Here is a 144,179-nt window from a genome sequence, read left to right as displayed (position 1 = left end):
CCAAGATTCAACAGCCATATAGAGACAGGTGTCAGATCACTATATATAATCTCCTGTACATCCGGAGCTGGGAAATGGATTCTGTGCAAATGAAAGAGAGATAAAACTTAACCAAGTACGCCCTTAACATTAAGAGCCTCAATCAAGACAATAATACCTCCATTTCGTAACTACGGGTTTTGCTTTACTTTAGCACCTGTTTATTAAACTCCTTGCTTCTCATATTTTCAAATGGAAATAAGCCAATTTTTGAAAGCAGTGGCAAAGGATTTTTCATGACTAAGGGACTCTACACATGGATGAAGAGAAGTACACTGATTACACGGCTCACGTTTTTGCTTTCTATTATTATGTGCTAATTGTATGGCTCTTTCATATTCTTCAATGGTATAGGTGCATTGGTGATGTTTGATCTCAGTACCTCTGAGTATTGGGCCCTGAAAATCTGCCACCTCCCTCAGTCTAAATTATCAAGAGGTAAAGGAATAAAATCTATATCTGACAGGAAAATAGAAAAATCCGTATCTTTGAATCTTTCAAAATTGCTCTGGACAACACACTAGAAGGCAGGGAGATGGACTAGGAAAATGAATCAGTCTTTTCTGTATTTAATTTCTATGATGGTGAAGCATGAACATTCTGACCAAGCAATTTACATTGATTTATAAGTATAACTTATAAATCTGTGGGTACATACATAAGGATTTCAGATCAGCTTATATAATGAGTATAAATACATTTTCATTTTATTTGTTAATGTACTGCAAATGAGGATATAAATCTGACATGAATACAAGCTTACCTAATTGTATTCATTTAGAATGACAGTCACTCCTGTACAAATGGTAGCAGAGGATTACAGCACAGGCCTACTTCTGTTGTTTAGCCCAGGGTTAAACTTGCAAACCAAATTTACATCATTTACTTGTCTTCTGATATATTTCCTCCTGACTGCTTTCTTACCCTAAGAATATATGCCTTCTGAGGGCTAGATCCTCAGCTATAATGCAACTAAAACATCCTTCAGCTTAGCTCATCATCTTTAATAAAATTATGCTAGTTTTCAGCATTTGAGGATTTGAGGTGAAATCTTTGTTCCAATTAAATCAATAAGAGTTTCCTATTGAATTCAAGGATTATATCCCTGGCCCTTCTATGTACACACATTTTTTTAAGACTAAAGTGATATACAACAGCTCTGTACAACTTGCACGTAGCAGATCCTTTTAAGGAAAGAGTAGAAAGCTCCTCAGACAGTGCACATCCTGTTTCCTTGTGAATAGGTTCTGAATGTTTATAAAACAAAATATAGGATGAGTTATGTCAAAGATTCATATAAATTGTCACCATTTATAAATATTTCAGACATACTTTGGATATAAATCAACATTGAAAATTTCTGTAAGCCTATCAAGCCAGCCATAGCCTAGTTTTATATCAGCTAGCACATAGAAAACTTTTTATTTTAAGAGTCCTTCTTGTCTGTGATCATATTTTTGAATGAAGGGTTTCACATAAAACCAAAATGACAGTGGACATTTAACAGGAAAGGAATGAAGCAATAAATGTCCAAAGAGCAGCTGGATCCTGTTTCAGCATGCGTGAGCTGTACCAAGTAACTGACAGTCTTATTGCCTTTCCATTTTACGCAAAACTACAGTAAAAAAAGTGGTATCTTCTGGAAGCTATTCCATGTGGAATGTAACTCATATTCTGGGCAGAGTGATATTTTATTTGAGCAGCAGATAGTGTGGATCCGTAGGTGTGTATTTAGAGAGAAATGTAGTTGTGGAAATTAAAGACAGAAAAATTACATGTAAGACCCAGCTCCACTTAAATCCACAACAGTTTTTCTATCTACTACCAGGGGTGTTGGAACAGGTCCCCCTGGAGAGAAATTCTTGTTCCTTTTAGCTCCCTTTAGCAAAAAATCTCCAGGACCATACTCACAGAGTACAAGCTTGACACGCTCATGGAAACTGTTTAAAAAAATGAGTGATATATATATAATTGTTTATCAGGAAGTTATTTTTAACTTGAAGTTGTTTTTTAATGTACACAATTTCTTGTTTAATACCTTAATAACATAGTAGCAATTTTATATCAATTTTCTATCTGCAACGAGTTTTCCCCTCATCCTCTTCTCCTGCTTGTATTTTTAAGGGTGCCATTTATTAACAGTAAAGACTCAATCCTGTAGGACCAAACACATGGAAGTCTTGTCTGACATCCATGGGTGTCTAAGCCTCATAAACATTTACACTTGCTAGCACCTTCATAGATTTAAACAACCTCCCTCTCTCCCTAAATTCACCACCTGGTGGAATCAAAGCAAGCTGGAGAGAGACAGGGCCCACAAACTTCCACCTATGTGCTTCTGCTTATATCTTGTTACTTCTGCTAATTTTACTGCAAAGCATAAAGTAAACTCTGCGTTCCACTGTAATATAAATGACATAATTTAATGTGACTAAGAGATATACAGATGGCATTGCATTTCCTCTGCAGTGTGGAGAGGTCAGACAGCAATTGGCTATAACACAAACTAAGCTAATACTGAGCTACAAGCTGCCAGATCTTGGTCCTGCTTACTAACAGCCTATACTATGTGAAGTAATTGAGCATGCAGCAACTTTCTCAACTGTACTTAGGCAAGAGACGATGCTGGAAAATGTCAATGCTCCAACTTAACAGATCTTCATGTAAATAGGAAATATTTTTAAAGATTTTCATAATAAAAGGTTCAGAAGGAACAATCTTTTCATTGAGTATGCCTAGATCTACAGCTCATGTACTACAGCAGCTTAGTCTTAGCTCCTTTATGAAAACTGTAAAAATAAATCTAGAAATGGAAAATAAGCTACATTACTGTTAACTTTGATACATAAAAAATTATAAAAACATAAAACACATAAAAACTATTTATTTAGTTTTTCTCTACATTTAAGTATCCAAAAGTTAACCAGTAATACTGAAACTGTTAAGAAATTATCTAGTTTATAATAAAAAATTCCCCATCTAAAGTTGTTTTTAAGCAAAGTGGATTTAGCAATTTTTCACTGCAGAAAGTCTACACAAATTGGACTATGACTCCATCTACAAAGGATCCTGACCAGTCTGTTTCACTTCAGAAATGTAAAAAGAGGCTTTAATGTTGCCCCATCTGTGCAGTTAAAGACTATTCTACCACATGACAAGCTGTCAAGCAAGACAAGTTCAAGTATGGGGAAAGAAGAGGGTATGACAATATAGATGACCAGGCTGTGCTGGTCTCCCAAGACCTTGATCACTATAATGTACTAGCATGTCCTCAGGAGACACTACAAAATCAAATAATAAACAAATACTTTTGTTAACAATAGAATCAGCTCAACAAGACCCCTCATTCCCAGGGAAGGTTCAAAGACATTTTTGTCCCTACACACAAGGACAGAGGGATTATTAGATATTTTTAAACCAGCTGTTCAAATGGAAAAATACCTGATTACCTTTCTTCTACTGATTAGTCATTAGCAATTGCTTTCTGATCTGTAGAATGTTCAAATATAAAAGCATGTAAAGCATGAAATCATCCTCTACAGACACTGAGGTCTAAGTATCCTTCTGAAGATGTGCTGGAAAAGACACTTGGGTTCGCTGCTGTGGACAAATCTCAATTCATATGAGATTAATTTCTGGATCCAATCTGGAAATAAATTGTCTCTCTAATGTGCCTATACTTGAAGAGAGGTCTTCCAAAGAGAACATGTCCAATTAGAGCAACTCAGCTGAGATACGGTGACTTAAAGAGCCACTGTAACAAGATCATGTTCAGTTGTGTTCTCTGCTACTATTCAGCCACCTGAACCCTAGGGAGGCATGGAATGAGAATTGAAGTGCTGCCAGCACCTGACAGTTTTGCATAGATCTCAGAATACTGAGTATGTTCCTTAAATCTCCAAATCCCCAAATCAAAAGATTATTAGAGAATATAAACTTTTATTAAAAAGCAATGGCATTTTTTAGACCTGGTTGTCTCAGAGAAAAGCTTAAAAGTTCACATAAAAGAGAAGATGGTAAAAATCATCCAAATTAATAATTTTAAAGGCAATCTAATGATTTCCTGAGGTCTGATTCATGCTTTTGAACACCTGGAGCTGTCAAAATTAAAACTGACTGTAGGAAGATCCTACAATACTAAATGACTATGCAATGAAAAGGTAGATGAATTTAAAAGTTGATAAATGCAAAATAATGCACATGATAAAAATAGTGGTAACCATATATATGACAATGACTATTGCCATTACAGAAGGAGATCTTAAAGTTACCGTGTTTGCTTAGCAATCAGTGATGGTTCATTGATCAGTGCTGCTGAAAAAAGGCAAACTTGAACATTGGGAATGACTGAGAAAGGAATGCATATTAAAATATAAAACATCATAATCTAGACCCAGTGCATCCACATCTTGATTACTGCATGCAGTTCTGTTTCCTTCCATGTCATATAGTAGGATTATGTAAGTCACAATGAAGGTCATTCACGTTCCTGGAGTTATTGAAAAGCTAATTCACAAGTGTAAGTGAAGTTGAATAAAAATGGGATGAAATTAAACCATCTTCTGAAAAAGTTAGGTGGCTTCACAGTCACATTTGCAACTTATGTGGAATTTCATAACTACAGACAAATGTTTACATACTGTATCTACAAAATTTTTTAGATAAATTATTTTAAATACTTCCCTAATATTCACCCATTCTAGAGTTCACATTGTAGAGCTAATGCAGTTTGCTCATGCCAGAAGTATTTTCATCCTGCTTTTTTAAAAGAGAAGCCCTTCTGCATGATTTCCCTGACCTGTCACAACTTCAGTAATTCCAACTTTTGAGTATCATTTGCTAATAAAAATATATTTTTCGAGTCATTCAGGAAAGACATGTGGGCAGTGTTACACTTCTGAAGAGTGGGTGGCAGATGAAATTCACAAGTGGAGCATATGCTGCTTTCTCTGAAAGCAGTGCTTACTGCCTGGTTCAGTATACCAGATCAAAGTCCTTTTGGCATCTTGGCTACCAAAATTTACAAAGGCATTCACAAATGCCCTTCAAAGATATAGTTGTAACAAAGCAGCACCTCAGTCATCCTGGTGGACACTAACAGTTACATATTTATTATGAATCTAAAAGGGACAGATTTTATTCTTGCCTTTCCTTAATCATATTCACTGCCCAAACTGTCAGTTAGCACAAGTCGGGTAGCAAATCCGGCTTTTAGTTCTCTTTTTTCCCTCTATCTTGTTGGTCATTTAATACAAGACATCAAGCCTCTGCCCCTTCCAAGATTTCATTTTGCTACTGTGATCCCCTGGTGCAGCAGTTTCATCTTAAACCAGAAACTACTCAAGCTAAATGCCAGTCTTCAATGTTTCAAATTTAGAATCTTTTTGAGGTGCTTGCTCTCAGAGTGCATTAGCTGGCTGCACTGCTTGATTAGCAATGCTCTTTCTGAGTGGTATATTTACTCCCAGGAGCACTTTATCATTTATCATACTTATGTTCATTTCACTCTTATCCCAATCGTGGCAGCTTTCATGTAAAATGGAAACAAAAAAAAAGGAAAAAAAAAAAAGAGAAAACAAGATTAATACCTACTTAGTACACCTCTAATACCACACAAGTATTCACACACACACAGGTGCGCGCACACATTTTGGCGACAAACATTTTTCTGTAGTTTCTTTATGTTTGGCCTTTTCATTTTCTTCATCACAGTTGTCTGAATGTAAATACTAGGCAGAGATGTGAGAAAGTAAAAAGCATTATTGAAATCTGCATATCACTAGAGAGCCAAGAGGAACAATGGAAATTCAGGCCAACCATCTGGTGTAACACAGTGCTCCATTTCAAAAGGTATCTCTTCGAGAATCCTGCTACTGAAGTATAATGTGATTTTGGGTCACAGTCATTCTGACATCCCTGTTATGGAGATTGCCTATGTTCAGTTGGGTCAGAGTTTTGGAATATAATTTAACTAAAACAGACATTTTCTTTTAATCTATTGTCATACAGGAACAATTGACACCATCTGTTTTCATAAAAAACTGCTTTAACAGGCCTTCCATAGGTGGTACAGTCCCCAAGGGTGCAGCTGGAAGTGAGAAGAACCAAATTTATTCTATATTACAAGACACAGGAATCACAGAGCTACTTAAGCATCACAGAGGACAACCAAAGAGAAGTATCTCTTCATACAAATGGGTATTTTAGAGGGTAGGTTGGAAAAGGTAGTATTAATTTCTCAGAAATTCCCCAAACAAAAGAAAAACAATACTTTATTATCTAGGGAAGGTTCTGGTTCACTCTCCTGAGTCCTGAACAGAAACTCTTAATTTTAATTTGGAAACTTCCAATCGACTGCAGAGTTCTGAAGATTTCCCGGTATTTCAAATCGGAGTTCTTCAGGGTGTTTCTTATGCTCTGGGCTGGCAGACTGTTGGAGTGCCATAATCATGAATTATTCTTCATTTACAGTTATCTAATTAGCTAACTAAGTTACATTTCAGATTTCTGATTTATTACAACTAGCTTCAACACAAACTGTGTATCTCAATACCTAAAATAATACTGTGAAAAAGTATATTTTATATGTATGACAAACAGAAGAAGCACTCAGCAAACGGAAGCTATAAAGCTTGGAATGAAAATGGAAGCTATCTATTTTAGGGCTGTGTTTTTTTTTAAGTTATTTGAAGTGTAAAGGGTTAAACTACTCAAACTAGACTGAGAAAAAATTATCTAAGGAGGGCAACACTGTGCTTAGGATAGTTAATAGAGCCTCCCCCCAAAAGCAATTCTGTGGTTGTGACCATCAATCACTACAATGGTCAGGCAACCATTTCCAAAATGGTGCTTTGGAGAAAATTTGGTTAAAGGATATGCCCTTTTCTGGTTAATTCCAGCCATTTCAAAAGTTGTTGAGACACTTTTATCAGAAAAAATATTTTTTATGGCAGTTCAAAACAAAAGTCATGGAGCTTTCTGTTCAAATGACTGCTATTATACCAAAGGACAGCAAATAGGATATTAGGCCCATTCCATGGGCCTGCAAAATTAGGTTTCATATCATCAAAGGGCAGAAATCATCACAATTCCATACAAAATCCATCATAGTGTGTACAACAGTTATACCCACTTAAGTCAGTGGAAAATCATAACCAATATCTATATTAAGATATGATATGCACTATGGAAGAAATAGTATATTCATTCTATTTCATAATCCTCTTCCTCTTTCTTTTAGACATTGTCATATCCTCTCCAATCAACTGCTTCTGCAAAGTTTGTTTGGCTTGTTTATTTTCCATTCTCCTAATCTGTCTTCAGCCCTGAGGACTACCTTGTGGTATATTATAGTGTCTAAAATACAGGAGAAAATGACATAAATACCTCTGCTAAAGCTAGCAATTTCACCTTAAGACAATGTAGCCCATTTTGTTTCTTAAAGTAGGAGGTTAAGTTTGAGGCACGTTTACAGTGAAGCCTGAGTGGCTGCTGAGTGAACTAGATAGAACAGAACTGGAGTAAAATACCAGGGTGGGCAGTCATCCTCGTGGCACCTTTCAAATACTTCTGCTGGGTGCAACAGCCTGCTACTGAACAGAAAGTACCAAAATGTGGATCTTGAGACATGCAGAGGAATTACTGTGAAATCAAGACACCTATGAAACTTTACACCAGCTACAAGATTTTGACGTTTTTTTAAATGGACTCTGACTTTCAGGTTCAGAATTTGATATATCTATTAATGATCTAATATTTCATTAATTATTAATAATTAAATCACTCTGGTGATGAGGAACTGGAACAGGTTGCCCAGAGAAGCTGTGGATGCCCCATCCATGGAGGTGTTCAAGGCCAGGTTGGATGGGGCTTTGGGCAACTTGGTCTATTGGAAGGTGTCCTGGCCCATGGCTACGTGGTTGGAATTAGATGGTCTTTAAGGTCCCTTCCAACATAAACCATTCTCTGACTCTATGTCTAATAAATGATCATCTGCCTATATATAAGGCTATTCACAGTTATTATGCATACATAAGATTATTTTGCCACATAAAACACACTATTTTAGCAGTTATGTTCTTATTATTTCTATGCGTAAAACAGACACTACATGGTAGCTTAATAGAAGATAACAAAATAAGGCCTCCAAAATATTTTAAAATTGTTACCTACCTGGTAGGACAACAAACACATGAACAAATAATTTTTTTTTCTGCTCCAAGAATAATTTATCTTTAAATTAAAAATCATCTTAAATTTAAATTTAAATCACTGCACCAGTAAATGAACATCTTACATTTCTAAAATAAATACTTTTTCTAGTAGTATTTTCTAGTAGGAAGAAAAAAATAAAATAAAAAAAAAAACACTGATCTCTGATTATTTAAATCTGGTACTTTCTGAGACATCAAATATAGCTCAAGAATTTGCTTGATAATGGTTTGCTCAAGGAAATGAGACAAGGACTGCAGGTCATACTAAAATTAATATTGAAAGTGAATCTGCTATGCAAAATGAAGTGTATCTGGTCTTGATTACTCCATATTTACAATCACAGTGCATTATTTACATCCAGAATTTTGTGTCTATTACAAAAAAAAAAAAATCCTTATCTGGCTTCAGACTTACCATATCCTTGCAACAAAACACAAGTAAGGGACTGAGGCACAAAGGTTAACTGAGATCAGTAGAAATCAAACAGTGAAATATCTCTGAAAATGTGGGCCAGAGCGATGCACATAAGTGCTTACTGGAATTTTCAAAACCACCACAGTAGTTTAACCTCCGTTATGGTGGTTGAATTCGAACATTTAGAAATGTAGTCTAAACTGATTAGTCGTAGTAGTAAAAGTAGTAGTAGAGCAGAGAATGAAACCTGAATTTCCACAAGCCTAGACACAAGAGCCTGGGACTTACTTTACTCCAAAATAAATGTGAAACTTGGCTTTTGATTGGTCTGCATCTGATACTAATAATTCAAAAGGAAAAATAGTGAATTTAGTTTAATTTAGCAATGGTTCAATTTAAAATTATTTTTAGTTGTGGGAAATTTCAGCTTTGTCTCTGAATGGAAAGTCAAGAGGAATTGAAGCTTGGCAAGCTGACAGTTGCTGGCCAAAACAAATCCATGTTCACACACTGACAGTCCTTGAACATGGTCCTTGGACAACCAGTATAGTTGAATTCTCTGAAGAAGATGCTGGGAAATTGATTTGAATGCCATAATGAGTATATCTGCCCTGTTCCCTCAGCAGCTAAAAATAAAGTTAGAAGAAAGAGCAATCAAGAAACTTTCATAACGATATAAGACAATGGTTTATGTTCAGTTTTGTTTTCATCAGTTGAAGAATTGGAAAAAAAGAATAAAATAGGGCAGACCATGGTATTTGAGCACAGATGAATCCTCCATTTAAACATCATTTCTCTTCTCCTCAGATATATTTGTAACTCAAAACCATTTTCCCAATAATTCTGACAAATTTTGATCTCTAGATTAATCACAGTGGGTACATTGTGCACACTCAGAATAAAAAGTCAGAGGACACAGAGGCCAGATCTTTGTGGAAAATTTCATGTCACCAACTTTACAATTTCCTATTCAAGCATATTTTCTATTATTTACTCATGTTTTGCTGTTTCTACGGAATTTATAGCGAGTATATGAATGGTGTCACAGGGATATTTATCGAATGCCAGCACAGACAAAGTGAAGTTTAAATAACCTAATAAAAAAGTTGGGGAAAGTACCCCAAATCCACAGGATTACCATGACAAAATCATCCTCTTCACTCTTTCTCCTCCTCTCAGTACTAAGAAGAAGCTTTAGGAACACTCTCTATGTATGAGCAATTAAAATGAATCAGATAAATATAAAATACTGTTTTGCAGTCATTCATACTCAGCCGTTTAAAATTACTGACACGAGAATCAAGTGTTACGGTTGCATTTAAAACAAATTTGATGATTTTATAGTTGCGAATAGTGCACTCAGATCTTTTTACAAATTTTCTTGACTATCTATTTGTATGGTCTTATTTCTGTATTAAGCTCTTATGGACCAAGTAGAATCAGCAAAAATTTTGTAAGTTGAACTGTTCAGGTTAGGTCATTTGCTCAAGATGTTTCAAATTTTGCAAGAACATATGATTTTATTAGATGATTCTGTTACAGAGATCAAAAGCCTCATGAGCAGGACAATCAGAAATACCTTTCTTTGTCCCTAAACTGTCACGCAAAAAAAAAAATATAATAATGTGAAGGACACCAAGGCAGGGAAAAGATAAGCAGAAGAACTTGGCTTCTCTCTTTTTTCCTTCTAACTCTTAACATTTGCATTCTAGCACTGCTGCAATTTCAACGGGAAGGCTTCCTCTTTCTCCATAAATTGTTTTGGAATTCCAGTGGCACTAAAAAAATATACACAAATTATGTAGGGGAGGAAAGACACAGAACAGGGCTGTTTGCAGCTCATGGGAACAAGGTTCCATGTGTACATTGTGCTTTTCAGAGAACGACATGAAACTCATTTTGACTTTGTGGATGAGCTAAAAACTGAATATAATCAGCTCCCTGATCTGGGGTTTCCAGCACTATCTAGTGAAGGAAAAAGAAAACTTTTCTGGCCAGTTTAATAAAAGAGATGGAAGGCATTTTATTTTTTTCTGAATGATCCAAGTCTTGGCCAATACTATGGCAGGAGGCCAAACTAGACTGGAGATCATTTGCTCCATTATGCCTACTGTTGTATTCTTATCCTGGAATAGCAGTAATTACTCTATGTATTTTTAACTCTATTCTCTCATTACGGCAATAAATGGTTATTTAAATGCCATCAGGTTCAAATTACTCCACTGGAAAATACAGCAGGGAGAAGTATCAAAGACAAAGAACTTTTAAATAAATCTCATCTCTCCACCTGCCATATGAAGCAATTTCTACGCCAGGTGGCAGATGTTTATGATGGTGCTTAAAACATGTAAAAATTAAATGGATCTCAAAAATTAATTGTTTTTAGTGTAAAGGGCTCTCAATTAAAGGATACTTTCTCTTTTTTTTTTTTTTTTGTTAGAGTTCCTATCACAAATGACCTGAAAACCCCAAGCTCTTTAACAAAAAAGAGAGGATAGAGAGATCTGAATCTCAAATATTAAAAGAGAATCTTCTTTCCTCAATGTAATTTGATATGTAATATCTCATAATCGGGCTATCATGACAGAGAACTCTTCATCCCTTCAATATAACACTTAGACAGTACATGTGGAATTTTCTTGATGCATGACATTTTATATAGGATATAGATCAATCAGACATGTTTTTCTCAGATTTCCTGCAAGAAATATATTAGCCGTAGAACACCATATTCAAAAACCCCTTTTGAAAACTAAGTATGTATTGGATTCGCAACCTTGTGAGTGATCTTACAGTTTATAAAATACTTAAGTCTTCTAATAAGTATAATATCTTAACCAAAGAACTGTAATTTAAACTAGACAGTTTTCACTGAATATTATTCTTGATGATATTTCATATATAAAAATTAGCTGTGTCTTTTTTAGGATGTGTTGCATTCATAAACATATCATTAAGTCTCTTATGAATCAATGCCACATCTTACATTGGTCTGTGTCTGCTCTATGTCAGAAGCTGGTATAGAAATTATATGTAAGTAGCACATATTTTTGTTCCACACATATTCCCTGGGATAATAACACTGCCTCAGTTGAAGGAATGACAAACAATTTACGCATTTTTCTTTAATTCATCCTCTACATGGGTTTCTATAAAGTAGATGTGGGTCAGAGGAGGAACCTCACATAAACCATACCAATTGAATTGTTGAATGAGAGAGGGATTCTGAGAGCTGGATCACAGAATACATACATTCATTTGAATCCTGGAGAAACCAAGATCTAGGAGAAAACACTTTATCATCTCAGTAAGGATGTGGCATATAATGGCAGAAACCTGGACAAAATAATACATTCCTGAAAAGGCAGCAAAAATATCATGAAATACTTTCACACCTGTAGGACAAGCCAAAGTATCATTTTGTGTCATTATAGCTGCAAAGAAATGGTTGAACTGTCCTACACTAAAAACAAACAAACAAACAAACAAACAAAAACAGTTCATATCAAAATACAGGAGTATATTTCTAGAAGAGGACTGTGAATGCTCTTCACTGTAGCATGCCTACAACCTTTAGGGGTGGTCTCACTGATCTGAAGTATGTCCTAGAGTACAAAAGCTGATCTACTGCTAAATTTTTATGAACAAGCTTTATTGCAAACATAGTTGTAACAGCTCTGCATAGATAGATGTCAGACATTTTGATTTTGGAGTGATTACACCAATAAGACTACAACTTTTTTTAGTACTGAAGTGATGAAATTGCAGTTTGGGTTCTATGAGAGGTGTTCAAGTCAAGGATTGTGTAAGAGTGGTAATCCAGTGCTGATACCTTCAATACTGCTATGTAACATCATGGCAAGAGATTATAGCATTACCCCCTTCAAACACATGTGAATCCTTTACTAGGAGAGATGTCTTTTGATCCTGAAAAGTAACTGTTGTATTTAATGGCTATGGTTTCCATCAGTCTCTAAACTAGGTCCAGTGTACTAGCGTCTTTCATTTCTTCATGAATATGTTGCCAATAGGATTGTTTGGGACATTACAAAATCAACAGCTCCTTAGGTAGCACAGAGGTATAAATTTACATAATCTATGAACGTAAAGTGCTGATCATTATGGCTCTCCCACTATCATTTTGGTGAATACAATGATGGCACTTTCCCAAATCCAAGATTACGAAATTAAAACCACTCAATTAGCACAATATCACTGCCAATCAAGTCAACCAATATAGGCTCGTTGCTCACTTAAAACCTAATACAGAGGGAACTGAGGCATGCTGTATGTAGCTAGGGCTTCTAGGCAGTAAAGAGGATGGCAGTGAGTTAAAGTTATGACAAACTAAGGTAGCAGATGCAGTGAAAGCAGTGATAAGAAGGGATGCATGAGAGGTTCTTCTGTAGTTCAAGCTACACCATACTTCTACTAGTCTAGGTCTTTCCAAAACTCCAATTCCAAAATTTTGGGCCACTTTTTCAACAGAAAAAAAATGTTTCACACAATCCAGACTAGGTCTGTTATCCATCTAACTACACCCTTCTGTGTTGTTTCTAGTGTCTATTTTATTTAAGAACAACGTGCCTTTCCCCAGTCACTGTTATCATCCGAGCAATGCCACAGAGCAGGAGACTTTAGTGGACAACCTCCTAAACCCCTTCTTCCCCTGACCCAGAATTCCACTTGGAAGTTCCAAAAATATGTAAGTGACAAACTCACTATGTGTCTGTGTTCTTCTTTGAGACATGGCTTTTTGTCTGAAACCCACTAATAGTGAGCATATGTAATGGTAGAAAATTCTTTGGTGCCCAAGTTATTCCACTGTACTGTGGTTAACAAATTGTAATTTCAGTTACATAGTCCCTCTGCTCATAATAAAGCAAATCTGTCACAGAAAAAAAAAAAAAAAAACTCTCTCCCATAAAAAGACTCATAGTTAAAGCATATAAGATTATCATTATGCAAGCTCATTAGGCATACACAAGCTATACTTTTCCCTATACAACTGAAATTCATTGATAAAACAATGAAGTGAGCTAACACCCCTCCTAAATAAAGTTTCACCAGTAGCACTGTATGTTAATGGAGCTATTTCATTGTTAATGTGACTGACTGCTTATTGATTCCTGCAGTAATCCAGCAAGGGCTTCAGAGTACAATTTAGTTTGGAGAGCTACGGGTCCAACATCTATGCTCAATTACAACTTTCAGAAGGGTAGATCAATAAAATTTAAATTGCTTATGGTAATCACAACTTCAAATCATTGCGATCAGCATAAGCAATCTGCTGACCCCAGCCAAGCTCCTAAATTGAAACTTGTAATGAGTGGTCATTTAGTTTGGGTCCATTCATATTATTTTGGAGGCAGGTGATGAACAATTAAAGATCAGTCAGCACCTTCCCTACTCAGCATTCCCATCTGAATTCCCAAAGTACTAATATGCAGTAACCCTAGGGTATAGGCCTTTGCACTTCTTTAATGGGTATTCTGTATGAATAAGCAATTATATTTTCTATTAAACAATTTCAGCATAATTGAATTAGCAGTTATAATATTGCTCGGGCAAGCAGAAGCTTTCCTAGGGAAAAATTAAGTGATATTGGGTAATTGAAATTAATTTATAAGACTGAGAAATGTAACCATTAAAGGCAATTGTTCACCCTCCCAAAAAAATTACAATTAATGAGCATATTGTTTCAATGCATAAGTTTCCTAACAATTTGTTTTTTGGTCATAATAGCTTTTTCCAAGTTCATTATAAAAACCTGTCTATTATAATGAAAATTTCATAGGCTGTTTTCTTTGACAAAGCAGGTTGCAAGTTTAAACAAAGATAGCCTGCAGATTACTTTCACGATAAGGAGTCACCTTAGAATTGCATTTTAATAAATCATTGACAATAAATCTTCTGCATTACAGCACTAGGGTTTAGAGAAGGAGGAAAAAAGGCAAATACTGAGAAAACGATCAATGAAAATCCCCTTCTGCCAATATGAGAATAGATTGACCAAATCTAATGTAAAGTTTGCTACACATGAAAATAAAAGCCTTATTTGAAAAAGATGCAAAACAAACAACAATAAACTCCATACACAGATACTGATTTAATTAACATACTAATTTATTAATATTCACCTAACAGCTTTCGCAAATGGTCTAGAAGGATAGAAGTTACTGAATATTTAAACAAGCTAACAGAAACTGATTTGGGTATATTTTCATTAATAAAATGCCAAACACACATGATTCTAGTTCATAAGATTACATATTATTCACAACTATTTGGAAAACTGATGAGCATTCCCATTTGAGATTCATAAAACATTACATGGATTTTAGCACAAACAGTGCTTTGCCTGAAGACTGTTTAAACTGGTTTAGTCATCCAACCAGAAAGGAATAACAATTCCTGTATTTTTACTTAGAACAAGAGATTTTAAGGTCAGGAACATCTAAGCTACATGAAATATCTTTTGCCACATTAACCAACACCAGAAAATACACCTTAGTTATGTCAGTTTTTGCACAGTCAGACAAAAATTTCAATGGCTTATATTTTGGCAGGGGTAGGGGGAAGAAATGTAAGATAAAATAACCAGACAAAAGACTTCTGTATGTGTTATGCAACACTTGGATGGTTTTCTGGGACAAATCTACCAAAAAAAATTCTTCTGATCACAAAGTCTAATAATGTCACTCACTAGCTTTCATAACGATACCAAGAAAGTAAAAGGGAAAAACTAGAAGCAGTAAATTCTGAGTTCTTGATTAAACTGAATCCAGAGTAAAAGCCATGCCTCTGCCTATGTTTCTAAGGGTTACTTGCCCTGCAGAGAGCTTCTCCCCTCTGCCTGGGCTGTCATTTTATATGTAATGTAATGCTTCTTAAGAATATCAATCTTCTTAAAAAGTATACTAATGTTTTATAGCTGCTCCTGTTTTGCAATACAAATGATATAATTACTTGTTTCTCGCTGGAGGGGGTCCAGTTCTTTTAGTTCATTTTTTAAATGCAAATCTTATTAAGCATTTTATCCTAAAATGGCTACGGTAAAGAGGGCAGTATGATCGTGGAGAAAGATGGACAACACACCTCCCCAAATAAATACTAGGCAAGGAATGAAACCTGAATTAAAGCAGCGTACGGAAAACTGAATTGATTACTTACTGAAATATGTTAACATGATGTAATGGGTAACTACTAAAATCAGATGTACAATAATATTCCATGAATCACTGCTAGCTAGCCCACAACGAACAGAGACATAATAAAGAGCTCTGTTCACCACAAATCTTGAATTTTATAATAGCTCAGAAATGTTCTGTTTATACTTCTCACCACCTACAGCTTCACATTTGTTACTGTGGACAGACTGCAAACTTTTTTACAGTGGTGAGCAAAGTAACATTAGCATTAACTCATTCCTGTGAGTAACTGCTCACTAGTATGAGCTTGCTAATGACACTCTACTCATGAGATGGAGACCACAACCGATCAGAAATTCCTGGCAGCAACTGAGCTTGAAATTGGATTCTCCTGACCCAAAAGCAAAAGTCCTTGCTATTTAACTTAAAGCAGGTTCGCCATGAGTTGTGCCCTATGAGACATGACAAATGACTGAACAGTTCTGATTCCATCCATTAGAGGTCAGTGGTACTTGTAAGCTAGCCAACTCATTACAGAGCTGTAGAAAAGGGATTAATTAGTGTCCTAGCTTAGCTTCAATTATGAAACAATCCATATTCAAATTGTCTGTTGAATATGGTGGCCACTACATGAGAATCCTGGAAACCTAAAGATAATTAAAGCATTACATTTAGGAAAAAATAAGAAAAAAAAGAAAATAAAAAAAAAAAAAAAGGTCCAATGACAGGAACAAGGTAGGGTCTGAAGTCCATTTGGTGGTCCTTACATAAATTCATTCAGGTCAGGAAGATCCCCCATAACCTTTCCAGATCCTCTTCTGTGAGAGGTAGGTTTTATCCTTCTGCAGAAGAGATCTGGGCCAGTATTGCCCTTTCTGTTTCAACACGAGAAGTATTCTCTCTTGCAGTTCTGAAAATGTTGAAAGGACAAAGACATTCTCCCCTACTTCTCTTAACGTCAGGAACAGGACAGCGACAAACGAGAGATATGAGTAGGCAACAGAAGATTTATACATGTCCAGAATGAATCTAACGGGCAGAATCTCAACCTATATAATTAGCTCATAATTTTAGTATATAATTATACAGGGCTCATTGTCACCATACTAACAAATACCTAACCTGTAAATATTCTTTGATTTTTTTAAGTACTTCAGAAATCACAGCTGTCTTTTTTTCTCAGTAATTAGCAGATTTCAATATTTGAAGCCAAGATACATAGGAAAGTAATAAATAATATGCATCCTTTCCCTAGGTAGATCTTTCAGACGTTGTGAAGAATAAAAGCAAAATGACATTTTTAAGATTTGTGAATTTCTTGAAAGTAAGCTGCAAAATTGGCCTGACAAATCCTTAATCCATTTATCCATGCAGTGAAAATGTAACATTTCTATTAAAAATAAAATAAAATAAAATAAAATAAAATAAAATAAAATAAAATAAAATAAAATAAAATAAAATAAAATAATAAAATAAAAGCAGAAATTGTCAGTTCCCGTTGTGAGTAGAGTGGAGAAACAAGCAGAACATCCTAGGCTAGGTTCTGATCCACGTAACATAGCTATATATCTGGGGTAGACTGATTTTAACTGTTATTTCAGATTGTAAAGGAAATCTTGATGAGACCATTAGGCTTCCAATCAGCATTAGGTCTAAAAGGATCAATTTTCATATTTTTTGTTTGTACACTTCAGTGTACTTTTTCACTTGTAAGGAACATTCCAGTAACATCAGTTTAACCATTAAATAATGACCTATGAGCTACGAGTTGAATGCCTTATGTCTTAAATAAAGACAACACACCTGAATCACATGTTAATCAACCAAATTAAAAGGGCAGTGTCATTACAGTAACGTAGACATCATTTACGGTGTTTATGGAACGTCTAACAGAAGATACATAGTGTGGGATTGGTGTTATCGCAAAAATTGAATACGCAATGGGATTGGCAGATTATTAGAAATTCGGTAGTTTAAATTAGGATGTCAGAAGAATGCAAGTCTATTGACACAATATTCTATTGTCCCATACAGGTGGAAGAGCATTAACAAAAGCAATAGACTAATCAAGGGTCAGAATTTTGCCCCCATTCTAAGGCTTGACCTCTGAATCATGTTATTATTGTTAGTATGAATGAGATGACCCACAAAAACTGTGAATTTGCATGCTCTTGACCTATGCAAAACTCACAGAAATGCTATTTATCTTAAAATTCCTTCACCTTAATTTAAACATTATCATGTCACTTCCATTTGCTATGGAACAAATTTACTTCAAAATATAACTACTGGGCTCAGCTGAAGACAGTAACCCCTTCAGAATGAAAGAACTGGATCGAAAGCTTTAGCCCTAAAATTTTCTTTTTCACATATCTCCGCATTTCAGCAGAAACTGATGGATAATACAGTCGACTGTGAACAAAGGAACTACTATCTGATTGCTTTAGAATAAGGATGCTCCTAACGTACTTCAAGACCCTAGGACTGGTGGTGCCTGCTAAATCCCTTGCATCATGCAGTATACTCCTGTGACATTATCTTGCACTTTGTGGTATTTAGCATTCTACATTAAGACACCTTGGAGCCATCTGCATATTTAGAAAAAAAAATAAAGAGGCAATCCTGTACTCTGATTTATAGAAAATATCTTGAAAGGGCTCAAAATCTGGAGAAAAAAATATCCCATGCTGTAACTTTTTTATTATTTTTTTTTTAACAAGTATGATTTTGAAACTAAGATCACGAATCTTTGGATTGTGCAAGTTTATTACGGACATAGGCTGAATTTCAGCCTCAAGACACTGCATCTGATAGCCCATCCCCTTGTATCTGCTCCATTAAAAACTACCCCATGGACAAATCATGATCCTAAGAGTTAGTTGAAAGTAACCTCAAACCTTTCACCCTTTTTGTACTCACGAAGTAATCTAAACCCAGCACATTAAGAGAGACATCAAAGAGTCCCCGCTGGTTTTTGTAGGTGCAACTTCTGAGTCTCTCACTTCCTACTTTAGAGATAAGCCATGCAAAGACTTCATTCTGGCCTTTTGCCCCCAAGAGTTTTTACTGAAATGTGTGTTGCAGTAGAAAGATAAATGGTCAGAGTTATAGAAATCAATACAGCAAAATTCAATAAATAACAACAAACATCTACTGGACAAGACCTAAACTTTTACTATGAAAGAAGTTGTTTTATTTTCCTATGCTTCTGCAATACAGACACTTCTTTTGTACATTCATGTTCATAAAGAATACAACATCTTTCTGATTTTAAAGACTCAGGCAAAATGTGAGACATACGTTCCATTGCCTTCTTCAGAAGCTCCTCAGATCAGTCTAAGAGCTTTTTGGAACCAGAACCAAAAACTCAAATGATATTAAACTGCATCACACATCTAAATTTAGATCTCAAATTCACTTTAAACTATGGATCCAAGCTACAAAATACAGATCCAGATCTCATTAGCCTCAAGGTCTGCAGCTATCTGAATCTGACATTTTGACTTGGAGCCGTTTCTACTAGGAGTCAGATTTTTTTTTCTCATTTTCCATTTAGTCATTCCCAGCATGTTTTGCTTACTTTTTTTTTTTCCTCTGTCCCTGCACTAAGAAGCCATTGAACCATCTGTAGTATTCAGATAATAATTTTCTTAGCTACAACTACATAATTCCACTAATGAGGGCTACTGGAGAATCTGCTATCTTCCATTTGCAAAGACATTATTATAGTTTGATCTTTTGAGCATGCAGGCATCACTCCACATTATGGGTGTTGTTAAATGTGTAAGAAACCATTTCTTATAGAAAGACTGTACTGCATCAATGTATATAAATATCAACTATATCATTTGGTAGTAAAATTACCAAGAAATGCTATTTTAGAGGGTCCAAAACTGTGTACCAGATGGACAGAATTAAGACAATAGTTTTGGCTCTAAGAAAATAATTGAATGATAGTCTGGAAAAGTAAAAAAAAAATAAAAATAAAAAAATAAAGTTTTTCAACCTAATAGTTAAAAATTATGTTTTCACTTTAAAATCCACTGACATTTATTATTTTTTATAAGAACTGAAGGAGTTAAATCCCATTAAAAAACGCAGGTCTCCTTCATTGTCTCCTATATGTCTCCTTCATTTTTCTCTTACAGTAGGAAAGCCCAAATAAAATACCATTTGGGAATTACCCAATATTTGTTTCCTTTTTTCAGCTGAGTCTGTGAACCAAAAGACCACCTTTAGATCACACCCATCCAAAAAGGCAGCCTTACAAATTACAGCAATAGATCAGTCAGAGTAACTCTCCAAAGAGCCAGTTCTTTATGGAAATCCCTAGCAACTCAGTATGATTTTGGGCCACAAGTTCAAACTAATTATTCAGCTAGTAGCTGGAAAATCTTCAGATCTAGTCTTCACGTTGGCCTTTCCAGTATTTGCACAGTGCTCCCTCTGCAGAAAGCAGGTGATGCAGGAATCCACTTTGTAGCCCCTCTGCCTGAAGCACAGCCTTCACATAAGGGTCCTTGTTCCAGCACTCTACACTGAGTTCACGTTCACCATCATCTTAAAGAAAAATTATATGTTACATGCAAGAGATTCCTGGTAACTCTTCATTTTATGACCTGTCTGTGCCCTTCACAAGCATGCAGCCTCTGCCATCAGCCTCTGCTGACACAGTAGCCTCTCCTTTCATGACTGAAGTCCTCCAGCACAGAAGTGCCTTCTTAAACGGAGAGAGCGTTTTGAAAATGCGTTCCACAGTCTGATTATGAAAAATGGTTATGAGAATAAAAGAATTCCTGTCGTTTTCTTGTATACAAGACTCCCCTCGCAAAAATCAATCCATGCCATTTTGGAACAGTATCACTAATGAAATTACCATAATCAAGAACTGCAAAGACATCGATTACTAAACATAAGGCTAATAGCGGCCTTGAACGAGATTCTGACTCTACTGAAGATTTATAGAACCTGGCAAAGATTTCTCTCTCTGTCATCAAATAATCCCACTGAAAAACTAAACATTCCTAACTATAAGCAGATGATAAATCCAAGGTCATGGTTTTGCAAGACACTGGCCCCTTATAACATTACAAAAATGCTGTGCTCTCCAGACCCAAAGCACCAAACTAAACCAAACTTGTTCTGCCGGTTAAAATTTGTTCAAAAAATTGTCCCAGAATACTTCTTGCCAGATCGTCTGTCCTCTGCCCTACAACCAGAACGAAGCACAAAGCTGGCAACAAATTGTGTGTTATTTTAACAGAAATAATACTAACCACAGCTTTGTGAAGGATCCAGACCAAATCTTTAAAGCTACATTATTCAGTGATGTGCACAGCCACTGTGGACGAGTCTGGAACTATGACCTCATTGACTTCGCTGAGATGATGTGAGATGTTTAAGTACAACATAAAATCTTACCTGGATTATGCCTGAACCGTCCTGTAACTTAGATCACACCCATCATCCATGAAGGAACATGAATCAATGATCCTTCTAAGCAATTCAGTCATAAAATTGCATGTGTGAATAAACTTGTACTTCATTTTTGTGTGCGTTTCCTAGATTCAACTGTCAGGCGCCTGATTGCTTAAATTGTACAGTGTTGATAAATGTGTATGCAATTATATATGCAATGTTTTTGCCCAGCACACTTAAAAACTTTACAGATTCAACTTGTTTCACTGTTCTTAGAAATTCAAAGGTCCAAACTGTTTAATTAAGTGTTCATTACTTTTCACATAATTTCATTCTGTGCACCCATAAAGATGTGTACAGCTGATTGTACAGCCCATAAGCCCCACATCTCATTTCCATGGTCATACAGTAACAGCCGTAACCCTTTTATCCTGATTTAAAGCCAATCCATATCATGTGGGTTCACTGGAAGGACCAGGGCTGGATTGGACATGCAGCAAATAATTAGGAGAAGACTGTATTAAATGGAACCCAACAGGTATTTTCCATCTCCAGTGGCTAAGAGTCACTCTTTTTTTTTTTTTTTTTTCTCCAAGAAGATCTGAGTTAATAAAAAAACCTCCAAAGACCTGGCTCTTTAGCTAATGTCCAAAATGGTCTTTCTTTGCGTAGAAACAACGTAGAATGATATAAAAATAGGCTTAAATTAGCATATTGCCAAACTGGTCTACTGTAACGAGTTCTTTGAAGTCTGGCATGCTGACTGATTCCCCACAGGAAGTTGAGTACTCAGAAAACAATTAGGAACAAAAAAGGGGTGGGTGAGAGGGGGGTAGAAGAAAGGGAGCAGCAAGTACAGTAGTTAAATTAAGCAAAGTGAGCTTTGGAATAGTCAAGGGACTAAACAAGCCATTGAATCACTTAGTAACAACACTTCTGTAGCAGTGGAGATAGAAAACACCAACTGGATTTTTAGAAACTGAGACATTAAGGCTTGAAAAAGCAGAATGACAGAAGTTTAAATTAAATAAATGAAAATTACTTCAGAATATAATAGAAGGTAATAAGGCACCCAAACTGCCAGTAGTTATAGTAGCTAATCCTGTTCTAAAATTGATCCTAATGTAAAAGCATTGTGCAATTTAAAAGTAATAAACATAATAATCCCTGCCATTTTACATAATAAATAAATCTTAAATACGTTTCTCATTTGTATAAAACCTTGTGAAATGATAGTGTTGGTTGTTAAAAAACCCAAATGTTTGTTTCACAAGGATATTAGAGTGATACAGTGGAATGTATTTTGAGGGGGAAGGTTAAAATATATTTTATAGACAGAACAGAATAAAAATAACTATATCTGAAAAACTGCACACACTGCACAAAGAAAGACCTTTCAGACTATACAATAAACATTTTACACTGTGGAATACCTTCTCCATTACATTTAGTCTATACTGAAATGCATAATCACATACAGAAAAATGGTTACTATTATTATTATTAATGTAATGGTGGCATGCATGGGAACTACTTATGCAATTAACAATCATATCTGTCCCAAAGATCCTGTGATGTAGATTAGCAAAGCAGGTAAAAGTTTCACCTTCTTTGTTTTACTAAATGTGACAGAACTGCAGGGAAGTTTAAAGGCTTACTCCAGTTAAGCAATGAATGTCTAAGTAACTCATAGTTTCCAGACCAGGTCCCAGATTACCAGTCTGAGGAAACAAAAGGCTGTGGTTCAGGTGGAAACTGAACCTGCATTCTTGTCTTCCTTACAAATGTCTTAGCACAAACTCATCAGAAAGAAATTCTGTTCCTTTGGACCAGCCACCCCAACAAGCACTCCCATACCTCCATGCTCTGGCACCCTAGAGGTGTTACAAAGAACATAGTTTTCTGTGTCACAGCAACACATCTCAAATGTTTAAGACAGGGACTTCCCTAAGAACTTCACTGGCTATTCTCCCAGCCACCTTTCGCCCACTCCTTCATGCAGTGACACAGTGGCACCTCAGTATTTCAGGCATCCCCATGAAAAGTGTTTGGACAATGTTATACAATTTTCTAAAACCTTTGGTAACTAACTTTTGATAATAAATAAGACTTTGGTAATTAACCTCGCTGGTTGCCAAAAAAGGTTGTGGAATCTCCATGCTTGGAAGTGCTCAAGACTCAGCTGGACAAGGCTATGAACTACCTGGATCTGCTCTGAGCAGTGGGTTGCACTAGATGATCTCCAGAGGTCTTCCCTTCCAGCCCAAATTATTTTATGATTCTATTTTATGTCTTTAGACTTCAGATGTCTTCCTTGACGTGCTAAAAATTTCATTTCTTTCAACCCCCCGATATTTCTTATCTTACAGAAAATAGTTCAAATTCCTTCAACATGCAGAGGTGTACTATCAAAATGAACTGGGTATTTCTACAGAGCATGTCTGCTGATAACACGTGTCCCATACCCTAAGTCTTTTTAAAGTCTTAAAGAGCGACTCTTACTCTTTGTTCTCTTGGAACTCAAAGCCCATATGGTATGTAAGAACTCTAAACACTGAGGCTGTAGGACAAGCCAGAAGATGCATGCTGACCTCAACATCCTAAAGAATCACCTTTATTGTACAGTAAATGTTCTTTGAAAATGTGTTATTACTGATGCCACTATAGAAGATCAGTCAGCATTATCCTGTCAGAATAGGAGCTTTGAGAAAATCCAGCTGCCTTGAATACTGATTTATGTTATTGCACTTCCAGATTTAGTAACCAAGGAAAAGCTGGAGCGTTTGATACTGACGTTCACACTTCTGGCCAAAGTAAAATACATCAGAATGAAAAATTTCAAATGGGAGATCTACAGAACTCTCTCAAAAGAGGCCTATGCACAAGTCTTACTATGTTTCAGTTCCTCTTTGGACTGACTACTACATAACCTGAAAACAACAATACTATAAAATGTAAGAAAACTAAGTAGCACTACTTATTTAAAAGTTAAAAAAAAAAAAAAAGTTTGTTTTTTTTTAAAAAAAAAAAAGAGTCTAGCTAGGTGAGAGGAAAGCCTGTTCAAGATGAGACTGGAGAAGACCATGGAGATTAAGTCTTCTTGTCTTCTGCACAACACTCCCTTCAAACTCTTCTTGGTTGCCTATATAAAGAACATTTTCCCTTTGGAAAGGTATCTGCTAACTTCCATGTCTTATTTCAAGATTTCCCGATCACCTTGCAACAGCCTTTTGCAACAGCACTCAGGCTACAGCACTCAGGTATTCATCACAGACAATTATTAGGTCAGTAGAAATGAGTAGGGTGCGATCCAGCCCTGACTCTGTGAAGTTTGGTGGAAGAGATCTGAAAATTAAACATCTAACAGACTTGTACTAGTCAGTTTAAAAGCCACCATGTGAATGTCACCATATCTCCTTCAAGCTTAAAAGTCACCTCAGGGGGAACTCTTCTTAGACAGTATGAAACACCAGCATTTGGTTGCTACCATTCTTTTCATTGTTTACACTTTTATTATTTCCTTTTCTTTAATATTATGTATTAACATTACAGTACCATCTATAGCAACAAATTAAAATTGCAGCTCCCATCATAAACATTATCCTGCTATGCTAGGTTCTGTACAAATCTCAGTGATAATAAGATACAGTTTCTTGCTCAAAGTGGCAAGAATAAAGGTGACAGAAACAAAATCAAAGCAAAAAGAGGTGACCCAGCTCATGTCATATGTCAACAGTAGAGCAAGTTTCCTAATACCAAGTCCAAGGTACCACATTTAATTTTTTCTTTGTCATTTGGCCTTTTGTCAGTATGTCTCTTCTCTTACCTTACACCTGAATGTTTCACTTTATGCATGAAAGTCTGAGAGTGCATGTGCATGTGTGTGATCTACAGCTCGGCCAACTTGTATACAGGCCATGTTAGTAACTGTTATTTGTTTAAGCTTTAAATCTTTTATTAATAGAAGTTTGGAGACTGAAAACACAGAAACAGGGATATTATCTGACTTGGTCAAAAACAAGATAGGGATAAAACACAGGCCTTTTGTGCTCCAATTATAAAACTCATAAAATTAGTTTTTATGAGCAGAAGCAATTGCTATTCTTGGTCTGAGCTATCTAGAAGTTTTGTAACCAGATTCTCATAATATTAAGGCCCTGATAATAAAACCTACTTGCCAGCATTTAGTGCTTCCCTAATGTGACTACATAGCACAGATCCATGACTGGGCCAAGTGAGCTCACATGGCTGCAAAACATCAAGTTTCCATTAAATAAGGCTTCTTCATTCACTAAACCTGCTGAGGGGAAAGAAAAAAAAAAAAAAGAAAAAAAAAGTTTCACTTTGTATGCTTTTCTGGTCAGCACTAAATATCCTTCTGGGTGAGCCAGTGAGAATATAGGAGTTTTTAAATGCTTTCTTTGAAAGAAGAAAAATATATCTTTTAAGCAATCAAGCCTAACTGTGAGAATTAAAAATACCTGTTCCATATGTTCAAGTCCCAAGTAAAGTAATATTAAGTATGTACAAGAAAGTTCAGGTAGGAAGAGCAAATGATTAAAATAAAAGTCCCTTGGGTCAAAACACAAGAGTAGTGGACATCGATAAAGTATCAGGGAAAGGAGATGAAATACAAACAGGATGTGCTGTGGTGTCCAAATGAGACACATTACTAAAAAAAGTGTAGCATCATTAACCACTCCATCAACCAGCTCTGCCAGGGCTGCAATGGACCTTCTATTGCCAACACCAAGTTCACTGACAGCATGGAGACCATGGAGAATACAAGGATCTCAGATCACTCTCCGGTATGTCTGCTAGTCTCACTTTAATACTTCAAAACAGAGGAGGGAAAAAATTTATATTTGAGCTAAGAGAAGCAGCAGTTATATTAACAGCTGAGAAACTATTTCAGTTGTGTGATAGGCCCCTTATGATAGGACTGAGATCAGTATATTCTGCAGTGGTAACTCAAAGGTCAGTCAGTCACTGGTCTTCAGTGGATGTGATATGTGTTGTCCACAGTTTGTGCTACTTTTGTCACAGGTACTTGGGTAGCTCTCCAGAAGTCAGCCAGAGCTCTGGTCAGAAAACATCCCGAGGGTCTTTCAATAAATACCCTGTATCAATAGTTCTGACCCACACACTCAAACTAAAGTGCCGTGAATTCACGCTGCAGTCCATAGAAACAGATGATACTCAGCGCCCCTAGAATCAGTCCCCTAGTGATCAGCCCTGCCTGGCCTCCGTGGCATATCACACAGTACACAGCCCACTGACTGACTGAACATGGACTTTCTTGAGCTGATCCAGACTCCGCTTTTAAGCACTGTTGGAACTATTGAGATAGGGTGGTTCTAGGTGAAAGAGTTTATACAGACATAGTTAAATGTCATCTGTAATGCACAGAATATCTGCTGTGTCTGTTGTAAACATAATCGTATCATTGTACAAAATAAAATATTTTGATTTCTCTAATTGCAGCAATTTTAATGATTTTTTTAAGTTTGTTTCATAAAGTATTTTTGAAATGCTTATTCAGATCTTATAATTCTATTCAATTTTTTAAACTAATATTTTTTGAGGTTGCTAAAAAAGCACTAAGTTTATCTATGCTACTGCTAAGCTCATTCCATGCAAATTAAAAAATATATATAATAATAATCTTAGCAACTGGAAGAGTTAAAGGCAAAATACCATTTTATTCTTACTTCATGAAATGCACAAAGGAAATGTAGATTATTATTTGTGTGCTTTGGGTTTACTCAAATTCATTTCCATGTCAGTGAAGTAGCCAGTACCTCCTTTAGAATGGTTCATACTTGTACACACAAACATACATGCACAAAAATAAAAATGAATAAGTCACCCACATGAATGAGAAAAACATGGTTAAAATAGGATCCTTTTGACTGTAATCCCACAGAAACTGGCAGAAGGAGTTGGAGACATGAAGCTCCTATTAGCCTGTTTGTTTTTAATTGACTAGATTTCAAGTTGACAGTGTCCCTTTTAGCAGTGTACAGAACAAAACAGCACCACATGGCCAGCAGGATCCATTTTAAAGTGGTGCTCTCTTATGTCCCCTGCTGAGGATTGCACCATATGAGCCATCAGTAACGCCAAGTCAAAGGCCAACCATCAATAAAGCTCTTGCTGTGATCAAGAATATGTAAACAATGGACCAGCCACTTCTAGAGGTAGTTATAGCAGAGTTAAACCTAAAGTAGGGTGGCAACTACCTAACAAGTTTGTTTATTTATTTATTTTCCCCTGAGATGTTAAAAAATATAAAATTATCTGGACACTATATATTCTAACATGGACTCTATTGTGCACATATTTCATTAAATGAAGCCAATATGATACAGACTACTTGTCTAGATACAAAGCCTGTAAGAGTCAGTGGGAACCTTTTCATTGAATTTACTAGTGTCTGAATCAGGTCTGTAGTCAATACGTTGCTACCCAGATATCAGAGTGATGAGAACTAACAAGTAACATACAGATGTGTGCTTATTCATTACATACACTCTTAAAAGTACACTTTTATTGAGTAAATTCAACACATCTGGGCTAAGCTTCTCTTCCTAGATGCACATGTGCCTGGAGTTAAAAACTCATAACTGAAGTTCATTGAGAACAGGTTATTATTTCAGAGGGAAAAGACCCACCAAATTTAATAGGGACTGTTGCTTTTCTTCTTCCTCCTCTGCTATAGCATGGATTAAACTTTTTGTAGGAAGGATTTACTCCTGTATGTCCAGGAATAGTTTCCTTGAATCCTGATAGCCTCATTTTGCTGGGTTTCTCTATAATTCCTGCATACATAAGACTTAATTGAACAAATTAAGAAAATCATATAAACCCCCTTGCAAGGACATACTTTCTCTGACCCTAACCAACTCTTTGTTGCTATCCTTCCCCATATATGACTCATCCCAGTCTGTCACATTACCATTGACAAGGACATGCAAAGCCACAAAAGAAGTTGACGGACATCCTCTGCAGAGCATTAGCTACCTTGCTCCATGCTCCTGAGATCTGACTGTGTCTTTTGACAGCTCTCCAAGCATATTTCCCCATTTCTAGAATGAAACTGAACCTTTGCACTTTATTATTATTATTATTATTATTGTTCTCTTTCAGCAAAAAGGTAATTGGGCATGAAAAATTCAAATCCATTAAATAAAAACTCAATTTAAAATATTTTCCATCCACCAAGCAAGGTCCTATTCATTATGCTGACACTGTACTCCACCTCTGTGCCAAGTGGATCACTCAAAGATGCCCCCCACCACTTCCCTGGCATTTGGTGTGACAAGTAAATCTGCTGTGCACACATTACTTTAGAGGGCATCCCAGTTTTGTATAAATACAAGCAACATTTTTAACAGCACCTTTAAATTCCCATGTTGAATTTTGTAACCACTGAGATACTTTTAATAAAACTATTTGCTCTGAGTCTCTCCATTGGATATTGTGGCAGAACAGGTAACAGGGTTCTGTTAGATCTATACACATAGCTTATAAGTTTTATTTCTGCTTTACTCAATTCAAGTTTTTGAACAGACTCGGTCTTGCTCAGATTACCCTACAGCTACATACAAATCATAAAGTGTGTTTACTTATCAATACCAATAGCGGAAAACTAAAAGATAAATTGCATAGCTCTATAGAAACCTCAACAGAATAATTTAGACGTTGCAGTTATTTGGTGCTGTATTAATTTAAAAAATAAAGCAAAACGTTCTAATGCTTCAGCCATGGGTTAAATATCCTGTTTTCACAAAGGTCACTTTTCCCATAAAGGTTTTTTAGTACTAAGAGACAGTAGTTAGCCTTAATATCCATTACAAATTTCTTCTTTAAAGCTAGCAAAATATTTTTTGCCCTACAACTCAATCTGCCAGAGATGCAGAACACAGCTACCTCATTCTTCACAGGACCAGATCTAAATCCTAATAAAAAAGCCAAAGAGGGACATCTAGTGGTAACATGAACGAAATTAAGCATCAGCAGAGGAAGGAAAAGCCTACTGCAATGACTATTATGGATCAGAGAGAATAGTTTATTTCTCATCGGAAATGAGGAAAAGTTGAACGAAAGACTGAAATTAAATCATTAAAAAAAAAAAGTTTATTCATTTTATTATTTTCTAACCTACAAAATCTTATAATGGTAATATACTTAATACTAAACACCACTTGGGCAAACCAGAAAGATGAAGTGAAACAAAAGGAGAGCTAACAATCAAGTTAAGTCTGTTTGAAGTCATATTATGCAAAATTAACTAATTATAAATGAAAAATTCTTAAACAAACAACACTACCACAGAACTCCAGACACAAAGAGAAAAGCTGCACTCTGGCTTTCACTAGCAGAACAATCCCAATGACAACTAAGATCAGGAAAACTAATTTCATTTACCTTGAAAGTCTACAGATATATCAAACTCCAGTGAAGGGCTGAACACCAACAGAAACTAGAATTAAATTCCAGTTTAACAAAATTTCCAAAAAGTCACCAAATGAGAAAATCATAAGATTTAGTGCTAACTTATATTAGAAGTGAACGTTTCATCATAATCATCATGAAGTGCTCATGAAATATTAGTGAATTAAGCCATCTGTCAGCTAGTGAGGCAGATCAGTAGTACTGGACTCTTTTCCTAGCTGAAGACAAGGAGAGATCAACAGCAAGTTCCTGAATGCTGGAAAGAAAAAGCAGAGCTGTGTAGCACTAGCCACAGAGTCCCAGTTAAATTTAGCATCAAAGAGCATCTGTATTTGTAACAAACTGTGTCTTTCTTATGAAAATGCCCTTTAAGCATAAAGAGACACCCCCAAAAAGAGTGCATAAGTTGCAGAAGTAGGACCTTACCTCGAGATAACAGCTGGGGTGAAAAAAGAACCCATTTTATAGCTGGTTCTTTCACAGGGAAACAGATGTCTGAATGGAGAGCAATGAATTTACAATCCATAACAAAACATCCTTCCAAACATCAGTATGTTAAGGCATGAAATGTGCACATATTTTTCTATGGACCAAGGACACTGATGATGAGGAGCAAACTTCTTGCCCATCCTCCTCTGCATGATGCTGGGCAGCTGCTCTCTGTCAAAAACGCAGCCTTGTAAGATGGTCCACAATTACTTTTTGTTTTGTTAAAGTCACATAACAAGCAACTTTGTGTTATATAGCTACAGTCATGTATATTAAAATATAACTGCAAACTAGTTACAGAAAACTGAGGTTTTTAGCATTACTTTCTATCAAAAGACAAAGCAGATGAACTTCTAGCTTCATAACAATTATGTAAGGGTCTTTTACATACCAAAAGAGAAGTAAACTTAACCTATCTCAAGCACTTCTGTGGCAGTTCCACTTATGCTGATCGCTACAGTTCCTCTCTAAAGTGAGGTTTAAAGAGAGACAAAGCACAGAAATTCTTCCAAGGAACAGGGGACAACCTACAGGGCTGAGCCCTCTTCTGCTCAGCTCCCAGAGAAATTCACCCTTGCTCTGATGGACTTTTCTGACTTTCCATGAACGCATGAAAAGGGAGACTTTCCCATAAATTTGCAAGCATATATCATATGTGAACTTCCATTAAAAAAAAAAAGTCATCCTCTCCAATGCTCTAGGTGTGACATTAATTTTGGGGCAGCATCATAGGCTATTCTTTGTAATCGCATAATGTCAACTCCTATCTCCCACAGTGGTGGAATGTGTGTCACAAAGGTGCATTAAGAGGCAGCTGATTAAACAGAATTACCTACTGAGTTGGCCCAGCCCAAAGGTCATATCCATTCTGATTTGGGATATTAATAATTCTCTTTGCAGATATATAATGACTAGATGTACATGGAAAAACATCCTTAAAATTAACTTATTTTAACTTGAGATAGTAAAGTGGGCTTATAAAATAGAACTGCAGAAGCAGAATGCTGCCTACCTCTTTGAGAATGCTTAATCTATTAATCTTCAGTTAATAGTACTGCATTGAGTCTGCTACTTCAGGTTGCACCAAGCTTTCATGAAAATAACCCTCTCATTTCACTCTTTCCTTTCTTTTTCTCCTCATTGTTTCTGCACGACTGCTACTACCTTCTGAATTTATTCCCCCTCACTGGACGAGCAGTACCCATGAGACAAATCCCCACACACCTTTTTTTTTTTTTTTTTTTATGACAGACAGGCTTCTTGGAACTTCTCTTCTTATGCTCTCTCAAAAGTCCAGCAGCACATGTAAGATGTGGAATAAAAGAAAGATGCTAACTGTCAGTGGTGATGCGCACTGGGATCCACCAGCAAAGAACTAAAGATGAAAGCATTTGGTTGTGGAGATTATATGGCAACTGCTAAAATAACGTCCTTTAAGGCATAAAAATAAATGACTCTCAAATGTGTTTCCATGGCAAAAGCAGCCACCTGGCACACAGGTCAGTATTTGGGAATGCCATGTCAAGGCATGGAGGCTGACTAGTTAATACAAGTCAGCCACCATTCCCCTGCCCATATTACACCTCCATAGGCTTTGAAGAAAGTGTGCTGGAGATGTCATTTTCCACTCTTTTATAAACACCCACTTCAAGATGCTTCATTCCAGGCTAGCAAGTGATGCCCTACATCACTATACTACTATTTACAGAATTTATAACATAGGATCATGGTTACAACTTCATACATTGCAAGTGTTTGTGAAACATATTCACCAGAATATACTTTCCTAAGAGTGCTTAATTAGCAATAACATACAGAAGAAACTTCAGGCATTATACTTTACATTTCTCATGACTACTTTTAAAATAGAAAAGTAGTATCTTTGTACACGTGGAAAGAGGCTCTAAATTCTCTTTGTGTTATTTTTATTTTTCCAAGAGTGAACAGGAGTGAAGAACAGTGTGCATTGTAGGAGGAAAGCACCTGTTTAAAATATTTCATATTCCTCCTTGCATTGCAATAATATAATAACTATCTTGACTTAAAAAAAATAATAATAATCCTGTTTTTAAAGATTAAATTTAGTGTGCGTATTCCAGAGAGAAACAGGTTAAAGAAAAAAGTTGATCAATGCTTGTTTCCTAACGTCTCTGAATAAAGATCACATACCTTCCTGGAAGACATGCTGTAATTAAACTAACCTCAGCAGAAGGACAGCCATTCCATGGCATATTTTCCACTAGAGGTCAGGCTGAAGGAAGTAATAATCTATTCTAGCCTTCAAAATCTCTGAGTGAGAGTTACTAATCAAGTTACTAATCAAGAGTTACTAATCAAGTTTTGGAAGTTTGAAAATCAGAATTTAATTAATACCACTTTGTTTCACTTACAAAGACTTATACATGACAAAGATGTGTTTTTCTAAGCATCCAACTGCTGGAGGTATTTAATCGTGAGAGTATTTTAATGCATGTCAATACAACTTTTCACGGAGCATTTGATGTGCTATCTCAGTTGGCAGGACAAGGTTTGTACTGCAATAAAAAAGTTTTTCTTAAAACTTCAGCCTTGAAATGAAAAACGTTAAAAAGTTTGATTAATAACAAAGAACATTCTAATTACTTTTAAAAGGGTATTTTTCAAGTTTTTATTTTTTGCCTTGAGAAAGGATATACATTACAAGCAACGTCCATCAAAAAAACTAGACTGAACTTGTTTCTATAAGTAACTAAGAAGAAACAGTGCTAAGCATGGAGTAATGACCATAACAGACTTTGGGTGACTACATTTTTTAAAACCCCAGAGTGATTTGAATTAGGAGCCTAAGCTTTTCTTTTTGTCCATTTTGATGACATGCAACGTCATCATTTTCAGAAGCATTGTACCAGCTTCTTGAAAATAAAACCCTGAAGGCAGACTTACTCCCAGAAATTCAAGGAAACATGTAATGTATCATTTATAGTTTTAAACACCTGCTTTGTTGTGCCAGGCCATGAAATCATGCTCAGATGGCAAGTCCTAGCTCCAAGGTCTTCGCCAGTCACCAGCCCTCTCAGCAACTCACTGCCTACAGCACATCTGTCTCCAGCCATGAAAACCTGGACAAAGTAACCTTGTCTACAGTCACGTAAACATTTACTTCTGAGTTGAAATCTAAATTGAGGAGTTGCTCACAAGCTTACACTTCCGAAAACGAAGCAGCCCATGAAATTCACTGAGAAAGGAAATTAACTAACTAGATCAAGCTATGTCAGCTAGTATTTTAAAGTACCTTAAGGTAACCTATTAGAGACACTTCAAACCACGATGTACTTTACAAAAGTAAGAATATAAAATGTCAGGAATGCTGTGCAGAGAGAAGAAAACTTGTAGTTTCTCCAGCCACCTACTATTACTGGTAGAAATAGGATGCATAAGGTATAGAAATGAAGCCTGCAAGACACTGGTTTGAGTTTCCTATGGTCTAGCCTCTTCTGTACTTTCACCATCTCAGATGTATTCTACCTGCCGATAACAGTCAGTTGCTTCATCAGTTACAGATTACCTCATTTAATGATTTTGTAATAGAGCCAGATAATCTCAGTCCGAAATTCACATATACAAAAGGGGAAAAATCATTTTATATCAGTGTATTCAACTAGTGTTTTTTCTTTTTTTTTTTTTTAATTTACTAGTTCTGAAAATGTGCTAACATTTTAAAGTATACACCTGTACAACTGGGTATGACACAGACACATCTCTCTAACGCATGGCCTGGAGCAATGCAAGAGCCATTTGAAAAGGACCAATCAAACATAACTTCCACAGAGCTGGCAGTCAGAGTTTCATTGAAGCTGGTAATGTAGATTTCACAGATTGTACCCCACCCAGATTCACAGATGGTATTTGTGGGAGCAAAGGAAAATAAAATATAGGTTTAAAATAAGTGCAAGAGAAACACAGAATAATATTGAATCACTCTAGGTATTTCTAAGGGTTTCTGTTTATCTTTTCTACTTCTCAGCACATAGTGAGTGTATGTTCAAGGCTTTGATACCACTGAGCAAATGGAAGGGTTTTAAAATTAGTTTTGTTTCAAATGTGAAACCACAGAAATAAAGATAGGCTCCAGATATTTCTCTTTAGAGTGAAATTTCTATACAGAAGCAAATTTCTATACAGAAGCTTGATGCAAAAGGAGTTAAAAGCTGCTCCTGAATACATTGTGCTAGGCTGCATCCCTCCGTGTGGACCACTTGTGACATTCTGACCTCCTAACATGCCTGTTAATTAACTTAACCTCCTATTTTAAACGTAAGGTGTTATGAACACATAGCTGTTAGGTGGTTAAGATAATGTACTACTAAACAACAGAATGAATTGAATGCACAGACCTCTGCTTCCTTAGTGCTACTGCAGGTGTACTAGAAAAACTCAAAAATTTGGAAATGAATCAATTAAGAACCAAACGATTTTGAAATTAAGGGGTCAAAAGCCTACTAAGAATTCCTTTGTAGGAAAGCTGGTACTGTGAGTTTCTCATTCTGTCAAATAATGCCTTTTTTGTGTTAAAGGGAAGGACTAGCTCTGCTGAATTTCAAGCAGATCCCTCTACATGGTGGCTACTTTCCTTTTTTTTTTTTTTTTAAACAGATAGAAAGACACAGCTGGTAAGAAGAGGCAAGCCACAAAGAAGTGAGAAAAATACAACTTTAGATGCTGACATTACAATACTAGGGGGCAGGGCAGTCGCAGACGGATCAGTCTGAGTCGTCAAGCTGACTGACAACTATTGGTTTGGGCCCCAGTTCAAGGTCCCAGCCTGGCCTCTTCCATCTCCACTACCAGCCCCTCTCAAACTAGGAAGGGCTGATGGGCAACATTACTTCGTTACAGTCATACCCTACCAGGTAGCTGGTCTCAACTTCTCATAAAAAGCTAATAGAGAAAGAAGGTATAGGAGGAAAAGAGCAAAAGCAGGAAGCGGTAGAGAAAGATGCAAGGAGAAGAAACATGGAAGTCCATGCTTCTGTTGTTCTGTTCCCTTCTGAAGGCCCTGGTAACCCAAAGGTGTTGACATGTACTTCCAATTCCAGAGTGTTTGACTTTTAATCATCCTCTCTTGAACAACCTCTTTCTAAAGAATCCAGTTCCTCATTATTTCAGTCATTAGTTAAATTTAATTTCTGGTAAATCAATGTTTACTTGTTGATTTCATGTCCTACCCTTCTCTTGTTTACTAAGTAAGACTTAGACACTATCCTTGAATTGCAATAAAAATCCCCCTTCTTTGCATTTACCCAGTCCGTCTGTATCCTTCCCAATTCCTCCTATCGGCCTTCTCTGCTACAGCCTAGTACAACGCTGTCTGACCTTCAGTGACTCACCACAACAACGGGTAGATAGGCAGGCCCCAGCACGATGTGCCTTGCACTATTACAACTTTACTCAGGCCAAGAGAAAAAGCCTGTGGCATATGGAGACAGCAGAATAAAGTCTTCCACTCCTCTCTGGGCTGTCCATTAGTAGACCAGCTTCTGAAGTATAGAGGCAGGAAAGAAAACCAAACACAATGGGCTCTGACTTGCCACTTATATCAATGACCAGCACACTGGATATAAAGTCTTTTGGGGGTTATTTTCTTTCCTTGAAATCTCGTGCTACTATTTAAGCCACAGTTACAAAAACAAACAAAAAAGACCAGAAAGAGTCTTTAAAGAAATTATTTCAAACTAACACATCGTAGAAAGATATAAGCAAAGAGCAAAACTTCCTATCAGCAACATATTTATGACAGTATGACATGCAAACTAATTATATATTCACATCTGAATTACTCGATATATACATCTGCAAGTGTCACTCATTTTATGCTGAATTTATTCACAAACCAAAAAAAAAAGATCATTTACAAAGGGTCTACACTTTATCCAGTCACAAAACCTATGTATAAAGTAACTTCTACAAAAATAATTACTTCAAATTTTCACCAGTGTCACTAAATAGTGTTTAACCCAAATACTTCTTTTCTTTTTTAATCTACTCATCTGGGAGAAATGGAGCTACAATGGTTTGCATTTTTTAATCCCAAAGTGGATTCCACAAACAACAATTTCATCAAAGATTTTTTACAACAAACCTAGCATTACTGGCTACATCTTATTATTAAGGTAAGCATTCTTCAAAGAACTGTATGATTGGAAATCTCTTTCTGATACATAGTGACATTCTATCTGCTGGCTGCAGTTAGAAGAGTCAAAATGAAAACAAAAATTCAAACACACTTTTTTTCGTCTTATCTTTATTTATTTAGACTTCAGAGCTATAGCCAAAAATAGTGCATCTGTAGAAAATTACCACACATGCTATCAATACAGCATCATCGTATGTTTAGAATTATAAGCACTTGACAAATAGCAAAGAGAACATTCAATCTAACATTTTGGCAATGCAGCCCACGAATAGGGAATGCAGAGAGAGGGACTTTTTTCTTCAAAAAGAAATATTTCTAACCAGAAATGAAAAGCCTCTGTTAAAAAATTAATTCCAGTCACCCTGTAAAACTTATGATGGCTCATTCAAGACATCAACACACACCACTGGAAACTTTGCATGGAATGTCAAATGATACACAGAAGCTATGACTCAGTTACAGGTACAACGCCGTCTTCAGCACTTTGTATGCCATTGAGATGGTAACAGCATACCCAACTACCCAAGACAAACCTCTGGCAGGCTGGGGAAGAGGGATCAAATATGCAAAAGTGTGAGTGATCCTAGCCCCAACGAAGATCCTAAAATGCAGCAAGGCTGTGGACAGATCGGGGCCACTAAGAGCATACAGCAGTCCAATGCCGAGAAATGGGACAATGTTTTCAAGGTCATTCAGGTGGCCTCTGGGAAGAAAAGCAAAGTTGTTTTATAGTGTTACATTTTGTTGAGTAAATCACTTCAAGTCTTATTATTTTTCAGCATCTTCAAAGTGTGGTATTGTTAAGGCCCTAACACTACTGCTGGCTTTCTCTACAGTGAGGCCCTGACTTGAACGTATGTTCACCTGACATCGCTCTGGTCTCTCTTGCTGCACCCCCATACTTTTATGCTTCTGATCTTCTACATGAAATGCCTTATTTTTTCTCTAGGATCTTGGTAATATAAGGGACTTACATGAAGTATGTGAGGGCACCATGGCGTGCAAGAATGAAACAAAAGGAAGACGACAACAGCTGGAATTCTCCTGTACCCTCTCACAAACGAACATCAATTAAACTGGATGACAGTAACCGCAACTATTAGACTTCATTAGTAGACCTTCATGATCTACTCCAACCCTATCAACTTAGTTTGTAGTCTCCATAAAGAAAATATGAAATACCCTATATATCAAACATTCTATCCAGCTTCACGAGCCTCAATCATCTTGAAGAATGTTATTTTTTAGCACCTAACATGTCTGACAATTACACTCTTGGTTCATTTTCTTCACTAGTAAGCACTAAAATAGTGCTAAGTGGAAAAGTGTTTGAAATTTTGAAACCATAATATAATTTACTAAGAATGTGTTGAGAATGATCTCCAGATCTTGAACCCTTACACAGCTCTTCCTAAACCTTCCCTGCTCCCTTTACTTCTTCAGATAAACTGTAATTCCAGCCAAATTTGCTGATTGAAACAACTTGTAAGCCTTACTAATTATGTCAAATTTCACTGCCAACTAGAAACAGAACATGGTGCCGTTTTGCAGCTGCTTTTTGAACTCATGTATCATTACAAGAAAACATATCCTCCAGAAATGTTTTTTGCTTTTGTTTTTTCCCCAAAAAAGTACAGTGAAAAAGTAATGTTTTCCATACCCATAAACATAACAAATTCCAGTCACTTATATAGAAGAGAAGCCATGATAAATCTATCCAACATTCTCTGTTGCCTTGAAGCTTGGAACAGAAAATAAACATCCATTAAGAACCATTGTCAGGAGAAAAAAAAATGGATGCTCTAACACCAATGGAGTAACTAGAGACAAGCTGACTTACTAGTACTGGGGAAGTCTCAAACACTGCAAAACAGCAGCGCAGGCTTTGAGAATACCGTCTTGTAAAAACCCTATCTGTGTAGCTGAGACTGTGAGGTGACTGTCATTTTCCTAACATACTTATTTGAATTAAAAGGGCACTTGGTCCTAAAGCTGGTAGCAATTTAGCTGTCCTCTTACAAATCACAAACAGAAAGGAATTACTCTTCAACAAGAAGTGCCCAGTTTTATGTAGCAACCAACAAATTAAACAACAACTCCCTGAATGACAGAAGGGAAGAAAAGGAAAGTTCAGTATATCTTTACAGCCCACTGAGACCATCCTTTCTGAGATTTTAATCCAAAAGAGATATACAGAAATATACTAGCCTTCATGGAACTACAATCATCTACACTTGCAAGAATCTACTGTTCTGAAATCAAAGTTGATATTTATTTTCTAGATCTTCCCTAATGGTGTTTTAATGAGAACAGTTCATTCACATTGAAGTTTTTGGTATAAAACTTGAATATAGCAAATAAACTACAAGCTTCATTAAGGAATAATGATATGGAAAGCATTAAGAATACTAAAGGTTCCTGTGCCTTGTTAGTACAGGTATATCAAACAGCATCTCTAATCTTACAATTCTGATATCAGAAAATTTTTGCCAATAGCTAAATAAAATTAAATAAGCTGCAACATTTAGCCCACTGAACTAAACTTTACATTCTGCCATGAATCTTGCAAAACAAAATACATACACTGCAGGTTGCACACTGCCATACTATTAATAGCATCCTTCCAGAAGGCTGGTCAACTTCCCTGTACAACTGATACATCAGGCAGTAACCCCAATTCAATCCAGCAAAAAGAACACAAGCTTGGACTCCCACTCAGTATAATTTGCCAAATCACACCCTCATTACAACTCTGGAGTTCCATAATGTTAATACAATTTCATTCCTCTTCCCCCTGTTATTTCCTTTACACTTTAGTAAAAGATGCAACTATTACTGAAATATATTGAAAGCTGATTTATACTTAATATACACTGATTCATACTAAATCAATGTACAATCATGTTTTACAATCTTCTCACCACTTTTCCCATCCACTCAGGATATTATCCAAGAGTGTGCTATTATAGCCAATGACATTATTTGTAGTATGCATGCTGACCATTTGAATGTGGAATAGTTTGTTCATTTGGACAAATTAACATAAAAGATTACTAGAAATAGCAACACAAAAAAGGCATGGGTTTGCCAAAGAGAATGTGATGAAATTAGTTCTTTGATTTAGGCTGATTTTGCTACTTAAAGTAGCTTTTGAAAGACTCCCATGCATTACCTGCGTACACGTTCAACATCTGCATCAGTCCGCAGGTACTTTTTGGCACTCTCGCCTTTACCATATGATGCTGTATCTTCTGGGTTCACAAATGCCTATTTCAAAAAAAAAAAAACAAAAAAACCATACAAGAGACGTTAGATGCAAGGATGCTGCTTCTAGCCAAAGTAGCTTCATACAAAGATATGCTCTCTACTAATGCCCCTGTAAACCCACATAACCTACCTGCAGTTAAAAGCACAGGGGACAATACATCATTCAATACAATAATAATTTCTTGAACCTAGCCCACGTGTAGCATGCATGCTGACAAATTAACATAATTTATGCATGTAAACGATGCTTTCTTGTAATATGGACAAACACAGCGGATGACTGAAGCAATGCCAGTGGCCTGAAGGAACATCATAACCTGGAAGGTAGAAGTGTCTGTACTGCCTAAGCCTCTTTTCACTATTCTTGACAAACTATCTGAAAGTCCTTTTGGATCCTTTCCTTCTTCAGAAGTCTATACAAGAATAGCATCCACTTCCATCCTCGTTATTACCAAATAAGCTGATCCCTTTCCTTTTAGGTACAAACTTTGCCACCTATATGACCCTTTATTACCTCCAATACTTTAAGATATCATTTGAAAACATCATTCACTTCAGTTGATGCAGACTGCAGTAGATGTCTCCTTGCCAAGATGTAGTAACACATGCATTCTGTGAACCGTTCATGCTATATAGGATTTAGATTTTAAGAAGTACATGATTGCTTTCTGAGGCAGCCTTGATCCCTCGCTGTTAAATATCTTTGGCCTCAAAATTCTGGAGACATTAACAGTGTCAGCAACACCCTACCTTCCCTTGCTCCACTGCTTTCCTCCATTTTCTCTTAATACTTCTTTAGTCTATTTTCTTTTAAAGACTTTTTTTGTTTTAAATAAGAAATGAAAAGAACTTTACTTATTTGTTTTTAATATCACTGTCCATCATAAGAAAAGCAATTACCCCAAATTAATGAAAGCCCTATTGCTATCTGCACACATATGGATCACAACACAGTATGAGCATTAATACAGGACTTCATTAGATCTACATATAGGATCATACAGCTGACCTGCTTCTAGAGCAAAAGGAAATAAGGTTACAACACAGAAATCACAGAAATCTGTGTTCTGTTTTGAACATGTGAGTGTGTGTGGTCTACTAGACTCAACATTCAGCTGTGCCAAAGACCTAGAAAACCATCTGAAATCAGCAGTTGCTCAAATGCCATACTACTAGGACCTCAGAGGTACTGTGTAACATCACAAACAACAGAATAATTGAGCTGTTTTCTCTTTCAACCAGCAGGTATAAAAAGCAGCATTTCAACTAAGGGACTGCAACAAACTCTCTGAAGCACATGCTGTCTTGCAGAAGCAAATCTCACAAGAACAGTCATACGGGGCAAACCCAGGGCTCTTTCATCTCAGGACCAAGCGTTTCCAAGGGTGGCCAGTAGCAGATACTTAGAGATCACCAAGAACATTGCAAACACAACGTGATGCTTCCCATGGGCACCCTCTCCTAAGCTAGATTATTTAGCATTACATCATTTAGCTTCTACATTATTTAGCAATCCTCACTCGATCTTTCATACACTTATCCAGACTATCCATCAATCCACATAAACTTTCAGCCTGCCACTCATTTTTGAAATTTTTTTTTTTTTTTAAGATCTATGTGAAATGGGAAGGCTAAAACAATTAGGGAATGTAAAAAGCTTTGAAATTACTGGATGAAAGGGTTATAGAAGCATACAAATATAACTCATATCCCCTCTCTGACCCTACTGGTTGGTTATTCACTTAACACAGCTTCATATCATGTTTTATTTTCTTTATAAATTGGGTAGCCTGGACACCAGCATTATCCACAAGACAGTGGAAATTACAGTTCTGAAAACTTCTAATTTAAAAAGAATAGATATGTTTTAGAAGAGTAGCGTAAGTCAAATGCGACTGCAAGAGACAGTCTCATAAATATCTTACAGTTAGGTTAAAAACATTCTCCATTTGATAGCAATAAAGCACCAGCTGGCCAAATCCAGCATATCATTAGGGGAGGCAAAGAAGAGAAAGTTGAAACAAAAAAGAAAGAAAAGCAGCTGTATTTGAAAGGTGAAAAGAGATGCCTGTGATATCTCTGTATTTCAATACAGATTCCAAGCTCTTCTACCAGACAACAATCCCAACTTCTTACCTTTCTCGTGATTCTGAAGTATGCAGTTATAAGACTCATTAGCATCATTTTTAGGAGAACAATAGTTGCATAGGTAGCATAGGCGCGGAAGACTTCATTGTCAATTAGCTGGGTAAGTTTAGCCATTTCTCCGCTTCTCACTGATGACCTTTAAAAATATTGAAGTTAGACTAACATTAGAGAAGCCCAAAGTTCTGACAACAAAACAGCTCATTTTAGCATCACTGCAGTGACAACACAACTTTGGCTCTCTGAAAAAAATATTTTTCAAAATATTATTTTAAAATTATTTTTTTAAACAAGCAAAATACTTAGTATAATCACACAAACAAAATTTAGCCAAAGAAACTAGTACACTTTCCAAGTAACAAAAGCCAATTTTAGACCAAGTCATTTGAACTAGTGAATTTCCCTAAGCAATTACCAGAATAGAAAGAGTGTGATGACATACTGTATGTAGTAGAGTGTTTAAAGAGGAAAATTAGTATTGCCTACCTTTTTTGTAAAATGACACAATTATAATTGCATTTCAGCTTTCAAACTAGCCAATATCTTCCCACCCAGCAATAACTTGCGATCAAACTGAGTTAAACATGCATTTTCTTCCTTTGAGACCTAGTTCTTAAAAATTGCTTTTAGCATGATTCACGGGCAAAGATTAAGTTGTAATGACAAAAAGCAGAGAACTATTTATGCTTTTATCAAGGGAGGTTTAAGCTAATGAAGTCTCTTTCCAGTGAGGCTGTACCAAACCCACCATCATATGGAGGCGGTATCTTTTATCAACACCATCAAGTTAAGAAAGTTTTGAGGACTGAATGCATATAAAATGAAAAGCATGTCCACTTGCACATCCAATCTGTGCTCTGCACGGAGCGAGGCTTTTGCCTCACCAGCTGCTTTAATCATGCATTTAGTGAGTAGGAATCCATATAACTAGTATTTCTTAGCTCACAGCTACTTCATTCATTCTGAGACCAAAACAAAATTACCTTTTTTTGTCACAGCTAACTTCAAAATTTCCTATAATATTTTAACATTAAAAAGTTAAAGTTATGTACAGATCTAACATTCACTCATTTTGCCTTCAGCATGTAGTCACTGCCAGCTACAACCAAACAAGGGAAACTGGACTAGCTGTGCACAGCAGAAGACTCTTGTTCTGAAGGTACATCCTCGGTGACGAAGTGAGCAGGACATAGGTAAGCAGCTGTTTGCTCGGTGATGCAAATCTAGCCTTGCCTGAACATGTCTAGATGTGGGGATGGGATTTTGCTCCTTCCTTTATTCTTTACAAAAGAGTGCTTCGGTCACTGGGCCAAGCACTGGATCTAGGGATTATGGGAAACTCAGAGCAACTCTTTCTACTCCCACTGCAGCTCAGCAGTTCTGAAAACAACCAGCAACCTGGCAAAGGTTTTTCTCAGCAATGAATAGACACTGTCATTTTTAACTTAGTATCACGGCAAAAAGTATGCATGGTTTAAAAAAAAAAAAAAAGTAAATCTGTGGCTTCAGAGCATTTTTCCCCCACTGAATTTGAAAGGCACATTAAAAATATATCCAAGAACTATGTAAAGTCATGAAAAACTGTTCACCAAGGTCTCTTTTTTCACCTGCTGGAACTAAACCATATTTATCCATTTTCCCTACTTCTAGGGTTATCCTCTTCTAATTCTCCTAAATTCTAATTCTCAAGGCCTTGTCTTCACTACAAAAAGGGAAGATCAAAACCTCACTGAAGACAAAGAATTCATCAGCAGAAAAGCCAAAATAAACCTTACCTTGTATAACAGGTCAGGGTTTAAAGGCATATGCTTACTAAAACTATCAGCAGACTGATCTGTAAATGTAATACCACATTGTGGTGTGAATACAAAATTCAGAAGTCAAAGTTTGGATCCCACGTACAGGCTCTTAAAAGCACAGAGGGGAAGATAGTTCAGCCACGTTGCCCTCACTGGGAACCTAACTATGTTAATATTCACATTACACATGATTTTTGTCCCAATGCTGACAGACTAGGCCTTCCCTATGCAGTTGTAATTAGCAATATCAGCTAAATACCAGCTGGGATGGCCTTGTGTCGTTCATTTGTTAAAACACTACTTTTCAAAGGCTGATAGCAAGTCCAGCTTCTCAGAAATACATGCTGTGTTCTTCCCCGTTTCATCCTTAAGCTCTGACACTACACCCACCCCTTCCATAAACTGTAATAATGTAACCCGCCTTCAAAACTCAATCCATAACAAAACCCCCGCGGCCACGCTGAAGTCACGGGGCTTCCCTAGCAAACCTGTGCCGTCCGCAGCTGTGAATTCAAAGCACGTTTCGGCTGCTGCAAGCGTCCAAAGAGAAACTGCGCCCTTTAAAAAGAAAGAAATCGGGAAGTTTCAACACGCCCTAGGCGCTCCTTAGCCCGGGCCGAGCAACTCCTCCCCAGCTCGGGGGGGCAGCCTAGGGGACAGGGGGTGGCAGCCAACACCTCCCCCAGCCCCGAGGGCTCCTCAGAGGGAGGCGACTTCCCCACTCTCCCCAGCCAGTACCCAACGAGCCCCTCACCCCGCTCCCGGGCTATCCCCGAGCAAACCCCGCTGCCTTTCTCCGAGCACGGCCCCGGAAGGCGGCGGCCCCGGGGGGAACCTTCCGCTCCCGCCCGGCCGCGGCGCCGCCATCTCGCAGCGCCCACGCACCTCGCCCGGGTCCCCTCGAAGAGAGCGCGCCCGGCGCCGCCGCCCTGCTGCTCCCGGCCGCTCGCTGAACCCTGGCTGGCCGCAGGGCCCCGCCTCGCCTCGCCCCAGCGGGCGCGGCGGTGGAGGCGGGTCCGGAGCTGGGCGGCAGTTTGGCCCCCGGGGGGCTGAGGGCCGTGCTCCGCCACCAGTGAGGGGTCGGCGGCGGACGTGTCCGCTGGGGGCCCCAGAGCTCGCCTGGTGGCTCCGCGGGATTCGGTGACCCCGCTGAGGCCGGGTTTAGGCCTCGGCCCTCCCGGAGGTTAGTTGGAAGAAAACCATGGGAGAAAGCAAAGAGAAAGCCCTCTGGTTTGAACACTCATGGTCTTAAAGGCTTTTAAAACCCTGGAGGGAAGGCAAAGATTGCAACCCAGGCAGACTTCATCATCAGGCACTGTGTTCAGCGATTACACAAGTTGCTAAGTGGTCTTGAAGGTTGCTTGAAAAAATACTGAAAGCACCAAAAAGAAGGGCTGTGAAGCTGGTGAAGGGCATAGAACGCAAGTCCTGTGAGGAGCGGCAGAGGGAACTGGGGTTGTTTAGTCTGGAGAAGAGGAGAGACCTTATTCCTCTGTGCAACTGCCTGAAAGGAAGTTGTGGGGAGCTGGGGGTCAGCCTCTTCTCCCAGATGATCAGTGATAGGACTGGAGGGAATGGCCTCAAGTTGCGCCAGGGGAGGTTTAGGTTGGAAATTAGGAGAGACATTTCTTCTCAGAAAGAGTAGTAAGGCATTGGAAAGGATTGCCCAGGGAGGTGGTGGAGTCACCGTCCCTGGGAGTCTTTAAGGAAAGGTTGGACGTGGTGTTTAGGGACGTGGTTTAGTGGGTGACATTGGTAGTTGGGTGAGATAATCTTGAAGGTCTTTTCCAACCTTTATGGTTCTATGATTCTATGAAAAATCTCGGTGATTTCAGCGCCTGTGTTATTTTGGTGGATCTGAACTTTTACCAAAGACAAAACTATTTATGTTGCAAAACCATCAGTGCTATTACAGTTAATCATGCTGTTTTGCAAAACCTAACAATAAAGGAACTTCACTGTTGGGCAAGGACTTCTCCCAACACACCAGAACGTGATGAAAGAAGGAAATGGGGTGTTCAAACCTCCCTCTGCTTCTGCAGAGAAAATGGCACAACCTTCAGGGCACTTCTCGTAACTGAATGATGTTTGTGACTAAGCAGATTATGTAAACAAGAGCGATGAAGATGTAGACAAATGTAGGCAGGCGCACAGTAAAAATTTCAGAAGTAGTATATGTAGATACGTATAAAGGAGGAAGGGGATATCATATTTAAAGCTGCATCATTATGAAAAACTAGTCTTGCATACATATATTCAGTGTTCATTGAGACTACTTCTATGATTCGTGTTACTTACGTACCTGTGTATGCAGACCTTCTGTGACTTCATATCAACCATGAAACAGCAAAACTCAGTTGAGCAAGGACTGTAGCTTTGGAACTGTTTTTAAGTGCCGTAGGAGCTGGGTTCAACAACCTTTGTTCCCACTAGTGACACAGTAAATAGTATTTCAGTTGAAGTCAACAGAACAAGTCACATGAATGTGAATAGGTAAGAGAAAGGAAAATCTGCAAAATTTCCTTTCCTAGGGAATGTATTTATTAGAAATCTGGAAATGTTTCAGCCGCTCCTAGCTGTTACTTCAAGGCAGAAATTGTATCTTCAAAAATATCTATACACAACCTAAAACATAGTATATCCCAATCACATCGTCTAATTAGTCCTACTACGATAGAAATGTATTTATTTTCTATCATTTCTTGCTTTTCTGATTGATACTCTTCTTTATCTGAAGCAGGTTTAAAAAGAAGGCAAACTTACTAAGTTAAACAGAGTTAAACTAAACTCACATTATTATACTTGAGAAGAAAAGCTGGTGACTGATTTATATGCAGTTCTCAGAACCAGACCTGGAGATACAAGAATGCCAGGAGAAAGGCCATTTTCAGTAGATATAGGGAGGATATTAAGAGATGCAGAAATGCAGCTAGAAATTCTACAAAAATCACTGTTTCCTTTGGATTTCTCTTTTCTGTTTTATGGATTCTGCAAATTTAGATTGACTTGTGTTATCTTAACAAACACTTCTGAAACAGAAAGCTTATACATTCCCAGTCTTTGAATTTCGAGGCCAACATTTTTTTCCTAACACCATGGAATTCCCCTAGTTATAAGGAAGGTACAGAAAGAAGTTATGAGGAGAGGAGAGAGAGAAGAAGGCAGGAAGAAGAGAAGGATGAAAGAGAAAAAAAAAAAGAAAGGAAAAGAGAAAAAAAAAGTAAAAAAAAAGACGGGGAAAGAAAAAAAGGGAGAGGGAAGGGAGGAAGGAAGGAAGGAAAAGAAACAAGAACCGAAGCCAATATTTCTCGCAAACTGACTCCTTAAGAGTTGGGGGAAGAGGAGTCTAAATAGAGTGCAAAATCGGGGCCATAGTAAAGCAGAAGTGAACTTGTGCTCAAGGTCTATTTTCTCTTAAAGTTCGGTAGCAGCACAAAGTGCCTGTGCAACATTTGAAAACTGCTGTGATCTAAGTGAGGTTAGATACATAACTATGGTGGTAGTTGCTCCTGAGGGACCCATTCTCACAGCCCTTACTCATGTGAATTGTCCCTTTGATGCTAATAGGATTACTCTTGTAAATCAGGGATGCCATATCAGCCTGATGCCCAGGGTTATACTGATCATGAAGGGCTTGATCTTGCAAACCTCATTCATGTGAGCAACCCTTTTTCATGACAATTTTCCCATTGACTTGAAGAACTATCCATATAGCCAGAGACAGTAGAATCAAGACACAAATTTAGGGTCAGCATAAAAGTAGGAACACAAGAGTTTTTCATTTAACCTCCAGCAAGGAATAGATATTGCCCACTAAGTTCAGATAAGTGTAATCATTCTCTTTTGACTGCAAGGAAGGTGAGGGAGAAGCATGTATTGATCAACCCCGTTCCATCCTGTCTCCTTCTGTGGCTCCATTTATTCACCATGATTAGACTGGTAAAGAATGTACCAACAATACATTTTCACCCCACCTGAAGCGTCTGTTCACCACCCCACTGCTAATGTAGTTATTTCCTCAAACAGCTGTTCTGTAAAATTAGTAAATAATACCTCCTGAATTATATTAACTGATGATTTGCAGAGTAAAACAAATCAAGAACACTGAGATTCAGTACATATTTAGTTAAAACCTGAATTACTGTTTAAAGCCAAAGGGAAAGTGTTAAAAAATGTTTAGTATAACAGACCACAGTCAGTTTTTGTGCTGCTCTGTTAAAATCTACACCCTCTGGTTAGAAAGCACTTTCGCTATATCAAATGTTGACACCTATGTAATTTCACTGTGATTCACGTGCTTCTGCATCAGATCTCAAACTGCTATCAAGTTTCTCTGGGGAACTGCTTCAAAAACAGCAAGAAAGGATCCTTCTGCAGTTAGGAATGCTTCCTACTGGTTATAACCCAGTGAAGGCTACTCTGGTATAAGCAGCCTTTTGGTTGGGTTTAGGACTCCAAAGCATCCATGCACATCCAGCGTGTCTCTTCTAATAATTCAGTCGTGAAGATCTGAACTCAAAAGCTCAAAATGTCCACAGAAACTGAGGCAATGTAACCATGAGTCAGAAACAGTTCCAACAAAATGTATTTCTCTTGCCTCATTAAAAATGTCTTTACAGTTCCCCGGTTTACCGAGCGTAAGGTAAATGCTGTTTTTTGATACAAAACAATATTCTTCACATTGTGAGATCTCTAAAGAAGGAGGTGTTCTGTGTTTGTACAGAACCAGCCTGGCTACATTCAAAGGGTTCACAACGAGGGCTGCTCACCAGTGCCACTAGGTAATAAAAACAACTCTTTTCACCTTTTTAACAGGTACTTGCTTTGCACATGTTTATGATTCTTCTGTTTGCTTTTTGAACAAGTATTCATTTCAATAGGTTTTTATTCATGCTACTATTTGGAAGACAACAATTCTCAGTCGTGGAATTCAGGTTGTTTAAAGAATCACAGTCACTCACTTAGAGAAGAAAACAGTAGCATATAACATATTTGCCCACAGTAGGTGGTAACCACCAAACATCGAGGGAAGGTGAAAGGAGACATCTCCACAAAGCACAAGAATGGTCATGTCAAATGTTTGCCTATTCAGTTACACATTATTAATACCTTATTCAAAAGTCCCACAAAGCTCATTTGATGGCTGTTTAAAGAGACAATGAGTAAGGTTATCCTCTGAAGTTTCTTGCTCCCTCCATCAGTTAGCATAGTTGCTACAAGGACCATATAAGACAGGGATCAAAAGTTAGGATGTGGACATATAAGAAATACTCAAACACATGAAAAATATCCGTAGACTGGTGTCCCACACAGCTTGATGCCCAAAGACTCTCGGAAGAGCCAGAGCAAGCATATACGTGAACTGTTTCAGTGGGTCTGTTTATAAGCATATCATGGAACACTGTTTGCTTTGATTCCTGCTTGTGCAGACTGCAGCAATGGACCTGCCTCTGATGATACATCAGCAGCACAGAGCCACCTTTGCAGTTGACTGGTGGTGACTGACATATGTGGTGAGGTATTTAAAGTTCTGTGCTGCACTGGAGTGAAAAGAGTGTTAAATCTCAGCTTCTGTGAGGCTGTTCGATCTGTAAAATTGTTTTTTTATTAGAAAAGCAAGATATTTCAGTAAAGGCCATGAGAGAGTCGCCATCATTACAGTGCACAGATGTGCCAATAAAAAAAGATTATGCAGATGCCATAGAAGTTACTTTTAAGCTAATCCTGTACAGAGCGTTATTTGTTAAGAATTATTAAATGCAGCTTGCAGAGCAAAATGTGATCCTTTAAAATAGCACAGCAGTAGCAGAAAGAGAAAAATATTTATAAAAGCTGAAAGACTTATCAAGTTTCACTTCACAAAGTGAACAAAGTCCAGAGAGGAGTCAAAGTACATAAAGCAAAATGAATTTTAAGACGTTGAGTTTATAATCATTACTGGAAGAGTCCAGTAAGGATAAGTTTTCCTTCTTGTAGTACTACTGCTCTGCTGTAGTGGCACAAGAGAATTATATGGCTGGAGACCAAGCTGGGAGGTTTCTTGCTACATTGCCACTTCAAAGACACAAGGAGGCTTGCAGTCAGTTTAAGTGAACTACAGAGAAGACACAGGGCTGATAAAAAATATATAAACAGAAGATGCCAAGGTATTTGTGCAGACAAGAGACTCCTAGAAGTGAACAAGCAAAAATGTTACAGATAATGGAAACTGCATCACAACTTAAGTAAGGATCCCAATGAATGCAGAACAATAATAAGTCCTCTTTTTGGATTCCCTCCTTTTCCCAGGTCTGCACGTATATTCCTCCTGATCAGATCATCCACTCAGATTCTTTGTCAGCCTTTACTAACTGTTTTTATTTTCAAAAAAGCCACCAATAACAACCTTCCAGGAAGCATCCAGAGAGAGATTTGTACTCATTCTCAAAAAAAAAAAAAAAAAAATTTGTCGAGAATTTCTCAACTCTTGAGGACCACAGTCTTCTATTATTCTAGTCCACGTGTGTTACTCAACTTTGCGTGGGCCCAGAAAGCACAGGCTTCTTTGCACAGAGTGAAGAAATAAATATAAGCCCATCTGATTTACCTCCTCTTTGTGAGGTGGTGTTTCTAGGTCTGTTCTGTGGGCACTTCCTTGCTAAGCTGCCATAAAAATTAAGAAGCAATTCCCAGCTTCACTCACAACTACCTCTCTCCTATGTGGGCTGCAGCTTTTTATCAGAGCTGTTGCTAGGCTGTGATTTAGCCACAGATGGGAAAGTTTGCTGCTGTTAATGGCAAATCTGTAACAGGGAATCTGTGATGTATCCCATCTCAAAACGCACTTTCACAGACTAGTTAATTACTTCAGCATCACATTGCTGAAATAAAGCTAATGTTGAGGAGAGGGAGGAAGACATATTAGCGGTTTTGCACTTCTATGACAGACTTTGCAGGTAGAGAAATTGAGAACCCTCTAGCATCTGAAATTTAAATTACATACAGCATTTTAGATGGGTAGAACATAATTATTGCCAAGCTGGAACTTTGCTAAGTGCATTTAAGTTCTTCAAATGTCAGCTGTGGCTATTAGGGTGCCTGCTACACAGCAGACTGGAAGTTGGAAAATCCAGGTTAGTAGGATGTATTTGGGTAGAATTAAATGAATTTTCAAGTGTCTGTGATTAGCACAGCTGCAAGTGTGAAATCCCTTTATCTATTCATAAAGCCAAACTGTGCAAGTCTCATCAACTTCATAACAGCTACAGTATAGGAATGCTATCTCAGATCTAAACTTTCCTCCTCATTGTCCAGAGCACTAATACCAGCTTTCAGAGCATGACACCGTAACTCAGTGCTGCACAGACAAATCATTTAATTGTGCTATTCAGTTCTGATGATCTTAAACTCAGGATGAGTGTCCTGCTGTTCCATTTCTGAAATTCAGAATGATGAGGCTTGAAACCAAAGAACATCAGCAGTGCCTGAATGAGAACCAGTTTTATATGTTGCACTTAAAGTTACCTTTGCGATGAGGAGGAAAATGAAACTAGTTTCAGCTTCCACCACTTCATTAGCCCTGGGCTGGTTGCTGGTGCAGGAAAAAGACTCATCAATAATGGCTGTTAGGAAAGGGCTTACTGCCCTGTACTTGTCTATAGCCAAATAGGTGAAGTTATAAAGCCAACTTTGAAAGCACTCCGAAATCATACTGTGAGGTTTTTAAACTCATGTAGATGTAGGTATTTAAGTAAAAGAGTAAAAGTGCTAGGCACTGTTGGTTGAAGCAAGTTCATTTTTTCCTGAGGGTGCTGAACAGCTCCGTGGTGGTATGAACCTTTGGTCACTGATAATCTTAACTGGTTTCATATCACGGATGGATGTGAATAGGCTCAAAGGCCCCATTGCCCATTATGAATCATCTAAAATTGGAGTTGTGTACCCAATGTTTGTATGCATATCACTGATGTGATGTGAACCACGTGTAGCTAATAGAGCTGCTTCTGTCTGGCAGTTTGGAGATACTTACAAGAGCTGAAGGCCGACAAGGAGAGGTGCACTCCTGCACAGGTGGTTACCTTTGTGGAGTAACCATCTGAAAGAAAGAATTCAAGTTTTCCATGTAAGCAAGGTATCGATCAGTAATAATCATCTCTCCTAAGCCTGTGTCCTGAGCTGTGGGTAGCCAGCTCCACACTGGCACAAATCACTTACCTGGTAGGAGGACTGTGGGGTGGGATTCTGTCCAAATGACAGATCAGAAGAGGTGGGAAGAGGAAACAAGCACCCCTGCTTTTGGGTCTCTGTTGTCATGCTGCAGGAAATGAAGACTAGAGATTCCTGCCTTAAGCAATTCGGCTCTCCCCAGCTCACAACTCGGAAGAAGTTGTATAATAAATGCAAAGTTAGTACCTGCTGTTCAGAGAGGACTGGGTGCCCACATAATGCTCATCTGGGATTTAAATTTGTGTGTAAATTGTGCTTATTTAAGGGTTAAGAGGCAAACTGTGTAGTCAGTGAGTCAAACATCATTGTTTTAAAAAATCAATTATCTGCAATTGCAGGGCCTACCCCAGCAGTACCTTTGCAGTATGCAGAGACTTCCCAGGTAGCACAGCTATTTTTATTAGCAATCTCCCTTCCCCCAGCTCTCTGCACTGTGCCAAGTTTAGAGTCAGCAAAATGACTTGGAACCAGTACATTTTATCCCCAACAGGCCAACCAACCACAATTAAACTGTATTACCATACATTAGGCTTTAAAGGGGTTCCTCTCCTGCAGTATATAAAACTGTAAGGGGAAAGAGAGAGAAGGAAAGGAAAAAAACAAACATTTTGCATGTAATGGGTTAATGTCATCCTCGATGTAAGTCCGTTGACTTCAGTTGGCTAGGGATGAATACAGACAATTCAATATTTAACAATCATTTACAACTTTTGCTTAGTTGGCAAGAAAAGCAACAATTTAAGGTCCAAAGCCTTCCCTGTGCTCTTTCTGTCTTCCTGAATCTTTACTTGGTTGCAGTAGTTCTCTGCTAACAGGAATGACACTCTGCAGGGTTGGCTGTTGGGTATTTTCTGCTGCGGTGCAAGATTACTCCTCATGATTTTATGGTGCAGCCGTAGACTTTAATAGTCACCTGGGACAATTATTCAGATACTGTATTGTGCAGTAAGATTGCCTTTGAGCAGCTGCAGAAATACTTAGCAGAGACATGTTCCCTAAAGCCCTGGGATGGGAAATAAAAACAAACAAACCACAGCAGCAAGACAAGAGTATGTGTCTTGTTCCATCTTTTAGCTTGGGGAAAATAAATAAATAAACAAATAAATAAATAAATAATTTGCAAATGATTTAAAAGGTAATTGGGGAAAAGGCCATTTTTCATTTAGTGGCCTATATAATGCTATAATGCCCAGTAATAGGCTACAAATTCATATTCAGTCACTACACAAACACAAACACAAACCCTCTCTGGGCAAAGTTGTGACCCAGCACATGGTGCTTTGCCAGGCAATTCTCATTAAAAAGATGAAGAGGTGATAAGACAGGGATGCAATTATTCTCTCTGGTAGTGATGTTCTTTGGTGCAGTCCCATTTACAAAGAACATCACAAAATCATGTGTTCTTCACTCTGGTAGAAATGGGCAATTTTCTTTTGCATAACTTCAGCCTTGCCATTCTGATGAGTACTATGCCTTAACAAAAACACCATTTCTCTTTCTTTCCTCCAAGCCATGATAACCAGCGTTTGTCTGTTACACTCTATTGCAACTAATTATTTCTCTGCCATTGCAATTCTAACTAGTCCTTGTGAAAATCTATTGGCCCATATAACCCAGTTGTGGCTTAGCTTGATGCTCCATGTTTTAAGTCTCATTCTACAAAGGGATATTTAGCTGCACTGTCTTTTTAGCTTGAAAAAAAGAGTGCTCATACACACATAAAATTTTATGGAATCTTTTAATAGCTTTCATCGTAGCTGTCTGGTCATCAAATCCTGCCTCCAGCTCTGGACTCAGAAGGGATTTGAAAGTACAGCAAAGGGACAGCAGTAGCCTTGCTTAGTTTGGTCTCTGAGAAGTGTCCCTGTTTCTTTTTCCTTGCAGATGGGCAGTTGGTGGGGGCTCAGTAGGCTCTGCTAATCCACTTCTCAACTGTATCATAACCACTTTTTCTTTTAAGACAGAGTTTGAACATTTCCTTAGCATTTTCTTCCAGGATGACCCTGCAGACAAAGTCAAGCTGGGAAAGTGTTTTATACTAAACACAGTGCGTGATATGTTGGGAATTTAGTGGCTTGGTACTGAAAGACTGTTTGTTCACTATTCACTGATGTATGCTTCAGTGAAGTTGTTCTTGATTTATAGCTGGATAAGCAAAATCAGAGTCAGACCCTTGCTGCTCATTTCTGCAGGAGCAGGTCTGGGCCTTATATGCTCTTGCGTTCATTATATACCTCGGTCTCACAGCTTTGATTCATAGAGTTCTCTTTAATTTGGTACATGCAGGCTTCCAGACTAGATCACATAGCAGCAGGATAACAATCCTCAGGAGAGCATTTCAGTTTGAGAAATTCATGAAGAGGGTGACTTTGCTGCTTACTTTCAATGACACTTGTGGAATAGGAAAGAGAAGTGAATGAAATGGAATTGCCAGCCTGTTTCCAAATGCATGCTCTACTATACAGCAGATGACAAATAGCATCCTCAATAACATAGTTCTAGTAGCTATGCCAGTTTTTGCTGGGTTGTTGTTTTCTCCCCTCTGTAATCTTTCTTTTCACATTTAGGGCAAGGTTTTCTTATCTGTGCACAGTGCACACAGGAGCTTTGTACTACTCTCTTATGCCCTTCTGCAGAAAAAGTATTCCACTGGCCTTGTCTGGAGTGGAGGTTAGCAGTAGGAACAGAGCCTCCTTCTGCCATGCAGCAGGGAAAGGCCTTGAGTTCACCCCTTTCCTCTTCCCTTCCCATCTCCTGCACCCTGGCCAAGAGGATTGGATTCAGAACAGGAGAGAAGTCACCACATCATGAGATGGTACAGATCTAGGGCTGGTCACTTCTTCATGGAGCAAAACTGTTTTTCTTCCTGCTGGTTTTCTGAGCCATGGAATATCATATGTACCTCTCCTTACTCAGGAAGGATCACAAAGCAATAACTTTGCTCTTTTTTACAGCAGTAATGTGCCAATCTCCTATTGGCAAAGGCATTTACTATATATTGAGTACACTGAAGTTGAGGGGAACAAAAAAAGGCCTTGACAGTAGCTATAGTGACTCACCAGTACATACATGTGTATGTATATGTGACTGTAGGAGCTATGCAATAATTGAGAATTGGAAAGCGTTCTTAAAAAAAAAAAAAGTAAAAAGAAAAAAAAAAGTAACCAGGTTACTACCCCAAGGACAGGAGGATTTTGTCCCTTTCCGTGGAAGAATGGCTTCCCACCCTGGTAGCTACAGCAAGAGTATTCAGGACTGAGCTCCTTCTGCTATTTACCCTACCCTCATTTCCACACACATAAATATTTTCAGAGGGCAATATCTGATTATTGCCCTCTAATGGTAGCATGAATGGTCTTCACACTAGAAAATTACTTTCTTGTGAAGCTAAATAAGGGATTTTGGTGAATTACGCATTGAAGAGATAGTAGGAGAAATGTGATTGACTGTATCCTAAGAAAAGAACAAAGCAAAGATACCTGACATAAATCCTCTTCCTAGTCCATGTCATATTGTCCTGGGAAAAGTATCCCGATTGTGCTGATTGTGAACTAGACTTATAGCTCTGGTGCAGTAAAGAATCTACAAGAAGCTACATACTGAGGATCTCTATATTGTGAGGGAGTGTGGAACACAAAAAGTGAAATGAATTGTAGAGAGCCATTGTGTAGTTACTATTAGAGTTGTCCTTTAAATGTAATTTGCCTTCACCGTCCAAAAATACAGATTAGAATACAGTCAGAGAAGGGATGGGATGTGTGTTAAGACAAGGGAAAATTCTGGTAACATTACTTTAGTATTTCTAGTGAAGTTGCATGACTGCTATCAGATAAACCATGTCTGGGTGGATACATATTTGGGCACTGCAGTCCAAGAGAGTCTTGGGTAGTAGCACACCCCGATTTCAGAATTAATTCCTTTGCTTTGTTGAGTTTTCATTCCATCATCACTGCTTCCTTTAAAAGGTTCTTTATTTTGTGATGCATTTAATTTTCTGTTCACTGGCCCCTCAAGATTCTGTGTGTGTGTGTGTGTGCTCATGCTATTACTGTTTGTAATGTTGTGTGCTTGAAAATGGTGTTTGTGGTAACAAAAAATAAATAGGCATATGTGTGCAAATCCAGTCATTTACTGCCTTGTCAAAGAAACTCATTTGTTTCTGTTTCATGAGATCAGCTTACTGACAACAATTGTCAAAAACTTATTCAATAGCAGTCATATTCATTCCTTTTACATATTTTCTTCTTGAAACTTTATAGCCCGTTTGAGCTCAGAGTAATCATCTACCAAACAGATCTTTTCCAACAGAAGTTTTTCAAAACCTCCTTTAACCCTTTTTAGGGACTTAAGAAGTCTATATCATTTTATATTTTGTACTGTACTACTCAGACTCAGCAAGAGACTGTGAAATATAATTATCTTACTCAGTCATGCACAGTATGGAGCACTGTACATACAGTCAGACTGAGACCACTTATACCATAGTTTATGAGATCCAAACAAATAAAGGATGTTTTGAGAATCATAATGTGGTCCACATTGGCCAAATTCAATTTCTAAGGCTTTGTACTGAGTGGGGAGTTACTTGATTAATCAGATAACTAAACCTGAGGTAGGGCAGATAAATGACAATCTTCCTAAAAGGGCAGATAATATTTAGCATGTTGCTCCCACCTCCCTATTCTAAGGACAGGAGCAGAAAGGCTTGTTATATCCACCTCAACAATGACCTGAATGAACTACAGGAAGAGGTGAGAGAAGAACTAGTCAGTGACAACAACTCAGTTCTTGATCCCTCCTGTGACACCTGACTAAAATACTGGTGCAACAGTCACATACTGTCATTTGCTGGGAAGCGAACTAAGATCCTGAGCTTGTTTCAACAGCCAACTGAACAATTAATTGTCAGATGATGACTTTTGGTCACTAGTCATCCTGATATGCTGATAGCAGGGATAAAGATTTCATGCTCCACTTCTAGCCTGTGGGCTTCATACTCTGTGCAGTAGCTTTTGATCTTTCAGATGGTGATCTGAAATCTAACAAAGTTAATGAAAAGACCAACTACTTTAGACCTTGTGTTCAGTAAATGTTAAATATCCTTTCCCATTATGCTCCATATCTAAGCTCAATTAAAAGCTCAAGTTCATGAATCATACAGCGTCCTTCTAGCTCCATGTCTACCAGATGTTGGTGACCCAGAAATCAACAACTGTCTCACCTCAATAGCTCCACTGAAGCCTGTTGCTGAATACCACATGCAGGTTTTCATGGGGCAGTTTTTCACAGAATCACTGAATGGATGAGGTTGGAAGGGACCTCCAGAGATCATCCAGTCCAAGCCCCCTGCTCAAGCAGGGTCACCTTGAGCATGTTACACAGGATTGCATACAGGCAGGTTTTGAATATCTCCAAAGAAGGTGACTCCACAACCTCTCTGGGCAGCCAATTCCAATACTTTGTCACCCAAACTGTAAAGAAGTTCTTCCTCATATGGCAATGAAACCTCCTGTAGTTCAATTTATACCCATTACCCCTTTTCCTATCACTGGCCACCACCGAGAAGAGTTTGGCCCCATCCACTTTACATTGTCCCCTCAGGTATTTATAGAGGTTTTACTCACAAGCATGTCTTAGAACACTCGATCCATCCCTAATGAAGGACAACCTTTTGAAAAGGAAACTTCAGCCGTTAAGCTTACTCTAGGGCAAAAGCCAAGTTCTATCCTCCCTTGTGCTGAAACCAGCTGCTCTTTGTAGGTAAGGCTGAAGGATTTCCCCTTTAACTTCTTAGACTTGTAATAGAGCTAAGTGACTACCCCTCGTTTGGGGGATCCTGCTTTCATTTTTCTCAGCTTTTGGCACTGCACTGCATGATGCACTCAGTCTATTCATTACCTTTCTAGTCTACAGCAGTCAAGGCAAACATAATGTCCAGCAGCATAAATGAATCCTTTTATCTCCCTCATAACCTGATAACCCAAGGGCACATTCTAGCACCATATATTTAAATTATGTGTATGTTCACCATTACTCTTGATCCATGTTTTTTTTTTAAATCTTTCATGAAGTTACTTCAGTCATTTAGTTCTGAATTTTCAGGTGCACTCTTTGATTTATAAGCTCTAAAAAGCCTGTCTGAAGTTATACCCACTCTACTTTTGAAGCCAGTTCAGGGACTCTTATCACCTCTACTTACCACTCAGTATTCCCTCTACTCTACTCATGACAAGGCAGATAAATTGATATTAATGCTACATAATGGAGGTCAAGGGCACATTACAGTTGCCTGATTTGCCTGAATGTGATCTTTCTGCTACCAGTCTTCCACAGAAGGTCTTGTTAAACTCTATGGACATTCCATTCAATCATGAGCATCAGCACAAGTTTCCTTCCTTTACTAAAATTTATGGAATAAACAAGTCACCTAGAAAGTTTCGTGACCTTTTACTATAAGTTCAGAAACACATAAAATATAATCATTGATTAATGGGCTGATACTCACTTAAAGTCAAGTCTTTTGACTACCATTCTTGCAGAAATAAGCAGCCTTAACACTTCCACAGAAGTGAAATTGTCAAACTAGTAACTGTAAACTAAATGCCTTATCACTACCAGTGTTCTGTAAGTGGATCACAAAGACTTCAATTATTTGTATGCTTTTGAAGAATAAGCCCAGCCACAAGCAGTGGCACCTTCTTTAAACCTGAATTTTCCTTGTGATTAAGAAGATTAATAGGGTGGATGTTGAATGAGTAGGGCCTATCTGGAGGGTACGTCTCACAACTGCAGAGAGTGATAGCAATGGCATGTATTTCCTAAGAACTTTGCCCTACAACAGTTAAAGATAACTTATCAGAATAAACACTAATGGGACAAAGTTTCCATCTAGTAAGTCCATGCCAACCAAGAACCTCAATTTGTCTTATAAAGTAACAAATTTAATTTTTGCATTTTTTTTTGCATTTTGCAAAAAAAAAAAAAATTTTGCTTTTTTGTGCAATAGTTTTAACAAGGAATACTGGTCAGCTCCCTGTGCAAATTCCTGAGAGAATCAAAGTTTATTATATAACACTGGAAATGAGGAAAATAGTATTGTACTGTAGTGTCTTACAGTATCTTACAGCAGTGACGGTTAAATTGGTTTGATTTACATATAGACAAGGATGGAGGACTAGGATAGGTTGTAATGAAACATGGTTTAATTTCTGCATTTTTTGCTGCAACATCAGTGCTATAAATGTAGCATGTTTTATTAAAAATAATATGAGTACTATTATTTGATATTTTAACTGGAGCAATAGCTGCATGTTCCAGTTAAGCTAGGTGCTTTAAAAACGAAGTCATACCTGTCACAACAGCTACATTGGATATATATGTTTAGCTATGCAATTTCATTAACGTCAGTAATGTGTGTACTGTGCCCAGTTTAAGGCATGGTGATAACTCATTGCAAGATTCAGGCTTAAGTTGGAGCAATAGTAAAAAGTCAGTTCAACAAGCAATAGAGGGGGATGGGCAGATTCAAAGTTTATACCCACTACATGCTGAGGATGGATTACATACTGCACAACACAGTGATGATTCCTGTTACATTTGTGGAAAAATCTGAAAGAGACTAAGAGAGATTTGGGTGTAAGGAGTTCAGGTATTTTTGGAAGCTCTCTGTGGTGGCCTTTATGGGGGTAGTAGGGATGAACTTTTCCCACAGTGCTTAACTCCTTTCTTACAACCTGCAGGTATTGGCATAAGCAATTCAGCGTTGTTGACTGTTGTGATCATATTTCAGGTTCCTTGATTCTTGATGTTTTCCTTGAAATTCAAATCCTTCAGGTAGGTGATTCTGTGAGAATTTCTGTTGGTAGTCCTTTGTGCTATGAGGGAGTTAAAAAATGTGACCAGGTGCACCCCTAAAGCTCAAGACAACAGAACACATAACACTGACAAACAACTATCTAATTTGAAAAAGGAAAAATCATTAGAAATGTTTTCACTCATAGAGTCTGCTTTTTTAGACCTGTTTTTTGTTTTGTTTTGTTTTAATTTGGTTTTCTTCTTGAATCAGTTATTTTGGTTTTAGCTTAGGTTTGGCAACTGTTTCCTCTATTTTTAATTTGACTATCCCTGATTTTTACATTCTCTATTAAAAGAATATTAGAAGACTGCAAATTATGCAAGGCCTACTTTTCTGGTCAGTACAGAGTGTCCTCACATTCCATTGCTCTTAATGGAAATTAATTTTATCAAGCCTATAGACCTTAGAGCAATTTTGTAGATATTAGATACTTAGACATCTGTGGTATTTTATTATTGATTAAAGAATGAGAAGAAATCTCCTGGCTTAAGACCTTGTGCTAGGATTTATGAATTACTTTTTCCTATGTGACCCTTGGCAGGTCATTGAATCTGTCCTTCTGTTTCCCGTCTGAGAAGCAGGAAATAATGATGATTTTCTTCTGCTGCTCTTTGTCCATCATGCCTACTTAAATAGCTCGCTCTTTGGAACAGGCCTTGTTACCTGCTAGTAAAAAGAAATCCCATTCTGAGTTAGGACCTGGAGTTGTAATACAAATAATTAATATCAGCATTAAACAGTCAAAGATATTACATCCAAGACACATTTGGCCTGAGGCCCACATAGTTCTTAAAATGATGGATTTTTAATTGATTATTTGGAATGAGACCTTTTCTCAGACTAGCTAAATCACTTAGACCCACGCACACCAGCTATATTTAGAGGCGAGGAGGTGGCAGAGTAATTCTTGAAGTGCTCTGTTTCTAATAACCCGGGTGACTGACAGTCTGTGAGTGCTGCCTCTTTTAAAACAAACATGACTCATAGCCCCCAGGCGGCAAGCACGTGCAGGTTAGAAATTGTACTGAACTGTCCACATTCAAGAAACAATGAAATCTGGTCATAATAATAAACATTTCATTCATTAATTTTAGGTTATTACAAGTGGGAAAGTATATTAATGGCTTGGCATCTATAACAAAAAAATGCAAAAGGGCTGTGCAAAATATGTTAGAGTTTTAAGGTAAGTCTGGAATAAACAAGGCAAAATTTTCATCCCATACCCATACCCCGATGCTTTCAGAGTGCTGAGATGTAGCTGGCTTATCAGACATTGTAATGAATTCTGTGTAAACTAGATCTTTATAAGAACAACATCATTTCCAGTGTCCAAATCAAACACAAAATGTAAATGGCCTTCTAGACACAATGATATTTAACTCTCATCGAAACAGACCTCCACACATAGAGCTGTTTCCCTGGCACTTCTTGTCCAAAACAATTATTAACACACTTGAATGATCTTTCTCTCTCTCAGAGAGCATAAGTGGTGAAATGAAGCCACATCCTCAGAAGCTGCCAGGGAAGTGCAAAGGCGGAAGAGCATACCAAGAGCATACCATCCTGGCCTTTGTCGAAAGCAAAGGAAAAAATAAATAAATAAATCCCAGCATGAGAATTCCTCTGTCTTCTTGAAAGATGCTTTACATCACTTGTGCTTCTGGGAACAAAGGGCCCAAGTGATTATTGTTTTGTGTCCTAAGCTCATCACTGACCCCAGCACCCAGCCACAGTGCATTGTTTTCTGTGACTACACCGGTCACAAGGCAAACTCCTCTCCGGGAGTTTAAGACAGCACTGACAGGAGCTCCCGCTGATGCAACAACTTTCTTTCTTTATGACCTGCATGTTAAACACACACTTTGGTCTTAACTTCAGTAAAAACGCAGGCCAAGCCCAGGAATAGCTGCTTGGTTTTTCCACTAGACTCTCATTGTAGAAGTCAGTATTTCTCTGTCTGTGAAGTCCACGAAAAATAAAGCCAGTTGTAACTCCTTACCTTCTTAAGGTAGTTTCTCTAGAAATTAGATATGGTCCTTCATGTCCCAAATCATGGGCTCCTTTTTAATAGCTAACAAGTTTCATTTCCATGAATTTGCATTCAAGGAGCACGAAGTGACCTTTATCTACAGTTTACCAGTTAGTACAATACATGTTACAACACTGAAAACAAGTTAAGCCCAAGAAAAAATGCAGCAGCTTTGGTTCAGCTTGCTTCCAGCAGCTTGCTTCCTTGTTTCCTTTAGAGCAAACACAGTACTGATTTTGTATTTGCCTCCTAGTTCTGTTTCTCAGCATTTCAGCCGGTGGCAGGTGAGAGCTAGGAATAAAACCTGTTTAACAGCAAGTCACACACAGCTCTGCAACTGGTAATGAAAACTCTTAATGTTATTGATAATGAAAAAAAAAAAAAATCTGGTTATTCAATGGTTTTGTACCAGACAAGGAATCTGTGTGTTTTAAAACATCTTCATGCAGATTTAAGGGAGGGAGCCTGACAGCCCTGGAAACTAAGCGCCAGTATCGTGTAGCAAGGAGTTGATTGTAGAAGCTGTTCAGCGTCCTCACGCCTATCTGCAAACATGCCTTCAACTGTGACCCACTTTACTGGGTGCCGTCTTGTGTAGTCCTTTGTCTTTTTAAGAGCTACATGTGTAAGTAGCTCAGTGATAATAGTAATCTCTTCTATCAATGCAAATAGACTGCCAAGCTCTGAAACTACCAGCGTGTACTAGATATAAGGTTCATCTGCTTCCTGGGGGTATTGTACTAGCAAAGAGCAGCTTAATAAAGTGACGAGAACACTGAGAATTAGTAATATCTGCAAGCAGTATTGCTTTATGCAGTATCTCTTTAATTGGCTGTATTCCATTCAAGTTATTGCATAAGATTCAGACTGCTCTACTTTCAGAAGTTCCTTTATTTCTACACCAGTAAAATTAACTATTTATTGGTAGCTAACCAAGTTAAAATACTTGTTTTCTTTGTCAGTTTGGGCTGGTGAGTTTACAGCTGTTAAATATCTGAAATATAAGATTTTAAAACATTTTTTAAAACATTTGTTCCACATAATTAACAACTGCACATGGTTTCATTGTCTGCATAAATGTCCACTCCCTTTTTGTATCTTGTCAAGTTCTTGGCATCCAAAATAAATTAATTTAAAAGTCTAATTATATGCCATGTAAAAAGGTATTGTTTTTATCAGGGTTGGATTTTATTCTTCCCAATGGCATTGAACTGAATTTGTCTTCTGATTCTGTATTACAAGACAGTGAGAAAATAAGCTCTCTATATCTTAGTTACTGATACACATTTTCAGGATTATCTGTTTTATAAAGGACAGCCGTATTATCCTTATTCAAATAAGAGACAACAATTTCAGGGATAGATGCAATAATTAGGAGATGAGTCATGCATACATTTTAAGCAATATCACTAGATTCTTTTTCTTCCTTAATACTTGCTGCTGTCACTATCAACTTCCAAGAAAGTCTTACATCTATTGTCAGTGACCCACCACTTTACCCTCGCTATAGTGAGCCCTTCTCCTCCGACAACATTGGCTCCAAAGTCCAATAAAAATGTGGAAAGATTCCTATTGATTTCAAAAGCCTGGAATCAGTTCATGGTGGAGCAGAGCAGTTTTAAAGGGATAGGTCTCTTTTTTTCTTTTCTTTTTCTTTTTCTTTTTCTTTTTCTTTTTCTTTTTCTTTTTCTTTTTCTTTTTCTTTTTCTTTTTCTTTTTCTTTTTCTTTTTTTTTTTCTTTTTCTTTTTCTTTTTCTTTTTTTTCTTTTTCTTTTTCTTTTTCTCTTTTTCTTTTTCTTTTTCTTTTTCTTTTTCTTTTTCTTTTTCTTTTTCTTTTTTTTTCTTTTTCTTTTTCTTTTTCTTTTTCTTTTTCTTTTTTCTTTTTCTTTTTCTTTTTCTTTTTCTTTTTCTTTTTCTTTTTCTTTTTCTTTTTCTTTTTCTTTTTCTTTTTCTTTTTCTTTTTCTTTTTCTTTTTCTTTTTCTTTTTTCTTTTTTCTTTTTTCTTTTTTTTTCTTTTTCTTTTTCTTTTTCTTTTTCTTTTTCTTTTTCTTTTTCTTTTTCTTTTTCTTTTTCTTTTTTCTTTTTCTTTTTCTTTTTCTTTTTCTTTTTCTTTTTCTTTTTCTTTTTTTCTTTTTCTTTTTCTTTTTCTTTTCTTTTCCTTTTCCTTTTCCTTTTCCTTTTCCTTTTCCTTTTCCTTTTCCTTTTCCTTTTCCTTTTCCTTTTCCTTTTCCTTTTCCTTTTCCTTTTCCTTTTCCTTTTTTCCTTTTTTTCCCTTTCCCTTTCCCTTTCCCTTTCCCTTTCCTTTTCCTTTTCCTTTTCCTTTTCCTTTTCCTTTTCCTTTTCCTTTTCCTTTTCCTTTTCCTTTTCCTTTTCCTTTTCCTTTTCCTTTTCCTTTTCCTTTTCCTTTTCCTTTTCCTTTTCCTTTTCCTTTTCCTTTTCCTTTTCCTTTTCCTTTTTTCTTTCTTTTTTCCTTCAGTCTCTCTGCCCAGGATTTAGTTTTATTAATGTGCATAATGAGCACTGCACTGGGAGGACAAAGAAAATACAGCTTGATGGCTGATGAATGTTTGAGTCTTTCTCCTTATGAGCAGGACTGTGATTTTCCTGTACTGCAGTAAAATGCTTAAAAGTTAATTTAGTCAGGATGTTGCTGGTAGTTACATGTGGATGCTTGACCACTAAAAACCGAACTGGCAAGCTACACACTCCTTTCTCCTTAAAGTCACTTAAGAGAAGGGGAAATGATTATCTAGAGTGAGCTGTCAACCTTTATGCCAGCTTTCCTCCTGATATGATTTATAAAACAGCTAAGATAACCTCTTGGGGGGAGCTTTGCAATGGAAATAGCAAGTGATTCTTATTCTAATGAACATAACACTGTCACAAGTTTAAAGTTCAAGTATGAGGTATGAAGGTTTGGGGAAAAAAACAGAGCCCGTAAAATACGAATGTGACAGCATATGTGTTCATTGCCTGAACAGTGTATGAAACAGGAGAAATAGGCAAACTTTATATTTCTAATGAGGTTTAAAATATTTTTCAGCCTTTATCCAGCAGAAGTTCCTCAATACTGTCTTTTATTTTTTTTATTTTTTTATTTTTTCTTCACACTCTCCCTTATGGAGACCAGGCATTTCTCTCAGAGCAAGTTTTGCACCCTTTGGTCCCTCAGCATTGCAAAATGTGCTGTCACGATTGGCACTCATTAAATAAGCCTTTGTTGGTAGCTGCAGCCAGCAGGCAGAGGACAGAATGGACTTTAAACTTGTGGAATTTAAACTCCTGGAGAGGGCTTGTCCTCAACAGCATTTAGAAACACCAAATGGGGATTTTTTGGAGAACTTATTTCCTCCCATTCTACTGAAAAACAACAACAACAAAGGAAGAGAAAGAATCCCATTACTGGGTGTCTATCATTGATATCTAGCTTACTTCAGAACTGCTTTAAAAGATGAAACAGAACTGCTTTAAAAGATGAAAGCAGACTTTTATAGAAACTGTTTCAGGCAATAAACACATATACACACACACACATATATATATATATATACAAATATATATATATACATAAAGTTTATGAGTCTATGGCAAGTTAACCTGCCCCCAAACTTACCCAATATATTTCTTATGACAAGAGCTGTATGAATACAATTTAGGTAGTTGGTGAACCATAGTATCTGCAGGTTTGCAGAGGCTGATAGCTTTTCACTGTCTGGTCAGTATCTTTCCAGCTCAAGGCTAGAGTTGTGCTAGATCCTCACTACCAGCTGGAGTAGAAAAGTTTGTGCTCAGTGGTGGTGCCAGGCACAGGATGGCTGTGATCGTATAGTGGTCAGTACTCTGCGTTGTGGCCGCAGCAACCTCGGTTCGAATCCGAGTCACAGCAGAAATTTTTTGCGTTGTAAGGAGGATCCAGGAAACTACAGGCCTGTCAGCCTGACCTCAGTGCCAGGAAAGGTGATGGAACAGGTCATCTTGAATGCAGTCACACAGCCTATGCGGGACAACCGGGGGATCAGGCCCAGCCAGCATGGGTTCATGAAAGGCACGTGTCCTGCCTGACCAACCTCATCTCCTTCTACGACCAAGTAACCCGACTGGTGGATGAGGGAGAGGCTGTTGACATAGTCTACCTAGACTTCAGCAAGGCCTTTGACATGGTCTTCCATAGTATTCTCCTGGAGAATCTGGCAGCCCGTGCCTTGGACAGGTACGCTCTTTGCTGGGTTAAAAACTGGCTGGGAGGCTGGGCCAAGAGAGTGGTGGTGAATGGAGTGAAATCCAGCTGGTGACCGGTCACCACTGGTGTTCCCCAGGGGTTGGTGTTGGGTGCCCATCCTCTTTAATATCTTTACTGATGATTTGGATGAAGGAATTGAGTGCACCCTCAGTAAGATGGCAGACAACACCAAACTGGGCGGAAGTGTTGATCTGCCAGAGGGTAGGAAGACCCTGCAGAGGGACCTGGACAGGTTGGGTTGATGGGCAGAGGTCAATGGGATGAGGTTCAACACGGCTAAGTGCTGGGTCCTGCACTTTGGCCACAACAACCACATGCAACACTACAGGCTTGGGGTAGAGTGGCTGGAAAGCTGTGCAGAGGAAAAGGATACGGAAGTACTGGTTGATGCTCACCTTAACATGAGCTGGCAGTGTGCCCAGGAGGCCAAGAAGTCCAACGGCATCCTGGCTTGTATCAGGAATAGTGTGGCCAGGAGGACCAGGGAGGTGATCGTCCCCCTGTACTCTGCTGTGGTGAGGCTGCAGCTCGAGTGCTGTGTTCAGCTTTGGGCCCCTCACTACAAGAAGGACATTGAGGCCCTGGAGCATGTCCAGAGAAGGGCTATGAAGCTGGTGAAGGGCCTGGAACAGAAGTCCTATGAAGAGCGGCTGAGGGAGCTCGTTTGTTTAGTCTGGGGAAGAGGAGTCTCAGGGGAGACCATATTGCTCTCTACAACTACCTGAAAGGAAGGTGTGGGGAGCTGGGGGTCGGCCTCTTCTCCCAGATAACTGGTGATTGGACCAGAGGGAATGGCCTCAAGTTGCGCCAGGGGAGGTTTAGGTTGGAAATAAGGAGACATTTTTTCTCAGAAAGAGCAGTCAGGCATTGGAACGGGTTGCCCAGGGAGGTGGTGGAGTGTTTAAGGAAAGGTTGGACGCGGTGTTTAGGGACATGGTTTAGTGGGTGACATTGGTGGTAGGGAGATGACTGGGCCAGGTGATCTTGAAGGTCTTTTCCAACCTTAATGATTCTATGATTCAGCTGAGTAGAAAAGTATACTGAGATAAGACTTTAACAAAGCTCTCATTACACTTAGAATAATTTTGTTTATTAGTTAAGTGAAGGTGTACGTCACTTTGAAGCACTGTATTACTATGAGGCTCACGTTGTCCTAGCTTCTGGGTGCATTGCCCAGTTGGAAATGGTGTGGTGGTGTCTTGTGGAGTTTTGTGATGGTTTCTTCCTCAGTGGCCCAGCCAGCCCCAGCCAGGTACTGAAGGGGACAACATAATGTGTGACAAACTCCTGCAAAGTGGAAGCATGGAATTTTTCAGTGGGACATCAGCTGAATGCTTATGACCTGGAAGCAATATTGAAAGTACCAGAAATCCAAGAAATCCTTTCTGCTGGTTTCATGTAGTTTGCTTGAGTTGTATAGGAGGAGTTCACAGCCAGTGAGAACGCATCACTGCCTTGTGCTTGCTTTCTGTGGAGTCCTGCCACGTTGAAGTTCCATAACTAGTGGCAATATTAATTTGATTTTGTTTTTTTCTCTTTCTTATACATATTCAGTGTGCTTTATTTTATGCAGGGTGTGGAAAGGCAAAGTACTAAATAGCCTGAAGAAGTAAAGAGTTAAAAAAGAGGAAGTGAAGAGCTGTTATGTTCTCCAAAGTGACATATGATAGCAGCTCATTTTCTTGTGTTGTAAAAAAATAGAATATAGTCTACACAACTTAAAAAAAAAAAATACTTGGACAGTATTTTCTTATGCCTGATATGCTAAAATACCTAACTAATGGGACAGATAGTCCTTATACAAGAAAAACTGGATCTCCAGGAAATCCGCACGTCCTCTGTATATTTTTGAGAAAAAAGAACATGAAGAGATCCTGTCATACTCCAAATGACATACACTGCCTCAGAATTAAGAGATTGTTATTTACTCTGGGAACCTGGTTGCATTATGTGATCTACCTGACTGACATTCAGGGAAAAACAGCCAGGGGACAAGCATCCTGTCCCTCAGTGGCAAAAAATGCACACTGAGTAGGAACTATATAGCTTCATATATCTTTTTACAATGACTCCTGAGATATGGTCAGCACAGCTCTGGATTAGGGAATAAAAAAGCTCAGTATCACAGCTTGTAGAGATTTTGGAAAAACATTGGTGAATCATTATTTAGGATTGTAGTTTCTCCTCTGATCTTATTTAAGATTCTTCATTTATATATGTGTCCCTGCTGTTGATTTACAAGGGGGGCACAAATTCTCTGGATCATAGTTGACCCATCTATAATGTGGGAAATGACATTCCTTGCCTATCTGACAGAAATGTGCCAGACTTAATTAGCAACAGACAATGTTTTGAAAAGTGACTAGTTAGACATATCCTGTGAAAATTGAGGCTCCTGAAGACTATCAGGTTGAACCTCTGGATATACATACACATTTAAAAAATCACAAGTAAATTTTTGAAAAGCAGTTGGTGCTCTGATAAGATGCATTTAAAACACTATTATAAATCATAGCAAATATATTAATGGCTACTTTCATACACATGTTCCGAAACATAACTCTTATTCTTCCCCTTATCCACCGCCAAGGACTTAAAATCCTACCTGGTCTTAGTCAATGTATTCCATTTTCTCCATCTTTCGCAGGGAAGGGCAAACTCTGTCATACCTGCTGAGGCCAACCTGCAAAATCCAGAGGTAAAGTCACACTGTGACTACGAGCAGAAAAAAGCTGTAAAACTTAAGATTCAGTCTTAGATCTTCTCAGGACTCGACAACTCCATTAAAGCATGCTTGTGTGACTGCCAAAATCTTTCACTGGGAAAAAAAAAATAATCATCATGATTTCATTACTAAACTGGAAGCAGCAGCCTCTTGCACAGCACACATATGTGCTATACAACATTTTTCATTATGGATCTCTTGCTTGCTTGGTGACCTGATTTCAACTGGTGTCAGCTCAACACAACACTGTAAACTTCTTTGGATGATTAGAAAACATTCCTCCGCAGTATGCGAATAAACATGAGCTGCAAGTGCTGTGTTGGAGATTATCTTACAAATGTAACATCTCTGCACCTCTGCATATAACGTTGCTATTTTTTCCTCCATCAGCTGCCTGAATATTAACAGTTAGTTGCAATCACATTAAGCATATGCTCGCCATTTTTTCAGCAAGAAGCATACTTCTTTTCTCTTGGAAGGAGACAGTCCTAGTTATACGCGCTATCAATGATAAATAGATGTTAAAAAAAAAAAATCTGAATTCAGTGTTTATTTTGCTGTAGTGAGGTATGGTAATTTGGGAGACATAAGTTCATTGCATATCTTCCATGGAACCTGAAGCTGAAATTATGGAAAGTTGCTGGCACCAGCAGAGCTTTCCTCATCCCTTGAAACTCTTGCCAAATATGCTAAATATGTGGCTGTATTTAGTAACTGTATGTTCCTCTGAAATCACAGTTTTATATGCCCAGGAAGGATTGCTGGATCTTCACCTGCATCTTCAGAAGTTTTTATTTGCAAAGAATACACCCCATCCCCTCCCTGCTCCTAAGCATGTACCAGACCACATACAGCAGCTACATGTGTTTTTGCTGGTTTTACTACTTCTGACCATCAGAAGGTGATGGGGCTCTGGGCACTGGAACACCAAGGAGGAAAACTCCATTTCCCAACCATCCCAGATAGCACCCATGCAGCCTGCAGTGTGGAAAGGGTTAAAAAAAGTAGAGACAGAGTTAGTCAATATTTTTGAAGTTGTGTTTATGGCAACTTCAGAAGAAGGCCCAAAAATTTTAAGTTCTCACCGATGGAAGCAGTGTTCCCATCCTGGTGTGCTCCAGCTGTTCCAAACTCCAGCTGTTGGCCTGAACCCTGGTAGATGGTTAGAGCGACGTGGGCTCTGGAACATCTGTAATTCCTGACAGATTGAAGGCAGTCCAGCACCAGGCTGCCACAGGAGTAGCAGACATGAAAGCAGGCAAGCTTTGCATGGAGTCTTGCCTGACAAGCATAATTCTGTCAGTTTCTATACTACATAGACAAGTAGTGTAATCATTCAACTTTTAAAGTATTGTTATATTTAAGAAAATTAAATTCTCAGCAGCTTATCTCTTTTTTTTTTTTCACCTCTTTCTTTACCTCTCCATCCCCATCAAAGAAAAGGCAGCAATTCTGGATGCAGAATGGGAGACTTAAGAAAAAGGTAGTGAAAGAAGGAAGGAGTCTGGGAACAGACTGAAGAGGAATAATGATGGAAAAAGGTGGAGAGTGGAAGGGAAAGGTGGAAGTCAACTGGATCTCCTTGGTCAGGGAATCAGTCCTTAGGGGTAAACCTTCCCACACCCTGCATAAAATAAAGCTGAGTTTTATAGAAACTCTCATTTCATGCCAGTTATTCCCAGAATAAACGCATCTTGTGCTTTGAGATTATTAAGAAATTTTATTCTTTAATTAAAGACTATTCACAACTTACACAAAAAAAATCTGAACATATTCTGCACAGGTCATCCAAAGTTTAGCACTTGCTGCTTCTAAAGTACTTGCCTTAACGTCTTACTGTTTTCTTATGTATGTTTGTAGTGCTTTGTTTGGGCAAAGGGGACTGAAGGGAACTATGTATTGCAGGTAGAGAGATACTGTGGTGGTAAAAATGAAACATAGTCTTTACCAAAACTCTGTTTGCAAGATGCTGTGGTACTGGTTCCTTTTATACATGTGCAGACTGATTTCTTGGGTCACTTCCTGACATATTTTTCTTACAGCCTGATGCCTTACCTCCAAAATTCATGCACACTCTTACACATGGAGAAAAGCAATCATTTTGGAGATATGACTGTAACATTACTAAACACTGTAGCCTGTGTGGTTCCTTTGTGCATTGCATTGCACCTAAGTTTCTATTTGACTTTTCCAATTTGGCCAGAGGAACTGGATAAGGAAATTAGGGGATCCTTTTGTTCTTCTTTTCTTGTTACATCCTGGTGTGATAACCAAAACCTGGTTTGCATTCCTCCACCTTCATTTGTTCAGCCACAAATATAATTACTTGATATACGTCTCAGCAAGAGATTTCATATCTAAAATCTTCAAAAAGTCTGTCAAGGAGAAAGCAAGACGGAGGAAATCTAAGAAACTGAGATGTGGTTTTAGGTCAATATGTAGGATGAACATGACAAAACTTTACTGAGGCACAAACGCTTGCGTATCTAATTGTAAAATGTGAGCACCCAATGCCAAATTTATTTATCTTTGTCCTTCTTTTTCATTTTTTTCCCTGTAACAGTATCAATTATTTTTCAATAGTGTCTTGCATCCCACTCTTTCTCATCTCTTTTTCAGTACTACCCTTTCCTCTGCTAAATCATCAAAGGTATTTTTGTTCCTTTACCTATTGTGGCAGAGTCTGTAAACACAATCTTACAAAGAGAATTTCTAAGTGTAAGCATTTGCACTAAAAGCTTTGAATTGCTATCTTTGATAAAGCTATTTGGTCTGATTATACTGTTTTGGAATCACACATTCAAGCATACCTCTCTGGAAAAAAAAGGGGGGGAGGGGGCGTTCAAAATGTACTATACTGCGTACCTCAGGGGATTATTTTTAAATACAGTGTAATCCATGTAAGCAATTGTATTTCTATCCTGAAACACAGAATCAATTAAGAGTGAAAGTTAAAGTCCAGTGTTTAAAAACCAACAACACTTAATCTTAAGGATGTATCAAACATAAAAAGGTTAATAATAATTATTCCGGGTTTCATTCTCCAAATTTACTTCCATGCTTTGAAGACTGAACAGACAGATATTGCAGGCAGTTCTTGTATCAACCATGACAAGCATTCTGCCTGAGCACTCCATAGCAGGTGTAACAGTCATTGATGGTTATAGTTTATATTTAAGCAGGAGATGAAAAAAAAATACAAATACAAATTCATATCTCAGAGTGGAATTTAAATTGAAGTAATTATACTTTTGGAAATGCAGTGATATCTTTCAACTGCTGTAAGTAGTCAGAAAAGCGTGCATTCAAGTCATCAAATAGCAGAGGTCAGAAGTACAGCCTGCTATGAAGTTACACGATGTATTGGTTTCATCATTTTAGGCATGGACAGATGTTCCTGTTCCTTTCATAAACCTTTGCAGCTGAAGACATCACTACCCTGGGACAGACATCCCAGCACCCACCAGTTCCACCAGTGGCAAGGATTGTGTCAGCCTTCTTTAGTCTTGTTTCAGTCAATATCAACCAGGTTACACAGTAACTGAAGCTGGAAAAGTTAATCCACTATGTTTAGGTTGAAATTTATTGTCAGGTTATTTTTTTCCACCTGTCATGTTCAGTGGCAAGACATCCAGAGAAATTAAATCTAGATACTGCCCATACTTATGAGTTAACAAAATTTTCTCAGTCTCATGTATCATCAGTGCAAACCACTGAACATACTGTCATAATGTCCACTGATTTTCAAGAGCACCTTCCTGCTGGAGTTTAGCACACTTTACTGAGAATGCGAGGGTGCCTTTAAAATCATGCATCTGCAATAAAACTGCTTAGACATGTACTTTTTTATTTCTATTTTTTATATACTTTTGATAGCAACATACTATTTTCCCTCTTTACTAACTTGCTGTCTGGCACCACTCTTCTTTTTCTACGTATTGATGATTTCAAAACAAAACAACTGACCTTACTTTAATGAAAAAGCATGCTTTGGTTGAAATGATAGCCAAATCACTTTTAGCACATTACAGAAACTAGTATGTCAGAAATCAGTAGGACACATGCTGCCTTAAAGACAACTCAGGGTGCTTTTTTATAAGCTTAGTTTTACTCCAGCTAACTAATGAAAGCTAGAGAGAAGAGTGAATCCAAGTTTTTCTTCTCCTTTCACCTAGGTACAGTGTACTCAGCCTCCCCACCAAAATCTCTTTGGAGAACTGTAGGAAGAAAGTATTAGATGGATTCAGTGACAGCATTTCTGTATATCATTTGTGAAACTCATAAACAATCAGCAGATGACTTGGTTTGTGTTGAAATCTGGAGGTTTAGGTGACAAAAGATTGGTGTCTAAGGTCATCCTGTACCTTTCTGTGGGCACCAAGCAACCATAGTTTGGTTGTAAGTGCTTGAGTGCCTCTGACAAGGCAAGCCAGTTCCATGTTGAGGCTCATGCTTGGACCAAGGACATTGCCTTTTGCTGAGGTTCTTGTGTGCTACTGGACTAATTTTTGGAGGCTGTAAAAATCCTAGAGGCCAATATGGAGAGATCTAGGCCTCTGCACAGTCCCTATCTCATTGTGCCATCCAGGCAGAAGATGAGCAGGAAGAAGGCTTCTTGTTAGAATGCATGTGTATCTACATCTAACCATACGGGAGTAACATGAAACAATCCTCTTCAGCAAGTGGAGAAACTTCCAATGACCTACCTGTTGCAAATGAGGGATAAGCCTCATTCCCAGTCTCTGAGGGGTTTTAGATATATAATTTTTATTTGGGCTTATTTTTCTTCACAAGGGTTTCAGAAACACTGGATTAAAAACAGGAAAAACTCAACCTGAATAGTATTGTCAATAGTACCCTAACAGAGCTTTTCTTTTCTTATTTCCATAATTAAAAGTATAGCTGTAGCTACATATTTACCCTTCCTTATGCTGGATTAGATCCTAGCAGTAGTATTTTGTACTAGTTGTAGCTCGTTAATTGTGTGTGCTGGGACTTCAGCCAAAGGTCATGACAATAGTTAAATGCAGGTGACATAACCGTGTGCCAAAGAAACTAAAAAATGTGCCTTCTCACTTCAGAAACATGTAGTTTCTACATTAAATACCAAACATTAGCTTAACGAAGTGCCTGCACTTGGAAGACCACATCAGGATCCAAACCTGCCCAGACCTGTTCAGACTCAAGGTTTCAGTTCAGACCTACATCTAGAAGATTAATATTGAAACCATTAACCAAAAAAATCTGTGTTTGGATCATGCTTGGTACAAAATTTCAACCTGTCTGCCTTTATTTAAACTGTAAAAAATGCAGAAGCAAGAATAAGAGCTATTTTTGAAACACTAATAGTGTATATATCCCCTGATTTGGAGTATAACTTCAATGTCATTAATTTTAGGCAAATTTCTGACAATGGAGGATATTGTACATAGTATGACAGATGCGTCCTTACCAGAGCTGAGCAGAGTGGAAGGATCACCTCCCTTGGCCTGCTGACAATGCTGGCACCTTTCGTAAAAACTGAAAACTCTGTTTTTCCATTTAAAATAATAATAATAAGAAGAAAATATTGGCCCTCACAAGAAGAAACATTATCAGCTCTGCCAGTTTCTTCCAGACCACACAAGGTGCTACAGATAGGGTCTCTAGTAATTCACACAGTTTTCAGCTTTTTGGATATGCAGCATTGCAGCTGAATAAATAAGTTATGTGATGTTCTTTCCTGTATCAGTTTACAAGGCTGAAATGTGTATGAACAGATGAGGGAAACAAAATAGGTTTCAAGATGGCTATCTATCTGAAACATTCTGTTATCAACTTCTGTGTGATCATCTGTTCATGAGATTTTCATATGGACAAATGATCTGGGTTTCATATGACCACTGTCCCATCCCATGAAAATCTGTGAGATTCCAAATATTATTTCACAGGCAAAACTGAAAACTTCCAAGTATTTCTTTTCCCTTTGTAAAAGGATGCTCTGCTGGCTCTTAGCATTCAGCTCTCATTTTCTACCATTCTCCAATGTGCCAAACTGTGTTTTTCTCGGATGGTGCTTTCTTGCTCCTGGCTGTTGAGGACTATCAATTTTGTTGACATAATTAACTATTCATTGACACAGAGCCTTGAATTTGCCTCTCCTCAGATTACAGGAGAACAACCCTAATCTCTAGGTTACAAAGTCATCTTCCCTACCACTCATAAAGCTTTACTCGTTGTGTAACAGCTCCAGCAGGAGAGGTTAAGAGACTGTCTGGGCAGTGTGGTGTTTGGAAAGCTCTTCAATGAGGTGGGAGATCTGCTGCCAATCCCCTATTCTGATGAATATTTGCTCCTAAAAAAGATGCTAACACCTTTTAACGGCTTCTCTGAAACCAGTTAGGTTGGATCAGGGACGAATTTAGTGCAGAAACTCTCCCAATATGTACTACTTATACATGTATTTTAGAACACTAACCACAGTCTACTAAATGGACTTGAATATAAATGAACTGTCACTATGGGAGAATAGTTGAAATAATCTTGGATGTACAGATAATATTGTCTCAACTGTGCACACTGCTTTAGAATCTCATTTCAGTCTGTACCTAAAAATCTATATGTCAAAAGAAAATATCCTGAGTGCCATCTTCAAACTATAACATGACACAAAAAAGCCATCTTTCTATATGATAGAGCTACTTCTAATTTTCCCATTAGACCAAACGACATCATAAAGAATATCTGCCAACAACATGATATAAAACTGTACCATGCATCATGAAAAATAATTGCAATTCAATTACTCATGAATTATAAAACCGTCAAATAGGTGTAATAAGACAAGAGCCTTAGAACATATGAAAAACTGCTTAGCATAGATAATTATATATGTTTGAACAAAATCCCCAAAATAAAAGATGTGCAGTTTGAAGGAACAGGGTAATCTTGCCAAAATAATTCTCATTTATAGCAATGGTTTGAGAATCAGCAATTTTAAAAGCATTTCCCTGGGGAAAAAAAATAAAAAAAAAGAAAAAAGTAAGTTAGGAAACCTTTCTCTCCACTCACTTAGGCCATACCCAGCAATGGGACAAGAACTTATTTTCTTGCCTCCATTTCCCTCTTCCTCAGATTCTACTTTGGCGCAGTATTCAGTGTTGCTGCTTTGAATCACAGAATGCATGAGGTTGGGAGCACCTCTGGCAACCCTCCAGTCCATCACCCCCACTCAAATCAAAATCACCTGCAGCAGGTTGCTCAGCACTGTGTCAAGTTGGGTTTTGAACATTTCCAAGGATGAGGACTCCACAGCCTTTTTGAGCAACCTCTTCTAGTATTTGATGACCCCAGAAATGTTTATTTATGTTTAAAATGAGTTTCCTGTAATTCAGTTTGTGTCCTTTACCTCTTGTCCCATCACTAGACACCACTAGAAAAACCATGGCCCCATCTTCTTTACATCCCCCACAACACACATTTATCCACACTGATCAGATGCCCCTGAGCTTTCTCCAAGCTGAATAGCCTCTTTCAAAGAGATATGCTTCACTCTCTTCATCCATCATCTTCATGACCCTTCATTGGACTCACTCCAGTATGTCCACATCTTGTACTTTCTTGTATTTGCACTTGCTTAAGTACTTAATGATACATCCTGTCCGCTCTTTGACTGCCTTTGCAGCTTAGGCTTAGCATTGCTTATTCATAAAAATATTTTGTCTTTCTGTAATGCTCTCTATCTAAGAATAAGAAGGCCACTGTAAGTTTTAGTGAATTAAACCCTTAGCACCTCTGTGAAGTAATTCAATGCAATTTCTGTTGTCAAGATGGAGAGAGCAAGATCCCAGCAAACTAACACGGCTTGTGCACAATCAGAGAGGCAATCTGTGGAAAAAAGCTATGGAGATTTTGCTGGATGTCAATTCTATCCTTTAGCCACACTCTATGCTTGAACAGGGGAAGGAGAAAGAAAATAGACTAGGGATGATGTAGGACTCAGGGAGAAATGGCTGCATCACTCTTTCATAGAACAAGCAGAGAACAGTAGGCTTTTTGCAACAACAATGAGAAAGCTTTCTGCACTCCGATGCATTTTTGAGAGAAAGGTTCAATTCACTTTCTTGGGGTGTTACCTTCTGGCAGAACAAAGAAAATTATCTTTCCTACATCCTATTTAATTATGACTACAAAAAGAAAAATAAACAAATATACTTCTTAAAACATAGTCTTCCCATAAATAAAAATTCTCACGCTGGTCTTTCACTTTCACAGACAAAAGATGCCATGGAACAAGACAGTAGGAGTTACATCTCTCCTGCAGAAAGGCAGAACTGGGCTTGTGTTCCAAGCTGCATCTGATTAAAGTGTGGAAAGTTTTGCAAGAATAATTACTAAAGGGAGAATAAAGTTGTCCAAGTGTGATGTGATACCATAGTTCCAGAACTCCCCAGAGAATTCCTCATATGATCAAAAATTTTAATAACTGGTTACTTCATAGATGTTATTTTCCAGCCTTCAAAGACTACTTTTACAACATGTAATACATCTTAATGAAATACAAAACAGTTTTATTAGAGTAGATTTGTTAATCTAACAGATTTCACAAATGAACTTTCTCAACCTCCTCATGACTACATTTCAGTTTCTTAATTGACCTTTTACATTGTTGACAGAGCACTTGGGTTTTGTGTGCATTTGTTCTAGTATGTAGTCAAGCAAATATTCAGGTAAATATTAGCCTACTTTTTTTCTGATGCTCACAAAATTCTTCAGAAGCATCAGATCCAGATTTCAGATGCTGTGAACTCCCAAACAAACACTATCATGTTCTGGAATTGGTTCCTGTTCATCCCAGTACTGACTTATGGCTATCTGTGCAGTAGTCCTCCGAGACTGCAGTGACAGGCAGTGCAAAAATCTCTAAAGTGGTTGTCCAAGGTAAGATTTTAAGTAGAAGAAATTTCATTATCCCCCTGTGAAACAGGATATAATAAACAGAATATTGGCCAACAGGGACACCAGCAGGTTTTTTTTTGTTAGTTTTTTTTTTTTAAGTTCATATTGGAAGTTGAATCTATTTTTCTGAATTTTTACTTTATGTAGTCCTACTGCCTCTTTTATTAAGGACAAGTGATTGCCAGGTGATTAAACTAAAACTCAATTAAAACCACATCAAGGAATTAGATAACCTATAACTGCTGCAAAAGTGATTAAATAAATAAATCAAGAAAGATCACATTGTTCTATGAAGTAATATATGGTCTTAGTGCTGAGGACATTAACTAATTTATTGATTGTGATCTGTTACTGTCATAACTACCACACCTATAACAGCCACATGCAAAGGCAATTCAAACTAAACAACGATGAAAATCACCCAGCTCCTCCTTTCTATGGCATTTATATGGGTCAACCAATTATTCCTTTTCCTTTGTTTGCTACCCAAAATTGGAGTAAATGAAACCACATGAGAACTAAGATACAGTCATCCTAGCTAGTAACTCTGCTGTCTCTAGGGGTTCCCATGATATGATTCACTTTGAATCGCTAACACCCATGAGAACAGGTAAACTTTACACTTCTAAAGAAAACTATTTTGTAGGAAAACAGACTATTTAATATTGAAATATCTATAGGAGTAAGAGTATAGTTATCCTAATTCTTTCTATCTGATTCTAAAATATAATCATATTTTCTTTTTAAAAAATAATTTTCTTCATGAACAGTTAGATAAGAGTAACTTCATGCCAAAAAAAAAAAGCCTGTTAGTCATGCCTGTTAGTCAAAATGTTGTCACTTGTATTTAGATTTAGAGTTTGCTTCACTAGGCTTTGATGGAGAAACTAAACTGAGTTACAAGTGATTTTTAGGTTGGATTTCTATGCTTGGTTGGTCCAAATGATGATCACATCATCTTCTACAGGTGAGAAGACAGAAGCAATTCTTGGTTGTGCTACAAGCTACGGCCATTTTCATCTCCAGCTGGACTTCTCGGGGGGGGGGGGGGGGGGGGGGGGGTGTGTGAAGAAAAGAAAAGAGCAAAAAGAAATTATTTGGTGTCTGAGTTCTAGCTTTAGACTTTTATTAGATTAAAAATATATATATTTTGGAATTATTTTAGGGAGCCGTCTTTTGCTACTTAAACCTAGATTTCATAACTTCCACTTTTTGCATTTGAGTCATGGATGCTTTAGAAACAACCTAGGGAAGTAAACCAGAACTTGACAGCAACATTCTGAGATTTTTTTGGAGGTAATCTTGGAATCTGTTTTTATTCATACTGATTATGTACTATTGTGCATCTATTTTGGGATGTAGGAGTCCTAATAGATCTGACGATGTAGAACTTGAGTAGTTATATAGATGGATGGGAAAAAACAGCAGAGATCATGTTTCAAAAAGTGCTATCAGTGGTGTTGAGAGCTCTGTTTAGAGAAGCAGGCCTGATTTACCACTGCCGTGTATACATTTATGTTTGTGCAAAATGGATGCAAAATACTTCTCATTCATATTTGGGAGTATTTTGAATAAGTGTTAGTGATCTCAATGAACTCCATAAAAAGGAAAAAGTGATCTGGGAAATCTGCAGACTTCTCTGTGGATAAAGTATTATCCACAGAAGCATTAAAAAGCATTATTTCTTTGGCTCTTTCTAATTTCCGTTCAAGCTGGTGATTGCTTTTTGTTTAGAGAGAGTGTTTTTTGTGGTCCTGTCCCGTATGATGCATTGTAGCACAATATCTGGTTAGAGAAATAGTTTTGGTTTAGGTTACTTTCAGATTGCTTTTTTTCTTTGGTAATGTATTTAACTTACTGTCTTTTAAAACTTGCTTCTCTAATTTAAATGTAGTAGCATTACTTATTTTTACAATTAACTTTCTTATCTGAATTTCAACCAAATATAACAAATCTAATAGATTAGATATTGTTAACCTTAAAAAATTGTGCTTGCTTTTTCATTTGTTGTCTAATTAAAACACCATCTTATTCTATCCAAATTATTTTCTTGATCTATTATTTGAATTCCACTGAAATGTTAGCTTTCCCATATATTTAGACCTTTATCTTTAACATATGTATAGAGTTGCACATATTGTATTGGATTCACTTAATTTAACAGGTAATATAATTTGGGGGAAAAATCTTTTTCATCCCCACATGGATTAATTAAATAAATGGATTGAATACCTGAATATTGCTAAATGTAGAAGTTGAAATGTTGATAGAGATCATCTATTTATTTATTTATTTAATGCTCTTTGATCCTATATGTAATAGCACAAATGTGACAGGTGCCCTAAGAAATTGTAGTGGTGAAGTGTGGAATTCAAAGTGAGAGCCTTAACAGTTTGCTAATTGCAGTGGAGAAGAACAGAAGTATACCTGCAACTTACGCTGCCCTACTCAGTCCACTCTGAAAATGTCAAGCATGCCTGGTGCAGACAGCAGAGAGGTTCAAGAGAAACAGCTTTGGGATGATCCTGCTGACAAGGAGCAAAGACTGACACCCAGTAAACGCAACCATGCTGGAAATGTGTCTCAGCCTGAGAAGAAACTCCAAGAGGCTATTTGTGTGCTGCTGGTGGAGTTGTGTGAGAGATTCACATTCTTTGGCATTGTCTGCAACATGATCCTCTTTTGCACTGTCAGACTTGGCTATCGCAACTACCAGGCAGCTATTGTCAATATGTGCTTTGTAGGCACCTCCATGTTGACACCAGTGCTGGTTGGCTGGCTTGCCGAATGCCTCGTGGGAAGGACCAAGCTTGTGTGCATCTGCATGTTTCTACACTTCCTAGGTAGGTGACAGCCTGGTGACTATTTAATGTTTTAATAATTGTATTACAGAAATACATTGCTGAACACTGTTTGAAATTTAATAATTTTCTCCAGCCTCATGGCCAACTTCGCTAATAGCTAATTACTTCATTTTTCTTCTATAAAATGTCTTGTAGCTTTTTGTGTATGTCTTTGTGAGGCAGTACTTTGAAAACGACTAGGAAACAGTTGCATGTATGGCTTATGGATAGCTGGCACATGAATTTTACTCCTCTGAATTGGCTTAGCTATTCAGAGCAGCTCTTTCTTAAAATTGGTCACATTAACAAGCATACATTGTTACTAGTGTTTGGGGGCAAATGTGAGATTTTAGTCAGTTTCAGAGAGAGATTGGAAATGGTTTCCCAGCTGTTGGTACCAAGACGTTTATTCTATGGAAAGGTATATGACTATTGTAGTTGGACTAGTGGGAAAGATGCATTTAAGTACACATCAGTATAAACAAACATTGCTGTAAGTACAGAGGCTATATTGACATACCTATATTGAAAGCCTGATTTCTGATAGCATATTCTGAATCTTCCCCACCTGTTTTTCTGAAGATCTTTTGTATAAGAGCACTGCTCAAACTAAGTATGACTCTTCTGTAGCAATTGTTGAGGATTAGCAGGTGTGACTTCTGCAGTAGCCAGCCGTGATGTTGTTTAGACATGCAACAAACTAAGGGGGGAAAAAAGTCATTCCTGAAATTTTCTTCTCTAGTTTCCTGAATGCCCTTGAGTTGACTGCAATACCATTGTGTAAGCAGCCTGGAAAAATGACTGCTATTATGTTCCACTGTCGTTCCGCCCCCCCCACCACCCCCATGGGCATCTGGGTTGGAATCTTCTGCAATTTGTCCTTTCAATACACATCTTGAAGTAGGAGACCAGTGACACTGACAGAATTTGATGGTTTTGGGTGTTGTTTTAAACTGAACTTTTGATGAAAACTTCTTTTTTTGATAGACCATTATATATATTTCTGATCTGTTTGATGCACAGTCATAGTCTTAGTCTCACTAACATTGGTGGTGTTTGCACATTGCTGTATTTTGAATTTAGCCTCCAATTAAAACTCAGAGAATCTGTAGCTGACCAAATCTGAAAGACTTGCCTTGCAGTCTAGAGCTGGTAAATGCAATTCATTGCAGTGCTCCTATCGGTAAAGTTTGGGGGTGGGGGGGTGGTGAAGAAAAATTCCCTGAAGCTGCAACAGAAAACGAGAAAATTCTCTTCCCCCCCCCCCCCCCCCCCCCCCCCCCCAGCCCCAACCCCAGCAAAAAAAAAAAAAAGTTGAGAATTTGTTTGTTAAATTATAGTTCTCATTAAAAGTCTGGGTTTAAAGGAGATACAAAACAGATTTTTGTTCCACAATGAGGGGCTTTTTGGCTGTTCATTTTTCTGTCACGCAAATTACATGCCTCCCCTGGTCCCTTCTGCCAAGTGGAGAGCCACTGCCCTCTACACGCAGGCAATGGAGAAGGCACAATGTGAAGAGATGCGTTCCCAGAGTGAGCTCTTCAATTGATTGAAGGACCTGAATCCTTACAAGCATTTGGGGCAGAAAAGTGCTTTCTCAGAGGCCTTTAGTCATCTTGCCTTTCTATATTTAGTGATACCCAGAAAGGTTCTAGATCTTTGTGGGAGTAAGACCCTTTCTCTTTGCACTCCTCTGTTGTCTTTGATTTTTTTCATGTCTTTTCAACATAATTGCTTAAAAATTCTAATTTATCAGTCTGATTTTAATCTATTTCAAATAATTTCCTTCCCATTCCAGGCACAGCCCTGCTACCTGTTGTGGCTTTCCCATTTGAAGACATTTACATTGACAGACGACACATTCTTCTTCATACGCTAACAAAAAAAGAGCAGAAAATAGTATTCTACTTTGCACTACTCACAGCTAGCCTGGGAATAGGAGGCATAAGAGCTATAGTTTGTCCATTAAGTGCATACAACCTTGAGGACTGTGGACCAAAGGAACTTCTTTCTTTTTTCAACTGGTTAGTAACTAAATATTAGCTAAATATCTGTAGAGGATGATACAGCATTGCCTTGAAATTTACTTGCAGACTTACAAGACAGATTCCAAGATGGTGGGTTTTGTTTTGGGATTTCTGTTTAAACTGCAGAAACTTTAGATTTTGGAATAATTTCCAAGAATTTCTGTAAAAAACTTTTGCTATAGTTCTCATTTTGCTAAAGGTGATCATCTATTTTTGGCCTCCATCAGAAATCTTCAGTTGGAATTAGGATGAATTGATTTGCCCAGATATTCAGACTTGATAACCTAGCTGCTGTTAGGAAACCAAATGGAATACAACGTTCTACCTTTAACATGTCTATAGCTTGAGGATATTTTGCTATTACTCACTGACGAAGACAAAATTCAATAATGCATTAAAGTTGGCATCAGAATAAATTTTTAGAAGTGACAGACAGCAGTAGTTTTCTGGTTTATTGGAACTAAGTATTGTTACTAGCCTCTAACCACTAAAATCAGTGGTAAGGATTTGCTGTATTATTTCAGCTCAGCCACTGTGAAGATTTAGCATGAGATAAACTATTTGACATTTGTGTTTCATTTGGAGTATTTCATATTTTTTCAAGAAAACTTTGAGAAAAATTTCTGGGAGGTAAAATGCTTCCTAAAAATCTTTTTTTTTTGTTTCAAATTAACTATTCCTCTCTGTGTGTCAGAGGGGTCACTTTTGGTCATATGTTTGTATTTATTTACCACTTTTGTAGCACTAAACATTCACCTTTACTTTCTGGTTAAACTGTGGAATGAGGATCAAAGAAGTATCAGTGGGAACTTCTGGATTCCTGCTTAAAGACAGGGTGAAACGAGTTCTAAACTACCCCCTTTTCTTTCCATTCCCTATGCATGCACACTTTTAAAATCAAAACTGAGCATATTTGCATATTGACAATATAATGCTGAGGAATCAATGAAGATCATGAATCAGATCTCTCTTCCTTTGGGAATGGCTCTCCTGGCTATTCTTTTTTCCTCCAATTATGTTAATATCAGAGTTTTGAATTAAATTCAAACTTGGGTGAATAAAGCAGCTTTACCAAAGGTGGATGAGACTGTTTAGTTCCTTAGAGCAGATTCTGCCTCCTTAACCTGCCCATAGGAGAGATGGGAAAAAGAAATCGTTCCTTTTTACTCTATTCTAAGTTTTAATCCTTAATTAGCAACATCATTTTGATTAAATAAGACTCTGGGGGATTAAGACTGGAAAGCAATCAGTTTTTCTGAAAGATAGCTCTAGAGAATTTAGTGTACTGTGGTCTTAGCCATTCAGAATTTTGTTTAATCAAAATGACATTTCTCAGTGTTGATTACAAAGGAGACATAATATGAATAAAATGTTCCTTGGGGGAATCCAAATGGATCAATTCTTGGGGCTTTGGAAATATTAAGAAAGGCATGTGTGTGATTTTAAAAAATAAAATAATTTTTGTGATGACATCCAAGGAAGGGCTACTTGATTGCAATCTCAAGATTTTTTAAATGGGGTTATATTCCTAGTGATCTTAATCTTGTTCTAACCTCTCAGAATATAATCATTTTCCCTTGGTAGCCTGTTTTCTATTGCTAGGTGTTTTTCACAGGATTGAATTTTAAAATAATAGATGAAAAGAGGTGGTTGCGTACTCTTGATGAGCCTATGTTCTTAGACAAGTTCTATTTTTTTAATCAGATTTACTGTGTTAATGATGAAAGAAATAGTGAAGTACAAACTTGTAATTATCTATTGTCTTCATGAATGGAATTAGATGACTGCTTTGCACATCAGGGCCTGGGTCTAACCTCTAGAATGATCTATGGCTGTGGCCACCTAAACAAATCCTGTCTACAGGAGTAGAGAATAAGTGTAAAGGGTACAGTCCAGACTAAGGATAACCTACCAGTGTAGTCTTGTCTTATTGATCTTCTGGAAAAAAAATAATAATCAGACAATATGGGACCAGTAGTATTTGTCTTCTCTCCTTCATTCTACCCGTTCTGTTTATTTTGTTCACCTTGTCTTTGCAGAGAATTCCATAGTGCTTCTGAAAAATTTTACCACCTCCTGAAAAGTTGTAGTACAGAAAAATATATAGCTTGGATACTGGCCCATTCTCATTCTAGGTCTGAGTCTAGATAAATCAAAACTTAAATCGTTAGATCTCGATGTGCTTAAAAAATAAAAGTGAATAGCATTTCAAGTGGCAGGAATATTATTTAGTACTCAGAATATATACTTATTCAGTATTCAGAATGAATCCAAACAGTGTTGAAAGTTCAATTTTAGAATGTTTTCAAGGCTTTTTAAAATCTAGATCTGTCTTCATTCAGCAAGTTCATCTTGATTGTTATATTAAGTAAAAAAAAAAAAGCTAACAATACTTTTAAAAGTCACCTGGATAATACTACTTAAGTTATCATAATGAATACATTTCCATAAGACATTGTAATAAAATTATTTTCTTCTGGGCATTTCACAATAACATTTCAGTTTGTATCAGTACTGCTTTCTTGAGGAGACCTCAGACTGCAGAAGGTGGGTTCCTTTTAGAACACTTAACCACAAAAATGATGACATATTTGGTACCCTCAAGCCACTAGTAGGCTTTGAGTCTATAGGATCAGATTAGAATAACAGTGAAGTAAAATTCTCAACGTATATAACGTGGATACTGGGTCCTTGATGCAAGATAATTGGCTCTACAAATCCACTCCTTTTGTCTTGCAAAGCAGATTTTACACCAAGGATTTTCCAAAAGTATGGTGCAATATCTGAAAAGGGGTATCCTCAAAGCAGAAGCCTTTCACAATAACTTAATATTTTAATCAAAGTCCTCCATGGACTTCTAAGGCTGAAGGTGAAAGTCTACTACCAAGTGATTAAACTACTTGCCCAACATTCGTGGTACACAGTTCACTGTTCCAGTCTGCATAATCCAAGCCAATAGATCAAAGCTACAAAACAATTCATACCCCAGGCAAGGTACCTGAACGTTAGATCACTGGCTGTTCTAAATAGATTAAGTCCACCTCCCCCAAGTAGGAGGAAATATTTTATTTCACACCAGAGGAAATAATTGAAGGGTTGCTATACACATTGTTATTTCTCTGTTAAGTTTAAAATGTGGTTTCATTATTTTGCATACATAAAGCTTACATTATCAGGTACTAAAAGTGTAAATGGTAAATACTGATATATTTAATTCTTCTTATCCACAAGAAGATTTCTGGTACCAGACTGATAATTTGTTCAGCTCCACTGCCCTAGTACAGTTAGTTTAATTGTTTACCTCATGGACCTGAAACATTGAAGTGAAATTTGGTGCAGCTTCTGTGTCAATGTGTGATGCTGTCTACAATTGCTATACTTACTGTGCATTTAGTTTCTTCTTTTAAATTTTATATTCTCTGAAGTCTATAAATTATTCAGCTTCTCCAATTTTGTCTCTTCTGTCTGTGTGTACTAGGTTTTATTGGTTGATTAACTTAAATTCAGCGGTTGTCTTTGTCAGTATCTCTTATATCCAGCAGTCTGTGGCCAGGAACCTCGGTTTCCTTATCCCATTTGTGTCCATACTTATGTCCATGATCACAATTCACATGGTGCGTGGTGAAATGATTTACAAACCCAAAACAGGTAAGAAGCAACTGTCTCTTAGGAAGTATCTTTAGAGATTATTTTCATAGAAGAGATCAACTTGCACATATAAATAAGGTCTTCAACAATACCCTGTTTTGGCTGTAGTTACTTGGGTCTCTGTGTAACTGACATCCTCTGTAACAACAGACATGCAGATTCAATATAGGCTGAAAAAATTGAGAACGGTATCTAGTAAACTAATGTACACCTTCTGCAATGTCGAGACAGGTTCTGTTCCAGGTACCCTCAAGCCACTAGTAGGCTGTACAGGTTCCTGTACAGTTGTCTGTACAGGAGCAGGTACTATTTGTGTGCAAGGGAATGGATGCATAAACCAAGTACCTGGGAATATCATAGGGATGGATAAACTAGAAAGATTTAGTCAAAACATACAGACCCAAAGAAATGCCTTCCCTCTGTGTGCACGCATGCACGTTAAAAAAACAAACAAACAAAAAAAAAACCATGATAATATCTGACTCAGGTCTGTACTGTAAAGGCTAGCATCAAATTAGGTAGCTTTTTGTGGAGAATGGTGTTTTTCTGGCTCACTGGAACTCACTAAAGGTTTTACAACCTGAGAAGCTAAAAACATTCTTTAGTATCTATCCCCAGGCTAAACTTTCATATGGACTAAATCTGTAGTAGTTTATCATCTAACTAGTTTAATTTTACTAAGTGAAGTAACATAATCCTGTAGATAAATCATTGTATTAGTCATCCATAAATCAAGCAGAATAATTTTTTGTCGAGATTTTTCCCTATGAATTTTCCCTATGAACATTGTTCAATTTTTCATGTTTTCCACACTTCTGTAGAATGCCTATTTCTAGACTAACATCTGCAAAGTGTTTATCTTCATTGTCAAAATAAAAGACAATATACTTTGTAACTTCCAGTAAGATGGCTAAATAAGAAATTCATCATAACTGTTATTAAAATACATAGGTGACCTTACAGGATTCTTATATATGCTACCTTTTTTATTTTAAGGTAGCTCTTCAAATATGGATTATGCATTCAATTATGTTTAGCTGTCAAGCATGGACTTCATTTGCATTTCTTCCCACTGCTATAATTTTTAGGACTGGCAGGCGACCAGAGATGAGGAAGAAATGTGCATCTACCATCTAGGGTGCAATATAGGATTCTTTATTGTTATTATAATAAAGTAGCATAGATATTCATGATTACATCAAGGTCAAAGTAGCAGAACATTAGAACCAAGGCCTGAAGTATAACGGAGAAGGAAAAATGCTTTCTCAAAGTTTTAGTATCTATAGACATGGATATTTTAAAGAAAACATTAGCAGTACAAGTATAGAGTGTATGATGTTTAACTACTCTGTGTTCTTGAGTAATCTGAGTAATTCTGTGGGGTTTACTTATTTGTTTTTAAAGAACACGTGAGATACTTATTCTAACTGTATAATTGGCAAAAACCTCTTGATATAGATTAGGTCTATGCATCACTCAAGTTGCTATCTGAAATATAACGTCAAGCAGGTTTATTTTCCTCGTTTACTAGAGGTTATAATCTGCTTAGAACTCCATGCTAAGAAATGCAGCTAAATAATGTATTTGCCAGTTGTAACTCATAAAAGTGATGTTTCCAAGGTACTTGACTGAAATTTCATTAAAGAGGGCCTCAGCTAATCCATTAGGAAAGGCACTGATATGTCAGGATTTTATTTCTATTTTAGCCTTTCTTTCCATGAGAATAAGCAGGGAAGAACCTGTCCTATATATTCCAATCCAAAGGAAAAGAGATGGTCATAACTATATTTAAGACTAGGACAGAGCCATTGCATTGCTTTGTCTGAGAGATCCACTGTGTCTGATTGGGGGTACTCTGAGCATATCCTAATTTCAACTCTGACTGTGACCAAATATTTGTAGAGTGGTAATAGCACTGCATAACTGCATTTAATTCTTTCTTCATGAATGTTCAGCCTGTCACACAGGATGAAGCAAGAGATTATCATTCTGATCAAAACCATGTAATTACTAACTATGCCAATAATTTGAGTTGATACAGATTTTTCTGCTACCATTTTTTTCTTACTTCTGAAAATAAATTGGCTTTGATAAGATCCTGAAGTCCCACTTATTTTCTGATTACCTTCTTAGTCAATTCACCCTGGAAGACTAAAGACTTCTTTGTCTTCAGGTTCATTCTTGAAAGATTCAATTTTGAAATATTCTAGATCCTAAACTCTAGCAACGTTTACCATGAGCAGTAAGAATACTAGCCTAGTACAGTCACAGAGAATAAAATCTGTACCCACTTTTTGTTTTGGTAATGCTCTCTATTTTAGATTTTATTCAACAATGTCAACAGTCTACAGGTTAATGCCAAATAGTCAGTTTAAGTATATTTATATTTAATTTCCTTACCGTGGTACTCTTAGTATCTGAAGAACTTACTGTAGGTGTTAGATGGACACTTCTAGAAAATATATTCTCCACCAGAAATAGTAGAGAGACTTTTTTTTCTTCTACCATCTTTTTGGTTCACCTTAATGTTTAGACAGCATGTATTTAAAAAAAAAACTTACTGTAGTGTTTAAACACTTCAGAAAGACAGAGACATGCTATAACCCCAACTCTCATGGATGGGGATCTTACCAAAAGTAAATGAATCTGCATCTTTGAGCCCAAAGCTAACAGTTCTGTCCATGTTTTATTTCTGTTTCTACTGTCTCAGGACCAAGTAAGCAATTCCCAAGCCCAATAACCTGCAGGAAAATCTTAATATGCTAAAAAAAAAAATAGATTGGAAACTTTTCCTCTCCCACTGCATGCTACTTGGAAGTCCTGAGATAACATTTCTGGCTTTAAAATGCATCCCTCAAGATTTTCTATCCCATCAGCTCTGTTTAGGACTCCCTTTCCTTCTCATTTTGCTACTGCTGTCTCCTTGCTGGACTTCAGTAGATATGCAATATTTCATTGTTGTCTTGAATTGAAAACTAACATAATTCAATCAATAGAAAGCAAAAGCAAAGGAGGGTAATACTTTACCTTCTCAACCACAACAACAAATTGCCATGGTGTGTTAAATAACTGCTAGTAAAAAGCACTTTTTTCTGTCTCGGTGGATGCTCAGCTGGATTACATTTTTTTTCCTCTTAAGTAGTGAATAAAATGACTTCAAAACAGAATGCTTTTGAACAGATCCAGACTTATTTTCTTCTCCCTTTCCCAAAAGACATAAGGGCAAATATGTTGGATTGTATTTTCTATTCCAAAGTGATTTGTTTGTCTTGTTTATTTTGGAAGCAAATAAAAATAAACCAATGGCTAATATCTCTGTTTTCAGACAGTTCCCTTCTGACGACTTTTGGGGTAATTGCTAGTGCACTGAAAACCTGCTGTGTGCGGTATCGCTACTTTGGTGGAGGTGTAACAAATTGGCTAGATCACGCCAAGGAAAACTATGGTGGTCAGTACAGTGAGATTCAAGTGGAAAGCACAAAGTCACTTGCCAGGCTCTTCCCACTGTTTGCTTTCCAAATTCTATACAGAACGTGTATTATGCAGGTGAGTAAACAGCTTAAAAAAAAAAAATCGACTTGAAAAAGATTAATGTGTTTAGTACCGTGTTTCCAGGCATGTTTAACTGTTGATTTGCCAGCTGAACCACTTTGCAGAGTAGTATTAATTGCCTGAGATTATACTTTATTTCCTCTCATCTCATTAAATAAGCAAAATCACCTTGATCAACACTTGTGAAGGAGCTTGTGTGGCTTCTTGCTGCTCATTTATATGCACCCTTATTGGTTGAAACACCTAGTGCTAGGGAGTCTTGTGCTTCTCATACTGCTTTTTGTTATTGGAGACTCAGGTTCAGCATTCTTCTAAGAAACTGGGAAATTATGTTTTTCAAATGTTCACTCACTTTTGGGGCAATGCATAAATCTTTCTTTGCTGTTCTGGTTGCATATTTCATCTACTGTTTTGGTGGGATTATGCAGCTGGTGTACCTATGCTGGATATGGATGGTTTTCCATTTGTGGAAAGAAACAGTCCTTTCAATGCCTCTCTACCCGGTTATGTGACTCTTTCCACTTTTGAGTGTGTGTTATGTAAATGTGTCAGGAAGTTACTTAAGCTGACATGATTCCTTCAGATTAATTTCTGACTGGATGATCCTGGCTAAGCAGGAGTTTGAAGCAGCTTACCTTTTGGCAACTGGCATAACAAATTTGAGCTGGTTTAGTAATTCATTTTTACTTACTCGTTTTAAAATGCGCGCATAGGCTGCTTAAGGAAATTTTTACAAATATGTAACACATACTGTTTTATTGACACTTTCTTGACATCATTCTACATTCCTATCCATCTGCCTCATTCTTTCTTCTTTTCCCCCATCCATGCCAGGAATTTAAAAGAGGGGAGAGGGAAGGAGAGAAAAAGAAAAAAAAAAAAAAAAAAAAAAAAAAAAACCCGCCCCCCCCCGCCGTGGCTGAAGCGATGCATTAATGACTAGATAAAAAAACAAAACCAGGTATCAATAATCAGAGCTGTAATATCTGGGAATATATTTAGAAAAGACTATTTGCACTCCTGAAAGAGTACTTTCAGCAGAATTTCTGTTATGTCTAAGGCTCTTTCTTAAACTAGGTAATCAATCAATGTTTTTTTCATAAAGATCAATATTTTCTCAATATTATTAACTTAACAGATTTCATTGCCTGTGATTCATGTTGATGATAATTTAATTCCTATTAATAAGTCAAGTCAATTCTGATTTGCAATAGGAAATAGAAATGAGGAACCAACAAAATTTGGCTTGGTTCTGATTTTTCACAGTTCTGCTGCAATTTATTCATCCTTTTACAATTTCTATTTCTTTTTAGAGGTGAAATATAAGTGAAAATATTTTTATTAAGAACTAGCACTTGAGTAATTCTTTAGCACTGAACAGACTTCCAGTGGCCGGGGTTGAATATAGCTGTTGATGGGTAACCCTTGATGAACCGGGTTATGAACTATACTTGAATTTTCAGACAGCTATAAATAATATTCTAACTGTTTTTGGCATTGCCAGTCATGCTGAAATGCCATGCAGGATACTGCAGAAATCTAAAGTGCATTGAAAGCAGAAATGAAAGTAAAGAAATCAGTTCTACATCCAGCTCTGTCATGACTGAATTGCTCGTTACCTCTTTTTCCCATTGGTCTGTAAAATGGAGTGGATTGTAACTGTGTTTCACATGGTGAATTAAGCATTGAAATTTCAAGGTTCCTCAAAAAACACAAGCAGAAAAATTGGTTGGTAGAACCAAATATGGGCTTTTATACATGTGTAAATAAACTCAACAGATCTGTAGCCTCACAGAAGCAGGAAGAGCTATTTGCTCTTGAAGTGAGAGACGGTCTTACAAGTCTACCTAACTTCATACCCTGATGATTGCCGTTCGTGGGTTGCTCATCTTCTGATGATTAGTTTCTGTTTTTGAGTTCCAGAAGTAAAATGAAACCCTTTGCATATCTGCTATGGCTGTCAGTCACACTAAGCTGCTTCTAAGACTGTGACCAAATACGTGTAGCTTTTAAAGCCATGTGCTGGCAAGAGTGTCCAAAAATTTCTCTGACCTAGAGCACACAATTATAAATTCAAAACATCTTTGTATCTTGCTATACTCAAATGAAAAGGGAATTCTGTTCTGTTAGTGACTTCTTCACAGAGTGTTTAAAGCACTGAACAGAATTATTTAGTGTGTTGACTGATAGTTTATTTGATCATCCCTAGTTAGAGCTAATATGAATTGACAGGCTGAAGTTTAGATTTTTTTTTTTAAGTGAGGAGTAAACGAAATAAGTGGAAAATGTTAAATCCTGGCAGAGAATGAGAATATTACTATTTGAAAGTGTTTTTATCGTGAATGGTTGTTCCATTTGGTCAATAGGTAATTGTTTTTTTGACTTTCTCAGAAGAGTGACAGAAGTTTCAAAATATAGTAAAATTTTATCCATGAAAGGTAACTGGTATACTAATGAAGTTGGTTTGTATTCCACAATACAGATTCCGTCAGGATATTATCTCCAAACCATGAATTCCAACTTGAACTTCAGTGGATTTGTCTTGCCAATTGCAGCAATGAATGTAATAAGCATCGTGCCACTACTGATTCTTGTTCCTATTTTGGAATGCATTAACTCATGTCTCTTCAGTTCCAAGGGAAGTGGACGTTCTCCTACAATTTATATCGGTATGTTAGAAAACCCATGTGTTCACACAGTTTTTATATGTATTCTGTTTCTTGAAAGAGAAACTTCGTTAGGTGATAATGATCTTATACAATTATTTCAAATTATAGATATTAAGCCAGACTTGTTTTGGGATGGTTTTGAGATGAATGTTTCAAAGAAATTGTAGAAAACAGTCTTATTTAAAAAAAAAAAAGGTATTAAGGAAAAAATGCCTAACTTTTGTTTAGGAAGGCGATAAATACTCTTCTGACTAGGTATTGAAACAAACACTTGAAAATAGATAGGAGTCATCTTGAGGAACTGGTGAGAAAAACAGTACTAACCATTTAAACTTGGGACTTCAACTTCGTTATCTTCTTTATGTTTATTTAGCCTTTAATTTTGGAAAGTTTATTTTCTTTGGAAGGTAGTGTGTTTTTTATTTTTGACAGGGAGGGGTTCTTTCAGTTAGTAGCTCTCTGATATCTTAAGAAAGGTGCTGTTCCCCAAAATGGTGAGTTTGATTAATTAAGCTATACATAGAGGCTATCTTTGCATATTTTATGTTACGCCTTTACATTAGGAGTGCAGCTTTTAAGAAGGAAACTGTTGTCACCACTATAGTTCATTCCAGACTCTTTAGTTGAATCCAAAGTGGGGGGAAAAAAGTTTTGTCTAGTTCTGTCTGCAATATGTGTTTTTAGAACTGGCAAGCAATAGGAAACATACCAGACAGTTGTGTCTAAAACAAAACAATGTGTATCACTGGGCTGCTATTACCAGTGAGCAGGCTCAACATTCAAAATGGAAGATTTCTTGGAGAGGAGCAGGCTTCTTCTCTAGCACTACAATTTTAATTTGAATATCCAATATGGAATACTTGTCTAGGTGTCTAGGATTTTAATAAATAAAATTATTAAACTGAAACTTAATTTAAATACATCTTCTTGCATGCTTCGCTTCTATAAAGTGAAGCAGAGGGGGATCTCCAGAGCTGAAATGTTATCTTTTTCTCATAGAAAGAGTGTGAAGAATTCTTGTCTTTTATTAGTTCCAACACTTTCATCAGTAATCATGTAAGCTCAGACTTGTGGATTGGAGCTCATCTCACAGAAATTCATTGCCTAGAAGCAATGATGGCTTTAATATGGGTGGTGCCTTACAAAGTTGGGCTTCCTTCCTTTGACATTACTGTCCTTCCATTGCCCTGTCCCCCACCCCAACATCCCTGACCCCAGACCTCCTATGTTCTGGGATCTGGAGGGATCCTATGCATTTACCTACTGATATCAGCTACATCTACTTCTACTAGAAAAGCAGCTTTGCTTACATTTGCTTAAAACTGTTCTTTTTTTGGAGATACTCTCATTAAACTTCCTACGTGTTTTATCATCTGGCCTGCATTACAGAGCTCAGACAAAAATATTTATAAACAACTATATTCTCAGTGTGCTACTATTAATTCAGTGCCCCATGGCAAGCAGCACTGTGAGTACTGACACACACAGAGGTATTAATCTGACTAAATTAGCCTAATTAAAAGTGTTATTAAGTTTTATATAAACCAGATGCATATAACGCAGCAGGTTGCAATTACCCTAGTTTTTAAAATAACATCTGCATTAAGCCACAAAAAGCACATTCAGATAATAGTTTTTTTCTTAAAACCAAGGAAACTTCAAGTTACTATTAATGTTGTATTCTGTTATGTTAAACAGAAGTAGAATATATGCAGTGGTTTATCCTTAATAGTTTCATTTATTAAAATACCCTCCTGTTAGGGGTGATAAATTACCTGAGGCATAAAAAATACCTGTGAGTACAGGCAATGATTTCAGATATCCAAGCATATGACTGCAACTGCAAATATGGTAGACCTCTAAGTGCCAATATTTTTGCCAACAGTTAATTAGGTTCACAATTATTTTCAGGAAAAAAAAATGAAAGTATAAATAGGATGTTGGTGTTAAGCCAGTTTATAACTACATTTTAATGCAAGCTTTGTAAGAGAAGGAAGTTTGAGGACTTATATTCTTAACATACTGAAAGTTTCAGGAAATTATTTAAAGACAAACCATAAGACAGTGTTGAACTATCTGATTGCTCTGTAATAAGATCTATGTAAAAACTGCAATCTATGTTACTTTCTCTGAAATTGCTGGTTTATTTGTAAATTTGGTATGATATAACCAATATGAAAAATCTTAAAGTGAATTTATTTTGTGTTGCAAATATATTGAATATTTGGACTTCATGAAAAACATGAGTTTTTGGAAAAGTTACAGCCTTTCCAGTTTTTAGATTATGCTGCTTGATTTAACCAGCAGTACAGAAGATTCAGCAGAGAATGGGTTGTGTCTTTGCTGGATTCACTAAGGAGGACGTGTTTGGCAGCTCGAGACCACAGAATACTGGACTGCTGCAGCTTTGCTCTTCCTATAGCCAGGCCTTTCATTGCTTCTCTACAGCCAGCGTTGATGCTTTTGTGATGGCATGGAGAGTTAAGGGTTAAGGGAGTAGATCATTCTTACTGAAACTGTAGCTAGACATTTTAAAAACAAAAACAACAACAACAACAAAAACTGTGGGAGCATGGAGAGATTTATTAGTACCCAGTGAGAAGTACATAACTTCTGACATGGGAACCGTGGACTCCATTGTCTAGAAATGACAAAAGGAGAGAAACGTACAAACTTCCAATTCCAGCAGGCTTTCTGATAACAGAAATGTAGCTAATGTATTTTCCAGGCTGAAGGTACCCACACAAAGGCAAAGGTGGCATATAGCTAAGGAGCCTTAGCCTTGAATTTTCTGCCCCTTCTGTCCTAATGCCCAAAGAGTCAGTCTTCAGTACATATTATAAATATAAAATGAAAAAAACTTTGGATTGTCAATGTCAAAACTAATAAGTGTAACTATTTCCAGTCATTAAGTGAGATGAGTCCTCTTAAGACAAGAGGGAAACAATATGTGGTCCGGGTATTTGAGCCAAAGTTGTCAAAAGAAAACAAATCCTCATGTCTGTACTTACATCATTGCTTTTAAGGGCTGAGGAATTGCAAAGTTGGTCAAAATCAGTGGGAGATCAAAACATCAGAAGGTTAAATGTTTCATGTTAAAGTAATTATAGATCCTTTTGGTAGTTTATTGGAAGTTTTGTCTTGCACTGAGGCTACACATACAGCTTTTTTCCCTGTCCTTTGTTCCTGTGCTTGTGTGGTACTTATGCCTTACCACTAAGGCAGCTGGTAACACTCCATGCTTTGCATGTACAGTAATATATTGAACAAGGTATTTTGGATCATGCACTGATACTTCAGCACAACTGAAGAAAAGAGGCAACTAATGTCTTAGGTGCAAGCACTTAAAAAACCAGAAGATTCTCTCTTCTAGTAATGCAGCTGATCTTATCCTAAAATGTTAAACAGCCCATCAAATGCACTAACACTTTCAAACACAGGTCAGGAGAACTCTGTAGTGGAGGGAAAGGGAAAAATGTAGGAACACTTGATCTCCTGATGTGTGGTCTGCAGTGATTAACTTTTTCTCTCCCACCTACCATGGCCTGCAACTTTAGTAGCTTAAGTGACTGGACTACTATTTTTTGTACAAAAAACAAAAGGGTAAAGCATACAGTGTATATGTATATTTCAGAATTTTACAGCTGCTTGAACTGGAGAATTTCTCTCTGCTCTTGGTACCCAATCTTTTGTGATATCTGGAAAAGCTGCCTTCCCTTCTTGCTCTCTTCTCTTCTTAACTCCTGTAGTCTTTAAAAATTATAGTTATAAAATCTCCTCTTTGACTTTGTTCTTCAGAAAGGTTTTTCCTTTCTTGTTTGTTCTGCACCACTACATTCTTTGTGTGCTGAGCTGCTGTCCTTTTAACATAGATTTAAAATTAAGCTTGCTGGTGTAGGACGTACTTTTTTTTTAGTCTGTTTCTTTGTCCAGAGAATTAAAACAAAACCAGCCCCCCCAGCCCCCAAAAAAAAAATCTTACACTTTTGCGTGCACTGGGTCTCTGACTCACTGTAAATATGCGGTAATCCTGTAACTGCAAACTTAGTGAATACTCTGTGCTTTTTACCCAGTTGTAGGTCACTTATCTGCTGCACTTTCTGTGATGGTTGCTGGTTTCTCTGAAATACACCGAAAGCATTTCCCTCAGGTGGAACAGACCCTTTCCGAGGAGATTCTCCTGGTCTCCTCCATGCCTTGCTTCCACTTAGCTCCTCAGTATGTCTTACTTGGAGTGGCTGAAGCCTTGGTAACACCTTCCTGTAAGTAAAAATTAATAGGTTAAAGCCGGTGTGTCCTGGTTCGCAAAGAATGATATCAATTCTTAAAAGTAATTAGACTATCATGTAATATTTTTATCCCTGACTCTATTCCACAGGCTTAATGAGCAGATTTATGCTTTACCTGCTTGAAGTAGCATGGTTTGTCTTGCTGGATGTAATGCAGAGTGAGCAATGTTGTTCCAAATTAACTGGAAGGTTCTGCAGCAGCCCAGTCAGATCCCTGGGTTGTGTAATCCACCACTGGGGGGGCAGAGTGGGATGATGAGAGTGATTGAGCTTGGATGCATGGCTGGCCTTGAAGTGGAAGCTGGTCAGGCAGTGGGATGATTTGAATGAGCTCCTGAGGTCTCTTCATCTCTTCTGTTCTCAACTATTTTGTAACTGATTTTCCTGAGACTGAACAAACACATGCATGACAATTGAGCTGTGATTACAGTCTTTGAGCCCTTTCAGGCCACAGTCAAAGCAAGGTGAAGCAATTTAGCTTAACCCTTTTCATTTGAGGACCCAGCTAATAAAATTACTATGTTTTTCATTAACATACAGCATATGCAGGTGGGTACCACAATTCAATTGACATGGTAACTTGAGGAATATTGTAGGTAGATGCAGGACTTCTGTTTGTGCTCCAGTCAGGAGTCATGTAAAGATGCCTGCACAGAGCATGATGTCTTAGTTTATGTAATGGAGCTAGAGATAAACATTACTATTTTGCAGAGCACAGGCACAGCTTAGCTCATGCTTACCATCCATAAACTATGTAGACATACTCCTGATTACAAATCTGAACCTTCTTTTCCTTCTATAACTTATCTTTCCAAAACTGCACTGACATTCCGGAGATTTGTTTCCTAAGGAGCACACAAAGTCTGTGTGTTCTACCATCCAGAGGTTACTTTTGTAATACTAACCTTTTTTTTTTTATCTAATCAATTTTCATTTAAATAGACACAGGTAAAGTTGTGGACTAACTGATTTCCATAAGCATTTAATTTTACAGGTTGAGTGTCTGTTGTTCCAGTACAACCTCAGAAATATTCAAATTTATTTCCTGCTCTTAAATAAAAAAAAAAACTTAGCTTCATTATTATACTGTAAGACTACTCAGAGCAGGTCATGTTCTGACACTAAAAGGGTAATTTCTCCTAGTTTTAAATACTTAACACTTTTCAATAATGCCTCTTCATCAGATAACTCTGAAGTACTTAACAGAGACAGGTTATGTGGTTTCTAGGTTACAGGCTGAGTTTTAAAAAAAAAAAAGTGACCTCTGTTTAGCTTAACAACAACAAAAGATAGGAGGTGGCTTGCTTACAGTATTCTCATGCTTCTGCATGAAAAGAAAATTTCTGTTAGAATAAGGCTCTTACCTAGCACAATGGGACAGAACAAAGTCCAATGACTGGAAGATGACATTAGCCTTTAGAAAAGCTTTGATATTGTTTTTTGTTTTGTTTTTTAAGATTATCATTAGAGTGTCGTAGGAAGCAAAGTAGTGCATTTCCTCTTAAAATAAAGACTAAGCATCTTACTAAGAGCTGCAGTTACAGGTGTGATTCAAGAACACTGTGGCTAAGTCTGAGTTTGAGATTTGCATGGAAAAAAATAAAGGTAGGTACATGAAATTGGTTACTACTGTAGCAGTACTGTGGTCAGTGGAGATGCAGGCTACATTAATTTGCCCACAAGTAGATGTCTGGCACCTTTTGTGATGGAGCATCAAAGATGTGCAAGGCAAGCAGGTTCCTTATGTTACCGGCTTGGCCTCCAGCTGCTGCTAGAGTAGAGCACGGTTCTGCAATATATTCTGCATCTTATGGGGCAGCCCCATGCAGATGGCTGAGGCACACTAGAGCATTTTGGGCAGCAGTGGGCATCTGTATTCCTGCTACTAAACTGAGCTCTAGTTTTCTACTTCAGTTTGAACTGAATTGCTGTTGAGGAACCATTCACTGGATCTGCATCAATGTTAATGACAGCCTAGACACTGAAATAGTTGTTTCACCTTTCCTGACATTTTACTGCTGTATTATGCAGAAGGTCAAATTCAATTATCATAATAATTTACTTGGCCTGGAAGTACATGATCCAAGTTGAAGACAGAAATGTTCGCACCTGTAATTAGAAGGAAGTGAGGAAGTATCTCAGTTTTGAAGTGCTTAGTTAGAGGAGCTAGATCTGGCATATTGAACTCTTTATCTACTTTTGAGCTCTGATACTTACAATTGTGTTTATATGATATATTTCATTATCTTGTTGATAGGAGGTTTGCATAATCACCTGCCTTGGGTAGCATGTGCATCTTTAAGAATACATAATACCAGTATTTTAATGTTTTACTAATGCTGAAGTTCTGTTTTAAAGAAAGAAGTAAAATGATAAAAGAACTGCTCTCCTTCACAGTGTTAGAATTTAAGATCACATAGCTTGAATTTGCAACCATAGCTTGTTTTGAAGAAGAAAATTACTTTCCTAAAGCCCAGTGCTTAAAAAAGAGGGGGTGGGGGTGTGTTGTGTCTGTCTGGTGGAACACTGCAGCAGGCATTTGCTGCCACAGTGCATGAGGTTGGTGATGTGGAGCTGTCCTGCTGGCCACAGCAGCTGTGGTGCATTGCCAGTGTCCGAGCAATCAGGTGCACTGTAGCTGCTTGGCCTACAAAGGGTTAGCAGATTTCTCCACAGAGAACATTTCTCTGCCTGTCATCATTCCTCAAAGCACTTAGAAATGGGAAGCCTTGTAACAAACTGCTCTGTTAGTTAAAGGATATACCGGGGATCACTTCACCCATCAATGAAGTGCAATAATCTCCAGGGTGAAATGCAGCAGCTGGTTAATAGTTCACAGCAGCACTGTGGGAGAAGTGAGGAATAGAGTATGCAATTGAAACAGCAGGGATAATTTACGTAAGTAGGATACAATTACCAAGCAGAACTTGGTCAAGATGCATGCTTCACACCCCTGGTTTGGGGGAGAATGGGGGGAACAAACAAAAAAAGCACAACCCAGCACCTTCTAGGCTCTTAGAGACTTTTAAAGTAGCTAGGACACCGACTGTCCAATGTTTCAGACTGTACTGTTGTATCTACAGATGGTGTCCTAGGCTCACCTGCTTTCTCTTGCCCTCAGGCTTTTGGTTCCTATTATGAATGAAGAAAAAGCACTGCCCATGGTACATTTAAATTTTTTTTAATGTTTCCAATGCTCTCATTTGGACATCCAAATTAAAAAGAGTGGGAGATGGTAATTGCAGTTTCATTTGTATTCAGTAATGCTTCAGGCAACTCAGCATCCAAATAGGCTTCTCTGCTGACAAGTTTCTCAGGCTGGAGGTCATTCAAACTCGAGTAATAAAGCAGATTGGGAGACATTGGGGCTTGGAGAGCTAGTGTGGTTGAGCTCAAGGTGTGAAATTAGGAAGTGAGAGGCTTTGACCAGGGAAAGCTGCTCAAAGAGAACAGCTGTTAGAAATGCTTACTGTTACTCTAACCTAGTTTAGCCAAACTACAACTGGTGGGATTACAGTAATCCATGCTACTATTGCATGCTACAGCCCCCCCCCCCCCCCCCAGTTGTTGCTTTTTCAGGTTTAGTCTTCTGACAAGAAAGACAACAGGTCTTAAAATAGACAGTGACCTGTGGGGTTTCTGTATGGGGATTTTTATCCAGCCTCAACTAAGGCAAATTAACTACCGAAGTTAAGGCATACTCTGAACTTCAGAAGCATTCACCAGTGGCCTTGCTGCATTGGCTCTTGCATGTAAGGTCCTGTAGTTAAATATCCCATCTGCTTTCTTTACCCCTCATGACTGTGATGGTGGTTTTCTTTGTATTTTTATGCTTCAGGTTTTTAAAAGGTGAAAGTGACTGGGTGAAAAATCGTTATGTGCTTGTGAATATCGTTAGTTGTGTATAGGGTGGTTTATTACGGAGATTTATTTGAACAGTTTACATAATCCATTTTAATAGGGTACATACCAACACATGACTGCCCTTCTGCTTCAGGTAGGTTCTATTAGTAAAATGTCGAAAGTCCCCACTTTGGATTTTTTTTTTCCTCTCATCTATCTTCTACTATCACTTAAAACAAAAACAGCAACAACAACAACAACCTGTAACTGTATTTGCTTCCTTTTTAAAGGTTCATTGCTATCATTCTGGCTTGTGCCAGAAAGAATTCGAGGTATTTCCATGCATTTTTTAACTCTCTTCAATGGAGCTGGCTGCTTTATGGGAGCTTTCTTTGTTCAGACAGCCCACACAGGCACTCAAGGTAAGAACGTGCCCATGACTGGTGTTCCTGAGCAGTTTGCTAATCCCATTGATTATTGATTTGGAGAATTAGACATCAGAATTAAAGGAGATGCCAAAGTTGATTTGCTTTCACAATTAAGATGGAATTAAGATAGGAAATAGCCTTGCAGTTGTATTTATCCAATTTTAATGAGTCATCTTAGTTTTGATAGGTAGAGTAATTAGTGAATGGCACCATGCAGGAAGCCCTCACCTCCTCACCTCCAATCTCTATACTTCTCCTCTAGAACACAAGAAAATAAATGTTCTTGTATGCATCTTTTTATGTTCATGGCCAAGTATGATCATATTAGCCAGGCTCACGTGGAAGTTTCTGGCCACAAGAGCATGATTACTGCTTTAGCAAATGGACACTTTTCCCCAACTACTGGAAGAACAAGATTCTGTGACAAGATAGTTTCATTGTCTTCACCCTTCTCCAGACAAATAATGCCATTCCCAGAGAAACTGATGTTTCAAGATGAGTTATTTCAGATTCATCCTGTTAAAGAGTATTTAGTGCAAGCCCTGAACTAGAAATTTCTCTGGGTTGCTGACTTTGAAGAAAGGCAAAGGGTTTAAGCTTTTTTTCCTTTGCTGATAAATCTTCTTTCAATACATAAAAGACTTGTTTCATAAGTAAATTAAAAAAAAAAATGCACTTGAGTCCTTGAGCTGAAGGACAAGGATACCTTTGTTTACATATCTGAAATAGGGCCTGTTTTTAAATTCACACTTCAGTTAAATACTTTAAATACCAGGCACAAAAGCGTCACCTGGAGATGGTTAAAAAATAGGAATGCTTACCCAAATGAATCAGGCAAAGAACCGAGAACTACTAAGACATCATGGCAGAGAGCAGAGCTGCTTGCATTTCCATCAGTAGAATAAATTTTTCATTGAATAATGAGGGTTCAACAAAACTAGCACTTCGAGAAAGATTGTGTTAACTTTTTTCCCCTCTATTCTCCTCTCCCCCAAAAGTATGGAAGATGTTAACTTTGATAAAATTGAAATATTTTGTTTCAAAGCTGATATTGTACTTCATTTTTACTTTTGATAGAATTGAATATTTATGAAAAAAATTAAGCATGATGTCTGCATCAAAACATTTTGACTATGTGGTGCCACTATATGTCATTTATTCCTTTATAGAATGTTTATATAGAGCACCAGAGGAAACTTGACATTTGTATATGGTTTACAATTTGGTAGATTTTGTCTAATTTTATATTATTGATTTTTTTTCTGCAAGTCTATATGAAAATATTTAATTATTCAAAAAGAAAATGTGTTTTTTGCCAGAAATTCTATTTTATTAGAGCTTTCAAAATTTTATCCTGACTGGGACCGAAAAAACTCATTAGAGAATGCAATTCTATGTTCTAACCTTTTTTGCTCAAGATTCTCAAGCAAACTGGAGAAGTTTTGTTTTTGTTTTGGCTAAAATATTTCTCACTTTTAAGAAGTTGTGTGGCAAAGATCTCCACTTAGCTTATGGGGGGGGTGTGGGGGGGAAGATATAACTTATGCCTTTACTTACATTGGCAGACCTGCTACTCCTATACTCCTATCCACTACTGTAAGTGGATTGACCATACTGCCATCCTGAGCAAAAGTCACTCTTAGAGTTTCCAAAGACATTCAGCAACAGTTTATATTCAGATTAAGGTGTTGCAGCTGGACTGAATAAACCCCTAAACAGAGGAACTCCACTGCAAAACATGAAAAGTTAGAGGGGAAAATATAATGAAAGATGTTTCATGCTTGCTCTGTTCCTCTAGTTAGGAAAAGTAACCTCTAAGGGTTCTATTAGTATGTAAACAAACATATTATTGGCCTCTCGTTTTTTTCTAAAAATACGTGGAACCTCACTGGGTATCTCTTTCCGGGTTTTCACATGCTAGAGTGAGATAAATTGTTCCAAGCTGCCACAGTTCACAGCTTGATAATAGTGGAAAATTTCCTGTATCTTACTTTGTTATAATTCTCCAGACTGAAGAGATCTCACCCCAACAGACTTTTGTCTTGCTGAGTCATAGATCAAAGTAGGCCTGGGAACAGCCTTCTGAAGCTGGGTAGAGTGTAACAAAACCAGAGAGTCATTTAGACTTGGTTTTGTTTTTCTCCTAGTTTGAAAGAAAACATTTCCTATGAAATTCTCTTGTTCTGTATTTCTTCAGACTCTTCCATTGTGCTTCTCATGGGGTGTTCTTTGATGCTTGTGGTGAAAATCTTAAGATCAGCAAAGTAATAATTATTTAATTTATAAAGACTAGTGGTTACTTACCAAAACTTCTAAAAGTCACCACTTCAGAGAATAAAATGGTGACCTCTCTGAAGTCAGATAAGGTAAAATGACATAAATTAAGCTTTCATTCTTCACATTTGTTATTTTTCCAGCTCTGTTTTAAGAGCTTCTAAAACACTCAGTACCTGGACAATTTATGAAACCTGGGGGTAAGAAAACCATTCTGATTTTTTTTCTGAAAAGATAAACTGATTTAATTATAATGAAAGATCAAAATTAATTCCCTTTTCCTGAAAGAAGATGAGCATTTATGCAATGTTTTTTGTAAGATTTAACAAGGCTTAGCACGTGACTCTTGGGCTATGGGTGCTTTTGCCTCATCCAAAGATTCTTTTTTCTCTAGAACCTGAGCCAAGGCTATTTCTGGTTCTCCCACATATAAGCAATGCAACCATGATTGCTATGAAGCAATTCAGGATACAGTAAAGAATATCCTCCTGTGTATATTTTGAAGTACAGCATGTTGAGAAAATTATTTAAACCTTTTTATATCCTATTTCAAGTCACTAGTTTAGAATTTTATTTAGGTTTTTATTGGCAAAGTTGATCAAATATCAGTCACAGTCAAAGCTGCATTAATCACTTTTAACGCATCTATGGAGGATGGTGTGAATACGATAAAATAAGACTAAAAAAAAAATCTGACGAGTGCAAACAGATGATGGGTGACAGTGATATTTTCAGTACAAGCTGGGAAACTGCTTTCTTTTGGATCTCTTACCTCTCCTAACATTTTAACGGAAGAAGATGCAAGACACAACCTGTCCTGCTATGCCAATCATTTCAAAACACTTTTCTCTAAAAATATTAATGTAAATATGTAAGGGGGGGAAAGGAAAAAGGTCAGAGGAAGGAAACTGCCCCAGACATGTTTGTATGTAGATAAAGTTTTTTTTTCTATTTCCAGTTTGGATCCTTGTTTGATTCTAAATACCAGTGATGATATTGCTTGCAGTCCAGATGGTGGTGTCCACTGGTGCCTACTTAGCTATTAAGGATTAGAGGCAGACTGAGACTTTAATTTGGATATGATTAAACACGAAATATATGCCTGATAACTTGGTGAAATGATGGAAGGAGATACAATTACTTTCTAAGACCTGAATTACATTTTTCTATAGTCACAGTCTAGGTTGCGGGATTATCTTAGATGTGGGAATTGTACATAACAGGCTAACCTCTGTCTTATGTTTGTTTTGCTTTCTTCTCTATTTTCCTAGTGCTAAAATATGATATTCAGTAAACAAAGTGAACCCCTTCCTATGCAACTTTGGGCTTCGTTATGAATCCCTTGAAAAATTCAAGGGTGCCATCATTATAACAATTCCCTTGTGTGTACTAGCATATGTGGAAAAACTGGGCTACGGTCATTTCCACATAATTTTTCATGGCTTATAGCAGTATCTGATTGTCAGTATTTGTCATCCACCACAAGCAGCATAGGAAAATGCTCTTGTCTGTGTCCCAGTCACTGCTTCACCTACTTCTTTGCTTGTGTTGGTAGGATCAGGTGTTTTTTTCAGTGTTGTATAATATTCTTCCTTGTACTGTCTGAGCATTTTTGATATAAAATTGATAGGACTGCTTAATGCCAGCGGAAGTTTACCAGGCACTATATTTTAACAATGTATGGTAGCAGGCTTGAGGAACTCAGGCTCTTTCCAGGCTTAGTCTTCTAATTTATTCTAAATTTGCCATGAAATGCATAACCAATTCACCTCTAGCCAACAGCAAAAGGCTCTTTAAAATACTTGGCTAAAGGAAACTTCTGATTCTGTGGTGATTCATGCTACTGAGTATTTCCATTGTTGGAATAAAAATGGAAATCAGGAGCTTGTTGTAGAAAGTTAATTCCCAGTGAGCAATTATCTATGTGACAAACCAACCTTGTAATTGGCACTTCTGTTGGCAATCTCCATAGAAAAGTAAAGGATTGACAACCCAAAGGCAGTGTCTTGGGGAAAAGTGAATTGTTAGCATATTGCATGCTGATTGAAGGATGCGAAAGTTCTGAACTCCTCAAACACAATAGTGTCAAAAACATCTTATTCCATCAAAAACAAACAAACTGGCCCAATAAGTTCTTAATGGCTTAGAGTAAAATCGTGAAAATATGAACCAAACCCCCAGCCAGTGCCCCATTCTAGGGTCTGCAGATGGCTTGTGGAAGCTTTTAGTGGGGCAAGGAATAAGGTGCCTAAATGTAGTTTCACTGACTGAAACACCTGGTTGAAGTTTCAGAGTGATGGCTGTTCTCCCAAGGCTTTCTGCCAGCAGAGGATTCTCTGTGCAATGTATCCAAGTAGAAGAAAATGTAGTCCAGGTCAGCCCCCTCTTCTGTGGAAAACCAACAGCCTTTAAAAAGAAAAAGATCTTGAGAACCGAATATTTTTGGTTGAAACCAGGAAATTATTAAATTAATCTTGGCTGTACCCACTGATGAAAATGCCTGTTGATCAATCATCTTTGACCCAGGTCCTGGAGGGGGCCGGTGGTAAAGTGGGGGCAGAACCCAGATCTCTTAATGCCCAGGCTGCCATTCCATCCTGATAAAAGCAACCAATCTCACTTTCAACGCTTCAGCGTGGCGCCTTTCCTAGCATTAAAACAGTTTCCAAGGTCCATTTCACTCTGTCCTCTTAGAAGCTGCTAAATATATGTAAATATACATAGCTCGGAACTATTTTTAACTGCATATTTTCCTGTTCAGATTCCATTGTAAACTCCATTCCATTAGGAAACTCCTGCTGCTCATACAGTTAGATCAGCTGATGTAAATAACCTAGCAGACAGTGTGAACTCTGCTTTGACAAGCTGTAGCACCGAACCCCATGCATGCTTTCCATTTCATCAGATACACGTGGTCTCTCTGTGAGCTCTATTGGCCACTGGGGGATGTGAAATGAAAAACTACCTGATTGTGAATTATGACAGTAAAAGTTTATAAGCTACTAAAATGAAGTTATAGCACCTAGGAGCTCAGTCGACTGACAATGTTAAATGATACGTTTTAAAACTGGCTTTGAGATAATGCTACAAAAGGCACTGCACGCGCAGGTGAGGTGGTACTGCGCTGTGACAGGCAGAAAAGTGACATGGCACAGAGCAAGCTGCGGAGGAGTTGAGAGAAAACTGCTGCGCTGATGGCAGGTGTTCCCTGTTAATCCCAGGAGAGCAAGAGGTAACTGCTTTGAAAAGAAACATGTTTACAATGCCAAGGTGTGGAGGAAAAGAGAAGAATGTACATGTGTGTGTGCATAAGCCTTTGATTGTTTTTTCTCTCCAAATCTAATTAGAAAAAATTGACAAGACAAGAATGGCATTGGATAGCTAAAGATGGCATTAGTGGTCCAAAGACTGGTTAAGGCTATTTGCTTTGTATGAGACAGCTATGCCACAGAAGGCTATTTTTCTTCCTCTCCTTTTTAAGCTAAAGTGGTGAATAGCTATTCTATGTAGATGGGAAGGACTTGGTACCAGAATTTGAGGGAACGAAGAAAGGGATCTTTGGGTGCATCAATGCTAGTGCTTTAGTTCAGATTACGAGTTCAGATTACGAGATTTGAATCTCCTGATCATCTGTTTGTTTGTGCATTGATTTGCATAACTGTGGTCTTGAACCACAAAAAAATCTTCTGGATGAAACTAAACTCCCCAAATGCCTGTGCTGGATGCGTTCCGGCTGTTAACAGGAATTAGCCTGATACAACCCTTCTGAGCTGTGTGTAGTGTGGACATCAGATTCTCAGCTCCAGCTGAGTGTTCCTGTTGTACTTCACTACTTGCTAATGAAGACAGTCTCTCCTTCTTCAAAGGCAACTTGTACTACCAACTAATATAAGAGGTTATTATGGCACTGTACACCTTTCTCTGATGTTCTGTATCTACTGTAGTTTCTTTTTCACCTTGGTTTTGTTTTACTGTAATTGATTATGGTACTTCAGGTACTGACTGTCTTCCGATGTAGACAGACTGTGGCTTGCTTTCCTGTTAAGCATCTTGATTTCCATTGTAATCATTTATCACCGGAGCTTGAATTTGTGAGGAGCAACATGGAAAGCTGACAAGAATTTCTAGGTATGAGAGACTCAAGGGTGTATATATAGGTATGTGCATATGTATATGGCACTATCCTCCACTGAAGGGAGTCTATGCTGCCAGAATGTCACAGATACTGTTGCCTAAAGCCTTGGTAAGCAAAACGTCTGTGATTCATGCAAAATGAATGTGTGGAAGACAAGCACGTGTTGCAGATTCTCAGTTAAAGGCAATAAAATGTAAAGTAAAATGGCAGGTAGCATCTTGGTAATGGAGCACCACCCAAGGCACTAAAAAAATGCTTTTTTGAAAAGGGGCCTGTTAAAAGCATGGGAGATGTAAATAAAGACCTTAATTCTAGCCCTTCTAAAACTTGTGTATAAATAGGTACAGAGAGGTTCAAGACAACTGTGTCTATCTTATACAGACTTATCTTCATGCCTTTCACACAAGCCATGTCTTATCCTGCAAGGTAAACTAATTCTACTTCAAATGTCTGCTTTGCCAGGCAACTGGTTTCCACACTTGCTACATGAAGGTAAATTGGAGAGATTCTTCTTCTTCTTGGCTTCTTTAATGATGGTGAACACCCTGGGGTTCTGGACCATTGCACACAGGTATGTGTGAGGAAATGAACACTTGACATTTCATTTGTAGATAGGGGTAGAAATGCTTGCGAAACCTGTAAGTTAGTGTGTAATAAGGAATTGGTAGTGATAGATCATACAGTGTTCAGGGTTCAGGCTTCAGTGTTGTTTTCTGCCTTGAGGGCAGAAGAGGAGACTTCACAGTAACAATTATGATAAGATTTTAAAAAATAAAAATTGAAGTAATTAGCTTTAAATATTTAAGGAGCCTCATTAATACCAAAATAAAAATACCTCCAAGAAGAGAATCCTTTCCTTTACTAAAGGACATAAATATGTTGGCATGGGATTAAAACTACAGCACTTGGCACTGTACCAAAATATGGTAAACATTGCTATTGTCCCTATGAGCTTGCGTCTTTAGCATAGGACAGTAGGTGAGGGGCTTACAAGAAAACAGCAGAATGCTTCTGGTTAATGTTTTGTGCAGTGGTATCAACAGAGCGATGCTGAAATATTTTCTGATGCTCTGCCGGGTAATGAGATAAATGCAACTTTCTGCTGCAGACTGTGGAATTGCTCAGCCCTCATGCAGAAAGTAATTTTATGTCACCTGTGGAGCTTACGTTTAAGGCCCACATATTGCCTGTAAAATGCAAGGAATTCACATTTGCATTCCCCTTTTACATCCAGAATGGCTTCTGGGTTGGCCTGCCTCCTGTATTCTGGAATATTTAATCATAACTAACTTTGTTGTCAGTGTTATAAGGAATACTTGTAGCTAAGATCAGAGAGGGAAGCAACCTAGGTCATGTGCAAGTGGCACTCTCTCCTACACACCGGGCTGCAGTTCTATGAAAATCTTTCAGGAACCTTGACAAAGCAGTAATTTGATAATGACAATAGAAAATTTCCAAGGGCGTTGTACTTCTAGACCTCTTTTTTTAAAAAAAAAAAAACAAAAAAAAAACTTTTTTTTCCTGTTACCTATTAGTCTAACTTTGCAGCATACAGATTACTGTAGCATCTTGTCAATCACTTCAATGTAACCTGAGGCTCAAGTGTTCATTTATATAGATGGCTAGTTCTCAGTTCTGTTTTTTTAACAGTGACCTGAGTCATGGTTAGAACTGTTTCTCTTCTGTGTACTTTGTCTTGTCCTTTCACAAAATGGGTTTTTACTCTTCTGTAAAATTAAATCTTCACTTATCATTTACCATTGAAAACTGAAGGGTTTTGGCTGTCAAAAAGTGGTCATAAAATTAGGTTGAGCTCAACAAATAATTTTGCCACAAATTAACATGTTTTTGAAAGTCAACAAATTTCTTCATGTCTTCCTATTTAATATATATATTTCAAGTTATTTACATTTTATTATTTTTTTTAAATTTAATTTCAAATTGGCACTTCACTTCCGTATCAAAGTACCTTATTTTTCAGTAAGGCAACCAAAACAAAAGTGAAATGTCTTTTAAGGTTAAATGTTGCTTATTCATTTTGTGCTAAGTAAAATTCACCTGATTGCAATTTTACAGAGTGGAGTGAAAAAAGAGTGAGGGCTATTCAGATAAGCACCAATTTAAGACTTGGAGGAAATCATCCTTTAAAAATCAGAATTACAGTAGACTAAAATTTCTGAGAAAAGCATGCTTGCAAAACACTGAGTATCTTTTGTATTACACCAGATATTAATTGCTGTTTCTTTTTAAAATCTATTTAAATGATGAATTATTACTATTATTAATCTTTGCATCCAGGTTGGCACTTCTCATCATGATGTTCTGAAAGATTCTAAGAAAGTAAAATAAATAAAAATAGGGTAACAATATGTACTGCTTAGAAACCCAGGATACAGATAGCACTCTAACTTGCAAAATATCACCTGATAAACAATGGGTGAAACTGATACCATACAGGAAGACTGTTTTAGCATTTTCCTTCCATATTCTTCCTCCCAGATACAACAATCTGAATCAGGAATACACCAGTGAGTTCAGAGGAGCTCTTCCTGAGGAAAAACTTCTGAAACTTGACAAAGACATCAAGCACTATGATAGTGTCCTGGATTGCTCTCCCATTTTGTCTCCTGTGGAGACAACCTGATCAAGTTTCCCCCTTGTTGGACTCAATTTTGATTGTGTTACCTACCAGCTTTCTAATGATAAATTATCTAGTGTACCTTAGTGGAATAGCTAATGTATTTATTAATCATGTTAGCACTAATAGTGTTATTTAAGTTTATAAAAGAGCAGTTGGCATTGGATTTGGCCTTGTAGGATGCTGCACTGTTGTAATACATGTCGAGGACAATGAGAGCTCACTCCTTGGCATGGTTGATGGAGATAGGCTTTTAATCTGTACAGGGAAATAGATGGATATTTACACATTTGTACTTAGTTAAAAATTAATAAACTCATGTATACATTTGTTTAGCAAATTACTTTGTGACAATATCATTTGAAAACAATTTTGGAGGCAGTGTCAGCTGGTTGATATTTGAGAAGGTGGGAGCCTTGTGTGCTATGTCTGACTCTATCTGCTGTCTAGCCCTCATCAAGTTGCTTCTTTACCTTAGTTTCCCCCCTCAGGAAAATGGGCACTGCATACTAACATTCTTGGGAAATTGCCTTGATCTACTAGAAACATGCTGAAATTTGTTGTGAAACGTTTGTGCTGAGGCATATAGCCTTTGCTTTGGCAGAAGCATGATGAGATTTTTCATTCCTAAAAGATGATATACAGGAAACTTGCTAGTGGAAGAACTGGAAACTAGAATTTTTTTAGATCAAAATTATTAATTGTAGCACAAGTGAAGAGGATGAAAGGAATTGAGAAGAGTAGGAAAGGGTAGATACAGGTGGGAGTGGGGAAAGAAATAATTATCATTCCATCTTAAGAATCTGCTGTTACACATTCCCAAAATTGTCTCACTTGGGCATTGTGAGTGGTGCTAATCAAGCTACTAATGCTTTTTTAAAAAGTCATTACTAAAGAGAATGAGGAAAGAATTAGGGTCCTTATCTGATAAAGAAACATACTGAACCCAAAAACTAAAGGAATACTTAGTTATAAAGATGATTGTATTGAAAATAGAAGTCAAGTCAGAATGCTGCTAGATATGAGGAACGCTCTACCACAGAAGAAACTACACTGAAAGCATACAACTTGCTGAAGTGACCCAAAGAGTAGTTTGAGCTGAAACTCATGAAAGACCTGATGAAGGAAATCAACTCTCTATTGTTAACCATGCTGCAACTATAGGATGGGAGTTGGAGTGGGGGGAAACAAAATGTAGTAACTACATCGAAGAAGTAGGAAGGAAGGCAGTCAGGACAGCCTCAGAGCTGTTAGTTTGATCTCACTAGTATTTAAGGTTTTGTAAAATTTTAAAAGAATATTTAAAGTCATGAGATAAAAGGAAAATTGAATAAAATGCAACACAGATGTATCAAATGTAGATTTTTCCAGGCTACCTTAATGTCTGCATGTAATGAGAATTCATTTTCTAAACAAAACATAGTAGATACGATCTGCCTTGATTTCAGCAATGCTTTTGACATATGTCTCAAGGGAAATAACTTATGACAGTGGAGATGAGGGTCAGCAGAAGGTGGCAACAGATACTGTAGAAAGGGGAGGCACCCATCTGGAAGCAAATTTTTTTTGTGGAACTTGTTAAATATCTTTCTTTGTGGTAAATAAGAATGTGATCTTGAGATACACTGGTGGAGATGAAAGAAGCAAGCATCTTCGTACAAGCTTGTCTGAAATGATTGTCCATGTCTGAGATGTGCATTCTGACCAATGTGGGACTTTGACTTGATAACAGAGCTGAACTTATAACTCATTGTTTGCTCTGTAGTGTTTGGGGTGGGGGGAAGAAATGCTGCCTACTCCCCTTGTCCTGACTCCTGTCCTGCTAGCAAGAGACAGTCCCTTTCCCCAGAAGTGTCTGTATAAGTTGGGCTGGCACACAAACTGTGGGCAGTGGGTGGGGAGTGGTGCTCTGGTTGAAGCCAAGCTTTCAGCGTAGAAGAGGAGGAGACTCCAGGGGTCCTAGGAGAGACCCTGGAGTTTGCACAACCCAGGAAACCATTCACAGTTTGGCCAACAAGGACAGTAAGGCTGAAGGACCTAGCCTCCAAGGAGAGTAGAAACTGGGGAAGTAGGCTAATTTTCATATACAAGTAAATCTGTACATCCTACCTGGCAGTTATTTGCTTGTAGCATATAGTTTTCTAAATGGTATTTGCATTGCAATAAACCCACCTTTAAGCCACAGACACTCCAAGCTTCTTGCTGTAAAGTGGGAAACTCCTGAATCCTTGGCTTGATCTCTGACTGGGCAGAGAAAAGCTGTAGAGATGCTGAATGTAGTTTGCTGGAGAGAGGTATGTGGTCCCTGTCAATGCATTTTAGGGTTTTACACAACAGGAGGAGAACTATGTAACAAATGGATAAAAGCTAAGATCAGACCAATTTTACAAACTGGTTCAGGAGTTGCTTTTAATACTTAATGATACTATTTTTTTAAAAAACACAAAAATAACCATTTACATCAAGAATAGAAGAACAAGAAACCTAACTTGCTTTTAAGACAGAGGTTGAAATTATTATTATTGGAGACTTGTTTGGTGTACTTGCCTCTGGCAAAGAAGGTTCTTTCTCAGGCTTTTAGCTGCCACACAGCTGTGCTGAGCACATGTGGGTATGCTCTCAAATGACCTGCATGTCCCTTTGTCCCTGGAGTGTGAGGCTGGCATATCACTGGTTAGTACTTCTCCCCTTTACAGTCTTTGAACTTCCTAGGAAAAACGTTTGGTAAGAAAGCTGGAGGTACAAATACTGTTGGGTCTAAGATAAACAGGCTGAATAAGTTTTTTTCTGTTTTATATTTTTCTCTGGTCAACTGTGTGAAATGGAATCTGACTCACATTTTTGAATGGCGTAGGATGAGAATCCTAAATCCATACTATGCCAATTCAGCTAAAAGGTGTTTTTTTATTTTAATGGAGTAATGGAGAACTCAATACAGAATTAAACTCTAAAACTTGGTCTCCTTTTGACACATGACAGCAGAAGGATTTCCTGGGTCATCAAGTCAGGTTCCTAGTTGGTGAAAAATACATTTCACACATTCTCATTAATTAACTTAGCATTTTATATTATAAAGCCATGACTCTTAGTTGGACTACTCCACTTTGTCATTGTTTTGATCAGGTTTCTCTGAGGAGGGAGAGCTTTCCAAAACAGAAGATAATCTTTTTAGGTCTCTGGGACCTGGGCTGTGAAATTCAGTTTTTGTGCTCATCTGTTCTTGAAGATTAAGATTAAGTGTAAAATCTGCATGTTAGGGGTGTGGGCATGGCCTTCTTAACGTATTAGCTTAATGGTTTCTGTCCAGCTAATCAGTGGAGGCAGAACTTACTTAGATTCTGTGGTGATAAGATCAACTTGTAGAAACCTGTGGTTCTGGTAGTGATCCTGAGTTCAGTTCCACATTCTGAATATTTGCATTTCTTCTGATCATGCTTAGGCTGAATGGCCTCGAACTTCCTAAGACTGCTTTTTCTCAGAAATCAAAATCTGAAAACAGATCATAGCACAGAATATAAAATATTATAGTTTAATTGTCTGATCTGTAATTCTAAAAAAAAAAAAAAAAGAGTATTAGCTAACTCCCTGTAAAGAAGGACCTCCCTAGCATACAGTCATGCAAAAAACCTTTCAGCAATGGAGAAAGAAGCAGAAAAGGCAGCCTTCATAAAGATGTATTTGAGTTGTATGGATTAGAATGGGTTTGGGATTAATATTTGATAACTGAAAACTACCTTTTTCATGTGGACTGGAGGAAGACTTTTTATCAGATTTAGTTAAGTACTTGGCCTTTTGGGTGGATGGAAAGGGCTACTGATTGCTGGATATTGACTAATTTCAGCTGGCGGTGCAGAGGAAGAAGTATGAAAAAGTCTATCAATCATGTTCGCTGTTATGACAGAGCAATTTAGCAGTTATACCCCAACAGACAGGGATGCTTCTTGAACTGGAGCATTTGGCACTGTATACAAACCTAATGGAATTCTTTGTACTTTCAGAGCATTGCCTAAATCTTATAAATCTTGTCCCAGCACACAGTAAAATTAATGTAAAGGAATCTGTAGATTCAGTCTTGATTTTGAAAGAAGCTGCTTTTTACATTTGGGTTAATACATTAGAGGAAAAAAAAAAAACCACCGCAGGAGGAGAGAATAACTAAGGTGGTGTATATGCATTTGAAATAATGTAATAAACACCTTCAAAATGTTAAAATAGCCTTTTATTCAGTATTTTATTGATCTGTGACAGTTTTGAAAATTTTCACGAGAGAAAAACATTCAGGTTTCATTGTCTGTGCTTGAGATCACCTGTTCATGTTGAATTGTACAAAGTAAAGGCAGATATGTGTTTTAATCCTTATCAAGGACTGTAGTTTTGAAATAGTGTGGAAGAAGTTACCTCTGAAGGGAGGTTCACAGGCTGTGAGTGAACTGGGATATTTCTGTTCAGTTTTGTATTTTGAGTACTACCTAAGTTTTCCCAATCTTGCCTCAACACATAAATTAGTATAAACGACTCTGTAGTCTTGACCTTGAAAGAAGCTGCCTCTGTACTGTCTACCATCTCTGGTTATAACTATTCCAGTAGGTGCTGTGCTCAGAGGAGGTCATTACTAATATTGAATACCCATTTGTGTTGCTGATTACTGGCAGTGCTGCTTTTTTAAGAGTTAAATGTGTGTCTTATTCTGTATTCATGTATGCACATAAGAAAAAAAAATTGTCCCAGACAGTTCACTGAGCACCCCAGTTAAGTCTAAATGCATGGGACACCATTTCGAGTACGGGAGGGTGAAGAAAGCTTTCTGGTGAAGATTAAGATCTCCATCTGTTAAGTTTGCACTGATGATAAAACACATGCTCCCAGTTGGAACAAGATGCATTAAAAGAGCAATTTCACTTCTACTGCCTAGCAACAATGTCATTGAGCACCTGCAATAGTTTAAACATTAAGCATAATTGGCTTTGCTTGACATAAATCTGTAGTTTTGTAAATAAGAGCAGTTGAGTTTCCATGTAATACCAATTAGCTATAAGGAATGCTTTGTTTGCTGAAGCCTGCAGCTTTGCAGAGGAAAGAGGGAGCTGTTAAGGCTCAGCAGTATTAGTCAGAAGATAGAACCCAGATCAGACATTACATAGACTTCACAAGCATCCTTGTGCAAACTATTTAATCTGAGTCGGGTTCCCTGTCTGTGAAAGGAAGAATAACATTTGGAACTTTTTTTTGTAAAGAACTCCGTGTCTGATTAAAATAACTTGCAAATAATTTTACAGCATTAAATTGAGCTCTGTGTGTCTGTGCTAGATTTCTTTTCTCTTCTTTTAGATGGAGCTAATATTGCATCTGGAAGGGTTGTGTAACTTCTCTAGAATTGCTCACTTTCTGCCAATTTCAGCAAAAAGAGGTGCACAACCCACCTGATACAAAAATCAGTCTTGTTCAACATCTGTGGGAAATCAGTTGGAAAGATACAGCCTTCCTCATGTCCCTGCAACAGAGCTGCATAGCAGAACAAAGTCTTTTAGGCTTCAGCTTGGTGTCTGTTTGCTTCAACATATACTAGGTGTACCTTGGTGGGAAAAACCATAACTTCCAGAGGGTGTTTTGAAAGACTGCTTGTATTTAATCTTCAAAAATAAAAATAGGTCCTCAAGTTTCCTCACCACATCTCTATTCTTAATAGAGTAAAAATTACCTCTTGCTTTATTCCTACTTGGTCTCTATGAAGTCTTACCACAGAAGTAATATTTTATTGGTTTGGTACTTCAAATTATTCTAGTTTTGGTCTTTCTAACCCTAAGTATAGATTTTCTTAATTCAGAGAAAGTTGACATCTGAACCTTATGCAGTCTACCAGTACTGGTGCTGGCTTTAAAAAAAAAAAAGTTAGTTAATCAGTTCTTATAAATAGCGGGAGCTGAACTAAGAGAAATTTATCTGATAATGGTCCTTCTGTGTTTTGGGGATGCTTCATCTCTGCAGAGTGCTGGAGAATGCACACAAAGAGAAACAAATTGTACAGACAAGCCATGTTTTTGTTGGGGGTGTGCATGCTCTCAAAAAGAAAAGCAAAAATGTTTTTAAAGTGACTAAAATGTTCTTAAGTGCAAAAATATTCTTAAAATAAAATAATCCTATTTTTTGGAGGTTAAAACAAAAAAGAGTAAGTATACCTATAGTTTGACTGGAGAGTAGTTTACCCTCTTTCCAAACACCAGGATTTTTGTGTAGAGCCAATATATGTTCAGTTCAACCATCTAATACCCTTCTGAGGGAAGAACACATCTCTATAAAGTATTTCAGTTATTAACTTTACAGCTTGGGAACTAGTATCCTTTCCTGTTACTCCTGAAACTCCTGTTAGAGTTCTTGCTCTGCCACATTTGGTACAGTTTAGCTTAGAACAGTGGTTGGAAACTGAGTCTTATACCCAGCAGTTGGATGGAGATCAAATGTGGGTGTGTATATGTTCTGAGACTACTCTTTTTTATTTAATGAAAAATAAAATTATTTTTCCTTTGTTCAACTCAGAAGAAGAAATGTTTTGAAATCTGAAACAAACAAAAAAGCAGTGACCAGGAAACAAAAAGAAAAACACTAAGCAGTCAACATTTATTCTACCTGCTTTTATAGCCCGTGGAAAAAGCATCTTTTGAAAACACATCCTGAATGCTTTCATTGTCATGTCATGTGAATTTCAGAAGCAAGATCTCTGATAAGGTTGGGGATGGTAGTTATAGGTGCACTTTAGTCTGGAAAAAAAAAAAAGCACAGAAAGTTCTCTCAGGTTTGTTTTTCAGATGGTCAATGAATGCAATATGAATATACTGTCTATTTAGCTGGCTGGCAGAAAGAAGAAACCTTTGATATCAAATGAAATCATAAATTCAAAGCGAATCTTGAATAGTACAGCAAAGGTTGCCAGAGGGTGCTGCTTGAAAGCTAATCCAGTATTACCTGCAATTCTGAATTTCTTTACATTGGCTCATGGTGTTTTCCTGTTGTCTTAAAATTGTTCCTTTTAAAATGTTCAGTATATCAGTTAAATGTAGAAACCTGAGATAACTTAATAACTTGCTGACAGATGACAACCCCTTCAACAAGCTTTGTCACTGTTTATAAAGAGTTGTCACTTAATGGAAACTTTTTAAGCTTCAACTCTTTAAACTAAACTTTAATGTCGGGTTTACTGTATAAAACCTTAAACACCATGAAGTTCTGCATGTGTATTCTGTGAAAAAGAGGTAAGGGAACATTCATCACTTTAGGGAGACACTTCACTGCAGAGATCCAAATACACAAATTATGCAGGTTTTGCAAAAATAAGCAAATACCTTCAGCAACAGCAGCATACTGTACTAACAGGGGAAGAAGGGGATTATTACTGATTCACAAATGGTGTTGCTTCATTATGGAAGAGCTTTCTGTGCTGTTTGGAATAGGAGATTCATTTTTATCAGGGTATGTGAGAGTGAATGAAGTTTACAACACACAGATTTTATTATTTTTAAGAGTAAATACCGTTGCAGTGAGGGAAAACAAAATATTTATTTCTTCTACATGAACTTAAAGAGGATAGTTTTGTACTGTTGCCTGAAATAGTTGTAGGGTATATCTTAATAGATCCAACCTTTTTTTTTTTTTATTTTAACTTTTTCCTCTAGTTCCAATGTGAATTATCAGTTAAGAGAAAATTCTTCACTCAGAGGGTGGTGAAGCACTGGCACAGGTTGCCCAGAGAAGCTGTGGATGCCCCATCCCTGGAGGTGTTCAAGGCCAGGCTGGATGGGGGTTTTGGGCAACCTGGGCTGGTGGGAGGTGTCCCTGCCCATGGCAGGGGGATTGGAAGTAGGTCCCTTGATCTTTAAGGTCCCTTCCAACCCAAACCAGTCTGTGATTCTGTGACTGATTATTGTCTTTACAAAGTTTGTTCATCTGATTAATAGCTTAGGTGAACTGTTCTCTGCTCAGTATTTACAGCAGTTCCTGTTGTAAATGTAGTTAACTACATCACGGTGACTTTGCTTTGGTTCTTTCTCCCAGTTAGCTTGTTCAAGCTGTCTTCTTATGCAGTCAGTGATTGTTATGCCTACCTTTCAACATTCTTCAGAAAACAATTTTCACTTTCATCAAGCCTTTTTAAGATGCAGTGAATTTTAAATAATCACTTGTGCAGATACTCATAATTTTTTTGAGATATTAGTGCAGTTCCGAAACAAGCTCAGGCATGTAGATCCTTCAAAAATGCTCGGAGAGAGTGGCCCAATTTAAATTATCTATTGAATGCTCAAACACAAATTGCACATGAAATCCCCAAGCTTCAAGGATCTCTGGCAGGTCACATCCTACCAGTCACTCAAACATTTAGTCAGTGCTACCCCCATGCACCTATGAAACTGAGGCTGTTTGACACCTCTGAGAATATTTCTCATGTTAGATCTGTTGTAAATGAGCACATGGTCCAGAATAATTAATGGTAACACTTCAGTCCTTTTTTGACAGAGTTGTGTTTCTTATGCAGTTTGTGTTGGTCTGTCTATTTAACTGCAATCAGCCATGCCTGAAAGACAGGAAAGAACAAGACGGACAAGTGTGTCAGTGAGTGAACCTCTTTTCTGTAATTAGAAATGCACAGGGAATAAATTATTCTCTAATTCAAGCTGTCCAGCTCACACTAATAATAACAACCCAAGAAGCAATCTGTTTATAAAAATTAAAACTGAATTTGTGAGACTAGTGCAAGACGGGTTTTGCTGTGTGGTCTTGTTCTAGTTTATCATGTTTACAGGGCTCTACCAGGGCATTACAAGTCCTGCTGGCTGCACTACACCACGATTTCATGTACGCATTTTCTACCATGTAAGATTAGCTAAAACTGTCTTAATCAGAGTTTAGCTCTAGCAACTCTGGGACAAATTTTTCCCTGCTAAATTAACAGTAGGTAAGGAACAAATGCCACAGCATTTGAGCAAACTTGGCCTAAGTCTTTTTTTCTTCTTTTGTGGACATCTAATACTACTGCATTCATTTGTCTTCTAACTTGTATGGGGCAAGACATTTTTTGTGGAGGTACTACGAAGAAACCTAGCTCGGTTCTTAGTTTCATTGTCATAAATATAATTTCTCTGAGCTTATTTGTATCTCTAATGATTAAGGGTTTCATATAAATTACTCAAGAGTGTGCCTTACAACGTTTAAGTAATGATAGTATTAAAATTTGAGGAATCAGGGAGGTTCTGAAGACTATTAATATCACAGCCGTAAGACTAATATATAAACTCCTCCTTCTCTGGGCTCTTCAGAGGGTCTTGAACTTTTGGGCCCCAAAGTATTTGACTCAATGGACTTCAACTCTTGATATTTTTTCTTTTTCTAAACTTGCATAGGCCTTAATGATGTTTACCTTCTAATTGTAGCACCTGATTAAGAACAGAAAAGCTGAATGCTGGAGAGTGCAAAGCATGCTTACTTGACTTGAGCTTGGGTTTAAATAGAAATCTAACTCCTTGAGAGTAGAGGAGGTGCCAGTTAACTTTCCAGCAGACAGCCTGAAAATGAGTGTGCAGTCTCCATTTTAAAACTGGGAAAGTAATCAGGTCTTGGGATTAGATATGTTACTTATACTCCTTTAGAGCCAAAAGCTATAAAGAAACTGCTCAGAACATGAACAGCTGTCATAAAGCATCCCTGACATTTTTAAGCAATCTCAGATCTTTGGATGAAGAGTCATGATAGTAACTCTTATTTTTGGAATGCTGAAACATACACAATGAATTCTCTCTGTCAGACAACATGTTTCAGAAGAGAGTATTGACTACAAGTCAGCCTAACAGGTATCATTTTTTTATTATTGTTAAATCTCAGCAAATAACTTGAGCCATTTTGTTTTTCATATGAAGCATATGTGTTATGGTCAGTTGCTGATCTGAAAGTACAGATGAGATCCAAAGGAGAGAACAAAAGCTATATAAGTTTTTTTTGTCTTATTTATATATGTACATCACTTCAAACCAAGTAGAACAAGCTAGAAGTATGCTTTGAATCACTGGCCAGTAATTCAGAGTACCTAATTAATTTAATTGCAAACCACGAAATTCTCAAATTAATTTATTATTCAAATGTATTCATGCACTTCCCTCCCTCAGGGCTTTCCCCCCTTTAAAAAAAAAAAAAAAAAGCCTTTAAGCCTTTTCAGTGCATTTCAGTTTTGTGAATGTCTTAAACATGAACAAAAGAATAGCTATAGTGTCAGACCTGTGATCTAACAGCATGTGAGGGAAATACATGGAGGAGAACATAACACCCTTTCTGGTAATGCCCTGCCAGGCACTCAGGCTGAAAGAGTCAACCTGAGTTCTGTGTTTCTGGTCATCCCGGCAGTTTATGTAACTAATCTTGATACTAATATGAATTAAACATCATACAAATTGCTAGTTTACCGTGTTCTAGTGAAATGTGTTATTTAAGATACTTGTTTGCAGTTTGGTTTCAGTATCTCTCAGCAAGCTACCTTTGCTCTTGCAGGTTTCTATGCCTTGAAAGTTTTGAAGTCAGTGATGGCCCAGCTGTCACTGATCAGGCTTCTGAAAGTGGTAGGAAGTGCAAAAAGGATGAAGAACAGGCAGTAAGTGCACAGATCACTTACCTTTACTCCTCAAATATTGCTTCGTATGGACAATTTTTGTATGGATAACCCTTCCCATGGCTTTGTACTTCGATGCCTAACATCAGCTAACAAAAGGAGTTGGGGACAGAGGAGGGGCCTGGGGCTTCTCCTGGTGTAGCCTCTCACTGTAGGCATGAAATAAGTCATGTGCTGTCAGAGCTTGAGCTTTTGAAGTCTGCAAAAAAAACAATGCATGAGTGATTTGAAATTTGCTTTTAAATCTATTAGTAGGGAATTCCTTCCAAGAAAAAATAGCTTGATCTCATTCTTTTTGTTGTAGTAAGCAAGGCACTTCTTTTTCGATGGCAGAATTGGGTCTGACCTTTTGTCATATGACAGAATAAATAAAGATGAGTTGATGCTAACATCTCAGCTTCCTACACCTTCATGTGAACCTAAATCTCTCACATGACCTGACCTCAAAATAGGACGTGTAGAAGTAGACTTCCTAGAGTATTTGTTTTGTCTTCCCTTGCCTTGTTCAGCTTTCATCCCACTAGTGCCCTCAAACCTTTGATATGAAGAGCAACCCATGGCATTACAGATATTCTCTTGTTATTTTGGTTCCTTTGGATGCTTTTGACTGGCAGCTCCTCAGGGTTCTTGTGTTGACATCTCTGTTCCTGCTTGCCTGTTCTCTCACCTGTTATGGCACAAGGGTCTTTTCTATTTGCCCCGTTGCACACCCTGCTCCAATCCAGGCTTTCTGCACATCTCATCAGAAGCAATTCTACTTTCCCGTCTCCCTCCGAGGATCTGTCACCCAGCCTTGCTCCTCACTGCATTATTAAGCACGCAGCAGATGCCAAGCAAACTTGGTAGAAACTGTATTCAAAGAGTGTTTCTCTTTTGGTGCCTGTGGTTGGCTGTTCCCCTGCTCTCCAGTTTGCTCCTGTACGCACAGGTGTGTGTGTTTGTGTCTGTGCACATTGGGGATTGGGCTACGGTGGGAATCATCACTACCCGTGTCCTTGCACATTCCCCACTCTTTGTCAAATCTGCTTTTTTTTTTTTTCTATCTGCCAGCTAGATGATGCCTCTACTGCATTTGAGGAACAGTGGGGACATCCAGTGGTCACATGGGTTAAAATTAATTACTATGGATCCTGTCAGCAAGATCAAATTTCCAAGCCTTCTTGTTTTCTCAGTGTTTGACTTGTTTTTCATCATAGCTCATTATGCTGTAAAGTGCCTGACAGAAGGTTGGGATGACTTCTTTCTCTTGTCTTCCCCCCACCACTACCACCCATGTGATGTTGTTTCATATCTATCAACAACTGAAATCAGGAAATTGGGTCTTTTCTCAGAAGAAAGTGGGAATATCTTTTAATTGCATTTCAAATGGAGAATTTGGGAGAAAGAGTAAGGGAAATATTAGCTATCATCCTGAATGCATAACACTGGAATAATGAGTAAATATATTATTTCTAGAGGGGATAGGTATTTTTCCAAAAAAAAAAAAAAAAAAGTTTTGATGAGAAGTAATCATTACTCAAACTTTTTATGGAGCTTTTTCAATTTACCTCATGCGAAATTCATGCATACACTGGTTCATCCTGTAGTCTGTAATGAGACAGAGGAGCTGTCTCATTCCCTCTTCTGAATGTGGTGGTGATCATATTCAGCCACTTAGTGCCATTTCTGGAGCTACTAATCTTCTAGTTAGTAGCATCAGAACACCAAAATGTCTATCTGCTGTGCATCGGTGTAGCCAACTTTGATGCTACCTTGTTTTGTTCAGATATATGAAAAAAGAATATCACCCCCCCCCCAATTTTAGAGAACACATGAAAATCTAATTTCATTCATTTTTTTCATTAGAAAAAAGAAGATAATTTTACGTAATATTACTATAATCTTCTTAGCCCATCTGATTCTGTAAGCACTGTTTTTTGTTTTTGTTTTCAAACTACAAACTAATTTAAATAAAATCTGATCGCTCCTGTGCAGTTTCTTGTTTTTATGTTAAGATAAAATTTGTGGAAGCTATGGGAGAAATTATCGTAGAGGCCACTGGCTGAATCATAAAATGTCTTTTAATTTTTTTTTTTGTCCTTTAATGGAGTACTGTTGGGTAATTCCTCCTGGAAAGGATCTAGCTCTGTAATAAACCCTTGTGAAGGACCGTTGTAACATTTGGTACAGCTCTCAACAACTTTTTCCTAGATTTGCATATGGTACCTAGGTGGCAGTGACCAGTAAAAATGCCTTAAATATTTGCCAAAATAAAATGCACAAATGAAGCAAGAGGAAGGTAATGGATTTAAAACATATTGACAAAAGATTGTGATTTACTCATTTAAATAATGAGTAAAGTTCTTTTAAGGAAAAAGCATTTATATGAAACGCATGTCATCTGAGCAAGTTGCACTAAATTATGTCCACTTCATTTGTGAAATGGCAGTTGGCTTCTGCCAGTGTATCATGATGGTCAAATTTCAACAGATCTTAATTCTGCTTGAGTAATGAAAATTGTGGGAATGCCAGACTGAAAAAGTCGTGTTGTTCTCCCATCTTCTCTTCTATTTCTGCCAATATTCTCCCATGCAAATTCATCTTCAATCCCTGCTTCAAATATTTGGACAAACATCATAAAGTAATGATAGGCATGACTGAATTTGTTAGAAATATGCATTTATATACCTATCTGAATTCCTAAAACCAAGTTCCTCTTTAGGTCAGTCCTGCACCTTTTATTGTCTGATGGAAATCTTCTGGATATTGTTCCTACTGATACCAGGTTTTGAAAGAAATTGTTTCTAAGAGCAGAATAAATTTTATGTACATGTTTTTTACACGTCACTGACAATGCAATGTTGACCATTCTCACTATTTCTTTAAAATAAAATGGCATAGTAGAACATTTGAGGGGATAGTCAGGAAATTTCAGGGCTACCCAACGTGTGTATTTGGCTATAAATCAGTTCAGAAGCAGAGTTTAGGACTATGAGACAGCTTACATGTTTCCTCCGCTTCTTTCTGGAGGGAGCTGCTGCTTATACTTAACATCTCCAAACAACCTACAGTAATATGCATTTGAAGTTCTGCCAAAGGAAAGTGTAACAGTGTTTGACAGTAGCAGATATTGTGAAGATAGGAAGATTTTTTGTTTGTTTTTTTCATTTCTTGAGATGAGCCTTTCCGTTTTTGCTTGAAGTTTTGCTTGATTAATGCATTCATTAAAGAGAAGTGACGGTAATGATTAAACAAAAACATCTTCAAAATGCAGAGTTCATTTCAACCCATTTGGTTTTGTTGCACATAAATTGGATTGGCATTGCATCCTGCACAGCAGGTACTTCACTTGAAATCAAAGACAGATGCTTTTATAGGATTAGAAAGGATATCTTGAGAGGTGGAGGAAGAGAGTGAGGTTTGGAGGTTTTGTTGCTTTCTTTTTTTTTTTTTGTACTTTTTAGCAATAAGGGTAAATGAATAGTGATAATACTGCTGTTTTGTCTGCCTTGAGAACTAATAATACTGTTTGCTTACAATTAAAAGGAAATAAAAGCTCCATTGTAGCTTGAATTGTTAACAAATCAAGAATACTTAATTGAGAATCTTTCCCTTGTAAATAGCTAATGACACCTGCATCTATTTGAATTTTAATGCTAAATATCTCTGAATGAAAATATTTGACTGCTGAGTCATATCAGGCAGCCACATTAAATCCTTTTTTAATTATTATCCTGCAGTGTACATGTCTTTAAGAGATTCCCAAAGAGTTTAACCTAGTATATGCTCAAACAGAAGCCTGTGAGGGAACTGCAGCTTGGAAGGGATTGTTGCTGGTTATCGTAAATACAACCATAGCCTGTCTCTGGCATGGGTGATCTTGGAGACTGAGCTGTGAGCAGAAGTGCCGAAGGTGCTGATTTTCCTCTGTTGCCCTGCAGGCAGATGACTAAGGAAGCAAAGAGAGGGACAGGCCTTGGGTCACTTCTACAATTCTGGTGGTACCTGCCACTTAAAATGCCCGTTTTGAACACTTTTTAAGAGGTGCTACCTACACGAGTCATGAGCACCCTATAAAAATCAAGTTTGGGTGAAATATCACCTCGAGCACCTAGCTCCCATTTGTCAGCAAGCAACAAGCCAGCATTTCCTGCAGAACATCTTAAGATTGCTTGGTAAGAAAAATGGTTGCATCATGTCACATTGACTCTGGTCTCCTGAGCTGGAGTGCATTCCTACTATTCTGTTGTGCCTAATCACCAAAATTTCTGCACATTATAGCCTTTCTAATGGTGACTATTGTAGCTTGCACTGTTCTCTACTTTACACACATCCATTCCATATTTATAGCTTTCCAAAATATTTAATCTTTCTAAGGCATAGTTTGAAGAGCTGTTTCTGCCTCTTTTACCACAAAGCATCAAAAAGATTAGCTTTTCCCATGGTAAACATATTTTATTTCTTTTAATTCTGTATTATCTTTAGTCAAATATTAGCCTGGCCAGTTTTAAGAGAGTGGAAGGGAGGAGCAGCTTGCTGTGAAAATTTACTTTTTTTTTTTTTAATTATTTTAGTATTGCTGTTAATTTCCTTAATGTATCCAAAGATTCTGATTACGTTCATGGTTCACTTCTGTGTGTTATTTAAATACCACACATGGAGGTTTGCTAACCCCAGAAAAGAACATTGCTGGTGCATTTTCAAACAAAGAAAAGAATACTGAGAAACAAGAAATACCACGTAATCCAAGCAATTCAAATTTTTCTTCAGTTAATATCGTTTGATAACATCATTTCATGTCCTTTCAGTTTTGTATTGGTTGTTAAATAATATCAGTTACTTCTGGATCATGAGAATCATGACTCTGATGGACTCCTGCTTCAGCTTTAATACCTGGTTTCATTTTGCTGCCTGATTTAGCAGAGGGGATCTGACGTGTTCAGTACAGTTTGTATGAGTGTACTGTGACCCATGTGACTTTTTTAAATCATGGAGTCCTAAAAGGGGTGCATGGGAGGTGTCGGAGGATGGGGGTTCTTCTTCCTATTATTTATTTTTTTACATTTCATAAATTTTATCTTTAACGTATATAGTTTACAGAATGTAAGAATTACATTTAGATTCTGATTATCATACCATATTAAGGATAGCATTTTGTCACTCATGACTTCACTGCTGCAGAAATATTCTTAATCTTGAAATTATAATTATAGTCCCAGACTCTTACGTGACTTTACTTTCAAAGCTGATTTCTATTGCGAGTTTAACCATGTATTTTTCTCTTACTTAAAGGCATTTTAAAGTTTGTCTAGCAGTAAAATTCTTTGTTGCATATGAATGGTGAAATGAATTTTCACTTGTGTTACTTTTTTGTTCTGTTTTTTGGAATAAAGGATCAGTATTAACCTATATAGTGCACGTAGCCTGGACCAAAGAAATAAATCAATCTGCTTCTGTTCTTTTTTTTTTCTTGTCCTATTTGAGAAATAAACTTTGTCATTTAGCTATATGTAGAGCAATAAATGTCTTTTTTGTAGTGATTCTTATTCAATTCTCAAATCAAGCTCCACATTCCCAAGGAAGGTGTTCAATCCTGGAAATGAATAGACAGGTTGAAAGCAAAAATACAGATCAGGAATTATAAAGGTAGTTTTTCTATTCCTAGCAGATAATAACGATCAATATTTTTGCATAAGAAGAGTCAGGTTGCTTTTTCTGCTCTCGTTATTAGTATACAGGCTATTTAAATGGTTAAGATTTTCAACAACTCCTCCGTAGTAAAATGTTTGCTTTCCATTGAACTTTTGTGAGAGAGATTTTTGATGCATTCTTTTAAATTCATGAACAGAGAAACAGTTTGCTTACTCAAGAACAGTATCCCCATTAAGAAAAGATGTGGTATTTATCATTTAGCAATCAACTTAATTGCCTTCGATTATGAAATTGGCTTGGATTTTTGGGTTTCCGCCACCACAGTTTTTAATAGCATAAATGAATTTTTCATAGAATGAGAATGAAAAAAGTTCAAAAATTATGAATTCTGAGATACGTTTTTCTACTGTGCATTCTTCTGGACTCCTGCTGGAAATCACTGAGTCATACGTTGTTATTGCTTGTCAGAAGACCCATCCAGATGGAAAGTCTTTCTATTGTGTATTAGCAGAGGCTGTAGGAAGCCAGAAATAGGGAAATGGGGACAAGCCTGAGATCTCCCAAATGTGAAAATAAGAAGCACATGATCAGCCTCACACAGGGACTTCAGAAGGAATTTTACTCCTGCCTGGCTTCAGTAGGAGCTCAGCTATCAATACAGTCACGATACTGTGAGCCTTCTTCCTGATCCACACAAGTTTTTAAGCTAATTTTCTCCAATGTAGAGCAGAGTCTACCACAGGTTGGGCAATTCCTGTTAGGTTGATCTGAGTGCTTACTAATTGCAAAAATGAAATCTGAGCGAGCGGCAGAACCAACAGAGGAAATATGGATGCTTTCCTGAAGGCACCACTTTTACGTGGTCATGTCACTAAGTACCTGAGAACCTTTACTTTTGTCAACTTGGAGGTGTTTTTGAATATAAAATATGTAGGTCTTTCAGTATCTCTGTTATTAATGCAGTAGGGTAGCTTTTCTCATAGGTATAAAGGTAACTTCTGTCAGTATAGATTTTTTTTCCATATTGGAGGAAAATCTACAATAGTTTATGACAATTTAACAATGACCAATTTATGGTTGATTGTATCACAGGTATTTCATTAAAAAAAAAAAAAGTTGCAAAATACCCCTTAACTTTCTGTACTAGCAAATTTTGGTTACTTGTAATCTGCTATAGGATCTAGTATTCGCAAATAGCATTTGGCTTCATAACTTACATATTGTTTTCACAGTCTTTCTCTGCTCCTGTGGTCTGAATGCTAACATATCACTAGAGTTAATTTTTAGAGAGATTCAGGAGATTTTCTAAAAATAAACAAGTCTTGAGAATAATGTGGAGTTTAAAAACAACAAAAACAAAACCAAACACCCTTATGTTGCCCTCTTTCTGTTTTGAGCATTGATTTTCTTGTTGGACTTTTTTTTTGGGGGGGGGGAGGGGAGGTCAATTTGTTTGTTTTGTTTTTAATAGGCAATTTATCATGCAATTCGTTAATGCCACTGATTATCATGGTTATGTGAAAGACTAATCAGAAAAATGTATTTCTCTATGTATTTGAAAACTGTTACTTAATTCTAAATAAAACTTAAAATCCTCCCTGTGGAAGACAGTGATGAAAACAAAGTTTGCTATTGGATTTCATGTTCTCTGTTACAGAAGAAGAGAAAAATGTGAAAGTGTTACTGCAATAATGTTTTATGGTTCTTTTTGCTATTTTTGGGGGGAGGGGGAAGTTGGCCTGAGAAAGAAGGAAATAGTTGCAAATACGATTGTATATAAATCAATTTAAAAGTTTAAAAGTAAAATTTGTAGGTTATCTTCAAAATGATCAGAATCTGCATTTGTCTAAATTTCTCTAAAAATTAATTCTGAGGCCGACTTAATTTAGGAATTTTATAATCTAGGAAAACTAGGTTGCTATCTGACACCCACTAGTAAATGCTGACTTCTCCCAGCAGTAACTGCTGTGTGTACTTGTAGCTGTCATGAGATCATGCGGAAGTGTTGTCTGATAATAGCTGCATTTTTGACTTACCTGTCAAATTTGAGAAGAGGTATTGACAGTATGCGTGGTTCAAAAGGGATGGATGTGGATGTATAAAGTGTATGTCTAACAAAGACAGCTGGAAATGTATGAGTTAATTGTATATTGTTTTGTACTAGGGTAAATTTTTAATCCTATTGCAAATGTGCTTTTTCAGTGAAGGAAGTAATTGATATTTGGGACACAGAGGGACATAAATATTTTATTCAATCTCCTAAAAATAAAAGGAGTCATGTGGGTTCTTTCATGAACTTATATGTTTATAAGGTTTATGATGAAGGAATTTATTCATGAATGTCGAGAAGCAAAGAAACCACCAGCAACAACAGCATCCTAAATCAGTTGAGACGGTAGTGACTTACATAGTTTTGTTTTAGATCTGCTTTTACTTTTCTGGGAAGGGAGCTTGTAAACACTCACTCCTTTGAAAATAAGTAAAAATCTCTGCAGGTGGTGACACACCTTTTTCTCTTAGTTTACTAAATCCCATCACCAATTCCTGTGTTCCCATCCCTCTTTGACATTGACAATGTGGTATAGAGGTACCAATATGATCTGGAAGAAAAGACGGGATTTTTTTTATTTTTTCTGAAGGAACTTTTTTTCTGAGACACTAATTGGTCCTTTCTTGACAGAGCAAAAGTGGCTCAAGTTAACTGCATAGTACTTGGTGTTCATTTTCTTGAAATGGAGTTTAAAAAAAAAAAAGGCAAAACACTGTACTGAGGCTTTTTTTAGACTGAAAAACCTTGTTATTGCTGAAACCATGACTGGAGCTTCTGGACACAAATGTGCCAGTAGCATCATGTACCTTATGTAGTTGTTGGTTGTTTTTTAAGGCTTTGTATTCAGGGATCTAAAAAACAAAACATCAAAATGACATAGTAGTCTTGTATTTAGTCACACTGCCGGCAGAGTTGTGTCAGGCTAGATGCAAGTGGTGCATGACACTGTTGATCATTCTGGGTTAGAGAATCAAAGCATCCTCCCAATCCACCTAATTTTTACCCTAAATTTCCCTAAGAAACGTCCTGTGGCATTTCCTAACACACCCACACACCATTTTTTCTTTTAAATGAGAACAGAAATGTGAAGGGGGTACATGAAACACAGCTTTTACCTGTGTTCACACCGGCTGTGCTAACCCCATTTGTAAGCCACAGCAAAGCACAACCATTGCTTGCCCTGCTGTACTTGGGGCAGAGCTGGTACCCACCACCAGCATCTCTTTAGGGACAGCCGTGATTAGAGTGGTAAGCCTAAATAATGTAGTGGAAAAAAAAAAATTTGCAAGTGCCTTCAGGTCACTGCATTTTCCCCTTTCTTTAAAAATTAGCCACTGACAATGCCTGTCTGTGCATGTGTGAACTCAGAGTGGGGCACGGCCTGTCTGACTTGGGAGGAAGAGGAGAGTTAGTGCAGGTGCAGGTGTGATGTGGAGGTGTGAGCATCATCCTGAGCATGGTTAGCAGGGGGTTGTCAGCCTTGTCAGAGCCTGTCCTCCACCCCCAGTTAAAGAGAAGGTAAATCAAGAATTGCTTTGAAAAAGCTCACCAAAAGCAAGTATAATAGGTTTACTAAATCTGATCAGCGCATTGCACTGTCTGCTCCCTGTTTATCCAACTTTGATAATGTTATCATCAATCCCTCATGAAAATATTTTGCTTAAAATCTGTGGTGTAGCCTCAGTTCTTTTTTTTCTCTCATTGTACTGCTTGCTGCCATTTGAGCACAGCACATTATTTAAAAACAGTGAAAATATAGATTGGGTGATCTGTCTCTTTTAGACCATTCAGTGATGAAATTTCTACTGTACTACTTTATTGTGACATTACCTGACTAGATAAAGCCATTTTCTGTCTGAGAAAGGAGAGAAGCTGGCAGTGTCTACATAAATCATGTTACTTGTTTCATACTGAGACAGGGGTTCCCAAAGGGAGACCCTCGGGGACACTTCCCTCCTCAACAGAAAACAAACAGAGACGCAGCCCGTTTCTGAGGGAGGGGGCTGATCAGTTTTATAATGCTGTTGTTATTGCAATAACCATTTGTGGTCCAAATATTGCTGTTCAGTTTAACAGATAGCCCAATAGCTATTAAAAAGTAAAGCACATATGAAAGAAATACACTCTCCTTCCACCCGCAGCTTTTCCCCAAGCTCTTAGCATCATCATTGGGCTCCAGTTCCATAGGAATGAATGGATATCTTAAAATAATAAAACACTGGTCTGTTAATGCTAAAATTATGGCCCAGTTGAATATTATTTTGCAGTATTAGTGTGGTAGATGTCAGATCAGTTTGCAAAAGAAGCAGTTTTGATAACTCCTTTTTTTGTGAACTGTTCACCCCTAGATCCTAATTTGCTTCATAAAAAGCAGGTAAAATTCTTATCCTTGTTTTGCAGATGGAGGACTGTGGTCTTTAGATATAACTGAATGGTGGAGCTGGACAGGATTTCTGGCAAAAACTACTTTTTGTCAGAAAACATTGATTCATTAAAGCTCTTTTGCAGAAGCATATGCTTTGGTGAAACTCCTGGCACAAAGTCTTCCCTATGTGTGGAACAGAATTTAAAGAGAGAATTTCTGTTCTAGTAGAGAAATGAGCATAGACCTTCCTCCGTTGCTGTGCGAGGTCTCCTGTTGGAGCTGTCACACCTGTGGAAGTGACCACCCATAAAACCTGGAGTCTGTGTAGCCCAGTGGTGAGCTCACCTCCTCGGTTCGGGCACTACATGGACATGAACTGGGATCTCCTGTTTCCCACATGAACATCCTAAGCTCCAAGCTTTTGGTGTGTTGCACATTTTTTTTCCCTCACAAATTTTTAAAATTGTCTTTTTGCTAAGAATCTGCAGCTTCCCCCCCCTCCCCCAGTTTCTTTTTCTTAAGCCTCTGTTATGACATCTGCATAAGAGCTGAAAAGAGTCCTTCCAATGCACTTAGCTGCTGGAGAAGGCCATCTCTTCACTGTAGAGCCAACCACTATGCACCATGTTGCTTGCTGCTGCCTCCAGCAGGGACACCACAGACCTGGAAAAGACCTTCAAGATCATCAGGTCCAATCATCAACCTGACCTACCGAGTCCCATCATTAAACCATGTCCCTAACACCACATCTTTTATATAGGGATGGGGACTCCACCACTTCCCTGCAGCCTGTTGCAATGCTTGACCACCCTCTCTGTGAAATTCTTCCTAATGTCCCATCTAAACCTCCCCTGGAACTACTTGAGGCCATTTTCTCACCTCCTATCACTTGTCACCTGAGAAAAAAAGACAGACAACCACCTCTTTACAGGCTCCTTTCAGGTAAATGTAGAGAGTGACGAGGTCTCCCCTCAGCCTCCTTTTCTCCAGACTAAACAACCCCCATTCCCTCAGTCACTCCTCATGTCTTGTTTTCTAGTCCCTTCACAAGCTTCGTGGCTCTACTCTGCAGCAACCAACTACCTCAGTGTGGTTCTTCAGAGCGGAGCCATGGGGCAGCCCAGCCCAGCCCATGGTTCTGCAAGGCGCTGCAGCTGAAGGCATGGTGCTACCTGGGGCTGCATTTTGCTGTCCCCTCCAGGTGCTGTGCTCTGAGTCCCCTCTGTGTGGTAGGGAGTGAGGAAGGGGTCACTTTTCCAGAGTATCCTTTGCAAGAAGGACATGTGGTCTGACCCTTCCCTGCAGGCCTTTTTGAGGCTTTCCTTACACCCTTGCCAAGCAAGTATTTGGAATCACACTGTGGACAAATGCAAAGCAGTGTAACAGTGCAAAGCCATGTAGGCTGAAGAGCTAGAACTCAGAAGAATTAATTCATACTTGGCAGAGAAAACACTTTGTTCTGTCCTTCCCATAGTTACTGGGAAGAAACTACTGGCAACATCCTAGAAATCAATAACTCTGTGTATGCACAGTGTTTCTGGTGAAGTTGTACGAATATCCTTACTGCCGTTCTGAGCCTCTACACATAGGATCTGTTGGAGGCTTTGATCTGCAATGAACTGCCACAACACTAACAATAGTATTCTGCACTTTTTAGTATCTGCTACCCAACTCACAACTCCTGTGTGGAGACTGAACAAAACAACCTGATGTGTCTGAACAGCTGGCAGGTTAGTCTGTCTTTCCACAAGTGGGGGAAGCGGAGATCTGAAAGACTAGGTGATATGCCCATGGTCACACGGGAGGCCTGCTGCGCACCAGAGACCGAGCACATGAGCGTTGGCTCCTTTGGCATGCAGAATGTGCTTGGCACCTTGCAGGAGAGCACTGCAAGTCTCCCGATGGATGCTCTGTTCCCTGCCTTGCCCACATTACCACATCCCCACCTAGAGGCTCAGAACTTTAGGAAGAAATTAAAATGTAAAAAATATGCTACCTCTTACAGCTGGTTTTGTTTCTTTTTTTTTAAACATGTCTTTTTTTTTCTTTTTTTTTCTTTTTTTTTTTTTGTGCTTGTACACCCACTTTGTTCTCCAGCTCCATTCAAAATACCCAGGACTCTGTAGTCAACTGATTAGTGTATTCTGGGGTCTTTTCTCCTTTGTTAAAATGCTGCTGGCTGTTCTGTACCTGCTACTTTATGTCCTTCCCCCCTCTCGTATATAGCCACCTATATCATATGGAAAGGATCAAACAGTTTTGATTTTTCCCAATGATACTGAGAAATGCAATATTTATCACAGGTTACTTGCAGAGAAGAAGAAAGGAGAATCTACGAATGTTCCCTTCAGCTGTGTTTCTGTCAAGGCACCGTGTATGTCCCAGTCCACCTCTGTTTTGCTCAGTGTGTTAGTTCTGCTCACTACAAGGTGTAATGCAGCAAGACTGATCAAGTCAGTTGCCCACTGGCCATGCGAAGGAGGAAAAACAACCAAAGCTGGTTGTTAGTTATCCCCACTAAAGTGCTAAACAAATCTCCCAGCAGCTAAACTCCCTTCCCTTTTTATTACTTACAGTACCTTGTAAATCAAATATTTATTAACTGAAAACAGCTTTGCTCACTGACTGATCTTGCAAACACGGGACAAATCCGCCGCAGCTGGCTACTAGCCAATTGCTTATTCAGGCTGCTAAAGGAAATCAGCCTGCTGGAAAGATAAACTATGTGATGATTTTTCTCCCCCTCCTCCTCTCCCCATTACTGCACAGGAACAAACTGCTGGCATCACTACTTCGCCTGCCATCTTTACCTTTCATGAAAGCAAGTGAGTTTGAATGAGGTCACTACTACTCTTTTGAAGAGGACCTTATTTCCACCGTGCCTGTGTCAAAACAGAGCTTTTGTGGTTTGAACTTGCAGGAGTATGCACAGATACTGTTTCAATTAGCATATCAGGTCCATCGTACGGTGAAATGAAAAGATCCTTTAAGTATCTCTTTCCATAATTGCCATCTGATCATCTCTTACCATCTACCGTCTTCTGCCTGCGTGTTAATCCATGGGGTCCTCAACAGTCCAGCTGTAGCAAGCTGAAGCCCTTGGATGCTGAGGGATAACAGTGTACAAAGAACAAAACTAAATTCACCCTCACTTTCTCTTTCTCTGGAAGCGTTGCTGGTAAACTTGAAAGATTTTTACATCACTTCAGGCTTTGCATTTTGTTGCTCTAATGAAGGTGATTTGCTGGCCGTTGTCTAATAAATATCCCTGGGGACCCCTGAGTGAAAACGCAGTTGCACGCAGTCGCTGAAAAGGAAGCAACAAAACAAATAGGGACTGCAGGCATTTAAGCAACTCTAAAAGGAGTCACTCCTGGGTGCTATTTCCTCCCTCAGCAACACCAGAGTTGACATCTGCAAGCATGCATGTTGCAATAAACACACACAGCTGGCTAGGTGTGTCACACACAGGTTTCAGTGCCCCTTTTTGCATGTGAGGATCTGCACCTCATACCCTGAAGTTTTGCTCAAAAGCTCTGCAGTGATGCTCCTGTCTTCTGCATTTGCATCGATTTCACTGGTTATTACCAAAAGGACTTCAGATCTTATTAATGCTTTGTGTAATTATCTTCGTTCTCTCCCTAGCACTAGTTGAAAGGGGTAAGCAGAGGTCCACAGCAGCACTTTCATCCAGCCCGAGCCAGCAGCTAGCTTCTGGACATGTCTCTTGTTTTCCCCTGGCATGCATGGGTTGCTTGCTCACCTCTGTCCAGGCACTACCACTTCTGCTGCACTTTGAGCTTTTTAGCAACTCTGTGAATCCATATATCTGTGCAATAAGTCCTTCAGCAGAGGCTGCACTTAGAGAAGGAGGGGGTCACTGCTGGAAGGGGGCAGGGTCATTGATATATGTTACTGGAGTTACGGATGACCCTCAGACAGTGGGTTCTTGTCAGGCTAACCACATTTTTTTTTTTTCCAAAGGCTAAAAAACATAATCGTGTCTGGGTCTTCTGGCCTATCCCTGTATGAAATATTGCTATTACTTTCCCTTTTTCATTTTTATACCTTTGAATACTTGAAGATGGATATTCTCTGTCTTTAATCACTTTGCCAAGCTGGAAGTATTTATATATTAAAAATCTACATTTTATATTTGTGACAAGACACATGAGCATTACTGAGCAAGCAGCAACTGCCAGAACCCACAAATCTCTATGTTTGTTTTACATCCAGCGAGCCGGGACAGTATATTTTATGGCATGCATTAACAAGATGGTCATCTGAGACTCCTCATTTAGATAGCAAATAGCCACCAAGTTACTGTTGTTTTTTTTAAATTATTTTTGAATGCGCATGAACTATTGCCTCAAAAGATCCCTGCATACATAGCAAGACTGGAGTAGAGAAATGCACGAAATCCACGAAAAGCTGCCCAGTCTGTCTGTAATAGCCAAAGCAGAGGGTATTCCATTTAACAGCACTTTAAAATATATATAGTGTTATTCTGAGCTTTAGTAATTGATGACTTTATAAAACTATTTGACAAGATACTGTTCCTGGCTCCACCACAGGCCTGTCTACCCGTGAAAGCTGATCTGACTGATGGAGACACAGCTATAAATCACAACAGCTAGCTTAAGTTCTTCTATGTGCAAACGGTCGTCCTCACTATCAGGAACACATCCCTACTTATTTAAATCCATGAAGTGAGGAAAGTGAGGAATTTGGCAAGGAAACCCAACTTTCCTTGCCAGCTGAATCATCTGTGTGCTTCATCTCAGCTGCCAGGCCTCACTCCCAGGCCATGGAGACCCTTCTGCGCACGAGGCCTCACTGGTGTTTCTGCTTGAGGGAGCCATTACGAACACCTCCCGGTTACTGGGTTACTGGTTAACTGGAGCAGGATGGTCACCGTCTGCACCTCCTCCCCGCTTCCTGCCCCAGCTGCGGGGGCCAGGATGTTTGTCTTACCTCAGTAGCTGATGGATGCGGAGGTGACGGTTGTCGTGCTGTGCATGACACAGGCACCAAGAGGTCATGGCACCACATTTATTGTGGCCCTTTCCTGGATGAGAGCCTGTTTATTCCTCTGTGCTGGCCTGAGGTTTCGGGTCTCTTCCTGCTCTGTGCTGGGACATCTGCCACCAACTGTGAAAATGTTTTGAGGAAAAACTTGGACTCCAAAGTGTGTCCAGAATTGCATTGTGCTCACAGGTCTTGGACACTGACCTGGCAGATTTTTGTTGGCCTGCTCTAGACCGGGTATTTAAGTCCAGAAATGTACTGAAACTGGTGCTTTCTTGCACAAGGCTTTCCTGTTGCCATGAAGTGGTGTTTTGTCAATGAAAAAGAAAGGGAGGGATGGAATGAAGGAAGAGAGAGAGAAAGAAAAAAGAGAGAGAGAGAAAGAGAGAAAGAGAGAGAGAAAGAGAGAGAGAAAGAGAAAGAGAAAGAGAGAGAAAGAGAAAGAGAAAGAGAAAGAGAAAGAGAAAGAGAAAGAGAAAGAGAAAGAGAAAGAGAAAGAGAAAGAGAAAGAGAAAGAGAAAGAGAAAGAGAAAGAGAAAGAGAAAGAGAAAGAGAAAGAGAGAGAGAGAGAGAGAGAGAGAGAAAGGAAGGAAGGAAGGAAGGAAGGAAGGAAGGAAGGAAGGAAGGAAGGAAGGAAGGAAGGAAGGAAGGAAGGAAGGAAGGAAGGAAGGAAGGAAGGAAGGAAGGAAGGAAGGAAGGAAGGAAGGAAGGAAGGAAGGAAGGAAGGAAGGAAGGAAGGAAGGAAGGAAGGAAGGAAGGAAGGAAGGAAGGAAACTCCTTGTGTTGTATATTGTGATGAATTTCTTGTGTGTGAGAACAGGCCTTGTGTACTGTTAATCCAGGTATCACCTGATCACCTGTAGCTTCAGTGCACCTCTTACAGGAACGATTATTTACTTGACGTATGCTGTTAGCTATTCTGAAATTGCATTTTTTAATTTAAGTATATATATATTTTTAGTTTGCCTTAAACTGTGATTTTCCACATACTCTCTGACAATAGAAACTACCAGCTACAGGCTCTCTGGGCTCTCTTTGCTTTGTTATTCCTAATGTTTTGGATAAAAGGATTTAGGTCAAAGCAGAGACAACCTAAGTGCTCTAGTTAGGAAGTAACTGTACCTGTGAAAAACAAAATGGCCCTCACATTGCTCATTTTCAGCCAATCCTTAGGTATACCACCCAGCTGAGAAACAACCCTGGGCAGGTCATGGTGGGGTCATTTTAAAGCCAAATCAGTTCCCCCATCAGGCCATCTGTGCAGCGATAACAGCTGTTATAGCCACAGGGGTTGCAGAGTGGTCAGCCAGGCTGGGGAGAAAGAGGGAGCCTAGGGAGTGATAAGAAACATAGCAGTCAGACAAGAAACACAGAACCCTAGAGCTGGGCTTGCTACAAGTGCTGCCACCCTGGCTCGGTCAAGGAAGCTGCAGCACTGCTCCTCCTGCTTGTCCTTGGCCAAGAAGAGATCTGCTACAACACCTGCCCAGTGTTGTAACAGCACTCACCATCCTATACAGCAGAGGAGGGAATTAAAAAGCAAAGCTTTTTCCACTCATGTTTCAGCAGGGCAGTGAACCAGCCTAACCCTTGCAACCCAAAGAATGCTTCAGCCTGATGCAGTGGCTGGCTTTCTTCGAGCCCTGTGAGGAGGGGAGGTGATGCTGGCATGCAGCCGTGTTGGTAATTCACCTCCCTCCCCCGCAGGCTGGCTCAGAAAAACTTCTCAGGCATCTTTCTCTGTGCGTTCAGAAGGCAGTCAGGCTGGCTTTCCCCTGGAGGGAACAGGAGAGGGAGGGAGAGAGTGACAGATTGGCAAAAGGCGTGTTACACCTCCGACAGCCTATAGATGTATGGGAAGCAAGGTTGGCAAAAGGCAGCCTTAAATGTCCCTGCTGCCAGCTAATGGTGTCCAGTCAGGTGGGTTAGTCTAACAAAGACAGATAGAAATGGATTAGCTGTGCTAGAGCAAATGTTTTATTGGCAAGTAACCATTTGTAACCTACTGTGCTCTTCCACCCAGAATTTTCCTACTGAATTTCCCGACAAACCACTGTCCTAGCACCACCTAGTGTCCAGCCATATACTGGAGAATACAGTCAGCAGGGATGGGGATAAGCAAAACAGAGTTCAGAGGATTCTTCTTTTTTTGTTGCTGTTTTTTTGGTTGGTTGGTTGTTGTTTTTTTGTTTCGTTGGTTGGTTGGTTCGCTGTTGTTGTGTGTGTGTTTTTTTTTTTTATAATTTATTTGCTTTTGTTGGGCTTTTTGTTTGGGTATAATTTTTTGTTGTTTGTTTGTTGTTGTTGTTGCTTAGGTTACCATAGACTCCTATAGCAGTTCAGAAAAATCTGCAATTACAACAGCTAGACTATTACTTTTATCTCCAAATCCTGCCATTTTCTTAGCAAGATAGTCTTCTTTCAGATGTCTGACATCTCTCTGCACAGAAAAGGGCTGTAAGCAGGGACTGCACTTTTCAATGGGGACACTGAAATCCTCACTTTCAGTAGAAGTGTCTCTTGGCCAAACGAATGAGCACAGAGAGGTATCAAGAAAAGACTTCATGAAACATGCAGGTTCTTAAATGGAGGTGCTTAAAATTCTGCTGCTTACGGGCACTGGCTCATTTCCAAGGGGATGGAGCAATGGAGAGCTATGTGTGCTGCAAAGAGCTGCAAAATGAGACCATAGTGTGCCTGGCAGCATGAGCTGGCATGCAAAGCTACAGAAATTATTGCAAAGTGTCCTATTTCTTGTGAAGTCAGAAGCACAGCAAGAATGCTGGCATTCCCAATGCCAGTCTCCAAGCAGTGTGTGTATCATCAGAAGTCATTGCCAAACCCGAGTTTATTAAAGTTACAAAGCCAGGAATGTGCATTTTTAACCCTTCTGTTGTACTGCATGTAAGGGGTTAAGTCTTGCAGTTTGTTAAAGTAAAACTCTGTGGAGCAGACTAATTATCATACATACAAAATTACTAAAATCTGACAGTCACATGTCTCCTGGGACGGACAGCCCAAGAGAATAAGATAAGAATGAAGAAAAAGATATTCTTTAGGGAAAACTTTCCCAAATTTTCGATAGTTGTCTACATTGTGCTTTCCCTTCATGTCTAAAATTAGTCCCAGACAAGAAGAATACTTTTGATCCATGCATCTCAAGATCTTTTGTGTGTATATGGCAACACCACAGCTGTCTGCTTATCCTCTCAGCTGTGGACAGCCTTCACGTGGAGTTGCGTTAAAGCCATGAAGACCCTCAGTACATCCCTAGTCTGTGCTCTGAGGGTTTCTTCACCTTCTAGAGGACTTTCCAGCAGTGTTCACCTTCATGTCTGAAGGGAAGCCCTGCTGGCTGCCAAAACCTGTTCATTCTCACCACTTTGCCCAGAGCTCACTTTTCCCCAGTCCCTGTCCCGCAGAACAAGGGCAATGTGTCACATAAGAAACAAGCCCAGCTTGCCAAATATTTGGAGGCCACATTTGAAATGATCACTGCTTTAAAATGGCAGAGTGGAATCTGAAGAAGAAGAATTAACTTCTGAAAGTACCCCTCTTTGCTACCTTGGAGAGGAAGATAAGTAGCCGCATGAATAATATATACGTGCCCTTATGAAGAGATGGGATTTCTGATGTGCAGATACCCTAACCCCAGCAGCTGCTGAGCGTGACCATGCTGGCTGACATGAATGCACTCCACCTGAGGTTTGTTACTGCGCAAGTGAGATTGTTAAGGTTTCGGGTGAGGATTTTTCATAGCAGATGTTTTTCTTCACTTACCATTTGTTTTAATTATTCCTGATGTTTTGCCTATCAAACTGGAGGCTTCTTCAAAGGAAAAGGAATAAGCAGTTGTCATAACAACAAAGCTCTTCATTACCACAGGAACCTTTGACAGCTTTATTTAAAACATTAAAAAAAATTAAAAGAAAAATCCAACCAATTATTTTTATCAGTCTGATTCATGTTCTTCTTAGAAAGATTACAGTGTGTTCTCTAGCAGCTACACTATGAAGGAAGTATGGCATGAATATTTATTATAATGTAAACTTCAGGAAAAAAAAAAAGTGAGTTTGTTGTCTATGAGCTTTCTGTGGCTATAGCTCGCCTTGATTTCTCATTAGAGTGCATGAAGCAAAATTTAAAGGTGCATTTTTTTTTTCTTTTTTTCTAAGACATGAAGCAAAATGGTTACTGTATGGAATAAAAACACTGAGATAGACATTTATATGTTCTATTCAATTACGTCTTCCCTTTTTCAAGCCAAAAGCATGTTAGGAGCCTGAAGATAGAGGAGGAATGATCTGTTTGCTAAGGGGATGGGGCTCTTTGCAAAGTTTAGAACCCAATCCCGATTCAAATCTTCATCTTTCTGAAGCTGAAGGGGGAGGTGGGGGAAAGATGACAACCTCCTGCTCTGCTATCTTGCAGAAGAGAAAGCTGTGGGGAGGTGCTGCTTACTGCTTCCCCAGGCTACCAAGAGGAGAGCAGTTGACTGCAAGGTGCAACCTGCTGGGCAGGAGGAGGGGGCTGCCCTAGGGAGAAGAGGCTGACTGGCCAAAGAAGAGCAGCAGTGAAAGCATCCTTGTATTTTCTCCACACAAGAGAGGCAAATAGCTCCCACTGCCTCCTGTTTGACTTGCGGACTTATAGTTGAAAGATACTTTTCTTGATTTCACATTCTAATTTTTAGTATGAAATAAAGGCTAAATGCCTTTCATCTGTTCAAGGCATTTTTAGTATCCTTAGCAAAAGGATTTTTCTACAGCAAAGTGAAGGATAATACTGGAATTGTTAAACTCATATCCCTTAAAATAAGTTACATTTGTCCTCACTTTGAACAGAGGTGTTTCTTGCTGGGCGTAATCAACAACTTAATTCTTTCTCTAAGCCAAGGAAAGAATGAATATCTGCAGAGACCTATCATTCTGTCTTCCATCCATAAAAGAGTATAAAAAGCAGCTGTTGCATTTATCTTAAGAAGATGATAGCTGCAAATTGCCTTGTCTCACAGGCATTTCTTCTGCAGATGTCCATAATTCCTCTGTCATGATGATGACCAAGAAAAAGAGGGGAAAATCCCAAACAGATAAGGCTGGACTCCCTTCCCACAAGAACAGATCATTTAACCTCAGTGATGTTTTGGGATCATCATGTCCAATGTTTTTTGGACTGAGATATTTTTACTTAATTTTTAACAAGGACTAGCTACACACAGAACTCATTTTATTCCTGAAAAAAGGTGATGGCAGGTGCTTTGTATATTAGTTTCCTTGCAGCCTACTTTATCTACCCACAAGTTGGGTTTGACGGCTTCACTCTGATGGGAAATATGGCTGTGACTCTCCTGTTACATGAGATGGTGTAGGGAGTTATTATTTAATTATGACAACTACACACATACAAGACATTGCATTAGGAAACACATATACACCATCTGCTAGATACCATGATTTAGCTGTAGGCGTACAAGAGCAGAGTCTTATGAGCATTAACTCTATTCTAGGAGACTATAAATGCAGGTCTCCTTGCACAGCACTGCCGAGGGAGGCATTCAGGGAGAGAACATTCCTTGATGATATAGTCATTACAGTTTCAGAAAGATGTTAATTTTTACAATAAATAAGTTTAATCCTTTTACGCAGATCGTTTTAGAAAATAAACAGGCCATTTTTATGAGCTACTTAGAGCTGGGGCTGCGATGGGATTTGCAGTAAGATCCTGCATACACTATAAATTGTAAGCAATTTTTAATTCCTGGGGAACTACAGAGGATCATTAGTTGTTGTTTTTTAAATAACGTATAGATGCAACATTTCTGTGTGTTTCAAAGCATTTAAAAAGCAGAAACATTGCCTGGTGGCACTAAATTGCTGATTATGAAGGAAAGAAGATGATGGTAATCTATGCACTCTGTGTTTTTAACACACAATATTTTTTTGAGTGTTTCTAGAGAACTTGAAAGGAAAACATAGTGTATGGGAGCTAGCAGAGGAAAGCCTGACCACTGGCCTTGGAAGCATGGGTTTCCCTTGGGTTTCAGGCTGGTCTCCGTGCTAGTCACCTCTCTAACTTCAGCTGAGGCTAGCAAATGGCTGGCCAGCTCTGGTACCTTTAACTGCTGACCCCACTTGTGCAAAGAAAGCAATAAGACAGCTTTGGACTCAGAAGAATATTGCTGTCCTGTCTTAAGGGGGCTGTGAATAGTAATGTATCATGAATGCGTGATTCTGATGTGAACTGGTGATTAATGTTTGCTGGAGAAATAGTGTGGCTGCTATCCTGAGAATAACAGAGATGTCTTTTTGATGAAGTATGAAAGAAATAAACAATATTAGTGGCCATAGAAAGTCATTTAATGTCTTACGGAGCAAATCTTGAGAGGATACTGCTTTTGCCTTCTGGCCAGCCCTAAGATGAATGCATTTACATGACAGTCTGTTTTCACACTAGATATAATATCATTTCCTGGCCAGACGTTTTCATGGGTTTGGTGAGAGTCTATGAACAAGCTGAATCACTCCATCCCCAAATAGTCGGGCTCTCAGGGGAGAAGTGGCCTGCTGTTTGGGCTGCTGCTGCTGACCTTACACCACGTGGGCTGAGCCCACTGATCTGCTGACCACCTGCCTGTGAGTCCTGACAAAGCTGTGTAGCCTGAGCCTCCACTCCTCTCTTGTAAATAAGCACATCTCATTTCCTTAGGAAATCTCATTTTCTCTTTAATGGTGAAAACAATGCTCAGGCACTGTGGAAAAGGGGCTCACACTGCTTCTAACAGATGACCCTGTGCTGCACGCAGTCATGCCATTGTGTCATTCCATCCCAGAAGCATCCTCAGTTCAGCAGCTACAAGTTGATGCTTTCACTCCCTGTGGCATAAAAGTTTCAGTAAGACTGTGTTCCTCTTCTCACTATCCACTAAGCCAAGCAGCTGTGCCTCACAAGTACAGGAAAAGCAAGAGGGAGTTTGGCTTTATTAGGAGAGCCTCAGGGAACTGCTGTGGCTCTGGCCTCTGCTCTTCCCCTCCAGGGGCCATGGTCCTGTGCTGCATCAGGCATCAGCCCTGGTTTGCCTGACCACTTCCAGATGCAGTGATAACTAATGCAAACAGAAGCACCAACCAAGGAGCAGTGCTAACAACCTAAACAATGAAACCAGTCCTTGAACAAACTGGCATCGAGCTGAAGCGCGGTTTGTTGGTGCCTGCTGACCCATGAACATTCCTGCTACGTGCTGAGTGAACAGCACTCCCTGCACACCCCTGTGCAGAGTGGCCCAGGGTCCCTTCAAACCCTGCAACAGTCCAAAACACTTACTTACTTTAAAAACATCATCTTCTAAACAAATCCTACATTTCCTACATTATGAAAAAGAATGAGCAGATGAAAATATCAGTAGTTTTTTTTTTTATTATTTATGTTTTGTAAAGTAAGTAAAGGGGTTTTGTGGTTTTATTTTTAATGCATATTTTATAATGTAAATATAACCTGGGCGAGGAACAGAAAAAATGTTTTCATCATGAGGGGGACTGTAATTCCCAATTAAACAATGCCTAATAAATGTTGGTATTGTTCAGTCGCTGTGGAGGCCACCACTAACATCACACCCTGTGTAGGCCCCCAACGCTCTTGTTTGTTTCTAAAGCGATCAGGTCACACCACTCAGTTCCCCCCAATTTATTTAAATCTGTTACTTTATTTCAAGTGCTAATTATCTCTCACAACAAACAGAGCCTTGTCAGCTGCAATTACTGGCATTACAATAGATTATCAACAGAAAAGTGTGTCTTGAAGCAAGAAGTGTTGCCTTGGTTACCAACCCAAAATGCTCCTGGATTGCATCTGTAGCCACAATCTCCTGATTATACCTGAAATATTTCATGAGCAAGGCCCCTCTTTTCCTCCTCTATTAGTACAGCATATCATGAGCCAAATTTCACCCTATGGAGTTCAGATTTAAATTAAGGGAAGATGCAAGCGTGGAGCTGGCAGTGGGCTCTTAAAGGTGAAAGAGAGGGTTTACATTTTGGATGAATGGGTGGGATGTATTTTGTGCTCAGTGTTGGCGTATAAAGGAATAATTCCTCTGTCTTCACAAGTGTTATGCCTGACTTGTAAATGAGAGTAGGCTCTTGTCCAGTAAACCAAAGCAGGTGTGTTTATTAAGGCTGTTCTCCTATCTACCAAGCACTTTGATGCGCGTGAAGAGCTGGCACGAGCTAGGGAGCCTTGGACTGGATGTAAATGCAGTTTTCAGGATAGCTGCGAGATCGGGATTTGATTTGACTTGGCAGAAGAATAAATGTCAGCTGTGAAGGAAGCGTGAGCTCCAAGTTCAGGCGAGAAGTTTGTAGGTTGGGTATGTCGCTCCTGTGTCACACAGCCAAAAGCTAAAAGCCTGTGATTGCCTAAGAAATGTCTGCTTGTCTTTCATTCCATGTATGGTTGCTTAAAATAGGAGGGAATCAAAGCCAGTGGAGATACAATGCTTGAAACTTAGTGACCTTGTCATCTGAGCAAGGCATCAGGACTCTTCAGGGACGTGCATCAGCCTC

The 144,179-nt window shown here is 38.1% G+C and overlaps 2 protein-coding genes, 2 long non-coding RNA genes and 1 other non-coding gene across 13 annotated transcripts; 2 read left to right on the top strand and 3 right to left on the bottom strand.

The window, feature by feature from the left end:
- Positions 1 to 36,445: 36,445 nt before the first annotated feature.
- Positions 36,446 to 44,584, bottom strand: MGST1 (microsomal glutathione S-transferase 1). Of its 4 annotated transcripts, none has more exons than XM_066999182.1 (5): positions 44,451 to 44,584; positions 44,054 to 44,123; positions 41,758 to 41,906; positions 39,527 to 39,621; positions 36,446 to 37,057 (listed from the first exon to the last, which is right to left on the bottom strand). In XM_066999182.1, exons 3-5 carry the CDS (start codon positions 41,881 to 41,883, stop codon positions 36,811 to 36,813), a joined length of 468 nt encoding a protein of 155 aa, XP_066855283.1. In that variant the 5' UTR covers positions 41,884 to 41,906; positions 44,054 to 44,123; positions 44,451 to 44,584; the 3' UTR covers positions 36,446 to 36,810. The 4 variants fall into 4 exon arrangements, with proteins under 4 accessions (XP_066855283.1, XP_047913327.1, XP_047913480.1 ...); XM_048057370.2 differs by lacking the exon at positions 44,451 to 44,584 and adding an exon at positions 44,320 to 44,401 and having other exon boundaries at positions 41,758 to 41,905; XM_048057523.2 differs by lacking the exon at positions 44,054 to 44,123 and having other exon boundaries at positions 41,758 to 41,905; positions 44,451 to 44,581.
- Positions 44,585 to 44,609: 25 nt separating this feature from the next.
- Positions 44,610 to 110,139, top strand: SLC15A5 (solute carrier family 15 member 5). Of its 6 annotated transcripts, XM_013172923.3 has the most exons (11): positions 78,013 to 78,166; positions 78,471 to 78,523; positions 79,963 to 80,399; positions 82,198 to 82,423; positions 85,905 to 86,074; positions 89,400 to 89,620; positions 92,109 to 92,295; positions 96,369 to 96,557; positions 100,718 to 100,849; positions 107,727 to 107,835; positions 109,764 to 110,139. In XM_013172923.3, the coding sequence occupies exons 3-11, from the start codon at positions 80,021 to 80,023 to the stop codon at positions 109,906 to 109,908; spliced, it is 1,758 nt and encodes a 585-aa protein (XP_013028377.1). In that variant the 5' UTR covers positions 78,013 to 78,166; positions 78,471 to 78,523; positions 79,963 to 80,020; the 3' UTR covers positions 109,909 to 110,139. The 6 variants fall into 6 exon arrangements, with proteins under 6 accessions (XP_047911377.1, XP_013028377.1, XP_013028376.1 ...); XM_048055420.2 differs by lacking the exons at positions 78,013 to 78,166; positions 78,471 to 78,523 and adding an exon at positions 44,610 to 44,748; XM_013172922.3 differs by lacking the exon at positions 78,471 to 78,523.
- TRNAH-GUG (transfer RNA histidin (anticodon GUG)) lies at positions 65,469 to 65,540 on the top strand. The gene has a single exon. It is a non-coding gene; the product is annotated as a tRNA-His (tRNA).
- A 2,156-nt stretch (positions 110,140 to 112,295) lies between the features above and the next one.
- LOC125182029 (uncharacterized) lies at positions 112,296 to 121,931 on the bottom strand. The gene is made up of 4 exons (XR_007160929.2): positions 120,551 to 121,931; positions 116,527 to 116,657; positions 113,234 to 113,391; positions 112,296 to 112,610 (listed from the first exon to the last, which is right to left on the bottom strand). It is a non-coding gene; the product is annotated as an uncharacterized lncRNA (long non-coding RNA).
- An 11,655-nt stretch (positions 121,932 to 133,586) lies between these two features.
- LOC136791054 (uncharacterized) lies at positions 133,587 to 136,466 on the bottom strand. Its single transcript, XR_010832216.1, has 2 exons — positions 135,568 to 136,466; positions 133,587 to 133,900 (listed from the first exon to the last, which is right to left on the bottom strand). It is a non-coding gene; the product is annotated as an uncharacterized lncRNA (long non-coding RNA).
- Positions 136,467 to 144,179: the final 7,713 nt, after the last annotated feature.

This window comes from Anser cygnoides, chromosome 1 (genome assembly GCF_040182565.1).
Source record: "Anser cygnoides isolate HZ-2024a breed goose chromosome 1, Taihu_goose_T2T_genome, whole genome shotgun sequence".
Taxonomy (NCBI): domain Eukaryota; kingdom Metazoa; phylum Chordata; class Aves; order Anseriformes; family Anatidae; genus Anser; species Anser cygnoides.
The sequence above is the reverse complement of the archived record's forward strand: the minus strand, read 5'-3'. Positions and strand labels throughout refer to the sequence as shown.

What these genes read in the sequence shown, in the direction of transcription:
- MGST1 (XM_066999182.1), bottom strand. Translation starts at nt 41,883, where the DNA reads ATGGCTAAACTTACCCAGCTAATTGACAATGAAGTCTTCCGCGCCTAT. An exon ending in ACTTCAGAATCACGAGAAAG is followed by an intron (nt 39,622 to 41,757) that starts GTAAGAAGTTGG and finishes TTTTTGAAATAG; the next exon opens with GCATTTGTGAACCCAGAAGA. An exon ending in GATGTTGAACGTGTACGCAG is followed by an intron (nt 37,058 to 39,526) that starts GTAATGCATGGG and finishes TTTTCTTCCCAG; the next exon opens with AGGCCACCTGAATGACCTTG.
- SLC15A5 (XM_048055420.2), top strand. Translation starts at nt 80,021, where the DNA reads ATGTCAAGCATGCCTGGTGCAGACAGCAGAGAGGTTCAAGAGAAACAG. An exon ending in CATGTTTCTACACTTCCTAG is followed by an intron (nt 80,400 to 82,197) that starts GTAGGTGACAGC and finishes TTCCCATTCCAG; the next exon opens with GCACAGCCCTGCTACCTGTT. An exon ending in CTTCTTTCTTTTTTCAACTG is followed by an intron (nt 82,424 to 85,904) that starts GTTAGTAACTAA and finishes TGTGTGTACTAG; the next exon opens with GTTTTATTGGTTGATTAACT.